This window comes from Nilaparvata lugens, chromosome 1 (genome assembly GCF_014356525.2).
Source record: "Nilaparvata lugens isolate BPH chromosome 1, ASM1435652v1, whole genome shotgun sequence".
In the NCBI taxonomy this organism is placed as follows: Eukaryota; Metazoa; Arthropoda; class Insecta; order Hemiptera; family Delphacidae; genus Nilaparvata; species Nilaparvata lugens.
The window spans coordinates 32244283-32388461 of NC_052504.1; the positions used below are offsets into that span (position 1 = coordinate 32244283).

General features: G+C 35.7%; 4 protein-coding genes across 10 annotated transcripts in view; 1 reads left to right on the plus strand and 3 right to left on the minus strand.

Annotated features, from left to right (window-relative positions):
* Positions 1 to 9791: 9791 nt before the first annotated feature.
* Positions 9792 to 45072, minus strand: LOC111050773 (conserved oligomeric Golgi complex subunit 6). The gene is made up of 11 exons (XM_022337129.2): positions 44580 to 45072; positions 38713 to 38823; positions 38094 to 38257; positions 37051 to 37270; positions 36125 to 36249; positions 30197 to 30417; positions 27973 to 28133; positions 26313 to 26546; positions 25200 to 25361; positions 22277 to 22438; positions 9792 to 11472 (listed from the first exon to the last, which is right to left on the minus strand). The coding sequence occupies exons 1-11, from the start codon at positions 44679 to 44681 to the stop codon at positions 11206 to 11208; spliced, it is 1929 nt and encodes a 642-aa protein (XP_022192821.2). The 5' UTR covers positions 44682 to 45072; the 3' UTR covers positions 9792 to 11205.
* Positions 45073 to 48812: 3740 nt separating this feature from the next.
* LOC111050772 (WD repeat-containing protein 54-like) lies at positions 48813 to 72661 on the minus strand. 2 transcript variants are annotated; one of them, XM_022337128.2, is made up of 6 exons: positions 72582 to 72661; positions 60813 to 61038; positions 59625 to 59802; positions 58526 to 58733; positions 50057 to 50294; positions 48813 to 49104 (listed from the first exon to the last, which is right to left on the minus strand). In XM_022337128.2, the coding sequence occupies exons 2-6, from the start codon at positions 61029 to 61031 to the stop codon at positions 48967 to 48969; spliced, it is 981 nt and encodes a 326-aa protein (XP_022192820.1). In that variant the 5' UTR covers positions 61032 to 61038; positions 72582 to 72661; the 3' UTR covers positions 48813 to 48966. The 2 variants fall into 2 exon arrangements, with proteins under 2 accessions (XP_022192820.1, XP_039281916.1); XM_039425982.1 differs by lacking the exon at positions 72582 to 72661 and adding an exon at positions 62127 to 62169.
* Positions 71132 to 106463, minus strand: LOC111050771 (facilitated trehalose transporter Tret1). Its single transcript, XM_022337126.2, has 6 exons — positions 106060 to 106463; positions 85178 to 85533; positions 83792 to 84067; positions 80828 to 81139; positions 77135 to 77243; positions 71132 to 76064 (listed from the first exon to the last, which is right to left on the minus strand). The coding sequence occupies exons 1-6, from the start codon at positions 106142 to 106144 to the stop codon at positions 75766 to 75768; spliced, it is 1437 nt and encodes a 478-aa protein (XP_022192818.1). The 5' UTR covers positions 106145 to 106463; the 3' UTR covers positions 71132 to 75765.
* Positions 106464 to 131358: 24895 nt separating this feature from the next.
* The window catches only part of LOC120350882 (protein ANTAGONIST OF LIKE HETEROCHROMATIN PROTEIN 1-like), a 121774-nt gene continuing 108953 nt past the window's right edge, over positions 131359 to 144179 (plus strand). For 3 of the 6 annotated variants that reach the window (XR_005571079.1, XR_005571078.1, XR_005571080.1), the window contains exons 1-5: positions 131359 to 131760; positions 135901 to 136077; positions 138959 to 139282; positions 139773 to 139933; positions 142483 to 142746. The gene's annotated coding sequence lies outside the window, so the exon portion shown is untranslated. Of the gene's footprint in view, positions 131761 to 135900; positions 136078 to 138958; positions 139283 to 139772; positions 139934 to 142482; positions 143359 to 144179 lie in introns of those variants that run through there. The other 3 variants (XR_005571083.1, XR_005571084.1, XR_005571081.1) reach the window with 2 other exon arrangements.

The window sequence follows — 144179 nt, forward strand, 5'->3', positions numbered from 1 at the left end:
AAATTGAAAATACTACTTTACTGTGACTTGGAAAATCTGGTCCACCATCTTGGATGCAACTTTATTTTTTTTAATAGGGAGGTGATCATGCGATACATGATTTCGGAACAGGATTTCAAGAAAAAATGAATGGCGAAAACCGCACATCGATATCTCAAACCGTTCAGAAGATATTCATATTATTAATCAATACCATGCAAAACAGAAATGAAATACATGAGTGGTACCTAATGATTAATAATGTGAATAGCTTCTAAACGGCTTGAAATATCGATGTGCGGTTTTCGCCGTTCATTTTTTCTTGAAATTCCGTATCGAAATCATGTATCGCATGACCACCTTCCTATTTAAAAAAATAAAGTTGCATTCAATATGGCGGACCAGATTTTTTAAGTCACAGTAAAGTAGTATTTTTGATTTTAGTAGGATCCCCAATCACACCCACCTTGAAATCACATTTTATAATGAGATTCTTAGCCGTTCTCATACTTTTTTCTCCCCTTTCTGCTTTGAACAGTATTGATTAATAATGTGAATAACTTCTAAACGGTTTGAGATATCGATGTCCGGTTTTCGCCATTCATTATCCCTTGAAATTCCGTATCTAAATCATGTATCGCATGACTACCTTCCTATTCAAAAAATGAAGTTGCATTCAAAATGGCGGACCATAAAAATCCAGACTTTGATTTTCAAAGTCATATCACAGTAGTATTTAAAATTTAAGTAAGATCCCCAATCACACCAACCGTCAAATTACCTTTGTGTATGAGATATTAAGCGGTTCTCGGACTTTTCACCCACTCTGTATAGCGCAGGTTTGTATAAATTTCTTTTTTATAAGAATTAAAAACTCACTCTTATGATCACATCACTCTGATGATCTTAACAATTATATTGAGAAAGATTAGGTATCCAATTTAAATAACAGAAAAAGTGTACTAAACAGCCTTAAGATATTAGAGAATTGTTGAAATTTGAGATATGAATGAATGTTGTATAATATATAAAGAGGTCCGACCAGTCCTATAAAGAATTTAATTAATTGAAGTCAACTTAATAAAAAAGTTTATTGCTACCACATAAGAATACGGTATGGATAATTATATGCCTGTCAGTTGCTTCACTGATAAAAAAGCTACCAGTAAATCAATTCCATTTATTTCTGGCAGTGTACAGGTTGTAAGTATTCATTATGGCCAGTGCAACCAATTGATAAGCAATATTTTAAAAAATATATTCATGTACAGCTGCAAAAACTGCAAGGACCTGCGTACTATACATATAAATGTTCTATGCAATTTTGAACCAGTGAATCAGGATCCATCAACAACCCGTACTTGATGTGTTCTTATGCCAGACTGATACAAGATAACCAGAAACTAGAGTATGGATAGTTTGCTGGCTGAACATTCAGACAATTTTTTTATATGCTTTACTGTAGCAAAATAAGTAGCAATGAGGTACAAGAATACAATGAAAAGACAGGCGGTGTGATTAGCCGGTTTCTCCCTTTCATAATCCATGGCTGACAGAACGCATGACAAGAACGGGTGACTGGCAATCAACCAAAATACAGTATAAAAAGCTATCGTAATTATGGTAATTATGAATCGTAAAGAATAATATCCAGTGGCGTAATGAAACCCGATCGAGCTCTCGCACGAAAAAATCACTGAAACCATAATAATATCTTCTCCAAAAATCACAATTATTCAACACCCTAATGGAAACATAGGCCTATATCGTCCATGAGTAGATAAAATAGCTATTAAATTCTATAATTTATTCACAGCAGGATATATTATAACCAATATAATATAATTTATAAATTTTATTTTCTATTTGGTGAAGTAGATGGAGATAGCTCCATTTAGAAGCTGTGATACAAGTAGTGGAATGCAAAATGTGGTATGAAATTGTATGAACATTATAATATATATTTATTTAGTTGATATGGTGGAAGGTGTGGCTCGTTCATCAATTGGGCTAGTCAGTTGGGTCGAGCGAGGGGTTTGTTACCACTGTCTGAAAAAAATGGCTTTTGGTGGCCCTGAAAGGGCCAAGTTTGTTGCTGGTGGCCCTGAAAAGGGACCAAGATTGTTGCTGGTGGCCCTAAAAGGGACCAAGGCAGGCTAGATGTTTAGTAGTCGTTGACTGGCGCGATACCACGCCGCGCGAGGGTCCCGGGAAGGTCCGTCTGGTGCGAGAGCAGGCCGGCAGGGGCTCAAGTCAATGGTTCGCAGTCTCCACTCTGGTTTACCCGGGCTATGGAGAGGGCTGACCGGGTGATCTACTAGCCAGAGGTCGTGCCGAATCACCGCCGGGAGGACCTCCTCGACCACTTCCTCGTTTAGAAGGGGCCTTCGGTCAAACCCCGGGCAGGCAGGGTCGTAGGGTTCTGCTGCACACACTCCGATGTCGGTTCGGCACCCAACCTGCGCATCCAGAACCACGCGCCAGTTGTTAGGCTGGGGCGCTAAGTCTTGGGGCGCAGCTGGCGCGGCGGTGTACAGCCTCAGCCTCTCCTCCACCTGGCGAAGCCGACGTAGGGCCCTCCTCTTCTGGATTCGGCGGCCGGCGCGGTTCCTCCTAGGCATCGGCTGGGTAGTAGACAAGGAAGACACCTCAGGTTGCGGTTAGTCTCACTGTGGTTCCCTCTTGGCCTGCTCGCTGCTCTGCTCCTGGTCTCGGTAGTGGTCTCGGCTGGTAGTGGTCTCTGGTAGTGGTCTCGGCTGGTGGTCTCTTCTGGCTCTTCAGTGGAAGGCTGCTAGTGAGCAAGTGCTATCGAGGGTAGCTGAGTAGCCCCCTTTTACTCACAGTCCCCGAGTTCACCTGCGCTGCTATTGGCCGGCGGTGCTCGGCCAATAGAAACGCAGGAACGGGTGGCGGCGACTGAGGCGCACCCTGGTGGCGGGTGGGTCAACCACTCATTTGGTTGATGCGTGGCATGGGGAGCAGAGCAGAGCGGCAGGCTGAAAGGTAGCGAACGCGAGGGAGGTATCAATTCCCCCCCCCCCCACCGTTTGAGGTAGCCACGGCGAGAATTTATTGATTGCAAAAAACAAGATACAATGTTTACAAAATATACAAAAGTGCCATTGGGCGATAATTTTACAGAAGTGAGACCAGAAGGGTCTCCCCCAACAGGTGGGTTGTGGTCAATAATTACAGAAATAAGACCAGAAGGGTCTCCCCCAACAGGTGGGTTGTTATTCCAAGAGATGTTGCTGGTCGGTGGTTGGAGCCGGGCGTAGTTGAGTCTCGTACACCTTGATGGTCTCGTTGTCACGGGTGATCCAGTAGACAGCTCCTTGGTTGTGGGCGACCATATATGGTCCCTTCCATCTGGGTGCTAGGCCCGCGTGGAATTTCTGAGCCTTGTTTGAGAGTTGATGATTCCGTGTGAGCACCTGGTCGCCGATCTGGTAACGAGGCTGTGTCTCGGCTATCGGGTCTCCCTTCCTATTGAGATAATTTTCTTGGTTCAACACGGCTTCGTGTTGGATTGCGGTTAGCGTGTGTAGACGCTGGTTAATATGGTCTTTGTGCAGTTCGAGTTGATTTTCGGGCCAGTGGCTCCATTCCCCTGGCCGTGGAAGGGTTTGGCCAAACAGGATTTGACTGGGGCTGTATCTTGTTGCCGTGTTCTGTCGATTTCGCAGGGTGAATAGCACGGATGGTAGTTGGTTCTCCCATTCTTGGTGTTGTTCTTGTAGGCGGATCCGTAGTCCCTTCTTGAGTTCCTGGTTCCTTCTCTCGGTAGGGTTGGCTCAGGGGTGATAAATTGGCGTGGTGTAGTGTAAGACTCCCCATTCGAAGCAGAGTTCGTTCCATAGTTTCCCCGTAAACTGAGTGCCATTGTCGGAGAGTAGGATTTTTGGGTATCCCCATCTGGGAAACAGGTGCGTATCCATCGTGCGGCCAATTGTGTTGGCGTCGCCGTGAGGCAGCGGGTAGGCTTCTATCCACCTGGAGAAAGAATCATTGATGACCAACAATATGAATCGATTTCTTCGCTTGGAGAGTGGGTAGGGGCCCATCAGATCGAGACATACGGTTTCCCATGGTCTAGTAGACCGTCGCGGTCGTTGCGTAGGTTCGTGATTCTGGTTGTACGCTTTTGAGCAGCTACACAGCAGGCAATTTTGTACGTACGCGGTTATCTGCGCCTTCATACGGGGCCAAGTGTAGTATGTAGCAATGTTTTGGTAGGTTTCAGCATAGCCTGGATGTCCCATTAGATCATCGTTGTGATAGCGGAACAGTAGCTGGGTGCGAAAGTTAGGCGGTATGACTATTTGCCAACCGTCGCGTGTCTTCTTCTCCCAGAGTCGGTTGTGTAGGCAGTAACTGGTGAGGAATACTTGATCAGTTCCCGGTTGATCCTCTGACGGTCAGGGTTCGATCTCCATCCATCGTTGCACCTGCGCGTTGATCTGGTCGTCTGTGGCCTGTGCTTTCCGAATCTCTTCTAACAGTTCAGTTTCGGTTGTGATGCTTGCTAGTGTAGTGGGTTCACTGGTGACTGGCAGGATGTCGGGAGGCATGGTTTGTTCTAGTTGTTGACTGGTCTCCTCAACTTTTTCGTTGTCGGGTTGCCGTGACAGTGTGTCGGCAAACTGATTCTCTTTACCTGGGCAGTGTTCTAGGGTGAAGTCAAATTCTTGTAGGAGCAGGGCCCATCGAGTGACTTTGGCGCGGCTGTCCTTTGCAGTTTGTAACCAGGTAATCACCTTATTGTCGGTACGGAGTATGAATGGCCTGCCTTCCAGGTAAGGGCGATATCGCTTTATTGCCCAGACAACCGCAAGGCACTCTTGTTCGTTACTGTGATACTGTTGTTCTGTGTGGTTCAGCTTGGCACTGGCATATGCGATCACCTTACGGTCATTGTTGATTTCTTGGTATAGGACAGCCCCTATCCTGACCTTGCTGGCGTCTGTCTGTAGGATGAAGGTCTTGGAGAAATCTGTTAGACAGAGTGGTTGGATATTGGCGGTCAATGCTTGTAGGTGGCGGAAAGCTGTCTCTTCTGTTGGTGACCATTTCCATCGCGTCTTCGTGCTAAGTAGCTCAGACAGAGGCGCACAAATGTCAGCGGCGTTGGGTAAAAATTCTCGTAGCCAGCCGACTACTCCAAGAAATTCTCGCAGTTTCTTTCTGGTGGTGGGTGGTTGGGCAGAAGTCACAGCTAGGATAGCCTGCGGTTTTGCTTGGTTGCCCTCGGAGGTGATTATGTGACCGAGGTATTCAAGTTGCTTGTGGCCGATCTGGCATTTTGCTGCTGAGACAGAGAGATTGTATAGATTTACCCGTTCAAACACTTTGGCTAAGTGGAGTAAGTGTTCTTCCCAGGTATCCGAGTACACAATGATGTCGTCGAGATAAGCGTAGCAGAACTTGTCGACGTATCCACTCAGTACCTTGTTCATCATGGATTGGAAGCAGCTGGGTGCATTTCGTAGGCCGAAAGGCATGACCTTAAATTGTAGCTTTTCGCCGTAGGGAGTGGTGAAGGCCGTGTAAGGTCGAGACTGGGGTGCGAGTGGTACCTGCCAGTATCCCATCTGTAGGTCGAGTGAGCTGAATATTTTTGAAGTTCCCAGGCTTCGAATGACATCCTGTAGGGTCATCAGCGGTGCCGTGGCTGGAACGGTGATGGAATTCAGCCATCGGTAATCAATGCAGAACCGTGATGTGCCGTCCTTCTTGGGGACGACGATTGGAGAGTTGTAAGGCGAATCACTGGCTTCTACCAGGTTGCGTTCCTTGAGGGCGGCAACTTTGGACTCGATAATTTGCAGTTTCTCCCGTGAGTATCGGTAAGGCCGCTGGCTGCGTATTTCTGAGCTGTTGAGTTGAATTGTCATGGTGGCGGCCGTGGTGATGGAGGGTGGCATCTGCTCCATGAACAATTTTGCGTGTTGTTGCAGTAATACTGTTAACCATCAGTGCTGGTCGCTGGGCGTGTCTTCTAGTAACTTGTCAACCAGGTGAGTGTCCATCTCTACTGAGACTGGTGGTTGCGCTATCCAGAAGATCGTATCTCACTGCGTCTTGCCGTAGATTAGCCTGTCTTGCTCAAAGTCAAGCACTGCCTTATTCTCCCGAAACCATGGTTGTCCCAAGATGATGTCTTCACGTAGGTCAGGTAGACCTAGGAAGGGAATATTTTGAATGTGCTGTTGGATCTGGAGTTCCAGATGTCCTTGTATGGCCGTTTCGCAGCTAGTGGGACGGTTGGCCAGCAGTACAGGTAGCTTCAGCGGTTGGATCCGTGTACCGTGGTCAAGGTGGGCAGCTCTCACGAAGTTGTGCATTGCGGCTGAATCAAGTAGGGCATGTAGTTGTTTACCCGCGAGGATGACAGGGATCCGGGGTAGAGTCTGTCCATCTATCTGGATCACGGCTAGGTTCGGTGCTTGGCTGGGCTGAGGGCTGGTGATGTGGTTGTTGACTACTGGGGCGGCAGTGTTGGTGACCTTGTCGGTGACAGCGGCCAGGGCAGTGTTGGTGACCTGGTGGCTGACTGCGGCTGGGGCAGTGTTGGTGACCGGCTGGTTGACGGCGGCTGGGTCAGTGTTGGTGACCTGGTGGCTGACTGCGGCTGGGGCAGTGTTGGTGACCTGGTGGCTGACTGCGGCTGGGGCAGTGTTGGTGACCTGGTGGCTGAATGCGGCTGGGTCAGCGTTGGTGACCTGGTTGTCAACTGCGGCGAGGGCAGTGTTGGTGACTCCGTCCATGACAGCGACCCCGGTAGGTGGCGGGTGCGTGTGGGTCACAGTTGCATGTTCCTCCCCAGGCTGGTGGTCAATGACACGCTCATTGTCGGCTGGTGATGCTGTCCTCTCGCGGGCCAGTAGAGGCGCGGCTGCTGGGTGCTGTGGAGAGTCTCTGTCGGCCGAGAAGAGCAAGGGGTCTTCGGTGACATTGGAAGGAGACTTAGCGACGCTAGCAGGGTCTACGGTGGCGTGATGGGTATGCGATCGATCCGTTGTGAGTGAGACGGTCATGAGTGATGGCTGGGTGGTTGATGCGCAAGGGTGTGCCGGACGTGGTTGCTGTTGTGAGACGGTGACCCGGGTGATGACTGGTACTGGGTCATTCTTGATAGCCCGTGGAGGTGCGGCTGCTAGGTACTGTGGAGAGTCTCCGTCAGCCGAGAAGAGCGAGGGGTTTTTGGTGACGTTGGAAGGAGGCTTGGTGACGCTGGCAGGATCCATGGTGGCATGACCAAGGAATGACTGGCTGGCCGGTTCGGTGATGGTTATCGCTTGTAGTTGGGGTGGTGACCTGCGAGGCTGGCGCTGCGGGTCTTGCACCTCATCGTTAGTGTAGTGGACTCCTACTTTCCGTGCTGGAGGGGTGGAGTCCGAGTCTCTCCAGTATCGCCGTTTCCCTGCCGTTTCTTCGCGAGTTCTGGGCAGTCGCGATGAAAATGCTTGGCCGGGCAGTAATGACACTGAGGAAGCTGGTTGTAGTTGAACCTCGGCGGCGTCTCTCGATGGGGTGGCCCTGCGCCATAGGTTGAGGCGGCTTATATTTTGGTCAACTGTTGAGGTCGGTTTCCAGGTCGTTGGCGATCATGATCAGCTCTTCATAGTTCGTGGGACGAGCAGCTCGAACTAGGGTGCGAAGCTCAGAACTCAGCTGACCGATGAGCAGGGCGATCACCTCATCTTCAGCCAGGTTGGTTCCTAAGCGCTGCTGTAGTTGGAGCTTCTGACGGATGAATTGCTCCACTGACTGGTTCGGTTTGTGGGTGGTGCCATAAAATTCCGTGTGAGTGGCTGCGATTTTATGGGCTCCCGAGAAACGGCCTGAAGTCGGTCACGGAACTGTTCCCAGGTGGTGACGAATTCTCCGTAGTCTCTCCACCAGGCGGCGGCGTCGTCTTGTAGTTGCGCTTTTAGAAGCATGACCCAGGTATAGCTGGGAATGTGGTGACCCTGTAGCAGCTCGGTGCACTGTCGCATGAAGGTGATGGGGTCTTCATGGAGCTTGCCGTGGAAGAACGGTAGCAGGGTCGCTATGCTGGTCAGCTGGCTGAGGTTGCCGGTGTAGCTGACGGCTGGAGCCGGTAAGTTGGCCATGTTGCTGGTTGCGGTAGTGGCGTGACTAGAGGTTGACGGTGGAGCAGGCAGGTTGACGGTCAGCGCGCTGGGTTGCAGGGTGGTTGGTCGAGCGGGCTCGCTGGTGAAGGCGGGTGGCTGCGTTGCCCCAGTTTCGCTGGTGGAAGCGGGCGGCTGCGTCATGCTGCTGTCAGTTTGACCGGTGGTCTGTGCAGGCCAGCCGGCGAATGTAGACTCGGTGTGCTGGCTGGTTGACTGCATCGAATCTTCGGTGGTCGTATCTCCACTGTCTCTGGCTCCGGTTCTAGTCGCTACCATGTTCAGGTGTTATGGGCGCCACTGGGAAATTGCCTGTTCCCAGACAGGTATTCTGAATTGAAAGATTCAGAGACACATTTTGTTGAAAGAAAATAAGTTTGAATTTTTTGTGTGAAAAATTCAAGACATACATTTAGATGAAAAATTTAAGACATACATTTAGTTGAAAATTGAGGTTGACATTTTGTTTGAAAAAAAAGTTTTGACAGTGGTAACGGGTTACTGTATCTCCATACAGTGAGTGGCCCCATGTTGGCAGGCGCCAATAATTGATATGGCGGAAGGTGTGGCTCGTTCATCAATTGGGCTAGTCAGTCGGGTCGAGCAAGGGGTTTGTTACCACTGTCTGAAAAAAAAATGGCTTTTGGTGGCCCTGAAAGGGCCAAGTTTGTTGCTGGTGGCCCTGAAAAGGGACCAAGATTGTTGCTGGTGGCCCTAAAAGGGACCAAGGCAGGCTAGATGTTTAGTAGTCGTCGACTGGCGCGATACCACGCCGCGCGAGGGTCCCGGGCAGGTCCATCTGGTGCGAGAGCAGGCCGGCAGGGGCTCAAGTCAATGGTTCGCAGTCTCCACTCTGGTTTACCCGGGCTACGGAGAGGGCTGACCGGGTGATCTACTAGCCAGAGGTCGTGCCGAATCACCGCCGGGAGGACCTCCTCGACCACTTCCTCGTTTAGAAGGGGCCTTCGGTCAAACCCCGGGCAGGCAGGGTCGTAGGCTTCCGCTGCACACACTCCGATGTCGGTTCGGCACCCAACCCGCGCATCCAGAACCGCGCGCCAGTTGTTAGGCTGGGGCGCTAAGTCTTGGGGCGCAGCTGGCGCGGCGGTGTACAGCCTCAGCCTCTCCTCCACCTGGCAAAGCCGACGTAGGGCCCTCCTCTTCTGGATTCGGCAGCCGGCGCGGTTCCTCCTAGGCATCAGCTGGGTAGTAGACAAGGAAGACACCTCAGGTTGCGGTTAGTCTCGCCGTGGTTCCCGCTTGGCCTGCTCGCTGCTCTGCTCCTGGTCTCGGTAGTGGTCTCGGCTGGTGGTCTCTTCTGGCTCTTCAGTGGAAGGCTGCTAGTGAACAAGTGCTATCGAGGGTAGCTGAGTAGCCCCCTTTTATTCACAGTCCCCGAGTTCACCTGCGCTGCTATTGGCCGGCGGTGCTCGGCCAATAGAAACGCAGGAACGGGTGGCGGCGACTGAGGCGCACCCTGGTGGCGGGTGGGTCAACCACTCATTTGGTTGATGCGTGGCGTGGGGAGCAGAGCAGAGCGACAGGCTGAAAGGTAGCGAACGCGAGGGAGGTATCATAGTGATTGATTGATTCATTTAAGATGATGAATTTAAATAATAAAAGAGATATTATTTACATTGATTTTCATCTAGGATGAATGAATGAAGCAAAAAATAATAATGTTATTCCACAAAAATAGTTTTATTCAACATAATACAATTCAAGTTTTAATGCACATAGACTGATCTTTAGATGGTAGGGTGGTTAAGCCTAGAAAAGAAGTTGAGTATAGACTCAACTTGGGAGATGAGCCCTTAAACTGGTTTATAAAATGTAATAAAACACATACCCGATCAATATTTCTGCTTCTGCTATGACTTAACGACTGTTTCTAGGCAAACGGGAACGACGTTTTTACGTGTCCATCGAAAACCTAGAATAGTTATTTGTGCAACTATTGCGCAAAGTGACATTTTTCTTCACCAAAAGAAACGTTTACGCACGAGCCGTAGGCGAGGGCGGAATGGTTTCTTGAGTGCAGCAGAGGAGCTTTGCGCACGTATTTCACATTAAATTTTTCCTACAGTTACCATTGAATATGAAAAGTGGTTGATTATGGGTAAAATGATGGCTGAAATTCATCAAATGTTTGTCTGTATAATTTTGTTATTAATAACAACTTTAATTTATTTTAAACTTGATAATCGAATTGAAAATTAATAATCGATAATTTATTCAGATTAAAAATTAAATCAATCCAATTAATTTGAAATTTTGAAAATATATTAATTTCGAAATAATTTTTCAACCAATCAATTTATGAATGAGAAAAATTTTATTTGAAAAAATTGATAATATTCAAAAAGTATAATTTAATGAGTTCTCACTTTTATTTATTTGAAAATCAGAAAAAATATATGAGATAGAACAAATTCGCATTCAAAATACACGCCAATAATGTCAACAGCTGATTGGAATGGCTGCAAGATAATACGCAAAGTATTAAGAGTACGCAAAGTAATACTTTGCGCACTAGAGCGGAAAAGTGATTCTTTGCGTTCTGTTATCAGTGCAGGAATGGTCACTTTTCAAGGTAACTGTAGGAAAAATATATTGGCCGGCCGGGGTTTGAGCCTGGGACCTTTCTTGGTATTCAAAAAATATAATTATCTTCACAAGAATATTAGTACTACTGCAACTCATTTCTTTTCTTCTGAAGATGCGTAAATGTTGTACAGTGTACAAAAGGTTCTTAACCCAAGAATGATTTGTAGAGTTGAAAATTATGTTCTCTATTCATCCATCATAGAATTTGATTTGATTTCACGAGTTTAACAACGCTATTCAGGTTTCAAAGTTCCACATATTTAGGAAATGTTTGAATGGGAGTCATCAAAGCAGGAGCAAAGATATATGTTACAGTTAAAACCAGACGAGTTGAGGCTTTAAAACAAAATCATTTGTGAAATTGACAATATTTAGTGCATTCATCCATCTATATTGAGATCTACTCCAAATTGTCAGCATTTATGATTCCTATTATTATTTATTTATACATTGAACCAATGCTGATTGTTCAAAGTGAATCTAATTACAAAATGTCTTCATGTTTATTGTATTGAGAGGGTGATCCAAGAAGGAGCTGTGAGACTTGGTGCGGCGTGCGCGGCATAATTTGCGCCGGTCTGTCGTAGAGGTTGGCCGGATCGTGTACACAGGTGTGCAGTTGCGTGTAGATGGCGACAATCACCTCAGTGGCGCGACGCTGCACCAGCGACCGGTGGCTGCCGCTCACCAGGCATGCCACCTGCGGCAATAGCAGCAGCTCCGGCATCTGCAGCAGTTTCTCCAGCTTGCTCTGAAACCATACAATCATTAACCACATATAATCCACAAAATAAACTTCCTATCTGTATTAATAAAATTTAATATTCAACCCGAGGTATTCAATTCAATTTATCATTGCATTCTGAACATCTGATGATCGGACAGAGCATGAGTCTTAATAGAGCAGCCCTGGGAAAGTTCTCAACACATGAGAACACAATCACAATAATAAAATATTTTAATTACACAAGTTACATACACGTTTAAGAGGTATAATACAAGTTAGAGTCCGCGGTAGTAATCGGTCATATTTAATTATGTCCTATAAGTTTTTTTTATTATTGTAATTTGACTGGAATCTAACACTGGTTAATGAACAGTTCAATTCTAGCTTAAATTAATACGTTAAAATTTGACATTAAAGGGGTATTCACTCCTTCACAGTCTAAGTGAGCAATGCCCATGCACTGTTTCTTTCAGAATCTCTCTTACTACATTTAAACGAGATCTGTGGGCTTCTTTCTTCTCAGTCTTCTCACTGTATTAGAGTTGTCAATGAGGTGTAGAGCTTGAATGTTCTGATGATTATAATCAACTAATCACTAATCCAACTAGTCACTAATCACTAGTCCAATCACTAATAATTACCACTCAGATTGCCGATAAAATAAACACTGAAGAGAAACCATTGGCAGTATTCTTAGATTTAAAGAAGGCTTTTGATACGGTGTCACATGACATTCTTCTTTCAAGGCTTGATAACTATGGAATAAGAGGAGTCGCATGGAATCTTTTCAAGAGCTACCAATCAAACCGAACACAATGTGTCAGAGTCAATGGATGTATAAGCAACAAGCTGACTGTAAAGTTTGGAGTGCCACAAGGAACAGTACTAGGACCAATTCTTTTTCTTCTCTACATAAACCCATTATGCAACATGGAAATTAATGGATCAATCACCACCTTTGCAGATGATACTGTTCTACTGTTCTCTGAACCGACCTGGGAGATGACCTGGAGAGAAGCCGAGACTGGACTTCAGAGGGTGTCTCGCTGGTTGAGTGAAAATCTGCTAACATTGAACCACGAGAAAACCTTCTTTCTGACCTTTTCGGCGACTCAACATGGACAGCCAACAGGAGATGAGATAGTAATCAAGAATCAACGGAATAACACTTCATATACAGTTCGCAGGAAACAGTCACATAGTCCAGGCGCTGGCTTACATTGAGCATACATGAAAGAGGCAGAGAATTTGACTTCGGATTATTGTTAGGGGGTCTTTAGTGTGTATGAAACTCGATGTCGTCACGTGCCAGGGTGGTCGACAGCTTGGTGGGGGGAGGGGGGTAAGTTGTAAAAAACGCGCGCTTATAAAATCGCCTGTCCTGCAGTTACTATTCATAGTACAGCTTTTAATTTTTTTCTCAATATTATGTACACATAACTGGCTTTCAATGTGGTCCTCTACATTTTTGCGAAAAACCGCATAGTTTTTCCGTAAAAAAATAGAATATCTCGAAAAATGTATTTTTTTATTATGGACTTTTTGTTATTTCTCGGATATTCAAGTCATTAGCCGACTTAGAGGAAAAAGCTACAAATAAACGTTGTAAGCCGTTTCTTCCTGAATCCAATGATATATATAGTTTGGGGGTTACGATCATAGATGCGGCGGTGGGAGGGGGATAAGTAGCACTGTTATGCTGCGGCGCGGTCCTCCCCCATGATTAATGCGCGTAATGGCCTGTCTATCGCATCGCTACTACTAGTCTATGCATGCAAATTATGTATTTCAGGAACGCTATTTTATCTATTTTCGGTCGCTGAACACGATTTTTCAACTCTCAAGTCTCAATAATTGATAATTCTCATCATAATATACTAATTATGGTCAAAATTTCAAACTTCATCTCATTATCATTATTTATGATTACATTGTAATGATAAACCATCTTGTTAGGAATCCTATATGTGTAACTAAGAAATGACTGTTTGAAATAAACGAAACTTGGGTTTCAAGAAATATATTATGATAGAATAATGATAATATTTATATGTTTATGTTCTATTGTTTTTATCTCAAATTAATTTATTGTGATGCGCTGCAGGCTAAATTATATTATTAATTGCACACTGGCCACGCTTACTTGATATAGTGGTCAGTTAATTTCCAAGAAATATTTGTGGAATTTCTTAGTTCTTCATGGTGGAAATGGAATTCATCATTCATTCATTATCATAATGATTATGTTTAGTATGAAAATGTTAATCTTTCGTGAATCTTCAGTTTGTCGTGAACTTTTGAGAAATTATATCCAATATAATAATAGATATGTGTCAAATCAAAATTAAATGAATATTTAAATATTCATTCATATTATTTCTAACAGTATTATTATAATGATATTTCACTAACTTTTGATTGATTCATCCATCATGGTATTCCCATTCAGACTGTTTTGAAATGGTAACAAGTTATTCAGTATCAAAATTTGGGATTCGAATAGTTTCGGGCCATGCCCGTTATTCTTTCCCAAACATATTTATATGACTTGTAATTTTATCCACAAATGAATGAATGAATGTATGTATTCCTGCACGTAGCTAACGTATGGATTATTCCTTCATAGATTCTTGCATGTCACATTAATAAATCTCTGCCACAGATTTAGGAATCAAGTCTCGATGGTTTGGAGAGCATATTATTGGAGTGATTCTTTTACTCTGCTGCTTCTAATATGTTCACTACCTTTGTTTGATTTTAAACCATAGACATGAAAAGCTATGTCCACCTGTATCACTCCATCTTTATTGAGAATTTTCATAACTCTTCTCATCACAAAGTTTCCATAATCTTGCAGCGTATTGAAGTTTTGAAAAGTGAAGTAGGAGTTGAATTCAGGAGAGCCATGTCATCATTATGCGAATTTGTCAACGATATTTAGGGATTTAGTCAAATCCACATCTAGTTTCACTTACAATTTCATGGGCCAAGTGAGATTAAGAATTTTTTTTCAAATATCCATCAGATGTTGACAGAGATTGCGGTTATTGTAGAAATGCATGCTGCACTAAAACTTCAATGCTGAATTATCTTTAAACAGCTACCTAGTAAAAATACAGAGATCAGAATGATCTTTATGTTCTAGAATTGAATAAGACTAGGATTTCTGTTTGCATCGTGGAGAATGAAAGAACTCTGTTTCTTTTTATAGGTGAGAATACACTTTTACAATTTGCCACAACTATGTTCAGATAAAAATCGTTGGAGACCGAATAACTATTTCTTTCTATACGTTCAAAAGAGAATCACACACTTCTTCACTTGCTTCCAGACCATTGATAACATTATGCAGATTCTGTTGTCCATCAGAGCCTTGAAGAAAAATGTAATGTTCTCTTGAGAAGGTTATGCTTCTGGAAATCATTATCATCTCTCATTATTCTTGTTTTACTTCATTCGATGACTTTCTTCACAATCTCCATAATGATGTCAACATACTTGAACAGAATATCTTTGATGGAAGATTTATTTATATAGTAGCAGCCATTTTAGGAAAGCCTTTGAAGAACTAGCTATTCCAATCACTCAGTTTTGGATGATCGAATGAGGGTTTGCTCCAAAGCATGATCGGTTGTCACATTTATAAAATTTTCAAGGTTTCATTTGACAGAGAGTCAATGTATTGACTGTATAGAGTTAATGTTTCCTTATTGGAAATTATTTTCTACTTCTATGGGTAATTTTTTCATATTTTCTAGATACAACACAGACTCCATAACATAGTTTGTGTGATTGAATGAAAAAAGTATGGGATCTTTTCTCGTACAGTTTCTATGTGCAATACCAGAGTCCTTCCTTATGAGCATGAATACAATTTAAGATCATTTAAACTATGTTACATTAATCAGTCATAAATTTCAAGTAGTCATTGATTTTACATTGTTATTTTAAAAAACTCCACAAATAGCTCCTAACTTCTTTCAAATATACTTTGACAATCTCTCATATTTGAACCGTTCATGAGTCCTTGTAGTTGTTTCATTGAATTGATTGCTTGCTCTCACACCTTAATTATACTGATTTCCCCTCAATAGATTTCCAACAGTATTCTCTCCAAATATTTCAAATTCAACAAAGATATCTCCCATTCCACTTTCATTCAAGTACCACCCCAAGACAATCAGTCAAACTCAGCCAGATGAAAAGTATCTATTCGCGTAGATATAAGTTACAGAAATCAGTTGATAAAGCTGCGTTTACACCAAAGTTATTAACAAAATGTTAATAACTTAATTTTTATAGATTCTATTAGATTTAACGGAACTTGGCAAACACATATGTCCATCATGTGTATGATAAGTTATGTTCAATCTTATAGAATCTATAAAGATTGAGTTATTAACATCTCGTTAATAACTTTGGTGTAAACGCAGCTTTAGAGTTGTATTTCCTTTGTAATCAAATATTCAGTCATATCACAGCAGGGGGTAATTGGCATTATTTGTGCTTCAACTGTAAATTAATATTAAGAAAATATTTTACTCCTGTTACACGGTGCTCTATATGGGGAAGCCTATATTATTTGTTTAACTTACTCCATTACTTGACTTTCGCAATTCCAAAGTGATCATTGAACTAAATCGAATAATTATTATCTCTTAATGGAATATCAGTTTTTTATCGACTGAGAAACACATATAGGATTCCTAACAAGATGGTTTATCATTACAATGTAATCATAAATAATGATAATGAGATGAAGTTTGTGATTTTGACTATAATTTGTATATTATGATGAGAATTATCAATTATTAAGGCTTGAGAGTTGAAAAATCGTGTTCAGCGACCGAAAATACATAAGATAGCGTTCCTGAAATACATAATTTGCATGCATAGACTAGTAGGAGCGATGCGAGAGACAGGCCATAACGCGCATTAATCATGGGGGAGGACCGCGCCGCAGCATAACAGTGCTACTTATCCCCCTCCCACTGCCGCATCTATGATCGAAACTCCCAAACTATATATATCATTGGATTCAGGAAGAGACGGCCTACAACGTTTATTTGTAGCTTTTTCCTCTAAGTCGGCTAATGACTTGAATATCCGAGAAATAACAAAAAGTCCATAATAAAAAAATACATTTTTCGAGATATTCTATTTTTTTACGGAAAAACTATGTGGTTTATCGCAAAAATGTAGAGGTCCACATTGAAAGCCAGTTATGTGTACATAATATTGAGAAAAAATTAGAAGCTGTACTATGAAAAGTAACTGCAGGACAGGCGATTTTATAAGCGCGCGTTTGTTACAACTTACCCCCCTCCCCCCCAAGCTGTCGACCACCCTGGGACGTGACGACATCGAGTTTCATATACACTAAAGACCCCTAAACAATAATCCGAAGTCAAATTCTCTGCCTCTCTCATGTATGCTCAATGTAAGCCAGCGCCTGGACTAACAGAAATACCTGGGAGTTACAATGGACTCTTTTCTGCGCTGGGATCATCATCTCAATGAATTGTGCGGGAGACTGAGGAAGACTATCTGCAGATTCAGGATTCTGAGGACACTGGTCGACAAGGGATGTCTAAGAGTTATCTACTTCTCTCTAGCTCAGTCCCTCATGCTGTATGGGATTGTGGGATGGGGAGGTGCAAGCTTCTTGCACATCGAACCGCTCCTCAGGGTACAGAAGCTGATCATGAGGGTCATCAACCAGAAGCCTCCACGCTATTCATCAGACCAGCTATTCAATGAGTTTGACGTGATGGATCCAAGACAGCTTTACTCCAAGGAGATACTATGCAGATTACACAAGAACCCGAACATAGAAAACATTATTTCAAACAACAACTAACCACCTAATGACTTACTAAACACTAACTAATTAATAATACGCACAAAAAAAACAACAAAACCTACTCTAGAGCATGGTACGCCATAGTGGAGTAGGTCAATTTCCACACAGAAAAAACTAAACAAGTAGAGGACACATTATAAGATTTTTTTGTAACTAACTATTGTATGTAATATTGTAATTTATCCAATATTTTGTGTAATTGAAGTTGTAGTTTTAGTTTTTTTTTGGAAATAAACATTTATTTATTTATTTATTTATTATGTAGAGTCTCTTCATGGTTTCTGGCAGCCTTTGTGATCATGACATCGACTTCTTCCATCTGCAGGTCCCTGTGGAGATCCGAGTTTCTGACTAAGTATGGAGCATTGACAGCATTCCTCAAAACCTTGTTCTGGAATTTCTGGATGGTGTTGATGTTACATTTTCTTGCACAGCCCCACAGCTGGATGCCATACAACCACACAGGCCGAAGAATTTGTCTATACAATAGTAATTTATTGTAGGTTGAAAGGCTTGAATTTCTCCCCAATAACCAGTACATTTTTGAGTATTTGGAATCCAGTTCTTCTTCCTTTTTCTTGACGTGTGACTTCCATCGTAGTTTTGCATCTAGTGTCATTCCAAGATACTTAGCTTCATTTGCAAACGGAACTTCTTTGTTGTTTAATCTTATTGGGATGTATACTTTATGCCGATTTGTGAAGACAACATGTGTGGACTTGCTTTCATTCAACTTGATCCGCCAGGTTCTAGTCCATTTCTCAATTTTCTTGATGGCTTCTTGCGCTTTACCTGTAGCTTCCTCATTAGTTTCTCCAACTGCTAAGACAGCTGTGTCATCTGCAAAGGTTGCAATAGTGTCATTTTCTGGCACAGGAAGACCGTTGGTGTAGAGCAGGTACAGAGTAGGGCCCAATACACTTCCTTGAGGTACTCCAGCTTTAATTGGTGTTAGTCCTGAGTAGCTATCACCTTGTTTCACTCGGAAGAATCTGTCTGACAGGTAAGATTTTAGCAATGAGGCATATTGCTGAGATAAAACTTCTTGTAGTTTCTTAATTAGACCTACTTGCCACACTTTATCAAATGCCTGAGCGACGTCTAAAAAGATAACAGCACAATATTTTTTCTCTTCTAGAGTCTTCTCAATTACATGAATAATTCTATGGACTTGCTGAACTGTTGAATGTTTTCCTCTAAATACAAACTGATGATCAGGAATGAGTTGTCCACTCTCTATCACATGTTTCAATCTGGATAGCAAAACTTTTTCGAAGATCTTGGCCATTATGGGTAATGGAGATATGGGTCTATAAGATGATGCATCATGTGGTGGTTTACCTGCCTTGGGGAGCATGATGACTTCAGCTACCTTCCATGACAGTGGCACATACTTCATCCTCAAAGCTGTATTTATGAGAACTGTGAGTTTTTTCAAAGCTCTATGAGTGAATAATCGGAGTTCTTATCTGTAGCAAGGTTTCTGAGATATTCACTGATCATATCATTCATTCTTATAGCTACTGATACATTCCTTCAGTTTCTTAGCTATAGTGAGGTCCATGTTATTAATGGAAGTGTACGATTGACAATACTGTTGCTGTCCTTTTCTATCATACAACAAAACAGATAGCGCTATCTCTCTCTAGCTTTGCAATGTTGTCAGTTTGCCAGAATATTTTATTTTTACTTTTGACAGTGACTGTACAAGAGTAAACAATTCATTATCAGTCGCCATTTTTTTCTTCATTCTATCAAAATACTTGAGTACACAAGTCGAATAATTGATTTAAAATGTATTTTTGAAACAATGAAATAATTTTTAGACATTACCGTATGAGAAACACAAATTAAAATACCTGAAATGACATTTAAAAGTTGATAACTAACCATCCAAGACTCTTCATCCATGCTTCAGTTAGCCTACACGTATAGGTTAGACCTACTCGTACCGGTATAAATAATATTGAAAAGTTATTTCAGAATTCCATTGAAATTACTTATTTTAAATAGGATTTCTATTTTTCTATTATTAAAAAAAAATTGGAATAGAATACCTACCAAATAACTCAATTTTTGTTGTTTTGAAATTCAGATTGGTGTATCACAGCTTTTTAAATTAGCCGCCATTTCAGGTTTGTATAAAAATAATAATTTTTTTTCACTTTTTGTGTAGTTGAGAAGTTGATATTGTGGTAATTATTCATATTGAATGAAAAAGACTAAGAAATTGTCAAAAAACCACTGATTTATTGATAATTAGAAAGACCGGTTTCGGTTATTACTTCGGTTTCGGTTACGATTATTAAACTGTCTAGCTAGGCCAATGGCAGGCGTTCATGCCCTCGACCAATAGCAGTACTCGCCTACTAGTATAAATTCTGCTGCTCTTGTATTTAGTTTTAGTTTATCAGAGATTGACAATGGTGTAATAACCGAAGCCGGTCTTTCTAATTATCAATAAATCAGTGTTTTTTGACAATTTCTTAGTCTTTTTCATTCAATAAAAATAATAATCTAATCTCAGTTATAAAAGCAAATTTTCGAATCAAATTATGGAAAAAAAATTTCTTGATTAAATTGACATTAAATTGATTAATCAAGGAAATGATAATTATTATTAGATAAAATTTAATGGGATGAATTGAGTAACAGCTGTGTACACTCAGTGGCAAAATGGAAAGACTTGGCAACGTTTTTCTCCTATCTTTCTTCACTGCCATTATAACGTGGACCTCACTATAGAAAATTCAAATGAGTTTTATGGACTGGTGCTCTTGTTCGCTGCCACTTTTTCCTCGCTTCCCTCTTCTCATGGATAAGTTCCAATATGTGATGTGGATAATGTGAACCAGAAGACCTTCTTCTCTGTGTTGAATGTGGAGTGAATGTCTCAGGCTGCTTCTTGGATGTCCCTTGTGAACCTTTCAACCTCAGAATCCAACTGATCACAGCTAGTAATTTCTAGTTCAAAATCCATTTTTACACGCAATAATTCTTGGAATGCTGACCAGTTTGTTTGCCTATTAACTAGCCTCAGACTACATTCTTTCATCACCATGGTTTCACCCACATTGAGGATCAATGCAGTATGATCAGAGCTCAGGTCTTCACAATCTTCTATTTCCATGTAGTTTAATGATAAATTCCTGGTTACAAAGAAATCTATCAAATCTGGTAATTTATTTCTATCAGTTGGCCAATATGTGGGTCTATTTGATGACATTATTGAGTATTGCCTATCATTTATAGCTTGAAATTAAAGCTGTCTTCCTTTTTGAGAGTTCAAATCTTGAGCCCCAACTTATATGTTTTGCATTGAAATTCCCAGGTATGATGAATCTGTTTCCTAGGTGGTCGAATAAATTCTTGTAAACTTCATTGGTTATATTGTGTCTTGGAGGACTGTAAATGGCTGCTACAATAAATTGAAATCTTCTAGTTTCCACTGTAACTTGTTGTCACTTGCAATTTCTTCTGTTTGGATAGGTGAGTTTTCATAATGCTTCAGATCCTCTCTGATTATTATTGCACTTCCACCTCTAGCTTTATTTTGGGGATGAGAAGTATGATACAACTTGTAGCCTCTGAATCTCAGGTATGACTGGGTTGTGAAGTGAGTCTCAGAGATTAAACATATATATATTTTCTTAATTTGAAGTACTGCTATTAATTCTGCTTGTCTCTGTTGAAGGCCATTTGCATTCCATGTTATTATTCTCAATTGCTGGTTCATTAATTTCTTCTTAGAGATTGAATGACTTTGGTTTATTTCTATTTCAATTGGTCTTTGCTCAAATACAGTCAACATCGACTCCTGTTTTATAAGCTTCTCCAAGATGATGTTTAGGATACCACTCATACTTTCTTGTTGTGTTTCCTTTTTCTTTGAAGATACGGCTTCAGAGTAGCTCTTGTTCGGATTTGTCATATGCCCTATAAGTATAAGAACAATGTAACATCTCGAAAAACATAGCGCCTTCTTTTATAGACAGAAATACTTCTACTTATGTAATTGGAAAAATATTTTTCATTATTCAGAGCAATTGCTTGTTTCAATTTTTTATATAATTCAATAATTAAACTACTTCTAGTTAAAATATTTTTGGAAAGAATATTTGAAATTTGAGAAAGCCATTGCCCTTTTCAATTAAATATTTCAACCAAGGAATTTTTTCAAGAAGATCCGATGTGAACTATAGATGTGATGTGTTACAAAAAAACATGATTTGACTGTTTTTACATCGATTTCAAGAGCCGCCAATTCAATATGGCAGACTACTACTGCGCACTTGATGAAAATGTGGATTTCAACATCTTCATAGACATGGTTTCAACAAGAGTTCCTTTCCTCTTGGGAGTCTAATTTTTCAATGCGTATTGGAGGGACCACATCTCATAAATAAATAATTGTCATCCGATATATCTGAGACAATAATTTGGTTGAAAGTCGACTTTATTGCTATTATAAACATATTTTTCTTGCTTCGTTGTGATATTGTAATTCATTATTCTGATATTATATTCACCGAATGATATAATATTGATTTAAAATAGAAACTATAAGATGAATGTTTGGTATTGATATGAAATAATGAAAATATTTTATGATACATACAGAGCGCGAGCCATCCCTTCACACAGGCTTAAATATTAAACTAAAAAATGATGCACTGCATTGAGTTACAATTTTATGTTATCGTATATAATGCTTGAACAGTTGTGTATTATACTGTAATAATATATTGTATAATGGTTTGTTCTGTCATTGTGGTTTCAAACTATATTCCGACTGGCGATATCGTGTGATCAAGCAGTAAACGTATGTTTAATTATTTTATATTTATAATGTAAAGGAGAAAGAAAGCATTTTTCTATTCAAACTATAACTAAGATATTGATAACCAGAATAATACTAACTGGCTGTTGTGATATAATTATTATCATACAGTAAAAAGTACACACCAAGAAATTGGATAAGCTGGTAGGCTCCATTCCTGGTATTTGTGATAGCGGTCCTTTGGTTTGATCCTGCAGTATTGTGTAGATGGGTCCCAGGTTGAGATGGACAACGAGTGAATTGGCCTGCTCCGATGTCAATGTATCTATCTGAGCTTCCGATTGTGCCTGTTAATTTTATCAATGGTTCCATAATTTTCATAGAAATTATAAAAAAAACATCATAATCAATTACCATAATACTTATTGAGCGCTACCGAGATTATTTGTGTGGATGGGATGAGAACTCGTAGTTTTATAGAATGTTGAGTTTCATAGAATAATGATCACACTTCGAAATGGGACCCAAGGATTCAACCGACAGCTAAGGCGGCTCGTATTACATTCAGTCACCAGTCTCGACCAGCAATGGGTCGCCACAAAGCACTCATTCACGGACGAATGTAAAGAGCTCTGCGACACTAGTCAAAAAAACAGGATTGACTCCCGATCGAAGTGAAACACAAGCTTGGTCGCCAAAATCTGGTGAACCCGGCTGGCGAACTTAGTATAATGAGCACAATGAGAATTAATGTCCCCTGACTTTATTCCTCATTGATGGACGAATGTAAAGAGCTCTGGGACACTAGTAAAAAAACAGGATTGACTACCGGACTCTCGATCGAAATGAAACACATGGAGTGATCCGTGGTCTAGTGGATAGAGAGCCTGCGTAGCAGCATAGAGATCCCGGGTTCGAACCATCTCACAACCAAAAGTTTTTTAACCAGATCACTCCCGTGTTATCGTATGGGCACGTTAAACTGTCGGTCCCGGCTGAAGTATAACAGTCGTAAGGCCCATTGACAGCTCATATTATATATTCAGGCGGTGGGACCTTCCCTCAAGGGACTCCCCACCAACAAAAGCCATACGAATTCACTGTTTACCAGCTGGGTCGCCAAAATCTGGTGAACCCGGCTGGCGAACTTAGTATAATGAGCAAAATGAGAACTAATGTCCCCTGACTGGCTCGGACACTTGGCGAACCACTGGTTGCCGAGACTGGTGGCTGAATGTAATTCGAGCTTCAAAGTGTTATACACTCGCAAATTATCTGGGTCGAGTTGCAACATACACTTCACTCCGCTAGGTCAATAAAGAATACTGAGTCAAATAACCTCGATATCCACTATCCCACTATAGTGAGGTTCACTTTATAATGGTAGTATACGATATACAATAGTGTTATCCTTGTCTATCATGCAACAAAGCAGATAGCGCTATCTCTCTCTAGCTTTGCAATATTGTCAGTTTGCCAAAAATATTTCATTTTTTATTTTGACAGTGACTGTAGATGTAAACAAACAGTTCTGAGCCACCATATTTTTTCTTCATTCTACTAAAATACGTCAGTACTCAAGTCGTATAATTGATTTGAAATGTATCTTTGAATACCGTAAATGAAATATTTTTTAGATATTACCGTAGAGAAACACAAATTTTCCTAAAATGACAATTTAATAATAGTTGATAACTTTGATCATCGTTGACTCTGTCCATGCTTCAGTTAGTCTACCGGTGTACCGGTAACTTATAGGTTAAGCCACTGATGCCGGTATGAATAACCTTCCGGCAGTCACACTGTTGTAAAAATACAACAGTGTTAGTTTTTGCCGCACAAAACTATTGAATGGGGTGGTGTCAGTGAATGAGTCACCTTTACATTCCAAAACTTTCTCCCCATCACTCCACTGAGTTGCAGTATCAACCGAGCAGTGGTTCAGTGTTTAGGTGCCATTTGGTCGCGACAGTGCATAAGTATGATAGGGAAAGACTGTATACGGGGACTAAACGAACCAATAGCACAGAATTGATGGCTTTGCTTGGTATACCTTTTTGGGCTACGAAATGGTAATCATCCAAATGTTTATAGGCGTAAAATAATCCAATGAGATGGGAATAGTAATTTTTTAATTAATTAATATGTTTCGACAGTAAGCAGAGTACATAACACTTGAAAAATTGGATGTTGTAAAAATTACAACACGCGACTGCTCGTGTGATTGAGTAGGGCGCGACTAACGGAAGGATAATATTGAAAGGTTATTTCAGAATTATTTCCATTAAAATTATCTTATAAATAGGATTGTAGTTATATATTATTTTTAAAATAAATTTAAATGGAATACCTACCGAATAACTTAATGTTTGTTGTTTTGAAGTTATGTTTTCAAGTTTGTATGAAAATAAAACTCTGGTCTCAGTTATGAAAGCAAAGTTTTGAATCAAATTATTTAAAAAGATATTTTTTGATGAATTTAATTAATTTGACATGAAATTAATTATTTTATCAAGGATATGAAAACTAATATTGGATCAAAATTAATGGGATGAATTGAGTAACAGCTGTGTACAATCAGTGGCAAAATGGAGTCAATTTAAGAGAGACTTGGCAGCGTTTTTCTCCTATCTTTCTTCATTGCCATTATAACGTGGATCTCACTATATTATTTTATTTTAAATGCTTGACCTGATCTCAGAATTGTAAAAGAGAAGAGAGCAATAGAGGGTTGCTTTCTCCAAAGTTGGTTTGTTGGTTTGACTATTAAACCAGTTTATCAATGTATGGTTACATCTATTGTAATGTGTTTCAAATTGAGTCAATTGATGGTTTAAAATATAATTATTTGAGTTTAATTTTTTTAAGAAAACGATCCAGAATCATATAAGTGGATAGTTTATTTTACATAGACCCGGTTGCACAAAAGCCTGTTGAATTTTTTATAATGATTGAATATCATGAGAATTAATTAAAAAGGCTTTCTTGATTGAAGGAGACATTCTCTGATTGGTTCTAGTGGCATTTAATCACGATTGAAATTGAACAGGCTTTTGTGATTCGATAGGTGATATCGAATCGAAATATCGATATTAGGCTATAACTGACCTGCAGCCTCTCGAGTCGATCATCCATGAACTGGTAGAGAGCAAGCATGGTTTGCATGTGATGCAAACAGTTCAACAAGTAGACTGCCATGTCGACACTTGACAGGCGACTGGCAGTTATGTTCACTGATTGCAGCAATGGATCCAATATGCTTGAAACAATCTGAAATTACACAAATTAAATTGAACATGTCATTATGCTCCAGAACCTGAATGATTGTGATCACTTAAACAAAAAATAGATTCAAAATTTGATAATTTTTGATCAAAAAGATAATTAAATTGTCCATTCCTGTTAACTTTGTTCTAGTATACTTGTTGTTTTGCTGTTTGTATTATTCATATTAGGTTTCCCATTATTTCTATATTGTAAGTACTTTTTAATTCCATGTAAAATTGGTGTGTATAGTTGAAAATTGGATGAATAGATTGAGAATTTTCTCAATTCATGATAAAAATCTCCAAAGTAAAACCTAATTTCAGATGAAAGTACTCTTGTGAATTTAATCTCTTTCTCCCATTTACTGGCAATCTATTTTCATACTCAGCCTTTTAACGTACTTCTAATTAAGATACTATGAATAAAAGTGTTTCATGTGAATGGCATTTCAAATTCAGATGGAAACCCGAATAAAGCACTAAATAATATTTGGCAAAATAAAAATTTTGCTAAAGCAGTAATGAAATTCTAATTTGAGACACCAATATCGATTGCCAAATCGACTCAGTTGTACTATTGTACTCAGGATTAACACAATAGTAATACTATGATCTGATTCAAAACAGCTTATGACAAAAAAAAAACAGTGATCTAGAGAGCGCACTGGGGATAGTATGGATATATATATATGGGCATATATATATATATATATATATATATATATATATATAATATATATATATATATATATATATATATATATATGGATATATAGTATGGATTTGTACATGACTAAATGAGTAAATAAATATTGACCTACCTTTTGCACTGCAAGATAGGATGCATTCACTCCTGCTTTGTCAGCAAATGATTGATTCCAAATCGTGCACACTTTTTCATAGATCAAGGCCACATAGTCCAACACCAAGAAATAAGCTATTATTGAAAAGTTACCTTGTTTATCTTCTCGTGAGATCCTTCAGCCACACTCACAACGGACAGTATGTCCTTGAGTAGATTGAGCAGATGGGTGACAGATGGAGCTGGTGACAGGTCAGGTGGTGGCATGTCCCCGCGATCCGCCAGGTGGTGCCTCACTTGGTTCTGCACATTGGTCAACATCACCTGTTCACCCAACCTGACAAGATCATCCAACGTCGACACCAATGCACTGTCACTGGGGATAACCTGGACAAACATTGTTGAAAATCTGCCATTTAAAACATAATTGTGATGCGAATTACAAAAGTTGATGGTGAATTGCTTGAAATTAATTTATCTCATTTGAATATAAAGCAATGTGTATTAATGAGAAATGATGAATAAATTATTCATGTTAATTTAACCTTGTATAATTTTGCTGTACTCTCTAATTTTACTAATGCTATATATGAGATTGCGTTTCTCTGTTCATTGCACTTTATCATGTAATCTCAACATCAATAAAGCAAGTTTCCAAATCAATTGACCAGAATAGCCGAGTCGACTAAGGCGTTGCACCCTACAGTCTTCTAGCGCTACCTTGTCGTGGGGTCGGATCCCGCCGTAGGCATGGACGTTTGATCATCTCATCAAATCACCCACGCACAAGCTAAAAGCTCATGTAGGCACCATCCGCAATAAAAAATATATAAATGCCAAAATATTTAGTTAAAATAGAAATAATTGTTTTTTCCTCCACCTCCTGTCTAAAGTGCTTACTTTACTCCCTGGAACATAATACTGAAGTGTCATTTTTTTCGCTCTCGGGAGGAAAAAACAGGAAAACTCCCTATAGCGTAAAGTAAATCCATTTAAATAACATGGGAAGCATCTCTATTTTAAAAACGTACTTTTGAAATAGGTTAGAAGGTCTAAGCTAAGATGAGGAAGCATATAGAGTAGTCATTAAACCAACTAAATTCAATACCTCAACCAGACATTTGATCAATACATGAAATTTATGTTTGTATGCTAAAATTATTACAAACTTCATATCACTATACAAAAAAATTTTAAAACATTTTTTTATTCCATGTTATTCAAAATACCAGCCAACGAATATTCCTCATGAACTAATCAAATTTGAAACGGGAACTTCATCATAGCTATAGTTGTGGCGGCCATTGTTGTTACAAATTTTGCCGGCAGATAGCGTACAGCGCTGTCGACGGAGAACTGTGATTACAAGCCAGCTGTTTCTGTTTACTTTTTAGATTATGTTGTAACACATTGTTTGGTCACGTACGTTTTTAAAAATTATATTATTTACAGTTTTTATAAAAATGTAGGTGGAGGAAAAATGTTGTGTATATCAAGAGTGGAAAATGCTTTTTCTCCCTCGGGAAAATTGTTGCCCTCGGCTTCGCCTCGGGCTTCAAACGTTTTCCTCAGGGAGAAAAAACATTACTTCTCACTCTAGATATACAAATAACTATTTTTTGGCAGTGAATCTTTGATGGAACCAAAATGTCTTAATCAATTCAGCTCATTGAACATTTTGGACAGGTAGCCTTTTGTTCCTCTTTAACTATTGGGATCATTCGGGGAAATATTTTGAATACTAATTCCTCTTTAACTATTGGGATCATTCGGGGAAATATTTTGAATACTAATAAAGAGTTTGATGGTATACCTGGCAAAAGGTTTGATGATAGAAGCGTAAGAAGTTGATGGCACAATACAGTGCGGTCACAACCGTTGTAGAAGAAAGAATGTGTTCTACTCGAACTCTGAGAGGATGACATACTCCTTCCGATATATTTGCCAATGCTTGTTGAATTTCCTCATTCACATCTGAAACGATAAAATAAAAAATAAACGAATGAATAAAGAAGAAATTAATAAAACAACCAAAAAGAAGATACTAAACATTCAGAGCTTTGTATCAGGAATATCTCAATTCAAATCACTGAAGACCTAAACCTAATACCTAAAAGACTTTTGAAGACCAGCCAAGATATATTTTGGATTTGCAATTAATTGATTCAAGTTGACTTTAGTAGATTTACCACCAAATCCACAATACTATGAACTAACTGATTGAGTGCACCTATACATAGGAGAATTACTAAACTTTTGTTTATCTAAACTGAAATAATCAAGCTTATTACAAAAAAAACATTTGTTTGATTTGATCCTACATTCCTATTATATGTATAGGATTAGTTTGCTATTGCATAGAAGATTGTTTCTACTCCTCTATTATTATTTATCGATTGTTTCTATACAAATATCCGAAACGATCAAGGCGTTACACACTTCAGTCTGCTAGCGCTGCCTGGTCGTGGGTTTGAATTCCGCCGAAAGCATGGAATCATTTGATAGAAACACCCTTCTACTTTCCATTGCACAAGCAATAAGCTCATGTGGACATCATCCATAAATAATAATAATAATATTCGTAAGACTTTTATTGGTGGGGAGTTCCTGACGGAAGTTCCATCTCGCCTGAATTTATGATTTGAGCCGCCTATGGGCCTTACAACTTCATACTTTAGCCGGGACCGACAGTTTAACGTGCCCATCCGATAACACGGGAGTGACCTTTTTATCATCCATAAAAAGTATTGTACACTATTTATAAATATATGGAAGTAGAAAGTGATTATTCACTGTTTACTAGGAGTGAAGATAGTTTCGCCATATTGTGCTGACACCCTCAGTACAACCATTGTGGAACGGTCGTCACTCCTAATAATCAGTGAGTAAACACCTCCTATTTCGAAGTTCTCAAAAAAGTGTACAATATTCTACAGTAGGGAAAATATATCAATTACACCCAAAAACAAAAATTAATAATTTTTGCGGTGCAGTCAAACTGCATTTTTTAGGTGTTAAAATAAAATTTACAGAAATTATTTTCAAATAATTTATTTCAACAAATCGTAAGAGCACAAACGGAAATTTTGGTTTTATACAGGAAATTAATTGTTGGCGCACTGATGTATATCATCTGTCAACCGTACCATAATGTTTCGAAACAAATTTCTTCCTTGGAAAATACTATAAAAGTATTATTATTCATAATTGAATATTATACTTTTTGAATATAACTCCAGTAAGGTGGCGATAATCATTTTAGACGCATTGATCAAATCACACTGAATTTTATTACGTGAATGAGTAGAATGAAAGGCCACTTCATTCGGCCAAAGTGACTGCCTGGTAAACGATGTCTTCGAATGGAATAATTGGACCATATTTTTTTGAGGATAGCTACGGCCACGCAGTTAGTAACATCAGCTCGCTATGTTCAAATGCTAAACAGCTTCCTCATTCCTGAACTTCGGCGATATCATGTGAATGAGAACACTCATTTTCAACAAGATAAAGCAACTAGCCATACGGTTAGAGTATGAAATCTTTTTGCGAACCGTTTGATGAGTAAGAATGGAGGGGATATTGAGTGGGCCCCTCGATCACCAAAAAATCACCCATCTAAGCTCCTGTCATTTATTTTCATGGGGATACCTCGAGTCATTTTGAGACTCATCCAGCAGCAATACAGGACTTGAAACCGCTGGAAAATCAAGGAATCCGTGCTATAAAACCAGAGGTGTTACAGCGTGTTAAGAGAGAATTTCAGTGTCAGACTTAAAAAATGTGTGCAAAATGATGGTGGCCACCTTACTGGAATAATATTCAAAAGTAGCAATTTTTCTGCATAACAACCTAAATTTCCATTCATGTTCTTACGATTTGATTAAATATAATATGACTTGGAAATATTTTTGTGAATTTTATTTTGGTACCGTTATAGTGCCGTTTGATTGCCCCGTCTTTTATACATCAAATACATTTTCTATAATATTTTCCTGATTTTAGTTTAACTGTGTTTGTGGGAGATATAATGGTACCTAATTTGTCGACAGACTTGAGCAGTGTGTTGAGATTGTCCTTCTCGATGGGCACAGCCTGGTGCAGCCATGCAAGCATGTCGCCAACGTATCGCTTGGCGTCGTGAGCGTGCATCTCTATTGGCTTGGGCGTACCCCCCGGCCCCCCCTTCGTCAGTGCATCTAGGAACAGGCGCACCAGAATCGCCCGTCGGTTCGTGCAGTACTCGTTCATCACGTATCTGCAAAATACCAGCATTATTTTCTTCAACCTCCGATAACATATCATGAGAAATAGACAATGGTTAAGGGGACAATGTTCATAGAGCTGAACGGCGTAAATTTTAGTGATAAAATAATACTCTTTTCTATATATTCGTCTTTTATATATGGCAAATAGGAGGTAGAAAAAATGACTTTTGTATAATGTCATATATTTTGCTTTCAACTCTGAGAGTGTAATAGTAGCCACATATTAAGGAGGTAGAGGTACCTCAATGTAAAACAAATACATTTTGTGTTATGGATGCCCGCATGGTGAGGTGGTCCAAGTAGAGGTTTACCGCACGACCTATCTTAATATCCTTACCATGCGGGCGCCCATAACACAAAATATATTTGTATAACAATGAGGTACCTCTAGTGATGTGGATCGGGAATATTCCCAGTGGGAAGGAACTTATGATTTGGCAATATTTCCGGGAATATTTCCGAGGTCAAGAAATTTTGGGAATTTAAGGGAATTTATGGGAACTTAAGGGAATTTATAAAATTGTTCTAAAAATGATTGAAATTGATCAATCCCACTCATATTTTACATCAATATAATCAATAACTCATCATTCTATTTGATATTGATCAAGCTCAGCCACATTTTACATTGATATAATCGATAAATCATCATTCTCTAAGCCTGTTTTTGCTCACTCACTCACTGTCTTTTAAATACTCCAATACTTCAGTCAATGAAAGATTATAGAGGGAAAATTTTGGAACACAATTTTTGACCACGTAGCTCTTCTAATGGTAGTAAGGGGGTAAGCATATCAAAATTCCTCACTCCTACCCCCTGTGCTAAGGTGGTGGGGGTGGTTTGAAAGTACCATATTTTGTTTTTTTGCATATATCTCAAACAATATGCGCCTTTCGGAATTTTTTCGAACACAATCATAATATTAAAGCTCACAAATTATCCTACAAGTTTTATTTCCAACATTTTTCCATATCTCTCATAGTTTTCTAGGTATGAGCTCTCTAAGGTATCACATTTTTAAGAAAAACCCTTCCAGCTCCGATTTTATCATATTTTTGGCCTTATAACTGTTCAACGATTCATTGAAAAAATCCGTGCTAATCATGGCTCATAGAGCGTTATACTCTCTTCAATTCCATCTATGATCTCATTATTTTACGCATCTCCCAACAATTGTTGCAGCCGTTATAGTGTTGAGTGTGAAATCTTCAGTTTAACAACAATAGACCAATTGTCGGGGAAATTGGAGGGGAATGTTTGGAACACAATATTTGACTTCGCAGTTTTGTTTGAACTAGTTAGAAGGTGAACATATGAAAAGTCATCATCCCTACTCCTTGAGTTTAAGGGATGAGGGTAGTTTAAAAGTTGCATTTTTTCATTTCTAGCTGACACACATGTAAATGGGAAACAATGCATTTCAGCGACATGGCTGAGTAAAAATGAAGCTAGATAAATTTCTACAAGTTTTGTACAGTAGAGTTTTGTGATATCTTCTTTAGATTTTTGAGATTTTCACTTTTAAAAGTGTAAAATCTTTGAAAAGACAGTTATTTTTTCAACTTTTTGCATTTTCAGGGCTTATTACCCAACAACAATGTATCGAAAAAATGTAATTTTTTTCATAGGGGGTTGGAGTGAGGACTTTTAATATGATTACTCCCTTACTATCCTTATCCCTCTATATCTTTTTGAGCATTCGTCAAAAATTGTGTTCCAAAATCTTCCCTCTATAATGTTTCATTGACTGGACTATACGAGTAATTATAATGTATATAATTAAGTAATATATAATTAAAAGACAGTGAGTTGTAGAGCATTCAATTCTCTTCAATTTTATGTATTATTTCATCATTTTATGCTTTCCATCAATTTTTATAGCAGTTTCAGTGTTGAGTGTGGTAGGAATGAGGACTTTTTCTTTGCTTACCCCCTCACTATCCTTAAAAGGACTGCGAGATCAAAAATTGGGTTCCAAACTTATTCCTCTATATCTTTTTGAGCATTCGTTGCTTGTACTAGTATCTTATTACAAGTTAAGTGAGCCTCAATGACTCTTGAAAGGTTGTGAGCTGTGGAATTATTTCTTTTTAATATTAAATTAAACTCGAGTTTGTTTTAGTTTAGCCTATTTTGCTATATTTTATAATTTCTAATTTTTGGATTTATATTCTGCTCTAATCTCAATTAGGGGGTCAATTATTTTTGTGCGGAGAAATCGAATAAAATCATGCAATGGAAGTTAAATTACACTCAATACTTTGTTGACTTTGGTTATCTGATTTACAGGCATTTATTAGTAAGTAAAAAAATCTTATTCAACTTGTAAGACATGAAAGTAGCATGATAATAGTGGTGCAATTGAATGATTTATTGAGTGCTCATTTCTCCTTTCAGTCTACGAACTTCAAATTACTGTTTTCTTTGAACTTACTACAATTTATAAGTTATTCATCCTTATATTTCTTACATAAATCTGTTGTATAACAGGTGATTGAGACCATGCGTGACAAAAAAACTTCTTTTTCGGTCATTTTTTATAGAAGAAATCATAAATTTCCTTAAATTCCCATAAATTCCCGGGAATTTATGATTTTTGGGAATATTTCCCTTAAATTCCCTGGGAATATTTCCTCGATATTAAATTCCCGGGAATTTTACATCACTAGGTACCTCTAACTCGACCTCAACCTCTCCCTCTAACTCTATATTAACCTACTCACTATGCGGTTACCCTAAAAGTAGTCCAGTCACTATATACACTGGTGCATGCAATTTATAATGTAGTTCTGATTTTTTAATATATTATTTGGGTACAGAAGTGAAGTCCAGAACCAATTTCTTCGTGCAAAATTTTCTTGTGCTAGATACAGTTCATTTGGCCATTTTTTGTGTATTGGAATATGGGCTTGAGTACACTCAACAATAAATTTTCCATTTTTCTACCGAATTTAACTTATGATGCATGATTTTATACCGATGACGAGCCGAGAAGAATGAAGTGTAGTACTATGAAATCTGAGCATAGTGTCAAAAGAATTTTGATCATTGAGGTGTCCTTAAGCGCGCCTCTCCACTATTAAATACTGAAATGAAGTGCATCTAACGGGTGATTCTCATATAACATAATCTCATGAACTTATGTCATTGTGCGAAATATCAATGTGAGGACAATGTAGTTGGTGATGATGGTTGAAGCTGAAAATTAGGTGTTTTTCACAATACAAGGAGCATTGTTGTCAGGTGTAACTGGAAATCTATATGAGATAGAGTGCTCTACCTGATTTCAGATTGTAGAGCAAAAAAATTCACCAGAATTGATTTTTTTATTCAAATTTCACCATTTTTGAAAAATCATAACTCAGTACTCATTGGAGATAGAGAGTTCTGAAAGATCTCATTTTATTCAGAATTTTATAATCTAAAAAAAGGCGAGAGCAAATTTTTCTTTCCTTTTCCCCCTTTTTTATATCTATATTGACTGGACTAAAGACAGTTCTTTTTTCCAACTTCATCCACTCATCTATAATACAAAATACAATATCAAAATCTCAAAGAATTTCGTAGAATTTCAAGACGTTATCAATATTGAATCCGAATCTAATTCTAACCAAATCTTATTCTCAGAAGCTACCGGTTAGCTATATTGATTCCATTAACGGTGAACATACTTTGTGATCTATGACTCTTAGCCGACGTTAGTAATATATAAATACAATAAGTTTGAAATTAAACACTTGAGAAATAGTATTTATTAGGATATTAAACGAGCAATTTCTGTTTATATGTTTTTATGTTTATATATATCTGTATGTGACCGGATCTCGAAAACGGCTCTAGTGATTCTCACGAAATTTGGAACAAAGTAGGTTTATGATATGAAGATTCGATTGCACTAGGTCTCAACCCTGGGATAACTCGCTGAAGGACATTAAAGGGATAAATACGTCCTTGGAAAAACAGCTGGAAATATTGTCGTTTGTCGATACCGTAATGGAAAAGTGAACGAGTGCATGTGTGGGATCATCCAGCTGATCTCACGAGAAGAAAAATTCAACAAGAGAAACTTATTTTCGTTTATTTCTCTTTTTTTTTGAAAACATGTTTACTTCAGAAAGTCCAAAATAGTAACTAGATGCTGTTAGTGTAGAATAGTACATAGTATATTAACAAATATTGTAGCAAACATAGTAAATCATAGTATATCGAATACATAGTATATCTATTTGTAATTGATGATGTGTTTGTTTTTTGAAGTGTGAATAAATTGTTATTTTAACCTAGATTTTGTTTTGGACTGTAGTATAAATTTAAAATGGGACAGTTTTGGGCATAAGCTGAGAAAATGAATAAATAAATATAAACTATAAATTCAATCTTTGGTTACAAATTTTCTATGCTTTTACACTCCAGAGCAAAGCTCGGTCCCCCGATATTCAGCTAATATATTAATATCGGGGCACCGAGCTTCGCTCGTTATTTTCATTTATTGATAAACAGAACACAATTCTCTAAAATGATCGTGTTTATATTTCACAGCTGGCTATACCTCATTATATGAATTTCGGGGATGCGATATTTTGATTTTTCACATACTCACTCGCTCACTCACTTTTTTACTACCCACAGCTGTTTCAGCGAAGGATGAATTATCCTTTTAATGTCGTTCAGCGAGTTTTCCCAAGGATGAGTGCAATCGAGTCTTTATATCATAAACCTACTATGTTCCAAATTTTGTGAAAATCGTTAGTGCCACTTTCGAGATCCGTTAAACATAAATAAGCAGATATAAAAATAGCCAGATATATAAAAACATAAATTGCTCGCTTAATATAATAGGATATGCTATTACTTTCCTTGCCCTATTACCATAGGTAAGGAAAGTATTGCTTTCCAAAAAAAAATTAAGGTACCCCAATTTGTAAATTTCTATACGTTTCGAGGTCCCCTGAGTCCAAAAAGTAGTTTTTGGGTATTGGTATGTGTGTGTGTGTGTGGTGTGTGTGTGTGTGTGTGTGTGTGTGTGTGTGTGTGTATGAGTGTATGTGCGTCTGTGTACACGATATCTCATCTCCCAATTAACGGAATGACTTGAAATTTGGAACTTAAGATCCTTCCCCTATAAGGATCCGACACGAACAATTTCGATCAAATGCAATTCAAGATGGCGGCTAAAATGGCAAAAATGTTGTCAAAAACAGGATTTTTCCAACGTTTTTGATAAAATACATACCTAAAATAGTCATTGTTAAGCTCTATCAACTGCCACAAGTCCCATATCTGTAAAAATTTCAGGAGCTCCGCCCCATCTAGGTAAAGTTTGATTTTAGATTCCCAATTATTAGGCTTCAGATACAATTTGAACAAAAGATTCCAAATGGAAAAGATTGAGCATGAAAATCTCTACAATTAATGTTCAGTAACATTTTCACCTAAAATTTAAAATAAGCTCGAAATTCGAGAAAATGTTATTATTTCAATTGCAAACTGTTGGCAACTGTTGATTCTATTATCATTCACTATGAAGAGATAGAAAACCTCGTGTGTCTCCAGCGTTATAGTCCTGTTATCAGCTGGCTTAGATCTTTGAATAGTAGACTTGAGATGCGCGGGAACACTAGCGTCAGGTGATAAATTTTTATAACGGCAAGGAAAGTTGTGTGAGTGCGCCACACCAGATTTTTTTCATAACGTACTTGAAAGGGACTGGTCTATCTTGAAGTCTGGTCATAGCCTGAGTCAGGAGATTGCTCATCGATGGAGATTCAATGTTACGGCAATGTGTCTGAGCCCATCTGTAGATTTTTTCCACAGCTGCTTCCTAAAAAGAATACTTTAATAATTAAAAAGATATTTATTTTGATTATTTTTAAGACTTTTTCAGAAGCTGAATTTAGAAAGAATTTTATGAGCTGAATTATTTCAAACGAGCAGGTGTAACCCATGCTCTACAACGGTCTTACTGAATGGAGCATTAATAGATGCCATAACGACATAATGATGATAATGAAGAATGAGTTTTTTCAAGTGGTCATTCAAATTATTTAGGATTGACTTAGTAAGCTTAATATGATAAAGAAGATGAAGATTATCAATGTTTATTTGAGATTAACAACAAAAAATGTATTTTTTTTTAATTACATGGATAATTAAAAAAAAGAAGAAAATTAATTTCTCATTTTAGCGAAGTTATAATAGGCCTATAGTTAATTATAATATAAATATAAAGAAAATAAAACAATCATCGATTCTCGAGAAGTCCTGAGAATTTCATGACCAATAATAACTCTTAAAGCATAAATTAAACAAACAGTATAGAAGTTTTCTCTGCTTATAGTAGCATAAATTAAACAAACAGTATAGAAGTTTTCTCTGCTTATAGTAACAAGATGAGATCTTAATTATTATTAATTATAATAATATTAAAGCTCAATGGATAGGTAATCACAGCATGTAGGTACATTAATTGAGAATGTATGGGGGGGCTGTTCAACAATAACACGAACCACCACAGATGGATCCTAGCTTAATAGTAACATAGATAACGGGCAAAGACACAGACAGATTCAAACCCCGACCAAATAAACAGGAACTTCACTAGTTTTTTGTTTTTATGACTGACCTGGTACATAGCCATCTGATCCATAATAGCAAGTCCCAGTGTTTGATGACCCGATTGTAAAAGTTTTCTACAATTTTCATGGATCGATTTGACTCTGTCCAATGCTGAGAAAAACGCATCAGTTATATTCGCTTCCCCTAGAGCTGCTAGTTCTTCTTTGGATAACTGGAACGTGGTGAGAAACGACTTGGCAACATCTTGTTGCATACTCAACTTGTCACTGCAAACATTGGAATGAGTTTTTATTGCCAAAGTATTGAATAAGGGATTGATTCTTTAGCCTGCATACGAATTAACAGTGAATATTAGATGGTGATAGATCACAGTGCTGTTTTGTAATAATTTTCGAATAATTACTTTAATATTGGCTATTATCATTTAATACAACTTATTGAAAATATTCGTTTATCATAAAATATCTCATAACTAATATTAGATGTGCATAAGCCTCCTGGCTGGTTATTAATTATACTTCATAGAATACTTCATACACATATTATAATTAATGTGTTGAAAAATATAATAATGAATACAAACTCAATTTATGAATAAACCACTTCGAATCGCACGACATCTTCAATCATTCAAAATCAAAACTTTTTGTTCAATTATCCCGCTCCCGAAGCCGTCATGCAAATCGCAGTGGTCTGTAAAAGGCTTTATGTGAATAAAACTTCACTTTAGTGCCTGCGTGATAATTACTTGGTTTTAGGCCTACAACATTCTTCATTTTGATATTTTATTATTAATATGATATTGCATTCAAAGTTGAGTTACAGTTCTTGAGGATAATTCAGTCTACGAAAATCAAACTGATCATTAATTTCAGAAAAAATAATTCGCTTAATCCAGAAATGTGTCTAGATGAGGTGAATTTTACAATGCAACATTTTAAGCTTATATTGTAACTTGAAAAAAAGATCTAGAGAGAATCAAAAGCAATGGTTACTTTAAGCTAAACTAGTCAATGTGAAATTTCTAACAAATTATTCTCATTTGGAATAAGCGAAAAAAATGAATTACAGAAGAGAATGGAAAAATACCTCTCACACTGAAGCTTTGTTGTCTGTTCTATGAGATCATGAGTTTGTGACTTTGTAGCCTGCAATTGCAGTGTCATATTTTGGACAGAATTGTTCATTTCAGATACATCATTGTAAACACTGTCAAGAGCTTCTTTCACCATACGAAATGCAGACAGAAATTCCTTTAAAATGAAAAAGCCAATAACCAAGGATTAGTGAAAAAATGTAACATGACTAATGAATTTATAATGAAAGGAGATAATAAAGGAATGTTTAAAATTGAATGAAAAGTTTGAAAATAGAATTTTCTATGTAAGTTATATTGATCAAAACTCATATTATTCAAATTCAAATTTGCTATTGACTTTCTATGAGTTATTCTAGCAGGTGGTTGACAAGTGGCTCTAAGTTAAGTGGCTTACAGAGTCCTAATTCAGAAAACAAACCCACCTGCTCGCTGATAAGATATATTAAACAATCTTTACTGAGCAATATTGATAGTACCAAAAATTTACACTAAATGAGAATTTTACAAGATTAATAATAGAAGTTCTAAATGAAATCCACTAGATAGCATTCAGTTCACATAATTAGATCCTTAGTAATTCTGCAGGTACAGACATGCAATTCTACTCACTTCATTGATAAGTAAACTCCTTTTTTCGATTTTACTTCTCAGACTCCTCCTGGATTGTAGAGTATTTTCAGTGAAAAATACTGACAACTCTTTCAGTGCTTCCAATGTATCCTACATTGAAACAAGAATAATAATTATAATTATCATTCGACGTTGTTTCTTAACTACGCCCGATATACGCGGTTTTATAGCGTTTTTTCTGCGTTTTCTCAGCCTTTTCAAGAGATAATAGAGAGAAAATGTACAGAGCAAATGAGCAGAAAATGTTCAAATTTGGTACATATTTTTAGGTAGGTTCTAGAAAGTTGATGTTACAAGGGCTTCGAAAATTTTTCCGAAGATACAATCAAAATCGACGTTTACCATCGATTTTCAGCCTGGTCTCTGTCATCTGTTTATTGAATCGATTCTAAAAAACCGTATTTGACGGGAGGAAGCAAGATCAGATGAAGAATGCATGCGAGCGAAGCGGGTCTGCTATTCTCATCTCTGGATGATTCAGCCGGAGGTCCAGGGGGCGGAGGCGGATGAAGTGAGCCTGCCGGCTAGTTCAATATATTATTTCATCCAGTGACCTCCCGTGGAAGGGGTTTAAGGATTTGTCGAACTTGTCTTTACTGGAATGAGGTTTTCTATTTAATCGTTAGAGTTAGAGTTTATTTTCTGGTGCCGGCGGAGTGGTCATTGAACTCGGAAATGGAATAAGAGCATTGCTTCACCAGCTCTATCTTCAATTCAATTCTAAATCTTTTCCATTTCAACCCCTTCATGTGAGAAGATAAGGCATTATAGAGATTGATACCTGAACTTTTTAGCCCCTTAGCATATAGTGTGATCGTGTTTCATATATGGAGTCTCTTATCATAATACCTATTCATCTATTATCATAATACTCATCATAAAATACTTTCCAACATAGAAAGGCTGGGGAGTGGTAGAGTTTCTAGCGTTTTAAAATATGGGCGGAAGCTTGTCCGCTTTGTCTCACACCATCACCCTTAAAGTCCAATTTTGTAATCTAAATATCTCGTATGACTCGACAGAATTTCCCCCAGAATGCTACTCAATAAAGAATCAGCGAATGAAACAATATGTGGTATACATTTTTTTAAATTATGAAAATTCAATACAGATCTTAAATTTCTTATTAAAAAACATCGCTGAATTCAGCTTTCTCCAAATATATTCTATCTTGGAGTTTCGATGGTTTCCAGTACAATATATTGTCAATCATTACAGCCAGAACCTCAACTTCTTCAATCTATTCAATTATCTGGCTTCGTATTTCGAGTAAAGCCCTTTCCGCTGACCTGAAGCTTATCTGTTTTGTTTTTTATAATTAAAAGTCAACATATTTGCTCTGAGCAAATTGATTCATCAAGTCTTTTAAGAGCTGTGAGCCTATTTTAATTGAGTTCCATATTATGCTGTTTACTGCTTTTGACTCTTCACTTACATCGTCAGCTCACATGACGCTCTCGGCAGCCCTTTTTGGCGAAGCTCTTTTAATAAATTTGCACACTTTAGGTAGGCCTAAACCTGTTAAAGGCCAAATCATAATAGCCTAGTAGGTTAGCTGAACAAAAACCTGATTACATTGGAAGGAAATTTTATAAAAAACTACCTGGTTTTCTAAAAATTACTAACGGAAAAATCTGGTGTGGCGCACTCACACAACTTTCCTTGCTCATTGAACTGTAAGCCCCATTCTTAAACGAGAATAATTTAGGGGAATAACATAATGACAATTGGCAGCAACATAATATTTGAAACTACGATCAGACTACTGTATATGTGTATAATATATCATTGTTTTCAGAGTACTTTTTCCTTTGAGCAAATTGTGAAATTCGATGATATTTTTTAAAAGTCGTCAAAACAGCTGTTCTACAGATTAAATATCTCAGCCTTTGTGCAAAAAGTTGTACAATGAAAAAATGGGTGGGGTCGATCTTTGTGACAGATACATGGCTTATTACCGAGCATACATTCGTACACGTAAGTGGCCTGTTCGACTATTCAATCATTTTGTTATTCACATGACAGCTGTGAATAACAAATAGTGAGTAGGTTTTTGATTTTGTATTCAATTTTTTTAAATAAGTGCAATATTTCTTAAGTTTTTAATTTATTGTGATACATTCTGTGATTCATTTAGAGTATAAAATCAACCTTCAAAATTCAAAATTTTAAATCATCATTCCTGGACCGAAAATCAAGTGACGAAGCAGTGTGAGATTACATAACCTTATCTTTTGGACAACATTAACATTTTATCAAAATTTGTGGAGAGAAATAGTACAGGCTCAGCCTAGTTTTTCCTCCAATGTCATATTGTATTATGATTATAGTATTTTATACAATAAATGGAATAAAATGAATGAAATGTGTTCTTTTATTGAACTGCTCTACCTACCTACCTCATGCACGAGAAGGAGGTTACAAAGTCCATTTCTCAAGGATGGGGTGGACCCCCCATTGGTTTCCCAGAAAGGAGACTCATGCCAGTTAATAGAGCTGATAAATACCCCATATACAGGGTATGAATTTGAAAAAAATCGATCAAGTCATTTTTGAGAAAATCGTGAAAAACATGGTTTTTTAGTCATTATCCGCCATTTTTCTCAAGAATATTACGGAGCTCCTGAAATTTTTCTAGAAATGAGACTCATGTCAGTCGATAGAGCTTATGAATAAGCTATCCATGGTATAAATTTGAAGAAAATAGTTGGAGCCGTTTTCGAGAAAACCGTGAAAAACATGGTTTTTTAGTGATTATCCGCCATTTTTCGGAAGAATATTACGGAGCTCCTGCAGTTTTCCCAGAAATGAGACTTATGTCAGTTATAAGGGCTTTCAAATAGTTATCCATGGTATGAATTTGAAGAAAATCGTTAGAGCCGTTTTCGAAAAAACCGTGAAAAACATGGTTTTTTAGTAATCATCCGCCATTTTTCCGCCATCTTGAATTGAATTTTATTGTATTTCCTATTGTCGGATCCTCATGGTATAAGGACCTTAAGTTTAAAATTTCAAGTCAATCGATCAATTAGGAATGGAGTTATCGTGTTCACAGACATACACACACACAGACCAAAACCCAAAAATCATGTTTTTGGATTCAGGGAACCTTGAAACATATAGAAAACTTGAAATTAGGGTACCTTAATTTTTTTTAGAAAGCAATACTTTCCTTACCTATGGTAATAGGTAATTTAAAAAAGTATTTAGTTGATAGAGCCCTTTTATAGTGTACAAGAGTTCCTCTCAGACTCGAATTAAGTTAGTGTTGACTTAGTGATCTGTTGTATAGAATTTTTTTTACCTATCAATCTGACTTTTCTTATATTCCGTAAAACTGGAGTCTCCAAGACGTAATTAAAAAAAGAACATTCTGTCAATTAGTTTTTGAAAGACTGAGAAAACTTTAAGCATATATTTGGTGTTATATCAAAAACCTTCTTATACAACATTTTTACACCTTAGCTGAACTTCTGTAGGTGCTGAATTTAAACATTTTTAGTTCATTTGTTCTATAAAAAGCTGAGAAAATACAATAAAACAGACGCTGGAGAAGCACAGATTTTGGGCGTAACTTTGTTAATTTGTCCATATCCGTTGCGTCTCTAGAAGGCCAACTGAACAGACCTACAAGATTTGAACTTTTAAGATCCAGTAGATATTTAGGTGTGTTGATGGAGTGAGTGCCATTTCGCTGCTTTTATATATTACATAGATAAAGATGTTACATGGTATCTATGATGCTATCTTATGAATAAGATATAAATACATATAGGATCGCAGATTTCTCTTTATGTGGCTTTAGTAAGGTTTCTTAGATTTCTCTTAGGTTTCTCAAGATTTCTCTTTAGTAAGGTTTTCTGCAGTTTGTTAACCGGAAAATATGCAGGATCATACTTTTTCAATTTACTGCAACGTAACCTGAAGGACATAAATGACGAGGCAGAGTTTGCCAGAGGCCTGAAGTCATTGAAATCATACCTATTCGCCCGCAACTACTATGCAGTATCAGAGTATGTTGAAGAGCATACATTTCAACATACACAACATACTCATGGAGGAAATCACCCGCCGTGAAGAAAATAATAACAACTCCACAGCCATCAGACTGTCAGTACAGTAAGTACAGTACTAAATACAAGTAGCAAGTAAGTAACAAGTATGGAAAAGAGAAATCAAACGCCTGCATGCAGAGGTGAGCAGACATAAGTAGACAGATGCACGTGTGTAAGCGTTGCATTATTTATAAAAACCTGGAGAGGAAATTTTCTCCGTCTGCCTGCTGTTGTTTACGATTGCTTTAAGGTTCAGGCACAATCAGGCATTGAGAAACACAGGTTGCAAACCCATAATTTAGAGGTTTAATTCAATATAATTTGAAGGGATTAAATAAAAGGTGATTATTGGAATATACCGGACAAAAACTAGGCTAACTCTATGCCTCTATAAAAAATTAAATTTGTAGGCTAAAAAATTTTACAATTCAATTACCATTTCAATTTTTAATGTGGTGGATTTAAACAATATCTTGTTGTTTGAGTTATCATTAAGCTAAGTTTACACTATATAGCTGGAAAATTTGAGCTACATATAGCTCTGTGTGTAGCTCTGTACATATAGCTTATGTAGCTCTGCTAGAAGTAGATTTAACGCTAATTTTATGTAGCAGAGCTATATGTAGCGTTCTAGCTCCTCTGTTAACTACTGTAGCTATATGTAGCTCTGCTACATGTCAATTTTTGTTTATAGCAGAGCTAGATGTAGCTGCTCTGTCCTTGAAGGAAGGCTGCCGCAGCTGTTTACTGCTGTTTGCAGCTGTTTAGTGCCTGCTGGGTTTACACTATATATACTGTACTCATTTGTTGTCAGAGTGGTAGTAGGTTACTGCGCATTGCAAGCATTTATTTTTGATTTATATATTATTGTTCAATGATGGAGAGTGAATTTGACTGGAATAGAGACAAAATTATCCAATATCTTCTTTTTCTTCTCTGTGCTGCCATTTTGGTGCCATTACTTGTTGCAGAGCTACAAATAGTTTGGTATAAACCAGTATTCACTGCTCAGTTCCCATTCAGATGCTGAAGAGGATGGTAGTTCATTCTGCAGCCGCTGCTTTCGCCGCAGCTACTGTGATATTTTCAGCACAGAGAAGAAAAATAAGATATTAGATAATTATGTCTCTATTTCAGGCAAATTCACTCTCCATTATTGCACAATAATATATAAATAAAAAATAAATGCTCGCAATGCGCAGTAACCTAATAGCACTCTGACAACAAATGAGTATAGTAGGCCCTATATCTGGTGTAAACCCAGCAGGCACTAAACAGCTGCGGCAGCCTTCCTTCAAGGACAGAGCAGCTATATCTAGCTCTGCTATAAACAAAAACTGACATGTGGCAGAACTACATATAGCTACAGTAGTTAACAGAGGAGCTAGAACGCTACATATAGCCCTGCTACATAAAATTAGCGTTAAATCTACTTATAACAGAGCTAAATATAGCTATATGTACAGAGCTACACACAGAGCTGACAGAGCTATATGTAGCTCAAATTTTATATAGCTCTCATCTACATCTAGCTACATCTAGCTCTGTTATAAGCAAAATTTGACATTTAGCAGAGCTACATAGAGCTCAGATTCTCTTTGAGGTTTACCGAAAACTTTGGATAGCTCATTTTCTGCTCTATAGCTTAGCTGAGAAAATAAGCTTTAAACTGCTATATAGCAGATTTCCAGTGTCACTTTTTGAACTTGTAGTTGAGCTACATGTTGTAGCTCTGCTACATAGTGTAAATCTAGCTTTACACATTATTAAAATTAAACTACTGTAGCCTACCTTATCGTTATCCAGACGTGTTTCCAAAACTTTATTCAATCTTTTTGTAACAGCACTATTGCTATTTTTGTCATTTTGATCACCTTGCAGTTCACTTGCCATGTTATTTATCAATTTCTCTTAAGATCAAATAAAAAATTAAGTAGATAATATCCAAAATAAATATTTCACCATTGACGGCTCAAGTTAGTCCATAGCTTGGATAATATTGCAAACAAAAAACCAATAATTGATGACGACAATATTATTTGTAGTAACTCGTCGTAAAATAAATCATCTAAGCTTTATTAATTGATAAGATATTGTAAATATCTAGGAACTAGAAACATCTAATAAGAAAATAGTGCTTTTATCAATAATAATAAATTTCACTACCTAACCTTAAAAATGTTTAAAACCAACAAAGAACAAAATAATGTTGATGTGCCAAAAAAATTTTTTTTTTCTCAAATCGATATTCGATAGGTGTCGATAGTTCAATAACTCGTGTGGTACTAAGCCAAACTGGATTGACGACAAAGCGGGTCATTTTTTTACCGTCATTTTGATGACACGATAAACTTGGTCAGCTCAGGAATGTGACCCAGTCTGTCGTTGTCTCAGTTTGTCGTTTGGCTTTTGGTTTAAAAGAGGTGAACCTGTTTTCATGGTGATTGATAGGTATTTTAAACTATTGGATTTAGTAGAATGATAGATTCTAAAGAAAAAATGTCTAGTCACTTGATAGCCTAAACTCAAAATTGTTCAAGATATTTGGGCAAATAAAAATATTGCAACTCCATTTTTTCTACCTAAGGAGAACTTAGGTTAGAAAAAGCTTAGATTGGGGAAAGCTTAGGTTAGGAGGAGCTTGGATCAGGAAAATATTAGGTAAGGGGAAGCTTAGGTTAGAAAAAGCTTAGATTAGGGAAAGCTTAGGTTAGGAGAAGCTAGGGTCAGGAAAAGCTTAGGTTAGGGAAATCTTAGTTTAGGAAAAGCTTATATTAGGAGAAAAGCTTAGGTTGGGAAAAGCTGAGATTAGGAATAGCTGAGGTTGGGAAAAGCTCAGGTTGGGAAAAAGTAAAGGTTGAGAAAAGCTTAGGTTAGGGGGAGTTGGGTCTGAGAAAAGCTTGGGTTGGGAGAACTTGGGTTGGGAAAACTTAGATTAGAAAAAGCTTAGGTTAGGAAAAGCTTAGGTTAGGAAAAGCTTAGGTTAGAAAAAAGCTTGGGTTAGGAAAAATCTAAGGTTAGGAAAAGCTTAGGTTAGGGAAAAGCTATAAGATTGGGAAAAGCTTGGTTTAGGAAAAACCTAGGTTAGGGGAAGCTACATTTGAGAAAAAGCTTAGGTTAGGAAAAGCTTACATTGGGAAAAATCTAAGGTTAGGAAAAGCTTAGGTTAGGAAAAAAGCTAAGATTGGGAAAAGCTTAGGTTAGAAAAAACTTAGGTTAGGGAAAGCTATGTTTGAGAAAAGCTTAGGTTAGGAGAAGCTTGGATTAGGAAAAACTTAGGTTAGGAAAAGCTTAGGCTAAAGGAGGCTGGGGTGGGATAAACTAAGGTTAGGAAAAGCTTAGGTTAGGAAAAGTTTAGCTTGGAAAAAGCTTCAGTTAGGTAAATCTCAGGTTAGGTAAAGCTTAGATTAGGGGAAGCTTAGGTTAGGAAAAACTAGGTTCGGGAAAAGCTTAGGTTAGGAAAAGCTTGATTTGATTCAATTATTTTTACAATCTTTTAAAGCTTCTGAATTGCATTGGAAGCTGAATAAAATGTGATCCTCAATATCGGTCTGCACTATGCCTATGCAAACATATTGAACTCTTCTAAAGCTAAAATACTACATTTTCTTGTATTTTTCCAAATATCTTAATAATCTATAGAATTTTCTAACCTCAAATCTATTTTAATGAATTCCCTGCAAAAATCCCAATGAGATTTAGCCAATTTAGTAGTCACTAAAAGTAGTAAAAAAAATTAAATATAAGAATTGAAGAGTATTGAGTGTGCAATTTTTTATTTTCCCAAATATCTCAAACAATATTGAGTTTAAGCTATCAAGTGACTGGACATTTTTCCTTTAGAATTTATGATTCTACTAGATCCAATGGTTAAAAATACCTATCATGAAAACAAGTTAACCTTTTTTAAAGCAAAAAATTTGCACTTTTCTGCACTTTTTTGCAATATCTCAAAAACTACTGAAGTTACGAACCTGAAATTAGTTTCATTGAATTCCTCGTCAAATTTTACATAAGATTGCACTAGTTTAAAACATATTGTAGCTATAAAAAATTAAAATTGATATAAAAATTTTAAACTTTCCGCCATGTTTTTTCAACTAATCTTTGGAAATCGACAACAATGTTATACATGGTTGATCTCGTCTTGATCTCCTCTATCGATCTATGTAGGTCTCAATGCTAGTTTCCGCGGCCCATATACTAAAGTGCCCCCCAAACGAGATCATGGTCCAATATTATTAGACAAAGAAAAAATGAGTTTGATTTCAATTCTAATAAGAGAGAATATTTACATAATAGAAAACTGGTAATGATATATTGAGGTCCACATTATAATGGCAGTCGAGAAAAATAGGAGAATTTTTCTTAAAATTTTACTCATTTTTGAAAAATCATAACTCTGTACTTATTGCAGATAGACAGTTCCGATCGATCTCAATTTATTCAGAATTTCATAATCTAAAAGAAGGTGAGAGCAAATTTTTCTGTCCGATCACTGGATTTGGCGGAAATAGCTGAAAACTGGAAAATGAACCGAAAATACGAGGTTTTTGGGTCACTCTGTATCTAGCACAAGGAAATTTTGCATGAAGAAATTGGTTCTGGACTTCTGTTCTCTCATGTATCCAATTATATATTAAAAAATCAGAACTACATATTGCAAGCACCAATGTAGGCCTATATAGTGACTGGACTACTTGTTTTTCTCCTGAATCTATCTATACATTCTTCCTACTACCTGTCTTGTCACAATTCTCAAAACTAGAACAAACCTAACATTCTTCTATTGTATTTCAGGTGAGAAGATGAAAAAAATTCTGTTAAGGTTGGAGAATTCAGTTGAAGGCCTCAATTCTGAACAGAACCTTGCATATAAATATAAAGAAAATAATAATCTCAGTACCCTTTTTTTGAAATATATTTCAAAAAAAGGGTACTGAGATTTTTATTTTCTTTATATTTATATTACAAGTAGCGCTATACAGAAAAGAGAGAATTTTGCATATATGAGGTTAGAGAACATTATTTCATTTTCATTGCCATTTATTTATTGGTGTATTTGAGTACATTCCTAATATTATTGCTTCACGTCAAGTTGTGAGTAACTTAGTGCTTTGTTGACTTTTATACACAGTTGGTGAAAATTATGGAAACAGTTTAATATTTCTTTCACAAGGATAAATTGACAGTAGGTTTCATTGGGAAACTCATATTTAGAAGAATCCAATTTGAATTAAAAAACTATTTTCTGTTGCTTCAAAATTTTGGTCCACCAAAATTTGGATTAATCAGTTAGGATCCTCAATGAAACCCATTAACCCAATGTCAAATTACCCTTGTTATAGGAATAATAAGATTTTTCCATAATTCCCTCCAACTCTGTAGATATTCTCCCATTAGAATTTCAACAAACCTATATCAGGATGTATTTGGTAATTTCTAAAAAGTTATTCCTATCAGGTTAGAATTCATTTTTTACTTTTGTGTCCTTGGATTTTTTCATGATACAGACAAATTAGTAAAATTAATGTATATTCTGTAACTAATGAATCAGTCTATTCAGTATGCAATAACAACAGCTTCACCTGTGGATCCCATCATCCTTCTTGCTGGAGAATATTATACACAATTTTTGGAAAACATCTAGTAGAGAGTCTTTACTCACTGATTTAGAAGTGCAGCAATAATTTTGTCATGTTTTACTGGCATCCTCAAACAGGAGTCTGATTGTACAACATGACTGAAGGAAGGATTGCATTCTTAGTAATCGGCGAGTGAAAACTTTTTACCACAAAGCTTTTAAACAAAGTAAAAAAGATGTTTCTTTACATATTGTGTAGCCTACCATTCATCAAAATTGTTAATGTTCTGTGAATTCATTTCTGTTTTCGCTATTTATTTAAACTTCATTTATTAGACAGTTTTCCAAGCACTACCTAGTTTTGGGAAGGATAACTTTCAATTTAGGGAGAGAGTGAAAATTAGGAAGTATGAGGGCAATAATAAAAATAAAGCACTATATTTAATTGAGACCAAGCAACATATATAAATTTATTTCACACAATTTTAAAGCAGTTTGCTATTTACAGTTACTTAGGTAATGGGTAAAATAAAGGAAACCCTTTACATCTTAGAGGAAACATCTTTCCCAATCGATGTAGTTATTTCCAATTATTTATGGACTCTTGGTGAAACAGTGTATGAGTTTACTGTCATAAGATGAGACACAAAACTCAGAACCATCTGAGTTCAAAAACTTCCCTCCCACCAATACACTGTCTTTAATGTGAGCAGAGAAGTCGTGAACAATTATCTGAAACATAATTTTTTATCAGATTAGTAATTTCCCGTAGCTTTATACAATTTTAAATGTTATAAAATACCAGTATCAATTAATTATCTACCATCTATATAAATAATATCCACAATCCACCTTTTATCACATCAGACTGAAAGCCTTAATTTTTGGAGTTCTCCAATTTTTATCAATTTATTGAACCTGGGATAGAGGAGAGGGTTTGAGAAGTTTCTTCTCCAAATATTGTAACAATATTTTCATATAGGTAGTGGATGGCAGTAGGCTATTATTACTGTCCGTCAACGTGTGAAATATTTTGGTAAAAATCAGAAATTGAGGACTGTGATACTGTAGCATCACAAGCTTAGCTCTCATCCAATACTCAGTGCACCAGTATAATAGTGTAGCCTACTGCTATAAACTCAAAAAGTGGAACCAGTAGCCTATGCCTAGTATCCACATTAATTTGAAATACTAGTTGAGACAATCATAAAACAGACAATTATTGATGAATTGATTCTGAATATATTGATATAGTTTGTAATGAGTAATATAGCAACTTATTTAAAAGAAATAAACCTTTCATGAATGGTGTCAAATTCAACTAAGGAGTAAAAAAATGATCAGCATTCATGATTTTCTATAAGATACAACCATAGAGAAAAGATACGGTACCATTGACACATGATTCATTGGGTAACACATTATTTGTCTCTGATAAAACTGATAAATTCCATGTTCAATTTTCTTATTATTTCAATTAAGAAAGAAACATTTATAGAACTACTTCTTTAGTAAATCAGAAATACAAAACAATTCGAACGTTCGTCCTAGATGTTACAGTAGCCTTCCTGTGTATTTTGTACTTCGCACAGCGCCAGCAAAAAACCGTCCGGCAAAAGCCGTCTCGTGTGTCCCCGGCCTTATGGAAAAGACATAATCAATATTATGGGTGAAATCTACTCACTGTTGGTTCTCCCTTTTTTATTAGCCAAACTTTGGCAAAAGTGTCCTCGGAAACAGTTAGAATGAGACCCTGATCTGGAGCAATGTCGAGACTGGTTATCCATCGAGCATGGGCTCCCACCTCCACCAGCAGAGCCACACTGTTGGTCTCGCGATTCGTTGAGAACAGCCGAATGTGTCCCGATCCATAAGCTGTCACAATCAAGTCTTGCCATATCTTGACACTGGTGCATGACCATCTTTGAACAAAAAATGTACGATCTTCCATACTATATAATAAAGGAAAGAACTGGCTTGTGCACATACGGGATAGGAATATTTTGTTTGATGCATCATCACGTCTGAACTTACACTGGACTGATTTACTTGAAATCTTGCATAAATGAATTCTCAATTAGCCGAGGATGGTTATAGTCCTATTTTCAATTCTTCATGATTTCATAACATCAAGTTTTCAATTTGTCATGCTTCCAGTTGTATGGAAATAGCTGAGACAATAACATTCAGCTGAACATTTATTTCAAAAAATAAATTAGAAGATAGTTTTGATTGTGGATCCTATTCGAATAAAAGTAACTGATTCTCTGTTGCATCAAAATTTTGGCCCGCAATCTTAAAACCGCCATTTTCAATCCAAATTCTTTTTTTTCAATTGGAAGGTGTTCATGTTACCTGATTTCGATACAGAATTTCAAGAGAAAATGAATGGTGAAAACCGCTCATCGATATTTCAAAACATATTCTCATTCAAAGATTCTGATAATCATGCACCTATAATTATCTGCACTATAATAAAGGAAATACCTGGCTTACAGGGCCGCCCCGAGGGTAATAGGCGCCCGGGGCGAGATTTTAATATGCGCCCCCAAGTATTGCGCTTTGAAAGAAACGCCACATTGCTCTTTCAGGAGGAGAACTTCCATTATGGGCTGCATCCTTTCCTTGAAAATCATGCTATAGATTTTGTAAGCAGTGTTTAGCAAGCTGATTCCTCTACAGTTGACACAGGAACTTCTTAATCAGTCAATATAGACATAAAAAGAAGGTGTGCTTGCAATTTATATTGTAGTTCTGATCTCTTTATATATTATTTAATTGGATACATGAGAAAAGTCCAGAACCAATTTCTTCATGCAAAATTTCCTTGTGCTAGATACAGAGTGGCCCAAAAACCTAGTATTTTCAGTTCATTTTCCAGTTTTCTGCTATTTCTGCCAAATCCAGGAATCGGACAGAAAAATTTTCTCCAGCCTTTGTTTTAGATTATAAAATTATGAATGAAATGAGATCATTCGGAACTCTCTATCTCCAATAAGTACTGAGTTATGATTTTTCAAATATTAGTAAAATTGAAAGAAAAAATCGATTCTGATGAATTTTATTTATTGATCAACAATACCTTCCGATTGTTACCATGTATAATTCAAACTCCCTCTGGGCGTATTTTTGTTATGTTTGTGTTCTACAATCTAAGATCAGGTAGAGTGCTCTATCTCATATAGGTTTCCAAGTAAACCTGACAACAATGCTCCTTTTTTATTGTGAAAACACCTAATTTTTAGCTTCAACCATCATCACCAACTAAATTGTACTCACATTGATATTTCGCACATTAAATCAAATCAAATCGTTTATTGCACAAAAATATATACAGAATACAACTGAAAGGAAATTGACAACTTTGTGCTACACGTCGGCAAAAGAAAACTTGTAACTTATCCACTTATACATTAATATTAATATATAAAATGATCCTACAATATTATAATATAGGCTAACAGTAATTAACATTCAACCAACTAAATATTCCATTCTAAGAAATAACAATAAATTAAAGATATACATAAAGCTGAATTTAAGATTCATACAACATCAATCAATATTAAACCAAATCATTAATTGAATAAAAATAATTTTCTTTCACCCAGGTATGGAAATCTTTTATTTTAGGCTTCTTTAACAACCATCCTCTTGGAACTTTATTATAGAGTTTATTTCTCAAATATGAAATACTTCTACGGGATAGGGTGCTATCAACTCTTTCAATTGTGATTAAGTTTTGAGCGACTTGTCTAGTTACTCTTTGAAAATTTTGAATATTTTTTAATTTGAGCACATGTTTCTTAATAGTCTTTAAAATGAACAATTGTCTTATAGTGAACAGATTGGAATTTTGAAACAATGTGACACTTGGGAAATCTCTCGGATACCTCATTATTGTTTTGATAACTAACTTTTGTAAAACAAATAGAGGTTTTAAAGTTGAATCAAAAGTTCCTCCCCATATAGAATTACCATACTGAACTAAGGATTGGAATAGAGCAAAATAAACAGATTTTAGTAATTTTAGACTCAAAATACTTCTAAGCATGTACATTTTTAAATTGACCACCCTTAATTTTCTACAAAGGTAGCTAATCTGAGGTGACCAGCGTAGATGCTTATCAACAAAAATACCAAGATACTTGTAATTGTTTACACTCTCAATAACCTCATTGCAAGAATCACATGGATACCTGTTACAAGCATTATTCAAACAAAGCCTGTTCATATCTAGATCTCCTCTTGTTGTTGGACTGAAGGTCATACATTTTGTTTTACCAAGATTTAGTCTCAAATAATTACATTTTAGCCACTGAGAAACCTTATAGTAACCCACTTTTGTTTGCTTGATAACATCTTCCCAGGAACCTTCTTGGAAGATAAGTGCTGTGTCATCAGCAAAACAATTGTCTTAGACCCAACTGAGTCCAGTACACTAGGCAGGTTATTAACATAGATCAAAAATAAAACTGGTCCCAATACAGTCCCTTGAGGTAGACCCCATGTCACATCTCTAATCTCACTATTACTACCACCACAGCTAACGATTTGGCTTCTACCCCTTAGATAACTTTCAAAGAAATCTAACTCTATTCCTTGAATACCATATTAGATAGTTTCTGGATCATTTTATCATGTGGTACTGTGTCAAAAGCCTTGGCCAGGTCCAGAAACATTACCAAGGTTTTTTTATTTGTTTTGAAACCATTGTATATTGTCTCAGTTAAGGACTCCAATGCATCCTCTGTGCTTCTACCCTGTTGGAAACCAAACTGCCTCTTATCAAGGATTTTATTAACATCTAGATATTCAACTAATCTTTTCTTTACCAATTTTTCGAAAATTTTAGAAATAGAACTTAGCAAGCTAATTGGTCTATAATTTTGAGGTATTTCTTTACTCCCCCCCTTGTGTAAAGGAATAACTTTTGCATGCTTGAAATGCAAGGGAAAGTATCCAGATGAAAAACAACAATTGAAAATTTCTGAAAGAGGTTTAGAGATTGTGTCAGTTAATAGTTTTAGCACGCTGTTGGATATGTTATCCCATCCAGGTGCCTTATTATCATTCAAACTTTTGATTACTTCCTTGATTTCTGTTTCAGTAACAAAATTGAAATTAAATGCATTTTCAATATCTATTGTTTGTTCCAAATATTGATCTTCATTCTGTCCATGTATATCAATTTCCTGCGCTTGATTTATACCTACATTCACAAAATAGTCATTCAAAGCATTAAGATCTTGATTTACATGTAATTGTGAATTCTTATTTACCCCAATAATTGCTTGATTTATCACAGACCATATCTTCTTAGGGTCACCTTGAGCTTTATTTATTTCTGATTGATAATATAAATCTTTTGCTTTTCTAATTAGATCTACTATTCTATTTCTGTAAGACAGGAATTTCCTTCTCAGCTCTACATTAAATGGTTCATTTTTCAATCTTTTATATAATCTATCTCTTATAGTTATGGACTTTAGAATTCCATTGGACATCCAAGGTTTCAAATGTTTTTTAGTTAAATTAACCTTTTTAATAACTGTTGCTCTACTGATGCACGTTTTTACATTATTTACAAATTCATTTACTAATGTTTCAATACTTCTATTCGCGTCAATCTCCCAATTCATTAAAGCACTCTCCTCTAACAACTTTTCTTTATTAACATTCCTCACTTCAATAAACTTACATGGCTTACTAGATCGAGAACAAACATCTTTTTTAATTGATGCGTGAAGAGCAGTCGCATAATGATCAGTAATTGACATTTCTAATACAGCAGTTTTTAATGAGTCATTATGTTTGGATTTAGAAAAAATATGGTCTAAACAAGTATTTGAAGCAGGACGAGTTTTTCTATTGACAAAGGACTCAAACCCATGCGAACTCATAATAGACAAATAATCATGCGTTTTTTTAGAGTTACATAACAAATCAATATTTACATCACCTATCACTAATGAATAATCAAAATTAAAGCATGAACCATTCATATAATTATCAAGTTGTTCTATAAATAAAGGTATACTTGTACTAGGAGATCTATAAACGGATGTTACTAAATATTTATTATTTTTAGTTTGCAGCTCAACAGCTAAGAAAGGATATTCGTTTGGACTATCAATTTTTTTCGAGGAAATACTATTAGCTACATACATGACAATTCCATCTGAACGATTCAAGGAGTTACTTTTTATATAAATTATAGCCATTAATGTTTAACAGTGATTTTTCTTCTTCAGAAGTCCAGGTTTCAGTAAAAATTAGAACCTCAAATTTTGTTCTCATGCTGTTCAAAATAATGAGAATTTGATCAAAATTTCTTTTCAAACTTCTTATATTTAAACTAAAAATATTCAATTCATAATTAAGGGGCTGGATATAGTTCAAGTATTCATCGGTACTTTCACATTCCCTAACACTGTTAATACTATCTACAAATTGCGTGAGATCATTCATAATAAATGTTTAATCAAACCTGTAGCAACACTTTATTCCTCTCCGTTGATAACTTTTTTCAGATGGTCCAGTCCCTTGACTTTGAATACAGGTGAGCCCTCCGACTTCTTAGCGCACATTTGTGAACCACGAAACCAGACGAATTTCCAATCATTTTCCCTAGCTAACTCACGAGCGGCTTTCAGTTCTTTAGCACTCTTGGCAGTCAGCTGATTCATTAGCCTGAAGTGTCCGTTCGGCAGGTTTCTGTTGATTTTTTCACGTCGATTCCGGGGCTGCTCCTATCTTCTCTGCTTATGGTTTGGAAAGCCGTCATCCATTTGTCCCTCATACTCCTTCTCACGAACCTGACGACAATCATCGGTGTAGTCTCTCGGTTCATGGATGGCAGTCTGTGAGCGACGCTGATTTCGTTTGATGAAAAATCAGACACTTGGAGAGCACTGGCTACGCCTTGTAGGATTTCGTCCATGTTTTCGTTCTTTGTTGCAGGTATACCGGTTAATAATAAATTTTCCCTCCTGGTATATTCTTCTAATATTTCATTTCTCTTAGAAAGAAATTTCACTTCTTCTTTCAATTTTTGGTTTTCAGTGATTAATTGTTCATTAGCTTTTTTGATTTCTCCGATATCCGATTTGAAACTATCAAAACTATCCGAAACAAATTTTACTGAGTGAGTTAGTTCCCCTAATTGTTGATCAATATCTTTTTTCAACGATTTTGAAAACTGTTCAAATAAAACAGTCATTTTTCGCATTAAAACATCACTTTCCATTTCACTCTCTTCTTGTCCTGGTGACACAGACACCTGTTTACAAGCACTGCACTTCCATTTATTCCGATTATCCTTTGAAAGTTTTTTGAAGTTCTTTTCGGTTAAATAGTGGCAGATGTAATGACATTTTTGTTTACACGAAGCACAAATTATTGAGTCTTCATCACTGAAATTGCCGAGGCAAACGTTGCAGTTATTCATATTTCAAACGTATCTATAATATGCGAGCTAAACAGAATACGAGTTTGATGAGTAGACGGTCACGATAAACAAGTCAGTACACTCAATAATAGATAAGCTGCAAACAATAGTACAATTCACTCCTTGTCACCACAAACACGTCCGCTCGTCACCGCTGCTCGACTAAGACTGTATATAACATAAGCTCATGAGATTATGTTCTATGAGAATCATCCGTTAGATGCACTTCATTTTAGTATTTCCTAGTGGAGAGGCGCGCATAAGGACACCTCAAGGATCAAAATTTCAAACACTTATAACTTTTGACACAATGCTCGGATCTCATCGTACTACACTTCATTCTTCTCGGCTCGTCAAGGCGGTCCAAAATCAAGCAGCATGAGTCAAATTCGGAGGAAAAGTGGAACATTTATTGTTGAGTGTACTTAAGCCCAAATTGTAATACCGTACACAAAAATGGCCAATTTCTAGTAGTAGGTGATGATTGTTGAAGCTGAAAATTAGGTGTTTTTCACAATACAAGGAGCATTGTTGTCAGGTGTACCTAGATATGAGATAGCGCGCTCTACCTGGTCTTCGATTGTAGAGTACAAAAATACGCCCAGAAAGACTTTGAATTATACATGGTAACAATCGGAAGATATTGTTGATCAAAAAATAAAATTCATCAGATTCTTTATTTTAATTTTACTCATTTTTGAAAAATCATAACTCAGTACTTATTGGAGATAGAGAGTTCCGAATGATCTCATTTTATTCAGAATTGTATAATCTAAAACAAAAGCTAGAGCAAAGTTTTCCGTCCGATTCCTGGATTTGGCAGAAATAGCTGGAAACTGGAAAATGAACTGAAAATACTAGGTTTTTGGGCCACTCTGTATCTAGCACAAGGAAATTTTGCATAAAGAAATTGGTACTGGACTTTTCTCATGTATCCAAATAATATTTTAAAAAATCAGAACTACAATATAAATTGCAAGCACCAAGGTATATATAGTGACTGGACTATTCATCTTCCTTCTTGAAAAGAGATTTGACTGTAGCCACTTTCCAAACTTCTGGGATCCTCAATTGTCTCCAGCACATATTTATCAAATGGAGGAAGCGAAGTTTGAAGAAGAGTCCCCCCCCCCCATGCTTGAACAGCTCCATATTTAAACCATACTCTTTTCTAACTTTGTATTCTGCAGGCTAAATCTATTTAATTTTAAATTTCCTTTGATATTCCCAAATTGTTTTTTTTTCAATTTCAGATACTTAATTTATTTCAAATTGAAAAATTACAAGGTTAGAAAAGAGTATAAGATAAGTTTATCACCCCGCTTGAGACAATGACGACTTGCAGGTTGCAGGAGCAGTGGGCGCGCACAGGCTCACTCAATGACTGCAAAAATATACGCCTATGCTATGCGTAGAGTGACTGTATTTACCAAAGTTTAGTCAGTGAATGTCAAGTTTTTATTGTTCATGTCACAATTCACACTACACAAGTAATTATACATAGAAATGAATTGATAAGAAACTGGTTCTTATAGACTTTCTATAAGACTTTTAACGTGAAGGTGAAATAAAGGTACTTGAACCGATAATGTCGGGGCGGTAATATTATACGACCGCGGCGCCCCCCTAGCCACGGCGCCCGGGGTGACCGCCCCGGTCGCCCTTGCCTTTGGGCGGCCCTGTTTATACACGTACGAGATAGGAAAATTATGTTTGACGCATCATCACTTCTGAACTACTGGACTATTTCCAATTCTTCAAGATTTCAGTATGTCAAGTTTTTAAAAAGACCCTTGCGGAGTATGGGTTACCAGCTAGTTCAATAATAAATTGATAGAAAGTATAAATAGATACTTATAAAAAAATATATAGAAACCAGCAAGGTTTTCATCGAATAGGCTTTTTAATTAATAGGTACCGTAGTTTTTTATTCGTCTTCGTTACAATTTTATTATTGTGCTTGTAAGTCAGGTGTAATGTATATTTTTACTCATTGTATTAAAAATCAATACAATTAAATAGGCGCGTAACATATTGAGTGCGGTAGCGAATTGGATGTCTTTAAAATAAGATCCCTGTCAAAAATTGATTGCAGATCATAGATGTATAGCCCATAGTCCATACAAAATTATTTCCAACTTGGAGGGATATGTGGAGCAGAGAAAATTAGAGATACAGCGGTAGCGATGTTACCGTGCTGAAGGGGCCAGCGTTCTGTATAGTCTCTATAGAGTCTCTAAGTGAGTGTTTAACTGTTCATTATACGCTTACGTAGTTCCCTCCCTGAAATCACTGAGTCGGCTAAGTGTGATCGACAAATTGGCAACTATGGTTCTTTCTATATGACTCTATGCATCACTGTAATTGGCGGATCCTCTATTTTTCTGCTCCCCATACTCCTTCAAGTCGGAACTGATTTTGTATGGACTGTAGTAGGCTAATATTTCCAATAATGAAGCAGCATTCATTTACCTACCTACGTGAACTCGGCATAGTAGTAATGATGTGACAACTGCATGGCTTGTTCTCTGATCTTTCATGTGAAATATTTTCTCCATATTGATTATTCTTATAATGTGATAAAATTATTGAGAAGCAAATTCATTCATTACTGTATTTTCAACAGTTTTAAAATTTTCCAATTCGTTGCCACACTGTTCATAAATTTATAAAAAAGAGATAGGAAAATTGTTTTTCACTCACTCATATATTGGCAGCTCTCCCCATTGAATCAGTTCTTCGCCAGTCAATGTCCATAAATAGACACATCCACTCTCATCAGCCGAAACAACCTGGTTTCCATTTGATGCTAAATCAGTTATAGCTTCACGGTGACGCATTTTCCGATCAACAAATGCTATTTCTCCATCCTCCAACATTACAAATACTCTAATGCATCCTGCACTGTTCCCTTTAATAGAATTTATCATTAATTATCAACACATATTTAAATATGCTTGAAGAACCATGAAGATCATACTTTCTAATTTACTCTTGTGACATAGGCTACGAGTAATATTACAAGATTCCTAGAATTTTCACTGGCCTTGTAATAATTTACTGGTTTCCACATATTCGTCAGTAGCCTATTCAGTTATGCAGAACTTGAAAAAGACTAAAAGAGTCAAATGGTTCATTGATTATAAATTGGGAACCTTACTTAACAATGAAGTTATTTGAGGATAAATCGAACTACTATGAAAGTTAATTTTCAAGTGTACCGGTATACCTTATTGGAACTACTATATGTATGAGAATTAACTTTCCAGTGTATACCTTTTATAGGCTACATGATTTGAATTAACTTTTCTAATAAAATAATAATTTTACCAATGCTGCAGTTTTGCCTTGCGTAGCCTTTTCACAAAGGCTGTCAGTAACCAGTAAGCTGTATGGTGTGTAATTTTATGGTTTGTTGAAAACATCATTCATGAACCATGATGGACCTTATTTTTTGCTTTAAATAAAATAGTCATTTAATTTTTTTCAACATGGTTGAAATTTTGAATTTTTGTAGCCTATTTGCATTTGATAACATGCAGCCTACTAGTTCATATATACGGTATATAATCACATATTCATAATTCACATTACATAAAATTTATCTTCGCGAATTTGAGAATTGCTTCAGTACTTATTCTTACGATGTGCTTGTGAATATAGCAACTGCTGGTGATGGTGATATCTAATAATAATGAAACCAGCTACAAATATATTGAAGACCATATAAATATTTATCCATAATATTGTTTTTCATCCAATTCTTTTTCATGTACATGTCACTTATCACGTCTCAACATACCCACACAAAGAAAATCACCAGTTGTGGTCAGACCTCTAGCAAAGCATTCTTTATTCTCAGGCCCATCATAGCAAGGGTGAGAGAATTTACAATTTAATCCCTCACAGTCAAATATCTGCAGACCGATGGTTGAAGTTGTGATAAGGATGTGCTGATTACTAAGCATACACCACATTACCTAGAAAATTACATTTTTTATTATGATTATAGTCGAAATAATGATATACTATTAACATTATTAAATAGCAAATAACTTACGGTACCTATTAATAAATAACATGTTTGAATAATCATGCGGTTTTTCGTCATTTTGAGGTAGTAAATTGGTCATGTCTCCAACGCTGTAAATCTCCATGGTGAATTTTTGGCAAGCCTTTCTAATCATAACAATAATTACCTTTTATATTCAATTCCAATAAGCATATGAGTTACCAATATATATTAAAATGTGGTATTGAAAAATTGCAGTCATGTTTCATTCAATGGTTGAAATGGTTGATTGAAAAAAGAGCTTGGACTATAGAAGTATGGAGAGAGGATCAATTTCTTGAAATCTTCAGATTTTCAAAACTTATGCAATATTATAACTTCAAAACCATTTATTTTCTATCAAGTTTCATGCAAGTGGAAGTTCAATTTGAGACCAAATAATAGACCAATTTGAGACCAAATAATGCAATTCTTTATCATCTAAGGCTTCCAAGGTGGTTGGCATTGAGAACATTAGAAAGGACTTATCCCGAAACTACCTGTTGGGGTGGTATTTACTTGAATGGGCATAAAAAGCGGCAAAAAATGTACATATTGAGCAGAACTGAACAATTAAGATTATAAGACATGAAAAAGTAGGACTCATAATACGACACTATTTTAAAGGTCTTGAAACGAGCTACAACTTTTATACATGGTAATTTACAGTCACATTTTTATTGAAAAACACGCTTCACGGAAGCGTGAACTATTTATAATCGACAAAATATAAATTATGTGGTAAAAAATCCTTAATTATTTTATGGCTTTGTATGAGAATAATTTTCTACTTAATAGATATACACGGTACGATAAAATGTTTCATTAAAACTCCATTGGAGAAGAGTCTGAGTAATGTTTCTATTTTATTTCCAGTACTGTATAGACCTATTTGCCTACTTATTTCTAAATTCTATGCATACTACGGTGCTGTGGTACCTGAGTGATAACAGCTCTGTTTCTTAGCTGGCTATCAGTACAAGGGATATTTCTTGTCTCCATCTCATAGTCTTTCACAGGAACAATATTTATGAAGCTCTGATGAATGACAGCTAAACAGTCAGCCGTCTTTTTTCTCTTCATTATGTTCACTGCAAGATTGTTTGGAATTGCTGATGCTGTTGTGGATAGTAGAAGGAGTTTATCCTTCACATACATCTTGAATCTGAAAAAAACTATTTGTGATTCTACATCTAAAGCTGGGTTTACACAAAATGTTAATAGTTATTAACAAAATGTTAATAAATTAATCCTTATAGATTGTATTAGATTGAACAGAACTTGACAAACACAAATGTTCATCATATGTATGATAAGATGTGTTCAATCTAATAGAATCTATAAGGATTAAGTTATTAACATTTTGTTATTAAATTTGGTGTAAACGCAGCTTTAGTGAGTTCTTTTATTGGGTTATAAATATATTGTCAAAAATTAGAAAGTGGCCATCAATTTGAAAATAATAAATCTAAATTTGAATTTATCCAAATGATTATGGTGATTATCACTAAGGAAAAACGAACATTCTATAATGATATTTGGGTTTTCTATTTGATTTAGGTTGGCGCGCTAGAAGGCTACTGCTTTGAAAGAGATTTTTTATTGTAAAAAAGCTAAATAGGCCGACTCAGAAACTTGATGTATGTAGTTGTTGTGTGCTTTATTTTTTAGTTGATGATTCTTACAAATCCTGCTTGCTGGAAGAACAGGTCTAACACTTCTATAGTGATCAGTTGACTGTAGAATTGTCTAACAGAAGCCTAAACGATTTTCATTGTTCACTTGATTTTTTTTGTTACTTGATGACATGTTTCAGATTGTTTATAGGAGGTTAGATCAGGGATGAACAAAATCTAAAGTTCCTGTTTCTATAATGATTTCACAGTGAAATAAGTCAGTGTGCATATTTTATTTGTGTGGTTTATCCTTTGACCATTAATACAATATACAATATTGTATTAAAGTTCAAAGGGTTCATTCACCTGTGTATTCAAATCAAGTATGATTTGTCAATACACGAAATTGTCCTATAGTGAGGCCCTTATCATTGCTATATCATTCAACAAAGCGGATAGCGCTATTTCTTTCTCGCTTTGCTCTATCGCCAGATCGTCTTTTAACAATGTAGAATCAATACAACAAAATATTTTATCTTAATTATGTAAATTCATTATGAAATTATTGAAAAATATAATTTATTGCTTAATAAAATATAATTGATTATTTCAAAGTAGAATGAAAAGTTAATATTACATCAATAAACCTGTATCAGCTACCATCTACTGTGGAAAGCATTGACAAGACAGAGGATCTGCTATTGTTGTTTTACTATTGTTCTGCTATCTTTTCTCCTTTGCCATTATAACGTGGACCTCACATATGGAGAACTAGTCCCCTTAATGGATAACTATCAGATCCGTCCACTCAACTGAGAAAACTATACTATTATATTACTCTTTGGGATAGAACATCGACATCATTAATCGATGTATCGACATCGACATCTATTCGAAATTTTCTAATAACAACAACAAAGAAGAAATTTTAGTAAGGTTATGTCTCCACTCCAATCTCAATGTTTCTGGTTTGCTTTTGCTTGTTTAGTAACTAATGTCTGATTGTTCAATACCTCGGTTTATTTTTATTGAATGTTCTCGTTCTCATTAAAGTTCTTTAACTACAGTATTATTTCCGTCCTCAATTCTGTAACTATTATTTCTGTCCCAATTCCGCGATTAGGGTATAAGTATACGGTAGCCTAATTATTGTGTCTTCATTCTTCAAAATTCCTTAAATTAGAATACTTATTACATTTTTTAGGTAAGCTGAATTAAAAATTGTTTACGGTACTCGCTTTACTTTTTAACTAATTTTGGCTAATAATAGCTTAGATACAGAGTTTCCTCGTAGACGACTTATTTAGCCTTTATTTCTTTGTCCGTCTTCTATGCTTTTTTAATGTGCACAAATTTTATCTTGTATAGGCCTAGCGGCCTAATGCTTTATCCTAAACTTTTAGTTGTATTAAAAATCAACAATTCTGCCTAAACATTAAGGATTAATTTAGCTTTAGGATTAATTCAATATTTTTTGCTCAAATTCAGTTTCATTTAAGTACAGTTGAATCAGAAACAATCATTAATCAATCAGTTTATTTTAAAAACAATAGTGACCGCCGTTTAATTTTTGTGCTCAAAATAACATAGGTACTAAATCGATCCCAACCAAAAATGTGATGACATGTATTTTGGCACTGGACGAACCCTTACACCCAAATAAAGCAAGTGAAAATTTTAACCGTAGTGATTAAAATAAATCTGGTACAGTATCGGTAAACCGGGGTGACTTTGTCCCAATTTTGGGGAGTTGTGATTTTAAACAGCTTGCAATCAATACTTAAGTTGAAGCACATCTCTTGCTATATTCTTTTTTGTATTCTGTAATGTTTGAAGAGTATTTTCCATTATAAAAAGTAAGCATCTTTTCAACTTGAACAAAGATATATTTTTTTGAAAATAAGAGACAATATCCAACCAGGGGTTAGGGTAACTTTGTCTCACTTTAAAAAATATATGGAAAAAAGTTAATTTTCAAAGTTATGCAAAGTGAAACAAACTGTTAACCTTTAAAATGAATAATTACATTAAAAACAAATAAAATCCACTTCAAAAAATCACAAATTATTTATTGAAAAATATTTCAGTTTCTGCTGCCAAAAAATCTATTGTAGCGTCAAGGCATGTTGGCTTCAGCAACAGAATCAGCAAAAAATAAATATTGATAACGTATTAATTTTAAGCAAGGTGAATAATTATGTTTTATTAGGACAGGTAGAATACATGATATTTATCATATTTTGAATTGTATGTGCATAATTACACAATTTTTATACTGGGACAAAGTCACCCCAAGTTTAACCTAAAAATGAAGAAATTGACCTTGTTGTATTAAACTAGTAACATAACCCTAACCAGTTCAACTATAAAAATTATGAATATACCAATTTAAATATAATAAAAAAGCAAAAATAAAATTTACTCGCCGATATCATTAGTCTTTTAGAAATAAGTTTTTCGATACGAAGTTTACAGACAACAAAATCACAAGATGAAGCAAGCAGTTTGGTTTTTTGTTGATAATTCAACTAACATAATCAAGATTCGACAATATATCGATTGTAGAACCTCGATAATGATCAGGGCTACGGATATCAATGTTAAACATTGATTTCGGATTACAGAGTTCGGAGATGAACTGATTTGAATCTTTTTCCGCGAGGTGGGACAAAATCACCCCGGGATAGACAAAGTCACCCCAGTCGACGGTAGCTTACTAGTCCACTCAAGAAAATGTTAGAGGGAAAAGTTTGGAAGACAAATTTTGACTCCGCAGTTCTGTTTAGGGTATTAAGGACCCCTCCTGTTAATTTGATGTACAATTTCACACTTTTATGGATTTTCCTACGACTGTTGCAGGAGCTTTAGTGTTGAGTGTGAAATCTCCAGTCTTGCAACGATAGACCAAATGTGTCTGACCGATTGACAAAGACTATGCAGTTTTGCTTGGACTAGTTAGGAGGATAACATATCAAAAGTTCCCATCCCTACCCCATGTGTTGGAGGGATAAGGGTGATTTAAATAGCATTTTTCTTTCACACTTATATTTTGAGAACAATGCATTCAACCGACATGATTAACAGTTTTTTTAGATATTCGCTCTTGAAAGTGTAAAATTGTTGAAATAACAGGATTTTATCCAAATTTTGCTCTTTCGGGGCTTATAACTCTCCAACAATGCATTGTAGAAGTCAATGCTCATCATAGAATTGTAGAGCATTGAATTCTCTCTGATTTGATTTATTAATTCCAGATTTCCTTTCATTGTTATAGGCCTAGCAGATTTTCAATGTAGGGGTGAAATTTTAAATTTTGCAACAAGTGTCTACTCAGCGGTTCCACATCTTTACCAGAAGTGATAAAGTTGCGCACTTTTGCTAAGTTCAACTCCTAACTAGTCTCATTTTGGCTAACAAGCCGAATATTGTGTTCCAGACATCCCCTTCAAATTTCATTGTCAAATGATTGATTATAACATTAAAAAATTCAACCCTTCATTAAAGCTGCTATAACAATGAAAGGACAATTTTAAATTATACATCAAATAATAGAGAATCCAATGCTCTAAGAATCTACGGTAAGCATTAATTCATAAAATGCATTGTGGGAGAATAAATTATCGAAAACCATAGAAGATATAGAAAAAGTTGTGGGATACATATGTAACCATCAATTTTGTATACCTTTAATACCTTCTGCTTCATCCATTACCCATAATTGTGGGATCGATGGCATCAAAAAATCAAAACACGTACCGTCATTCAACACAAACTTCAATAGTTCAGATGGCAGTGATCTAGTGATCGCGTTTTCAGTAAAAATTCAAATTATCACCCATAAATTAAATTACACTGTATAAACAGTGATGTTCGTAAAATACATGGTTTTCGAGTAATTTGCGAGAAACCAAAAAATGGTACCTTTGAACCACCCCCACCCACTTAGCACATGGACGTAAGGAGATAAACATAATTATCAAAATTCCCCACCCCTACCCCCTCCTTACTACCTTACACAGAACTGCGGGGTCAAAAATTGTCTCCCAAACTTTTCACTATATACCCTTTTTTGAGCATTCATTGCCTGGACTGGACTGTAATGGCATTAATGACAATGTGTATTTATTGTACGGTATGGACACATATTTGAAGTTGACAGTATGTGTATAGTACGCCTCAATCTTTATTCACTTTGATTCATATACAATACCTTTCATAATAATGGCAAGATTGTACTTTTGCTACAAATATCAATCATAGCTCTAATTTTCCAATAAGAGTGTAGACTACCCCAATTTTCTCCTTGCGGTACCATTGAAGTCAACAAATAATCTCATAAACAGCCTATGCCAGAGTGCATTCATTTTATAGAAAATCATTGTAAAAAAGTAAACCATCTTCGGATCTGATGAACTAAGTATAAACGATCTACCAACTACAATTAGGTACCCGTTCCTTACCTACCACGGGCCAACGTGTGACGGTTTTCTTAAGCACTTCCAATTCCGAAAACATAGCTTAATAATCAATGAGTATTTCAAAAGTATGTATTGGTGAGATTCTCTGTTGCATAGTAAATTATTGGTTTCGTACATTACATTTCAATCATGATATGAATTATCTATTCATATACAAGCAAGACGTGTTATAATATTAAATTTTGATATTTTTAAAAAATACTATCAGATTTTAAATGGGTGTCAACCAAAATTATTCAAGTCGAAGGATGATTATTTTCTTGCTTTGAAATACTAGTAGACTTTACTTTAAACTTAAATGTTGTTTTATCATTGTAAAATAATGATATTCTTTTAATTTATAACAATTTAAAATCAATTCATTGTTTACAGGCTGTGAGATGTTTATTAGGATCCATTAAAAAGTTTGCCTTCAGCAGAATCTACTTATCGGGGAATTTCATTCGATAAGTTCTGAGCTGATCATGTCCAAAAGAAATAAATACAAATACATGAATAAGAAGATTTTCAGAAAGATTGATAAGCTGTGAGTATAGCTAATTTGTAGTATAAAACATTGTACATAACATATATCACATAGGTTGCATAATATTTATGAAGAACTAGCCGACAGGCTCGCTTCGCTTGCCTTATCCGTCTAACCAGGGGGCTAGGACCCCAGGCTAGATCCAGAAATAGGATCAGCAGGCTTTGCGGCTCGATACAATCATCAGTTCTATTCGAATTATGTAGTGCAGGGTTGAAAAAATCTTGATTTTTATCAGAATTAATAAATATTCAGTTATTTCACAATTAGAGAATTGGTTAAGATATTATGAGAATTATTGTATTTCAGTCGTAATTAATTAATATTAATAAATATTCAGTTATTTCCCAATTAGAGACTTGTTTAAGATATTATGAGAATTATTGTATTTCAGTCGTAATAGATCTTCGAAATTTGAAAGAGTATGAAAAACTTGAAAAGAAACACTCTGATATGATAAACCATATGTTTTCGTTGTCATTGATTCATTCATAAATATCAAATGTTGTTGATCCGTTACTAGTAGAAAGTCATGTTCAATTTTATTTGATTAAATTGAAATAAGTAAACTCTTCATTTGTAGAGCTTTAATCAAATAAAATTGAACATGACTTTCTACTAGTAACGGATCAACAACATTTGATATTTATGAATGAATCAATGACAACGAAAACATATGGTTTATCATATCATTCTACCCGGCTAGATTTTCGTGTTATCTTAGGGGCAAGATGACGGAGCGACACAGTGGACTCTTGTCCATCAGGGCGACGAAATTTCAACAAGTAATTGAATTGTATGGCTTGACTATAAATGAAGAAAAATGTAAATTTTCAAAAAAATCATTGAAGTTCCTTGGGTATGAGATAAAACATGGAGAAATTAAACCTGACCCAGAACGCCTTGCACCACTCATGAACTTTCCACCCCCAAGAAATGCTAAAGAAATGAAACGACTCATGGGATTACTGGCTCATTACTCCCGATGGATTAAAAACTTTTCTCAAAAGATTCACCCCCTTGTCCACATACAGAAATTCCCTCTATCTCAAGATCTGATGGAAACTTTGGAATTGTTGAAAAATGAAATTGCTTCCGCGGTACTGCTCTTTGTTGATGAAAATGTACCATTCATAATTGAGACAGATGCATCAGATTTTGCAATTGGTGCAACATTAACACAAAATTCTCGACCAGTAGCCTTTTTCTCACGAACTTTGTCCCAAAGTGAAACCAGGCATTCAGCTGTTGAGAAAGAAGCCTATGCCATTGTGGAGTCTATAAGAAAATGGAGACACTATTTACTACGAAAACAATTCACTTTGATCACTGACCAAAAATCAGTCACATTCATGTTTGGCACTCAACACAATAGAAAAATAAAAAATGAAAAGATACAAAGGTGGCGCCTAGAATTATCTGAATACAAATTCAACATAGTCTACAGACCTGGAAAAGAAAATGCACCAGCTGATGCACTCTCTCGTATATGTATTACAGCTGGTTGTTATGATGAACTTTGTCACCCTGGTGTAACTCGTTTCTACCACTGGCTCAGAATGAAAAATCTCCCCTATACTGTAGATGATGTAAGGAAAATTTGCTCCAATTGTGCAATTTGCTCTGAAATAAAACCACAGTATATGAAGACAAAAGGAAATCTCATAAAGGCAACAAAACCTTTTGAACGAATTAATATGGACTTCAAAGGACCCGTACAATCAAAAACAAGAAATAAATACCTACTGGTGATGGTTGATGAGTACTCAAGATTCCCTTTTGTATTTCCTTGTCCAGACATGACTGCGAGAACAGTCATAAATTGCCTGGTCTCATTAATATCAATGGTTGGCCTTCCAAGCTATATTCACACAGACAGAGGAACATCCTTCATGTCAACTGAGTTGAAGAGCTTTCTTGGCTCAAAAGGGATAGCAACTAGTAGATCAACGCCTTACAATCCGAGAGGGAATGGTCAAGTAGAGCGATATAATGGAATTATATGGAAAGCAATAACACTAGCTCTAAGATCACGAGGACTTGATTCAAATCGATGGGAGGAAGTGTTGCCTGATGCACTTCACTCTATTCGATCTCTTTTGTGTACTACAACAAATTGCACCCCTCATGAACGAATGTTCCTACACATGAGATCCTCAACAAATGGACAGTCACTACCATCTTGGCTAATGAGCCCAGGACCAGTTTGGCTGAAGAAAATGAACCGAAATTCAAAGCAAGATTCATCAGTAGAAGAAGTTGAATTGATTGAGGCAAACCCAGAGTATGCTCACATTCGTCGCCCTGATGGACAAGAGTCCACTGTGTCGCTCCGTCATCTTGCCCCTAAGATAACACGAAAATCTAGCCGGGTAGAATGATATGATAAACCATATGTTTTCGTTGTCATTGATTCATTCATAAATATCAAATGTTGTTGATCCGTTACTAGTAGAAAGTCATGTTCAATTTTATTTGATTAAAGCTCTACAAATGAAGAGTTTACTTATTTCACACTCTTATCTAATTCAGCACCGCCATTACTCAGGCTAAACCTGTGTTCCTGTCTGAACTTTACTATTCACACTTTCAAGTTCTTTTGTTCTTGAAAACCTTGTCAAAACTTACTCAAAACTCTAAAAATATAAGACAGACCTGTGTACCAAGTTTGAACAATAGGCTACTTATGTGCCTAGCCTATAAGATAATGAAAAATTTAGAAAAACGCCAATTTTGAGCGAAATATCTGACGAAATATTGAAGTCCTTTCATCGCGAAACTTCTAGACAATAGCTAAACCTCTCTTCCATATTTAAACGTTTTCTGTCATTCTGTTATTGAAAAAGCAACAAAAAAAACCCCGAAGATTTTGGTCGTATGTTTTGACGTTATTCCAAAGCCCCTCCAATACAAACCTTTGAACACCTCAGATGAATCTGTTTAGCAAATTTTAACATTTCTTGTTGTTTAGTTTTTGAAAGAGATTAGATAACGCAAAAAAATTCTGGAAAACGCTGAAAAAACACTAATTTTTGACGTACCTTCGGCGTAATTACGAAGCCCTCTGAAAAAAAACAATTTCTTCACCCTAGCCGAACTTCTGTACGAAATTTGAACATTTTCTCTCAATTAGTTCTTGAAAAATGTGAAATGTAGAATTTCACGCGTTCAATTGAAACGTGACTTCTTGGGTGAGGCGAATGACTTAACTTACACTACAATTCAAATTTAAACTTGATCTTGTGAACAGTGTGAAACTACTGCTTTGACAAGCAGTAAAACATATCTATGTCATACCCTATATATTCAATAATTAAAGTGGTTTATTAAGAACTTTCCAGTGATTTTTTAATACGTTGATATACAACCATGATAAAAATTGGATTTGGTGGGCTTACACATGCATAATATGTAACATTGACATACTAGCTAAGCTCAACTAATGCATGAAAGTGTAAAATTTATAGTTCAATGTTGTTTTAACAGCTTAAGCTGCGTTTACACCAAAGTTATTAACAAAATGTTTATTTTTCCGTCCTTTAGATTCTATTGGATTGAACGGAGCTTGACAAGCACATATGTTCATCATGTGTGTGATAAGTTATGTTGAAAATAATAGAATCTATAAGGACGTAGAAATAAACATAGTTAATAAGATTCTATTAGCTTGAACGGAGCTTGACAAGCACATATGTTCATCATGTGTGTGGTAAGTTATGTTGAAAATAATAGAATCTATAAGGACGTAGAAATAAACATTTTGTTAATAACTTTGGTGTAAACGCAGCTTTATTTGTAGCAGAGAGGACATATTTATATATTCTTTGCTTGTTGTTGATTAGAGCCAAGTAGCCAAGTAGAGCCAAGACTTAGCCTACAGCAGTCAAGGTCTCAAGATACCGTACCAAAATATCCAATCTCAAATATGAATATTTTTATTGAACAATAAAATATTATTATGTTTTCTTGGTTATATAATATTGCTTGTTACTAACAAGAATCAACAAAAATTAATTTTATATCAGATGCACCGTGATCACCTGAATGATAGATTAGAAACTTTCTTTTTTATAGTATACAGAGTGAGACATATGTATGGGAACCCTTCAATAAGTTGGAAACTGTTGTAGATATAATACTGTAACTTCCAGGATTAGTTATTGGTCGAATACTCTACCTGTTGACGTACAGGTATTTCAACCTCTCATAAGGGGTTGATTTGGGGGTTATAACTCGAATATTTTTAATGTAAACACCCATTGTAAGGTACATAATTTTAAAGACCTTTTCAAAACAAGAAAGATGGCATCAATAAAAATGTTATATGATACTTGTATCCAAAATGGCGGCTGATTGAAGTTTTAGTTTTAAAAAAATGATTGTTAGGTAAAGTAATAAAACTTGAAACAACACTTTTTGAATGAATGAAGAAAAACATTTTTATATAAATATATATAAGCTTATCAAGCTTAAACCTTAGAATTAGTATTAGCTTAATTATCATAGAAGATCCTTGATTTCTTATTCTAGAAATTTTCGAACATATCAAAGCATGGGACATAAAAATTGGGTTTGAACTTCAGGGTCAAGATTGTTTCTGTTTTGTCGAACGTTTCTTAATTTTCAACTTCTAATTCCAGTTGGCAATTCGGTAAGCCTATAGGAGATTTTATGGATGAAAACCCTTGGAGTTGGCTGGTTGTTTTATTGTTGGTGGGTGCTTTTGTGGCTTATAGAATGGACTTTCTGCCATATTATCGTCGTAGGAGAGTAACGGATGCCAGAGCAGATTACTTCGAAGCCAGGCCCTCCACAAGCAGCTCGACAACTACCGATCCCACAAGCAACAAAAAAACACAATGAATCATCACCAGCTACATCTTGTGATATATTACACTTTCTTGTTTTACCATATTGGAAAGGAGTCTAATTTATGTTACATTCCGTTTTTTGGAATGAGAAACTCAGATTATTGGTGAGTGCCTTGTTACTTTATTTTTATCAACTAATTTGTAAATATATACTTGAATCTATTAGGAAATTAGTTTTACTTGCAAACCTTGAAACATCTGTATAAATATAGTATGTTCTATGAGCTTCGTTTATATAATAACATTTTAGTTTTCATTTCTCATCGTATTGTTACAAATCAACAGAAAATATAAATTTATTTTAATAACAGGAAAGGAATTTTTTAACTCTCGAAGCTATGAAAATTAACATCATACGTTCACTCGACATCATGGTGAATGAACTTGTTTCTTTATTCTAGAGAACCACTCTATCATTCTCACATTCTAAGCTCCTTCTCAATTTCTTTTGAGTTCAATTTAAAAAAAAATTGATTAATAAAAAGCTTCAATTTGAGACTAAGAAAACTTCTGATTAAAAAAAGGTATAAAACATTCACAGGATTCAGTGTATTAAAATGTAGGATTCAATTAAAACCTCTTATTCTAGCTAATTGTTTTTCCAAAGCTGAAAATTAAACATGTCCAAAGTGAAATATTTTAGTGCTAGGTTTAACAGTTCTTGGCAGGTTATGAACTACATGTAGGTGATATTATAAGCATAAAAAAGGTCTATAGGCTACTGTACTACAAACTTATTGCTGCTGGCTAGCTGCCTGGGTACGGTACCGAACATTTGTATCTTTTTCAAGTGTCACACTCACACTTCCTTAACCAATATATTATTTACACTGGTTTACCCACTATTTGGTCAATTTTTTCATAAAAATACCACTCATTACTCAGAATAAGATTAATATAGTCTCTGGCTATTTGAAGGATACGGTACAATACTCGATGCAATTTCATTAACACTTAATTGTTTCATATACATTCTTTTAAAACTGCTTCTCCGTAATTAGAACAAAAATTTGAGAATTTTAAAAATATTGCTTCCCAATTGTGCATTATGCATTTTGCAGAGGTGTGAGATACTTAAATAATCATAAAGGTATTCTTCATGTGGTTTAGTCTAGACATTTTGTATGTGCTATTGACTGTTTATGAACTTTGACCTCTAGCTGCATTCTAATAAGACAATTAAGATAACATCAATAAATTTATTTTACTAGGAATACCTGTTTATTGTAGTGTTATAAGTTTAATGTTGCCTCACGTTGCTTTGTGACGTGACAATAACAAGCTTTTGTTTGGCTTCGTTGCCATGGCAACGTGAAGCTTCCACGGCCACTGGTGGTGGTCGGTTGCTGTGCCACCTAATACAGGCGCCATAATCAATTCTGACAGACACAAGAAAAGTAGATTTAATGTGCTATTTAGATCAATATTAGTACAAAGCTAATTGGAATGAATTAGAGATGGATGTAAGGGTGATCAAGAGGTATTTTATTCGTCTGAGTGTAGACATTATTCAAACTTGATATACCAAAACCTCAAATTGAAACAGGATTAAAATATTTCGATTCGAAGTAATAGTTATTTTGTTTGCTACAGCTGACAAGTTAGGGGGACTTACACAGACATGTCAGAGGCTTTATTAATCTAGTATATCTAATAACATAATATTCAACGATAATATTTCTTTCCGTATTACTGGAGTAATTTAGTGTATTACATTGAAACAACCAGCTTGTTTTATGATATAGATTTATTTTTATGATCATATACATAATACATTTTTGTTAAAACTAGTATCACACTATCCTAATTTCTAAACGTAAGAAATTCAACATACTGGACCATTGAATACTAATGACCAAAAATGTTGGTTTATTTATCGGCACCGTAGTTGAAATAATATTTCAAATATTCCATAGGAATGAAATTATCACAGACTCGTGATGTACTTCAAACTTGAAACTTTGTATTTGGTTGAAAAGTGATTTTCATGAGGCCTGTTTGCTCTTTGCACTCTACATTATTGATCTCAGCTTTAATTAATAAACAAACATTTTTTATAGGCATTATTTTAATTCGAAGGGAATCCTTATGTGTTTAATTGTTATGATATAACCAAATTGATTATTTCAAATTAGCTTCTAAATTGGGTTCTAAACTCATTTCACAAGAACTCTTTTGATTTTTCTTCTATGAAAGTGTCGCCCTCATGAGCTCAACGACAATGTTTTTAAAAATGCAGGCGCGCGTTTCTTATTCAATCTGTGAGTCTAGAAACCAGGACGACCACGCAATCAATCGCATCCCATAAATATTTCAAACTCTTTAGAGTTCATTGGAAGAATAATATTAATAATTCAAACGCTGCCAGGAATTGTGAAATCATATATTGAAAAAACATACAATATAGTAAGCATATAATAAATTACAAATTATTTTAAGAATTCTTTGTATTACTTTTTTTAATTGATTCAAAAACTCATTTCCCCGATATGAGACACATATTTGAAATGCAAGCCGGTTGAAATTTGATTTAATAAATTTAGAGTGATAGGAAAAAAAATGAATTAACAGATTTCTCATTTTGATTCAAATGCATTATACAAATAAAATGAACAACCATCTTATCTCAAGAACGGAAGTGCCAAAGTAAAATAGAAAAATAGGTAACTGATAACAGCTGCACATTTATCAGCACAGGTTATCAGGATGAACTCGAAATTGAGCTGTAAATAAAAAAATACCAGAATACCGGCTACTGAGGAATAATATAGAATGATCAGATAATCGATGTAATTTATAAACTTATAGTAGTTTCATTCTTTTTTCAATTGAGCAATGTATTTTCGACTCTACTGTTTTAGTTAAAATATCATTCAGTGTAGGCCTATTTGTACCGCGACACTGGCATTTAAAACAACATTAACAAATACGAAATGTTTAACGATTATAACTTTTAATTTTTTTGTTCATATAATTAATCACAACTAATCCAGCTTATTGGTATCACTCATTAGAATGGAATGTAGTTTAAAATTGTTTTAACAGTAAATATATATGTATATATTTATTTATAACTATTTAATGTACAAACATTGTAACAAAATATCACAGGATCAAATTAAGTTTATGCCGATATATGTAAAGATGCTTCTTTGGTGCATTACATTATTTTTTTAATAATGTTTTACGTTACCGTACTGTTCTCGGAGTTTTTCTCTAATCTTACTCAATAGATAAATATTCTCTCTATTCAACTCTGATAATCTGTGATGTGAACCTCAATCCAGATCTCATAGTTAGTCCTGTTCCAACAATACATTTCATAAAGCCCAAGCTCTGAAAATTTCAAGCTCTTAAGAGATTGGAAGAGTAAACCAACTTGAGATAAACATTCATTTGAAAAATAAAATGCTCTCCAGAACTGAGTATCATCCTCAGACTGCAGAAAATGAGTTTACAAAGCTACACAAGATACGAAAGAGTTTCAAAAAGAAACATTATTGACATCCAAGTTATCTGATGAATTAGGAAGCAAAACCTTCTGCTATGGAGCTGCAGAAGCAGAATAATAATTGTTACAAATAGAGTTGTGATACTTTATAGCGTGCTAAATATGGGATGTAATGGCTCGGGTGCTAAAATCAGTATTTTACTGGCTCTCATTTTTTCTTTAAAAATTCTCTTTAATTATTACGTACTTTTTTGATAACTCAGTCGTTCCTGTGAATATCAACTATGTATTTAACATTATCAATATGAATACACTCATTCACCAGGTTCGCGCAGAGAACGTACGGACTCCAAGTGAAGAGAGAACATACACATTTATCGATTAAAATACTGCATCGTAATGAGGCTGAATGCAAACCTAATTTATAGTTGCTAAAATGAATCTTATGTTGTAAAAACCAGATTAAAATCATTGTAATGCAGTCTCTGTTAGACAGTGTCTTGGAATAACAACTGCCTTCATTATCACCTAACTGATCCTTAAAAAGTAGATCATGTTTTTTAGAGTAGGTACATCTTAGCAAATTATACTTCTCACCAAGCCCTACGTTTTTGATCGACCAATTCTTTGATAATAGCACAATTTTCTTCTCATAACAATTATCACACAAGTAACTAAGTTATAGCTCGTTGCATTGAAATTCACTACTACTTGATTGAGAGGCTTAAAACGATAATTTGCCAAAAATATTTCGGCTCAATATTCAGGGCACTTCTGCCATTTATGGCACAGGCTTTTCTACACTTTGGTCACAGTTTCAGCTTGTATCAATACTAATACTGTTAAAATCATGCCGTTAAAATGCGCCAAAAAATTAGCTCGAACTAGCACAACTGTGACCTAATCTGGTGAAAAAGTTTCAAGTCTTTAAATAAATAGAGGTATCACCGTCATGATGCGTTCGAATTTGAATTTGGTTTGTGGCCATTGAGTAGGTCCTGAATCTCCTTCAAGGAGAGACCCTGTGTGTCTGGCAGCACAAAGAATGTGAACAGGAAGGCAAATATACAGCAGCAGGAGAAGAGCCAGAACGCTGCATACGATCCCAGAAAGCTGGATATGTTGGTGAAGAATTTGGTTATAAGGAAGGCAAGAAACCAGTTGAAGCAGGTTGACGTTGAGGTGCCAATCTCCTTGATGCTTGGCGAATACATCTCACCCATCACAGCCCACACTAGTGGACCAAAACCTGCAAAATCAATCGCAATTATTACGTTAGCTGTATATATCAATTCGGCTGATAAAAGTTATTAATGCATCAACAAATAATGTAATCATGAATTATTATATACTAGTGTTCCGCAAGGGTTCAATTAAAAACTTGATGTAATGAAGAATATTGAAAACAGGCCTATAACCATCCTCGGTAAATTAAGAATCTATATGCAAAATTTCAAGTCAATCAGTTCAGTATAGTTCAGACTTGATGACGCGTCATTCATGAATTTCCTATCGTGTATCTGTATAGTCCGATTCTTTCCTTTATTATAGATTTCCATCTTATAGATTTACTATTGACCACAAAGTGTCCCTTGTGGGAACTTTTTTGGGGGATGTTTTGTATAACAATTCTGGAATTGAATGGTTAAAATTACTTGAAAGAGAAAAAGATATTTTTACGCTAATTTTAATCATTTGAATTTTTTTCAAATTTTCTTTGCTTGCTGCTTTGGCAGGTTGTGAAAACAAGCAGCATATTATGGTGGTACAACTTGCTTTGCTTAAAAAATATACACATCTCACTTTGTTCTACACAGTGAGTGGCTATTTTATGCTCAAAATCATCATTATTTCATGATTTATGCTTAGTGGTCCTCTTTGTGAGAGTGTGCTCTGGTTGATTGAGAAGTAAGGACAGTCCTCTTGCGGAAGGTAATTACAGTGAGGAAGTTGGTTTGCTTTCGCAGACAAAACTGTCTTATCGCACTGATTGAGATAAGCGTCTAGCTATCGGGTATATTTACGCTAGCAGACTTTTATGTGTTGCAAACTCTCTTCCCGAGTCCACTTATCCTACATCAACATCCGTCCCATTAACCACGGACAAGCCCACAGTATATGTGGGAGTGGACATTATCCCCGGCAAAAAAGGACTCCACGATTTCTTGTAGCAAAATCTATCATTTGAGTTTAGTTTGTAGATTTTCTGGAAAAGTTATTGTCAGGACGACAATATCTCAAATCTGAAATTAATTGTAGATTGTATTTTTATGCGGAACAAACCTATTGTCAGGATTTCAAGTAGTCTCGAACACTTACCTAAACAATAAGATACGATGTATAGGGTTGCACTCGATACTGGCAGCCAACCCAGTTCCGATACATCTAAGTGATGCTCATCTCTATAGAAATACAGCCCAAGAGCACCCTGAAAATTTCATAAACAAACAAAAGAATGAATCAATAATAATTATTCATTACGGTACTATAAAATGAACTGCATATAGTTTTTATACAAGAACAATGAAGGATAGAAGATCGATAAACTTTATTGCAAAAATATTGTGTCCTTTTGTGTTTGGATTTGGAGCCAGGGTTTCTTTTGTTATAAGACAAAGCAAATAAGCCGTTTGGCGAAGATTGTGTCCAAGATTTAAACTGTGAATCTGCAGATAATTTCCATTTGTTAGTATCATGGGCCTACTAAATTTTTTTCAAACAACTTGATTTACAAAGATTTTAAAAAATCTTCAGTCATCAAATCTTCACGATTCTCCAATATTATTTTCTTAAAAACTTGATCTCTTTCACGTTATTTCATATATATATCGGTTCAAAAATTTTCTAAAAACGTGAGAAGTGAATCTGAGGATGAAGGAAAGGAAAAATGGATTATATAAAAAATCAGGATCCCGAGATTTTTTACTTCTATGTGTGCAGAAAAATTGAGTTAAAAAACGAAAGTCTCGTTAAAGATTGTATGGTGTATGCAGTATGCTTTTCCTTTGGCTGGTGTTAAACTTCCGTCAATACGCGTACACGACTCAATTGGCTGGTTGAGCTGGTAAAAAAATCACAATGCCAAGGTTATCAAGATGGTACAGTTTATTATATCGCCGCTTGAGATTTTGCCGAGAATGGCAGAGGAGAGAGAAGACAGCCAAGCACGATTTAGGGATCACGTACTCTATTATGCCAGGAATTTTCAATAAAAAACTATGAACTCGCAAATAATCATGATTGTTGTAGCCTACACTTTACGGTGTGATCTCTCATATCACCAAATATCAAGTCTGATGCTGACTATGTTGATTATTTATAATTTATTTATTTTCAAATAGCTCCATTAGTGTACCTAACAGAATCGATTGGATCAATGTCACAAAAATATCAATAATAATGATAGTAGCCTACTGTGAAGAAAATAAATAATAGTGTTCTGGAGAGTATGTTTACTATACCCGAGAAACTGTTAAATACCAATAATTGAAAAAATCTGGTTTGTTACACAGACTTTTCTTACGTTATAAGTTTATAAAATTTTCCAGTCACTAAAAATCAATATTATTATAATTTAAAGAAATTTATTCTAGTTTGCTTGACCTTTTTGAAAAACTTTCAACTGTGGTGCAGATGTCACTTATACAGGGTGATTCATAATTATGGTAAAATAAATTAATACGTGATAGTAGAGGTAAAAATAAGAAAAAAAGTTCTTATAAACATATATCCATAAACACTTCATTAGCGAGCTATACAGGGTGAAAGTTTTGGTCCGGAATTCAGTTCCTCTGGTGAAATACACCGATGCTGAATTGTTTAGGGACTAGTTTTTGAAAAACTTATGCTGGATTCATATGGAAAAATATCTGAAAAATTGAATAAAACTAGTCTGGAAGCTGTAGTGTGAGTAGTTTTTGAGAAAAAAGTTGAAATATGCAAAAAATCTAAGAAAAAAACACAGACTTCTACGTTTGATGCCCAATAACTTTCTCTAATGACCAGTAAACAAATATTTTTTTGCAATAAAAATTGTAGAGAATTGAATTATGAAAAGAATCATGTGAGCTGTGTAAACTAAATTTAGATAAAAGTTGAATAAAATGTATTCTTAAGTAGTACATTATACCACAAAAATTTGCTTTTTTTGAGGAGAGAACTAATAACTCATAAGTTGTAGCTGATTGCAAATAAAATATTCGGTTTTTTATGAAAATTCTTATTTCTATATGGAAGTAACATATCTAAATGACATTAAACCTATACCAAAAGACTAGAGATGATGTTCAAAGTGACCTCCGTTGTTCTGAATGCATATGTTTAGACGTCTTCTCATCGATTGTCGGACCCGTTCAAATATTCCAGGAGTCTGCTTTATCATTTCTATTCCGTTCAAAATCCTTAATCCTCTGATGGAGCTCCAGCACACTTCAGTGTTGCTGTTTGTGAACACCTGAATCACAGCTTTCCAAATCAATGGATAGGCCGAGGTGGGCCAGTACCATGGCCAGCTAGGTCACCAGACTTAAATCTTTTGGATTTTTATCTTTGGGGACACTTGAAACCCTTAGTATACAATACCCCGATTGATACCATTGAAGAACTCCGATTAAGGATTTTGAACGGAATAGAAATGATAAAGCAGACTCCTGGAATATTTGAACGGGTCCAACAATCGATGATACAACTTATGAGTTATTAGTTCTCTCCTCATAAAACAGCAAATTTTTGTTGTGTATGTACTACATAATAATACATTTCATTCAACTTTAGTTCACAAAGCTTACATGATTCTTTTCATAATTCAATTCTCTACTATTTTTATTGCAAAAAAAACATATTTGTTTACTGGTCATTAGAGAAAGTTACTGGGCATCAAACGTAGAAGTCTGTGTTTTTTTACTTAGATTTTTTGCATATTTCAACTTTTTTCTCAAAAACTACTCACACTACAGCTTCCAGACTAGTTTTATTCAATTTTTCAAATATTTTTCCATATGAACCCAGCATAAGTTTTTCAAAAACTAGTCCCTAAACAATTCAGCATCGGTGTATTTCACCAGAGGAACTGAATTCCGGACGAAAACTTTCACCCTGTATAGCTCGCTAATGAAGCGTTTATGGATATATGTTTATAAGAATTTTTTTCTTTTATTTACCTCTACTATCACGTATTAAATTAGTTTACCATAATTATGAATCACCCTGTATAGTGGCTTATAGACAGGCAATGTAGAGTTTACTGATGGCCAGTGCTTGTCATATTATGTCATCTTCCATCAATTTCCATTTAGACAGATGTTTCGAGAGAATTGTGAATGAAAAGAAATTCTATCAGTCAAATCGAGAGAATTATTGTGAGTGGAAGGAAATTCTATCAGTGAATGAGACTATTGTGTGAATTGAAAGGAATTTTATCAATAAAGTGGAGAGAATTGTGAATGGGAGGAACTTCTCTGTCCATAAACAACTTAAGGTTCACTTTGAAGATTTACTCAGCAGCATAGAAAGAAAACGTGAAATAGAGTGGAATGCTGAACTGTGCAATAGTCATGACTATTGCGAAGCCCACAAGCAGGCGCTTCGATCATGAGGCGCAAAAGAAAGAATTATTGTGAATGGAAGGAAATTCTTTAAGTGAAATAAAGAGAATCATGAATGTAAGGTAATTCCATCAGTTCAATATTGAGAGAATTGCGAATTGAGAACTTTTTACTCGAGGGTGATGCCCATAGGGGCTCTGGGCTTGTGCGTGAGTAATGAGGCGGATGATAATGAGAAATGAATGGACCTACAGTTTTAGGTGGGTCCCGAGCCACCGGGAAGCGATTTTACAACTCATGAATCATATATGAGAGAATTGTGAATTGAATGGAATTTTATCAATAACATAGAGAATTGTGAATAGAAAGAACTTCTCTTTTTGTATAAGCAGCTTGAAGGACACTTTGTTTAAAACGCGGAAAATTCACGTAGCAGAAAATAAGGAAATTGCAAGAGACGAATGCTGACCTGTGCAAGAGTCATAACAATGGCGGAGCCCATGAGCAGGCGCTTGAATCCGAATCGGTTGACGACGATGGGCGTGCAGCAGGCGGTGAGGAACTGGACAGTGCCGATGATGACGGCCGATCCGGCCGGAGACAGCGACGAGGATGTCTTCATGAAGATGGGCTCCGCGTAGGCCAGCATCACGTTGATGCCGGAGAACTGCTGGAAGAAGGACAGGCCGCAACACACCAGCAGCGCGCGCAGGTTCGCCTTGTCCATGACCAGGTCCGACAGAGAGCCGCTGTTGTTCTCTCGCTTCACTATCATCGACATCTACAACAATCATACATCATGGATTAGAAACTGTATCTTTCCTTCATAAATTTCAAAAATTTATTTTTGTACCCTCAAATCCTTTTTTTATACTCGACAGTTCCGGTCAATTATGCCGTTATCAAATATCCAAATGGTGATCCTATATAAAAAACTATCAAGTAGCCATGTAGAAATGAATACAAAAAAATGCATTTTAAATATTTGTTTGCTTAATGCCTTGCGGACGGGTTAGATACAAGAGTTAGCTGACCTTAAATAATGAAGTTAGGATATAGAGAAATAGAGTAATTAGATGTCGTGAGATTGGAGATTCACTTTGATCTGTTATCATTCCTTATACAATACAATGCACATCAATATAAATACAATACAACACCTTACAATACAATATATTACTTTACAACTTTCTACTCCTAAAGTCTGAAGTGAATCTTTTGGTAGTTTTTGCATTCCTTCTCTTTCATTGTCTTTGGTTTAATTTGTTTTATGTTTCCCATTGTACTAATGATGATATTCTGAAGTGAATCTCTAGTATTCTATTTCTGATATTCCTTTTCTTATTGTCTCTGGTTTGCTTTGTATTATAGTGATATTATTATGAATATGTTGCCATAAGTATAACTCATTTTTTCCTATTTCAATTGCCTCGTACTACAATTCCCTAATTTCTCAGTTCATGTAGTAAAGTTGTAACATGGTAAAACTCTTCCAAGAAATTCTATTCAATCTTCTCCATAAGCTATCTTTCACAAAATAAGAGTACAGTATATGAAACTCATTCATCCGTTACTCTCATCAAGCTTCTACTAATTTTCCAAGACTGTACGATCTGCACTAATAACTTATTATTCTAAAACTAATAATAACTAAATTTCTTGGTTATCTTGTCTCGTGCAATGATAATTTCATACGGTGCTTTTCGTCTTGATTAGTTGATTTGCCTTCAATGTCGGAGAAATATTTTCTATCCAAATCACTGTGAGCTATACGGATTCGTAAGTAATAATTATTGTATCGTGAGTCGAACTAGGACTCCACTTTATTGCGTTTTGTAAAATTATCGGAAACCCATTTCTGAAACAGTTTCTTTGCTTCAACAAAACGTTCGAATGTGTCTCACTTTTTCCTCTCAATCCCGAATTGTAATTAGCCTATTAATAAACTTGAAAGTGCAACAACTATAATTTCCTTTCACGTCAAACACTTGATGACCGAAAAATAGTTATTTATTGTAATTTTGAAATATATCCTACTGTTCATGACAGATGGGAGGACTGTTCATGAGGATAATACAGTTGTAAAATCGTAATTCATCATTAATGAATTATTTCTTCTATGTTATAAGAACTATTTATTCCGTAGAGTCACTTTGAATCTCCCCCACAACAGCTCCAAGTTGCTTTTTTCTTATTTTTCCATCTACTTGACTACTGTATAGGGACAGCATAGTTTTTAGAGTGCTGCATTCAAATAAAGTACCAAGTACTAAAACCTCTCTCAGCGTATCTAAGCGACTAATAGCCGTACCGTATGCATTTTCTGCTGAGTTCAAGCGGAATTGGATCATAAATGATAGTTTAAACTCGAATTGTAGCACATTTCAATAAATGTCATCATTGCTCTATTTAATCCACCAGCTTATTGGATTAGCGTTGAACCTAGATGGCATTTAAGGCCCAATCCATACTTTCCAGTACCTAACAAATACAAATATAACTAAAAATTCCTACCTTTCTCAAATACAGCAAAGGTTGAATATAGCTAGAAACCGATTCGAATCGTATAACTCTTTTGAGCCCTGCTTCCAAATGAATTTCTACTCTGCTGGACAGAAACCTAATACCATTAGTTCTTATGTGAGCCTTCACGCATTGCTAAAATTAAAATAATGCATATGAAAGCTCCTATAAGAATGCTATTATTTTTTGAGAGAAACTACCGTTATAACAAAAGTAGTAGGCCTATATATTTTCTGCCCAGCAGTACGTCAAGAATTTAAGAGCGTCAGCAGGCTTCAGAGATTTGATATTTGCCTGGATGTTTTCCGGGTTTTAGCTAAAAATTAGACTTTAGTAATAACTCGGCTGATAAACATATTCAAGTTAACTAACTAGTCGGACTAATCTTCTTTTACAAGTAATACTAGTCAACTTTTTCTACAAGTAACTAGCTTAGTCAGAAAACGGAGTAAAGAAACTATTGTTTGTCAGAGTTGGGGCCAAGCCACACGATGCGTTTTTCAGACGAGTCGGCAAGGCAGTGAGCTCTCCTATTGGGTAAGCGTTCATGAATCAGCTGATAATCAGCCAATCGGAGAACTTCCTCCCCTGCTGACTCGTCTGAAAAACGCTTAGTGTGGCTCGGCCCTAAGCTAGTCTGCAGTCTGCAACAGCTCAAAACGTTTCTAGTGAGATTCTTTTCAAACAGCATAGGTTGGATGGAAAGCATATATAAGGAATACTGACAGTTTGAACCTTACTATAGTATATTATAGTGACGTAAAAGCGTCCACTTCAAATACAGTATTTGTGAACTGTCAGCTTTCCTTATGCATGACATCTATTTTACCCATACCTACATTCAATGCTGACATATTAAAGAGAACGGCACTATTGCAGTGCGGTATGATTTTTGAAATCCTGAGAGTACCTCGATTTCTTTGAGCTCGTCCTCGACTAGCTGGGGCGGCACATTGCCCCTAAGCCAGCAGAGCTCGGTGACAGCCTCTTCCAGGCGCCCCTTGGCGACAAGGAAGTGCGGCGACTCGGGTGTGCGCGTGAACAACACCAGTGACACGAACAACATCAGCGACGAGACGAGGATGAGACCCGAGTAGCCGAGGAACGGACCCGAGCAGTACTCCACCAGGTAGCCGCCCGCCAGGAACACCTCAGACATCGACGCCAGTGCACTGCGCAGGTTCAGCTGTGTCAAAACATTCAAACATTTTTCTGAACAAATATGGTGGTACGGTATTGACAACATCAATGTCTTATTATCTTTATTATGGAGAAATATGACAACATCTCTTTCCATATAATAATAGGTTATAGAAACACTGAACGTTGAAGATTATAAATGGAATATTACCAATAACTCTACAAACAGCGGGTGCAACAGATACGTTTGCATGTTTCAGTGATCCTAGTAATCTTAAAGCGAATCGTGTCATTAAATCAGTGTTGCAAATCCAGCAAATGCCGTTTGAGAGGGGATTTCAGGAAATTTTCATCCTCATTTCAGTTGTCATCATGGTGTGAAAGAAGCAACTATATAATTTCTTGAAAGATTGATTTCAGTTCATTATAATGAACACTGAATACATTGCATGAGCTAATATCAATATTATTGATATGGTTGAATTTCGATTTTGATTAAAATGCGGATATAAAGGGAAATATTAGAAAATCTCTTTTGTAGTACAATTTATGTTGGTGGGGGGAAGGTTGATATTATGCTAATAAATCATAATGAATGAGAGGACATGAACTAGTCCTGATCATTATTGTTATAATCACGCATTCATTGAAATGACCAGAAACTATAGTTTCACAATATTATCAATCTATGAAATAACATCTTTGAGATCCACTACAATTTTCTCCCTCTCTTCTGATTTCTCTCAAATCTGAGATTCAGCAACGTTTTGTGAATTTTTGTTGTGGAAGCTCATTTTCAAGAGCAACCATATTATTCCAAAACTATAGAATATAACAGCTACAGCTACAGAGTTTTCCAAACAGCCTATTTTTTAGTGTGATTTCTTGAGAGATTATCAGACATCAGTGTAAACATTCAAAGAAAATTGATGGAAATAGCTTCATTGTATAATATAATAGTATTAGAAGAAAGGTTATGGACTCTTAGTGTTGAAAGAAATAGAAAATTTATAAAGAAATTAACATAGAAATTGACATTGGTCTACAAGCTCTGAAAGCTCTCAACATTGACATATTGTTCTTTTAAATATTATAACCATTATAATTGAAAAGGCTACATTTTAACAGAGTTTTTGAGTAAAGTGATGAAACTTACGTCGGATATCTCGGAGACATAGAGCGGAATCGCAGCGAAGGCGACGCCAGTGCCGATGCCGCTAATGAAGCGGCCGAGGTAGATGATCTCGAGCGAGCGGAGGGGGCGCGCGAGGGCGAGGCAGGCCCAGGAGAGCACGAGCAGGAGGACGTCGACGAGGAGGGTACGCTTGCGACCCACCGAGTCGAGCAGCTGGCCTGAGAGGAACGCGCCCAGGGTGGCACCCAGCATGAGCAGTGAGCCAATCCACGACCCCTGCTCGTCGTCCACCTTGATCCAGTCGGCGTCGCTCAGCGCCGGCAGTGTCGGCGACGTCCACGACAGGCAGCAGCCCACCGAGAAGAACGGCAGCGTCACTGAAACGTCACACACCAAATAGCAGACTTTACTGACGTTGAATTACAGTAGTTTGTTTTAATGTACAGTAGTTAACTCAGGAGTCAGATAACTACGAAGATCATTTTTTCCATCCTCCGATTGGCCATAAATAAAAGACGAATGTATATAATATATGTAAAAGGATAATTTCCCATATAAATTAAAAAAAAGAGTTCTGGTCTTATCGATCACAAGGCGCTTGGTGGGGATGAGAAGAATCCAGGATGTTCCGCAGCTCTGATGCAGCAGGATGTACATCTATGTAAAAATCGCCCCTCTACCACAATCATGTCTGTGTCTTATTATATGTGATCGGAGGTTGAAAAAATGACCCTCTTACATTCAAACTGTTTTCTCCTAAGATTTGACAATGAAGCTTTTTCATTGTTCATGTTCACTTACACCACGATCACTATCGAAAAAGTAGTATTGTATGTAGGCCTAGTGTAGATGAGTGAGAGAGATCGAGATTTCGGAAAGTTGAAAGGACACAAGTTCATTTCAAAGGCTTTTCTTGGAGGAGAGATGTTTTATCAACTACTCAGAATTGTAACTAGGATTCACTAAATGCGAAACCTTGCATCGTTCTCATTATTTGGAATCTGTAATTTAAGACTAATAATTGTGCCAAATTTTCCACCTTCAAGTATCTTATGATTTGAACTTCATTCTCTTCTGTCGATCAATTGCCAATGCTTATTTTAAGAGGCTTAAGATAAAGAGGCAACTACTTAGATGGTGATCAGTGGCGGATTCAAAGGCCTGATTTGGTGAGGCGATTTTTGTTTTTGCTCAGGTTGATTGATGCCCACATAAACTCTGGCTTCTGCGTGCGTGGGACCGTAATAAAACTGCAGTAATGAGTGGACAGAACCAGGTTGTTTCCGAAACACGAGAAGCGATTCTTCCAATACATTTTTGTATCTCCATTCACTTCGTGATTTTATTTATTTATTGGTACAGGGTACCTGTGAATCTATACTATGGTAAACCAATTTTAAAAAATACGATTGATGGGTTGAAGGTATAGCCTATATATCAGGAGCCAACTCAGATAAATATAGTCTACAGTAATTCAATTGTATGAAAATACAGTATAATTTCGCATTGAATAACAGTTATACTAGATAGAGTTATACACAGTTATACTGTAGAATAACAGTTATACACAGAATAACTCTAGTTAATATACAGTTCTGTATAGGATTATTTATTATTTCGAGTCACAAAGGATTACATCCAAAAGTTTACTTTTATACTGCCTATATCCACTCCACCACTTTATAAATTGTACTCAAAATTTGTTCTCAACAAACTATATTTCTCGCATGCCACTTAATGTCAATACAGTCAATAATGTCTGTAAACTCTAAGGTTCAACTTTACGAAATTTATATTGATTTTAAATTGGTAATCAATAATTTTGATGTAAAGTGGACTGTATTGAATAGAAAAGAAACAAGTGATATCTCTACAGAAACAAGTACATGCAATGAATATATAAAAGAACAACTCACCGAAAATCTGCAGAGTACCTAATGTAATATTTATATTATTGAGCTTACAACTCCCAGGTAAGGTATTCATCAGGTGTCCCCGAGGTAGGAGATGAATCAAGGATGGTGAAAAGGCAAGCTTAATTGTCATCTACTGTTGGTAAATTCGGCTTCCATCATATAACGCTGCACATATATTTCTGACGAGATATTTACAATGTCTTTAAAGACTATAGATCGGTGAACTTTCCAATCGAAAAATAATAGTTTAAAACTTTCAACTAAAGGGAGTTTGGCAAACACTCTTCCAAACATAGGTTTATGGTGTACGATTTAACATTAACGAAAAAATAATAATTTGAAGAACGATTTTCTTCTGGGAATGATCGACGAATAATATCAATTCCCAACTCGAGGCAAGCTATTACAAAGCGAGACTGAACTGAAAGAAACAGCCTACCGGCTAGTGAGCGCGACGCACTCAAGTGAAAGAAATACGAACTGAACGAGGAGCGCGCGTCCAATTCAAAAACGAAAAATGAAAACTAGAGCTGGCTCCAACATCCCCCCCCGGCTGAAAAGCTATTTTCAGACAAGGCTAGAGAATAAAGAAACGAAAAAACAATGAATAAACGACGAAAGAAATAAAAATAAAACAAAACGAGAATAAAACAAAAAATGCAAAAGGAAAATTATTGAGTAGGCAACGGATACAACTTTGTAGCCGGCCTTTTGAAGCGACCATTGGCGCACCGCACCATAGCCACTCGAACGACACCGTCAGCACCGGGAAATACTTCCTCAATCACCCCCAGAGGCCATTTCAACGGTGCGACATTTGGTTGATACACTAGGACGATTGTACCAACCGTGAGAGGGGTGGAATTCTTACACCATTTCACACGGGTTTGTAATTCATGTAAGTATTCTTTGCACCAACGACTCCAGAAAGACTGAACCATTTGTTTGACTAATTCAAACCGATCCAAGCGATTCATTGGACGATCTTCCACATTTAACATAGGAAGGTACTTAAGAGGTGTCAAAGTGAGAAAATGAGCCGGTGTGAGGGCGAGGGGTTCACTCGGATCCGCGCTCATTTGACATAACGGGCGTGAGTTAAGTACAGCCTCAATTTGAACTAAGACAGTGTTCAATTCTTCGTAAGTCAACAACTGGTTACCAATAACTCGAAACAGGTGTGACTTTACTGATTTTATATTCGCCTCCCAAAGACCGCCGAAGTGAGGTGAACCTGGCGGGATGAAATTCCACTCAATGCTATGATCAGCAAGTTCATTCTGGAGCAGATTTTGATATTCCTTGGAGTTCAGCATCCGTGACAATTTTATTAGCTCATCATAGGCGCCGACGAAGTTGGTACCATTATCGGAATACATGACCTTACAAGGACCTCGTCGAGCAAGGAAACGGCGAAAAGCTGATAAGAACATTTGGGTCGATAAGTCCGAAACTAATTCAATGTGAACGGCTTTAGTTGCCATACAGACAAAAAGACAAATGTACGATTTAAATATGAAAGGATTCCGACGCCTGGCCATGGTGATTCGAATGGGTCCACCATAATCAACTCCACATTGGACGAATGGTTTAGACGACAGAGTTCTACAGGCTGGCAGATTGCCCATTTTCGGCGGTGTAAGAGTGGGACGATAGTGAAAACACTTGTTACATTTTCGTACATGACTCCTTATAAGGACACGGGCTGATAAAATCCAATATTTTTGTCTCAAAATAGACGCCAATAAATGAGGTCCAGCGTGACAGAGCTTTTCATGAAAATAATCAATCAAAAGCGTGACCAATGGATCATTTTTCGGTAATATAATCGGATGACAGCTGTCATAATTCAACTCAGAATTTTGTAAACGTCCACCCACACGAATAATATCATGATCAAGAAAGGGTGACAGTTGTTGAAGATGAGAAGTACATTCTTTCCCAGCTTTCAATTCCAGTAATTCTTTCGAAAAATGAATTTTTTGTACGACTTTACACAAATGTTTTTCCGCCAAATCGAAATCTAATTCATGAGGTTTAGGCAATAGACGAAGTGCTTTCAATATTAACACCATGATACGCAATAGACGTTGGTAGTTGGAACAACGAGCAATTAAAAGATGAATCGAATTAATAGATGAATTTTCCGACTGTACTACAGTGACAATTGAGTGAACCTTGACCTCAGGTAGACACTCCAGATCGACCTTGACGGGCCAATCACTCTCTTCTAACATTAGCCAAGAGGGGCCAGACCACCACAAATCATGATTAATTATTTCAGAAGGGGATAAACCTCTCGAAATGGGATCAGCTGGGTTTGAATTTCCTGCCACGTGTAACCAGTCGTTGATAGGACAGTCTTGAATTTTCGTAACTCGATTAGCGACGAAAGATTGCCATCTAGATGGACACCCCCTGATCCAATGTAAGACAACAGTTGAATCTGATAATGCAACAACGCGAGTCACGTGACAACGAAGGCTCAAAACAGAGACAACAACCTGTATTAATTCATTGAGCAAGAGCGCCGCACATAATTCAAGCCTAGGTATGGATAAAGTCTTAGATGGCGCGACTTTTGATTTAGCGCACAACAATGTGATAGTTGCAGGTTGCATATCCATTTGAGATTTTATGTAGATCACACCACCATAACCTAAAGTCGATGCATCACAGAAACCAATGACAGTAATTTTCGAATCATTCATCACTCCTAAATGACGTGGTATGAAGAGATTGGACAATAAAGGGAACTCCTTCTGACATGTCTCCCATTGAAGCGCAATAGAGGGAGGTACTGAATTGTCCCAATCAAGACCAGCATTCCATAATTGTTTTATTAAACATTTAAGAAACAAAGTTAGGGGTGACAAGAGTCCCAAAGGATCGAAAATGCGTGCTACTACCGATAAAATGTGACGTTTGGTAGGAACAGACTGATTAGGATTCACTGAAAAACAAAACAAATCACTACCAGGTTGCCATTTCAAACCTAGGACAGCCAACAAATTTCCCATCTCGAAATCTTTAGACAAGGCCGATTTTTCATCTTCCGAGAAATCATTCATCAATTCTGGTGAATTGGAACTCCATTTAGTAAGTTCGAATCTGCCTCTCTTGAACAATTCTTTAGCCTGACTACAAAGACGATTTGCTTCACCTAAAGAAGACACACTTGTCACCAAATCATCCATAAACATGTCACTCGGAATACGAGCTTTAGCATCAGGGAAATTTTCACCTTCTTCTTGAACAAGTTGATGGACAGTTCTGAGAGCTAGAAACGGTGACTCACTCAGACCAAATACGACAGTTTTTAATTCAAAAATTTGTATGGGATCATTGGACGAAAATCTCCATAACAAACGCTGAAATTTGCGACACGATTCATTGACAAGAATCTGTCTATACTATATCTGCTTTATATCAGCAGTTACAGCGATAGAAAATAACCGAAAATTGACTAACAGAACGAAAATATCCGTTTGCAACTTGGGGCCGATATGAAGTATATCACTCAATGATACTCCAGTAGTAGTTTTCGCGCCTGCGTCAAAGACAATACGCAAAGGCGTTGATTGACTCTGAGTTTTGATTACAGCATGATGAGGTATAAAATAACCACTTTTATCACTCTGATTTTTTATCAATTCCATGTGTCCTTGTTTGAGATAATCCAAGAGGACATCGTGATTAGAGATGTGTCGTTCGGTCATGACCCGTTCGAATTGAACGGGTCATTTAGGTGAACGAGTGATCCGGATCACATTTATTCAAAAAACCCGTTCATTTGACCCGTTCATCAACTGGGGTCAACCCCTGTTTTTACTGTCTTTACACATCAACTGTGGTGGGCCTCTTTTTTTTTTTTTTTTTTTTGCTTGTTTATAGGAAAGCTATAGGAAATTAACCGTTCAATTGAACGGGTCTTTTTGAACGGGTCGCGGCAGTGAACGTGAACGACTGACCCGAATCAGTAAAGTGATCCGAACTTCCCATCTCTAATCGTGATACACTAAATGCATGTTTGGATCACGTGCCAGTCGTTTCTCCAAACTGATGAGTCGACGTTCTGACATAGCATAAGAATCACCAAGACAATCAGGGGATTTTGAAAACGATAATGAGACAACGAATCTACCCGAATTTTCACGACGAACGGACGATGCAAAATTCTTCTCGCATTCCAACTCATCAGCAGTGAGTTGTTTTCCTACATCTGGAACGCTTTCCACTTCCCAAAATTTTCGAACTAACTTATCCAACGGTGATGTTAGACAAGTCATCAAACACGTTGAATTTTCTGAAGATTGAGTTAAAATAGGGGCTCTACCCATCAAAATATAACCGAAAACACTTTCCAAGGCCATCAAATAACTCGAATCAATTTCCACACGACCATTTCGGAAAATATGGGGCACTAATTCAGCTCCTATAATAGCATCAATTTCGCTGGGAATGTGATAACTTTCATCAGCAAGTCGAAGACCAAACAAATTTGATAATTTAGAATTATCAATTTTACTAGTGGGAAGCTGTTCCATGATTTTTTCGACAACTAATGGTTCAATGGAAAATTTAACACTAGAATCGAGTTGAGATTGAAGCGTGACAAAAGTACGACCAAAAACTGATTGCGAATTTCCGCCAAAACCATTCACAATTAATTGGAAAGGAGAAATCGATAGTTGAAATTTACGACAAAGTTTACGAGTAATGAAATGACTTTGACTAGCTGAATCTACTAAAACTCTTATTTTGTGCAATCTACCTCTCTTATCAGGTACCTCGACTTGAGCAGTTGATAGTAGAACACTATACGGTGCCGACTTCGAATCGATAGAACAACAGGTAATGGTATTATTTTCTACCTTTTTCGCATCCGAATTTGATGATGAATTTGAAGCATTTCCGAAATGTAAAAGCGAATTATGCTTCTGACTACATTCCTCGCAGTTGGAAGAAGTACAATCTTTACTACGATGGGCTGGCGAGAAACATTTCAAACAGCAACCCTTCTCCTTAACAAAACGAAAACGGTCCCAAGGTGATAACTGACGAAAAAGACGACAATTGATCAATTTATGATTTGTCATCGAACATTTCAGACATTCTGATATTTTTACCGGTGATTTGGTCACTTGCGAATTCGATTGAACAACCAACACTTTGGATTTTGGTATTGGTTTCACTACTGGCTTGCATTGTTTAGACGATTCGTCATGCGGTAACGATTTAATCTGCCTTTCGATGAATGAAACAAAATCAGTATATGTGGGATCATCCTTAGTATGAACTGAAGCTTCAAATGCCTTTCGAGAAACAGGATCTAAAATTTTCAACGCTTGGAACAGAAATATTGCATCAGATACATCTTCACCTCGTAGGCGTTTTAAAGCAGTAATTGAACCACAGAACTGATCGACTATAGAAACTAAACCTGCACGAGACTCAGATTTTAGACAATTGAATTCGAAATTTGTTTCAAGTACACATTTGAGAGTGAGCGGGGGTCATTGAACCGCTTAATTAATGCATCCCAAATAATTTCATAATTATTAGCAATAGGTGGTAGATGACGTGAAATATTAGCTGCTTCTCCAGATAGTTTGGACACCAGATATTGGACCTTTTGTTGATTTGGAATCGATTTGTTGTCATGAATCATGCATTTAAACATTTCGTAGAATACCGCCCATTTTGATTGATCTCCGTCGAACACAGGAATTTTAATTTTCGGTAAAATATTAGATGAATCCTTATTGGAAGATACAGGTTGAGCCGGGGTAGAAACACTAGGTACAACATGACTGCGTTTTTTCAATTCACTAGCAATTGCTTCCATATGTTCGAACATTTCCATATGTGAACTACTAAATTTGGGTACAAATTCCGGGTCTTTTTCCATTTCAAGCTCCTGTATTTCCATTTCAACAGCTTCATAATCCTGAACAGTTTTAAGAGTGGAACTATAGAGAATTAGAAATTGTTTAGCACTAGCTTCTTCTTTTAAAGCCTTTTTCGACAAATCGAAAGTACGTTGAATACGATAGAAATATTGCTCAAGTTTAGCTCGTTTGAGCTTTAACTTCTTTTCACTCATGATTGGATATTGGAAAGGTCTTAATGATTTTCATTTACTAATTTTCGAATAAAATTACGAATGCAACAATGAACGATTTTCATTGATGATTCAAGCAAGCAAAATGATAATGTTAGTACAAATTGAACAGAGAAAGCTCAATAGACGAAGCAAGCTAAGCGATAACGTTATCAGCATTGCAAAGTAACGGTTCCGATCGGACAATAGAGATAAGAGTGAACCAACTTGATCAGCTCAATTCATAATGTACAAACAGGTTTGAACCCTAGCATGCACAAACGATTAACAATAAAATTGGATAAGTGCTTGCCAAATATTTGAATAAAAAATAGCCAATAAAATTCGGCCTGGATGACCAATGTAAACTCTAAGGTTCAACTTTACGAAATTTATATTGATTTTAAATTGGTAATCAATAATTTTGATGTAAAGTGGACTGTATTGAATAGAAAAGAAACAAGTGATATCTCTACAGAAACAAGTACATGCAATGAATATATAAAAGAACAACTCACCGAAAATCTGCAGAGTACCTAATGTAATATTTATATTATTGAGCTTACAACTCCCAGGTAAGGTATTCATCAGGTGTCCCCGAGGTAGGAGATGAATCAAGGATGGTGAAAAGGCAAGCTTAATTGTCATCTACTGTTGGTAAATTCGGCTTCCATCATATAACGCTGCACATATATTTCTGACGAGATATTTACAATGTCTTTAAAGACTATAGATCGGTGAACTTTCCAATCGAAAAATAATAGTTTAAAACTTTCAACTAAAGGGAGTTTGGCAAACACTCTTCCAAACGTAGGTTTATGGTGTACGATTTAACATTAACGAAAAAATAATAATTTGAAGAACGATTTTCTTCTGGGAATGATCGACGAATAATATCAATTCCCGACTCGAGGCAAGCTATTACAAAGCGAGACTGAACTGAAAGAAACAGCCTACCGGCTAGTGAGCGCGACGCACTCAAGTGAAAGAAATACGAACTGAACGAGGAGCGCGCGTCCAATTCAAAAACGAAAAATGAAAACTAGAGCTGGCTCCAACAATGTCATACAGTCAATTGCGCTATTGTACTATCCGAGTCATGGTATCATCAATGACACGATGGATACCAGCACCATATTCATTAGAGCTATTCCTGCCAGTCTCTTCTCCCCTCTATGATCATAGATATGTTTCGACACTTCTCTTACTAGCTCAGCAGTCAGAATTCTCAGCTAGAGCTCTCAGCAGTAAGCACTAGCTATACTTGTAAAGATAGCTAGTGGACAAGTTAATTAGTGACAGGAAAGACGAATTTGTCAAATTTTAGGGCGAAATCATACTAGGCGTTTTCAGACGAGTCGGCAGGGTAAGAAGCACTTTGACTGTCTGCTGATTAGGTTGACGTTCGGGAATCAGCCAACCGGAGAGCTTCCTGCCCTGCCAACTAGTCTGAAAACGTCTAATATAGTTCCACCCCAAGTGGCAAGCCACACGAAGCGTTTCTTTAGGCTTTTCAGCTTTGCCATGTCTGAAAGTCCCTATAGATTCTATTCAATGAAATGAAGCTTAAATGAGGTTTAAATGACATGGCCGATTGAACCGTGTGTTCTTGCTAGACGGATCAGGCGAGAGAAGCGAGCCTGTCGGCCACCGTATTCTAATTATTCAAAATATTTTACAGGCTTGTTCATGGTAATTCAATTTATTTACAATATTTACAAAAACAATTTTTTGGGGCCTTAGGGTAAGGCGACCGTCTCCTTGAATGCAAAGTAAAACTCAACTATGATATGTCTTGATTTTTTCTCAAAACTATATAAACTACACTATTTCTGACTCCAAAATATTTATATTCTTGTACGAATACAAAAATAATAGCGTATGTTTTCCCGATTTTCTTGACGTCTGGAAATCAAAGAGAATTGAAAATCTTGATTGATGTATTTTGCTTCTCCTGAAAGACCAGAGTTTGAAAAACGATGAATTTCAACTGTAGAAAATAACATCTGTCAGATCAGAGAAAAGTGACCTTCATTTGATATGCTAATTACCGTAATTTTTCAAGAATAAGTTGTCTGAGGGCAGATTATTATGAAAGGCACTCACAATCAATTCCATACATCCATTGAATGCAGTAATGAAGCATACAATAATAGAGTTCAAAAAGAGAATGAACAAGAGTGTATTCACGTATTGTTCCATTATTATGATAATCTCCTGTGGCTTGTCAGCTTCTAGAATTCGAACAAATGTCTTGCTTTTTTCGATTCGAAATTTATTTTACTCTTTTCTCTCTTGAATCCCATTGTAACGTTTAGAGACGGTACAGAATATTTCACGTGAAACATAGTAAATTTTTCTTGATAGCTTGTTGAATCATACTTCATTCTAGTCGGAATTAAAGAATTTGATAGTCGGTGAATAACAAGATTAGACTGGAAAATTTGGAAGTTTGGGTGCAAAACATTTAGTAGTAGGTAACTTAAAGTTGGTTTAATTTGGTAAATTAACTAGAATCACTACTTTATAAAACTTCAAAATTGGTTTCCAGTTAGGCAACTCATCTTCAAGATGATTCTAAAATGCCTTTAGCCTTATAAAATGACATTAAAACTAGCAATTTCATTAATTATTTCACATCAAATAGATAGATTTCTCGAAATTCCATTCAGATCACGATGGAATAATGATAAAATATTTTAATACGGTAGTTGAGCACTCGGAGACTAGGCCAATCTCGAGTTGAGTGCGCTAGGCGGGGATGTTTTGGCTTTTCCCAAGCCATAAGCCATGTTTTTTCAATGTTAATAGGTACAAGATAATATGATATTATCGAGATTCATGGTGTGACTGACATTAGAACGATGAGTAATGATGATCCAGAATCACATTCATGCAAATCGTGACTGCTTTGGTTTCATCTGGCCAATCTGAAAGAATCCTACGGCATTACACACACTCTATTGAGACAGCAAGGCACGACAGTGGAAGATTCTATAGTTTAGAACATTGGCAATGAACTGATATTCCACGTGTTAATTATCCACTCTTCATGACTGTCAAGTTGGTCGCTCAATTTATTGGTTTGTAGAAGAATGTCATTGCTGACAAGGAGCTCCAACACATATTTATTTATTGAGTCATTTGGGATTTCTGATAATAATTCACTATGGATGACAACAAGACATCTAAATATTATTCTAATCATTATCGTTGAACAGTAGAATTAGGAGTTGTATGTGAGGATTGCCAAGTTTTTCTTTACTTCTTTGATGCTTGAGAGCCGAATGCCCTATCCGTAAACTTTCGAAAAATTGTCATTTCAAGTTAAATTTTATGCATGGGAAAATTTTCGATGAATCTCTTTGTTCAAGATATGCATTAACATTTTTATATGAAAATTTTACTTTATATTGAAAAAAATCTTTGATGCAATATCTATTGTTTCAATTTGCAAGTTATAGGTTCAATATTCAAGTTATTCTTATTGATGACTCCTTTATTTTTCCCTCCTTCTCCTTTTGCCTCCATATAGTTCCTATGAGGCATGGCACGAGCCTTCTCATAGCCGAGATTGAGTTATTCAATCATCCAAGCTTTTAGCCATTGTTATGCAACTTGAGATGAGATTGAGAAGTTTTACTTTGAATGACGATACCATTGTTATCAAAGTGATAATTGATCATAAACATTGCTAAAACTAAATAGGCACATTGTTTGTGTAACAAGCTATTAATCTACCTTTGAAGCTCGTTCCTCTTGACACTCAATCACGTGTGTTTTGTTTATGATGTACTCACCATTATGTAGATACAGCTCATTCTATCAGTCAAATTTTTCTCATGTCCTAATAATTCGAAGTTCTCATATCAGTTTGGATTCCTCTTCTTAGATGTTTTATTGTAAAAGTTCATACTATTTCCCAAGCAAATAATTTATTTCTTTTTCTCCTCAACCTATCTTCCAATTATAGACTAAATCATTGAAACTATTCATTTCAGACATTATATTATCGGGAGAACTGGCCAGCAGGCTCGCTTCACTCGCCTTATCCTTCTAGCCCCGGCTGAATATCCAGAAAAGAATATATTCATGATAAATGAGATTAATTTTTCCGACATAATTATAGGGGAAAGTAGACGTCATGCTCACTTCGCTCGCTCTATCCGTCTAGCCCCGGCTGACTCATCTAGAAAATAATGCCTGCATTTTTCATTTGTGCTTACTTCCTTCTCTCCTATAGTCAAGTGCTCAATCACCAGTTGACTGAGAAACGCAGATAAACACTTGAAAAAGCCGAATTTGGGCGTATCTCTGTCAAACTTCTCAAGTTCTGCACAGAAAATGTCTAGACCTTAGCTGATTCTCAGAGCCGAATATGAATATCATTCTTCGTCCATTAGCTCTCGAAAAAGTTCATATGAACTATATATATTTTATATATATGTTAAAAACATCGCAAATCTAATCAGATTGAATGGAAATATAATTTCTCAAATAAAAATGATGAACAGAACTTACAAAACCTTTATTTCTAACTTTTTCAAGCTCCAATCAACTTGAAAAATCTATTTTTCATAAAAATAATCAATTGAAAACGAAATGAATAACTTGGGAAAAGAAAATTTCCAAATTGGCACGCCATTATCTAAATTGAACTTGATTTATCTTGTTTGACTTGATTAGTTTGGACTTTTAAAATTTAGTCGATCCTGAAAACGCTTATGCGGAATTTTTGAACTCTCTCCACACAAAGTTGTCAGACTCTACCTGAACTCTGTAACAGATTTGTACGTTTTCTGTTCTTGTGCTCTTGAAAAAGCTGGAAAATGTAGAAAACCGCCTGAAAAACACTGATGTTTCAAAGCACTCTCAACACAACATTTTTTGTACACCTTAGTTGAGCCTGTGTACCAAAATCTCAGTTCTTTCTATTATACAGTAGTTCTCATAAGACTGATAATACACAGAGAATTGCAAGAAATCCAATTTTGGGCGTATCTTTGGTGAAATTTTGAAGCCTTTCAACACGAAATTTTTTAAACATAACTGAAAATCTGTATCAAATTTAAGCTTTTTCTGCTCATTTGTTCTCGATTATACGAAGAAAATTCACTGCAGATTTAGTGATTATTTTTGAATCCGTTCTTAGTGCGCCTCTATGAAAGGTCAACTGAACATATCTGCGAAATTTAAACATATGCCCATTTTTAGTGCTGTTGATAGGTGAGATAGTGAGTAAGAGTGAGTGAATGAAGGAGTGCTTTTTGTTCCAATACTATATATTAATTAAGATTCGAGTTTATATATATTTTTAGGGGAATTTGAATTGAAAAAATCAATTATTTTCAAGACTAACCTGGAATCATCTATTTTTCACCTAATTTTTTCGAATGATTCTGACTCAAAGGTAGGTGGTAGAATTTACTAAAAAATCATAATGGTCTCAAGTTGATGAAATTAGTCCACGTGATTCGTTATCTAAGGTAATACACAACCGCAAAAGAACTCAACACTTCCTAAATGATTAAACTGATGATGACTGCAATTAAAGTAGTCATAAAATTGATGATTGAAGAATTTGTTTTTAAGTAGGTGTGAGACTTACATACTGATCAAGAAACAATCGACGGGAAATTCGAAGTTGAAGGAAAAGTTGTGCGTTTAATGTTTAATAATCATTTTTGCCTGATCCCAAGGTTACGCGCCGGAAAATGACAGTAATTATAATCATTATACCTTTCCTCAATAAGCGATAACGATTTGATTGAGTGATAAACGAGAACAGTAGTAGGCCTAAGCCAGTTGAGTGAAAAATGGCGCACAGAAATATCATTGTTTCCAGTATTCAGTTTCAGTATTGTAATCTGTGGCACTCAATAGACATTTCGATATCCATGATTTATAATTAGGAGTAAATGTATGTATGGAATATGATAGAACTAATCATCTGATCAACTAGTAGGATTGAACTATCTTTTGCTTTGGAAAGTTTGTTGAAAACTTTCACTAAAACATAAAAACGTTTATGATTGACATCTTATTGAAGAGAACTCTTTATCAAATCAACTCGTACGCCGTTTTTTGGAGAATCAGTAATAAATTCTCATAATCTGGGCTACTGTAAAAATTTCTTCATTGTAATTATTATTGATGTAGGCTTGAAATAATCTAAATACTTACAGTACCTTAATTATTCTGAAAAATTGATGTTTTATCTCACAGTAGTGTACATCAGAGGTTTTTCCGATGTATTGGTCTGATTTTCTTGCATTAACTTTCTTACTTTCATTATGAAATTATAATTTTTTACACACGTTTCCAATTATTTTTTGGTCCAATACTTTGTTATAATTCATCCGAAACCTTGAGAAACTCAATAACCTATAGTAACAAAAATCTAAGAGACATTACAACGTGAATAAGGAAAGACAAAAATAATGTGGAATGAGTTGAGGAATTGCATGACTTCACACTTAATCTTGAAAACACGTAGCCTACAATTTTGAAGATGGTTCCGAATTCTCTCGTATGATTCGAAATTGCATTTTGAGCAATGCGAGATACCATTGTTAGTAGATATTTATAGACTGGAAGCTTATTACACAAGCCAATTATTGCTATCGATTTGGTATCATACAAGTTAGATCGCTGATAATATCGTAGTGCCTGTAAATAAAAACGACAAAATGGATTTACAATGATAGTATCTCTGTGAAATCGTAGTCATGTTGTTATCTTGGGCAATATAATTCCATGTATTCTCTAACAATCAACTCATTGTGATGGTATGAAGAGTGTTGCTTATTGAAATACCTTCATAAGTAGCTCGACTGTGATGATACACTGATTCATTACATTCGGAAAGTGGATATAATTTGGAACTGATGAACAGACATCGAAAATTAGATCAAACTAAATTGTTTCTTCTCCACCTGCTACGATATATGAATATGCGATAGTGATAATTCAAAATATATTGTGCCTTTTTAACATGATGAGGATAGAAAATGGTTCGAAAAATGTTAAGTGTAGCTTAATAAAAAATCCTTTTCTCCCACATATACCAGTATATACTATCTATCTATCTATCCAGTAATCCTATTCTAGCTTTCCTGCTTCTGTTCCAAATTTCTCAATTCTGTTTCAACTGATCCTTCTCCTCTCCATCTTTTTTCTTGATTTCCTCTTCACCAATCACCATACTTATCATTTTATTCTTATTGTTCTCCTTATTCTTATAAAAACTTCTTTGATTTTCCTCTTTCTTATCCTTCCTATCTTTCTTCTCCTCTTACCCCTCCTCCTATATTTCCATCTTATAAGAAATTATCCATTATAGGAATATAGTAGCCCTTATATTAATACTATAATGGTAGCTACTATAATGGTAGCTCTTATCATTTTATTAGTTCTCTGCTCTCCTCTCATCAACATACCATTACTATGTTATACTTCTTCACTTGACAGATTCCTCTATTTTGCTACTACTCCCATTGCTACTCCTATTTTGCTACTTCGTTCTATTCTTCTCCCATTGATTTTTATTTCCCATGTGGCTGGACTGGCAATTATTGCGGGTTTGTTGCATTCATCAGTTACCAATTGGTTTTCTCTTGTTCCAAATATACCTCTTCTATGAAAATATGCATCCCTCATATGATTATTGTAATATAATGGAGAAAAACTATCACACACTAGTGTATGAATTTATCTCATATTTAGCAGTGAACACGTTAAGAAAAAAAGGCCTCTGTTATTGAAAGCATACCATATTCATATGCAACTCTTGGAAATGTATTTACTAGATTTTCTCTTGAAGAATTCAAATTTCAAATACGGTATAGGAAATATGGATAAATCCGTCTCGACTGCCTACGACACTGATCAGAGTGCTAAAATTATATAGGGTCGTAACTCAGCATAAAAGTAACTCACCTCTTAAAGCATCATATATACCGTAGTTGTTTGTTGTCAAATTAGAGAACTCTTGTTGAGAGACGCGAATAACAATTATAAGAATAACAGCACAGCTTTGAAGTATTGTTTGTGGACTAAAAAGTCAAACCAATTAGAGCTTCATTTCGTTTTACCTAGAAGCTAATTGCATGCGTATTAACAGGATACCGAAATTGATGTCGCTAAGCTTAATTCACAAAAAAATGTTCAAACGATTTCTATACTAATTATATTCTGAAATAGAACATTTCCGAGAAAACTTTTTATCCATTGATTACCTGCTGAGTGCTTTAATACTCTTTCCACTTTAATACCTGAGTTAGGTTCATTATTAAAATAAGTGTGATAAGTTGGAGGTGGACAGTTTTGAGTTTTGAATTTGAATTTTCCGGTACGCTGTAAAGCTTGAATCAAATTTCCAGAAACAGAGACCTCGTTTAATGAATAATAGATGAGTTGTACATTATTCCATCAAAGCGTTCTTTATAAAATAGAGATATGAAGATTTGGTGTAGTGTTTCTTGGGATGTGCAATAATTTATGATACAATGTGATAGGCTACCTTTGAGATACAAACAATCAATAATTCATTCCATTATTGCATCTTAATATTGTACAATTCAAACTGATTTTCAAAATTAAATAAAATGTTTCTTGAACCGTGTAAAAGCGTACTATACTTTGTCATTCAATACAGATATTATAGCTGTATGGATGTAGTAAAAAATTTAAAAAATCATGGATGATAACTTGACTCACTTTTTTCAAACTCCAATCGAACGCATTATATGTGTCAGGAAATAATTTTCCTTCATTTTTATTTTATTTAAGAACACACTTGAAGTATTGCTTAATCCAATATAGTTAAGAATATCTCATCATGTAGGTGGCGTCCCCAGTTATCCATTTTTTATATATTGAGCACACTTAGTTCAGGAATTATTTATTACTTCGCCAAGCTATCATGCGTTATGTTGAATATTTTTTCTCGATATTGTTTTCCAGATCGTTCAGAATCTCTGGGCTGCTCACATGAACACAGTGTCAGCTACAAGTGTTGTCAGGGAAATCGGGAAATCAGGCCAGCCACTACAAAGGTCTTGATTGAATGATTGTGACTGGGAAATTGTTCCTCCAAAACAGTCATTCGTACTTGCCGTCTTGTCTACAAAACCAAACAGAAGCGCCTATTCGAGCTTGTTGGAGCGCCCTATTTACTCAATAGCTAAACAAAATTAGCTAGCTTTCCTCACTTTTACACTTTCTATTATATTACTTCCGTTATAAGATAAAAATATTATTCTTGTATGTCGAAATTAAATGAAAAAGCTTGAAAACTTGTAAAATATCATAAATGCCATTAATTTTATTTCAGTAATCACAGAACGATTTTCTGCTGGTAATCAAAAAAAGATCAATAAAGATGGCGAAAAGGCAGCAAATCACGTGTACCCCACAACTATCTTCTCTCTGGAATGGAATTTGATCTCATTTTCCGTGATCAAGGAATCTGAGCATTATCCCGATCAACTCTAAAAATAGATTCATTCCAATTGTGACAGAAAAAAACAGCAAACGTTTTGGTGTTGAAGACTCATCCTTTTGTTTTCACTGTTTCACAACGTAGGAAAATCGTAATTTTATAATTTAGTAATATTACAACTCACGGCCTTACGATATGAGTTAGTGATGACGATCCTTTATCAATGAAACTGTACCATTCAGGGCAGAGATACACGGGGTGTTTTTTTCAGACGACTCGGCACGAAAAGACAGAAAGCTCTCCGATTGGTTGATCCTGTCCTGTTATGCCGTGCCGACTCGAGACTCGTCTGAAAAACGCGTATTATGTCAAAGCCTCGTGTGTCCCTGCCCCATTGCTCAATGTACCCCACCTGACTGCACAAACGACTGACTGACGGCTGAAGCTATAAAACAGTTGATATTTTGTTCAAATATGAAGAGAGTAACATAAATATTATAAAATTGACCTCTAACCTATCCCACTTGACTTAATAGTAGCCTAGTAGTAGTAGCAACTTACGGACCTAGGAGACTAAAAACCTAATAATGTGGAAACCATAATCTCGTGATGTTAAGCCCTATTAAAAGTAAAGGCGAATTTCCATTCATGAAAGGGAAAATATAGGCTTGTAGTAAGTTTAAGTGAGTGAGTAGGCCTAGGTACCTATTAAGTTGAACCCGTTCTCAAATTTGTATATTCGTCTGAAGTGAGTGAAGTGAATAATAACTGATTGAATATAGGCCTACTGTCATGAAACTTTTCAGGTAGGCCCTATTCCTTTATTTTAATTTAGTATTCAATTATAAACTATTTATCATTTCAGGATACAGCTCCATGTCAACAATGTAAACGTTACGGTATTCACTAGGAGTTGGTTTGTTTACTCATCATGTCCTTGTGTGACCTCGCACTTGACGGTTGCTCACTGCTACCGTACTACACTTGTCAAGCCGATGACACTTTTATCAACTTAAATGACATAAACTTCACAAGACTTCCTAATTGACAGTGACCTCCTGACAGAAATCGATGGTATAATTATTTCAAATTCTTCTTCTATGTTATTATAATTAATTCATTGATTCCATGAATTTCCATTTTTCACGCATCATCAGCACACCTATAATAGGAAACCGTAAATATATTCTCATAGGAAGTTTATCAGCATCTTCATTCCATTTAGATTCGGTCTGCAGATCAGATCAAAGCCAGATATATACTCTATTATATTAGCCGAAAGGAAAATGTGGGTGAGGCACTCAAGTTCACTTCAGGAATAGGTATTATTTCAGGGGTGTCTCCTGTATGATCAGAGTTATGAAAATTTTCCCAACGACGAAATTCAAGTTTTCAACGTCTCAAGAACAGACTATACGAATCTAATTTTGAAATTTCTCTTAAGATTTCCGTTTTTACAGCGTCATTCTCGATATCTTCAATGAAGTCATAAAGCAAAGCAAGATTTTAAAGTTAGTTGATGGGGATATTGTTTTGAATAGAAAAACCTTGTAAGCTCAATATGTGAGACAGTCTTATTACGATAATTATATTGTACGTTGTATCAGTAGTTGGCTATCAGATTTCCAGATTTGTAATTGCCCGTGCAACAAAACTAACAATTATATTATATTAATACTTTCTATCTGTCTCATGCTAATCCGATAATCACTCACATGTGCAGCACAACCTATTTTCCTTATAAAGTTTACATCGACCATGCACTAAAGGAGTGTTATCCTTTTGTAATCCTGTTCTCGAACTATACAAACAGGAAACAAACCATAATATAATTTAGTCATCTGCAATTAGTTAATGACTCTTATTATAAGCTGTTAGCAAGTTCCAATTGTGAAATTATTCAATACTTTTTCAATTTCTCATTCACATGAAAAAAACCGGACGAAGTAAGTAATAGCAGGAAAAATAAATAAAGCAGTACATAATCTAGTGAGTCATAAAATGTGTAAGTTCATAATATTAAGTTGAAATAACTGTAGGTTTATTAACATTTTTTATAAAATCAGGAATTATGTTATCAAACATATTATATATGGGTAAAGGAGATAGTGACATACTAATAATAGTCTCTCTTGTAACTGTTCCAATGAGAATATGAAATCTATTATGAACATAATTATTTGATCACTGGTTGTTGATAAGGGTTTCCTCATTCATTTTTTGAAGATCGGCATATGAAAGACTATTTATACCAGGGGGAAAATAACTGAGGATATAAATTCCATTTTTTGATTGATAAAATGAAGCTAATACAGTATTTCACTCAATTTAACCCAATTCTATTGTGTGTGTGCAAAACGCCAACACAGTCTAATTTAGTCACCTGTAGAGAAGATAATTACCGACTCTATAATTAATAATCGCTGTTATATTCTTCCCAACAGAGTCAAAGATGAGAACGAAACAACAACTCATCAGTTGTGAATGATGACAGATCACGCTCCTATATTTATTGTCCGGAAATTTCTATTCAATTTTTCCAGTTGTACTCTTTTTTATCAAGATTCAAGAATTTAGTACATCGCAGCAATTAAGAAATCTTACGTCACCAAATAATTACGTTACTGCAAAAAACTGTATGCCTACCAATCTTATTTTTGTTTTCTCATGTATTATTTGGGCATATTTTCGGTTGGTTTTCAGGTTGTATTTCAATGAACACCTGAACAAGAGTTATAGTTCAGAAAAATGAGTCCAATAATTCTAAAGCCATCAATAAGGAGTGTTGATATGACCTTTCCGAAAAAATAACATAAATTTATGTGTATAAACTTCATTTATTTCTTGGTAGGCCTAAAATAAGTTTGAATTTAAATATGCTGGTTGAAGAAGAAGTTGATGAGCAGTTCAATCTGCAAAGTAGCTTAGTGATGCCCAAAAATGTGATTCTATCAAGTGTAATATCTTATTTATTGAGGAGAAAAATGTATCCAATGAAAATTCCACTAGAAGACTTCAACAAAAACTATTAATTCTTTCAATCAGCCAACTCTATCTATATAAGCATGGAATAACCAATCTAATTCACGTTTACATTATCCAGTGGGTTTACCTACAGTACTCATAGCATGTATTACAGTAATTTGGTTTATAAGGCTGTGCCATCAGCGAAAAAAATTTCTGGTGATAGGCCTATTGTCAAAGTTGCCAATTGCCAATGCAGTTGTTGGAATGAAAACTCTGGTAATAAATTATTACTGTATCAATTTTTTGCTAGTTTTTAATTCCCATCTACTACGAGGTATTCTACATGAGCTATTAGTTAGAAATCCATGAATTTGTTTTTCCCCACATTAAATTTTAAGACAGTCTACAGTTCATTATTGTTTGTGATGTAGAGTCAAGTGTTTTGATTAAATTGTAAATATTATTGTTTGCTCACCTGCAAAAGCAGCAAAGTATAGATTGACAAGTCCAGGCTTGACCACCTTCTCAGGTATTGAGATGGGGATGGATTTTTCCAGCATTCTGGTGGAAGCGAGGCCTCTAGATGCCGGTGATGACTACGGGAGCAGAATGGCTCCCTTGACGGAGAAGAGGACTCAGGAGCACTGAGAGCTAAAGAGTAGTTGACCAGATCTGCGACAGGAGAAGCACCAATAATTGAGTACCTTCGACAACAACGTATTAAACGCAACGAACCATGCAGAGCCGAGTGAGTGATTGCACTTGAAAAATAAATCGGTTTAGGCAAATGAACCGTGCAGTCAGTTGAAAATGAACTAGGAAGCAAAAGGCTATCGTTCACCTTTATCACTGGCTGGCAAAATTTAAACTGTCGTTGGCGGAGGCAGTGACAGCCGTAGATAAATGCTACCCCCTCTCCCAGGCCAACAACAACACTGATAGTGTCTTCCCGATCATCATCACAGGCCAACTTCCCCAAAGCCCGATACTATCTACAGCAAAATAAAACCTACTCCACTATCTCTTCATCTTCAGCGTAACTTTACCGAATTTAATGTACCGGCAAAGAAATGTAAATGTAAAAAGCGTGTTCATTAATAACTTCTAATCTGACTATATCTATGATGAAAATTGAGAATGACATACATATTTTACATTTGAATTGATTGGATTTTAAAATAATGGATTAAAATCAACAGTATTGTCAAATTCCGATATCTTCGCCCCCCTTGTTCAAGTTGGACACGTTGAGTCGTCGGTCCCGAGTTAACTCACCAAAGGAAACAATTTAAGTACCAATATGTCTGTATGTTTTGACTGAAGATCCAAGTAAAATCTTGGAGGCTTGCAGGCGAAGAGAGCATAAACCTGAACTTCCATAGTTGATTGTTTCACCCGGCATCGATAATATAATATTGTATCAAATCAATCAGACGGATATTTAAGGAGAGTTGCTTCTCTTCAAATTTAGTTCTTTTATTCTGGGTACTTTCACAGCTAAGCAGTCAATATATCCATTAGAATTAGAAAAATTCGTCTTCAAAGTGAACTATTACCAATTCCATCTTTGTGCTCCTTTCAAAGTCCACAGATTCCATTAATACTTTGATATTTTCGAAATTCTTGATTAGCTGACTTAATCTCATTCTAGAGAAATAATTACTAACAATAACAATAGGATTAGGATCTATAAAACTGAAAAAATCAATAAAATAATGAAGGTAAAAATGTTTAGCTGTAAAACGTAAAGTCTTTCCGGGGTTTGGAGGCTGAACCCTATATAAATCAAGGATGTTGATGGAAAGCATTAGATTGATTGATGATTGAGAATAGATCTATCAAGATAAAGAACTTTTAGAAACCAATAGGGTAATAATTATTCAGAGATGATGGCAATAATTATTGCAACGCACAACGGACATCCGATCCACGGATAATAAATTATTGTTTCTTGTTCAGTCTTAGGAAATTACACTTCATCGGATTAATTCACTTGATTGAATTATACTGTATATCCTGCCTCTCAAAAATAACCTGAAATGTTAATAACTTTCCGTCCACCCACCCAAGTCCAAGATCCAAGTCAACGCAACTCTATAAAGACCTAATTTTGAATGCATTTTTTTACCATGCATTCTTTTTCATCTCAAGCTCAGTCATCAATTTAGAATGATAAATTGACTTAATTCCTTCGATATTGGTGTTGGTATAAATTTATTTAATCTCTACACTTACGATGAAATCTTACGTAGATGTATCGATGCGACATTTGCCTAAATAGAATAGGTGTGACGTTACATTAATGCCTATATACGTCTTTATTATTCGCCTGCAGGCTACCGAACAGTTATTGCTCGTCACAAGTACGTGTATCATCATATTTTGAAAGGCGCTGTACGAAAAACTACGATTCCAAAATATAACTCACAACTCGCTTCGTCGCTAGTGTGTGAGAATAGGCTAATGTAAAAGTTTATTCAAAAATGAAAATTCACGGTCCACATGGAAGATTAAGGCCCATATCGATAGGTTTGGAAGATGAACTCCTTATTATAGGATAAAGGACTCGTCAAAAATTAATCTATGATATATGGTTGGGATTGATCAAGTTATGATGAGCTGCTGAATTACACTTTTTATCATATTTGCTCAATTAACTCAATCCACTATGCCTATATTACACTACTCGATTCTTTTGGCATCATCCTCACCTCATTATATCCTACTCAAAAGCAACAAATAAACAGTAATTTAGAAAATCATGAGCTTAAAGAATGATACTTCACGAGCTCATTCAATGAATAACTCATAAATTCAGTTTCTCAAAACTTTGTACTTTTTTTATCTGAATGTACATTGTATCTGGCGTACATTTCGGCTCTTACATCGTTACTCGTTGTTTCCAATGAGGATTATGAATCAATTAAAGTAGGTGTTATAATTTTTTCTCAATTTAGTAGCAATGTAGGCCTATGTCTTATTTAACATGAAGATATATTTTCTATTCAAACCAAGTTACAGGCTATGAAATGGGCAGATATCCAAATAAGATTTCTGTGTAACTTTTTCTGTTGACAGGCTATTTTCCTGTAGAAAACAGGTGATGAATTTTCCTTGAAATAGCCACTAAACTATAAGTAAGTAGATGGTTTAAAGAGATGATGATTACATTGAATCGTAACACATATTTGTTCTCTAAGTTCATAGCAACCTGCAACTTTTAGATTACCGTACTCAATTACCGTATTACACAACTTGTCGAATGTTCTAATATTCATGAGAAATATCACCAACAAACATTATTCTTCGAGTGGCATTGATCAATAAAGGCTAACACTCAACGATCGGATTACGAAATAAACAGAATATTTTCAATCAGACTTATACTAATGTTGTGCTATGCGGATCTTATGCGCCACATTCCAGAAATATGATAACAAAATGTGAACCACCTCTTTATCAGGCAATGAAAAGGGATCAATACTCATTCAATGTCAAGTGTTTGTTCTTTAACCAGGAAACTCACCTTGGAATGTTTCATAACGAGTGTTGGATAGACTAGAAAATATGAATTTTCTCATATGTTGATTCATTTTCTTGAAACTTCATGTGATAATAATTATATTGGAAGAAATCACTAAAGTGTAACGAATGCATCGAGAGGGAAAGCGTCAAAAATATATGGAAAACAACAGGGTTTGATTCTTTTATTTCCACTATAAAACTGGACAGATATTAGTAGATTAACATTTTTTTGTGATGATTTATATATTCCAGAAGTTATTAGGAATTGATAGAGATGATACTTGGAAAACTGTTAGACAGGAATTCTCACAAAAGGATACTCCTCTGTTTTGCTATTTTTTGCATCTTCAAGATAGGTACAGTATAACAAGTGCGGGGAAGGCAAAGACGTATTCGTGTCAAAGCATGCATCTCTTGTTGCGTGTGGCTTGTACCTGGATTCATGATCGTAATTTTTGAAATGTATTCAGCCATTCATAAATAATAAAATATATGTTTCAAACGAAATATTATGCTTGTTATACCAATGAATATACAGTGATAAATTTGTATATTATATTTAATCGCAAACTATTACAGTCAGAGAATCACAGCCTCTTCTAGTTGAATATAATTATTATTTTATTGGGTACAAATTTCCGAGGTATGCATAATATAGTTTTTTAATCATTCTCAGTTCTAATCATCATAATGCACACAAGTTTTGTTCAGCGGACGACTCATGAAAGGGAAACTTCCAATGCAGTTGGCGTTGGCAGCTAAGAAAAATATATAGGAAAAGAGAAGGCACTGAAAAGGGCTTTGTGAATTTTCCAATGTTCTCACATTTTATACGCTACATTCTTGAGAAGATTTTATTCATTCGGCAACAAAGATTTGGAATTGCTTGTTAAGTAAGAACAAGCAATTGCTTCTCCATTCTCATTCAACTTCTTTGATGGTTTTTTGAGGTGCCAAGATGAATGGCGAATGCCTGAGAATAGAGGAGAATCAAGAGTAGTGCCACGACACGGCAGAGGCGATCCTGATCCTTTTGAAAAGAGTATCGCTGAATACTGCGTCTCACGAGAGTCGTGTAATTATTAATACTCTCCATCAAACAGCATTTTCGTTTGAAAGGAATTTTTTCTTGGAGTGAAAAAGTTCTTCATTGAAGATGTCTGAAAACTATAACTGCCATTTCAAGGACGACCAAACACAATGCTAGAGGCTTGAGGCCATCAGATACGCGCCATCCAATAATACTCGCATTTCGGATTATTATGAATGATTTTCTGTCCTCAATACACCACTCCAACTCAAATTGTTGTATTCTTTCCATCAATCCAATTTTTATTGTATTCTTTTTATGAGACATTCATCTAACTTCGAAGTCTCAATACGGATCTCGAAGTCACGATGCATCACTATCATATTTTCTTCTAATCTAGATTTAAATAGTAAAAAGTTAAGTTGATATGGAAATGATTAGAAATTATCAGTTAACCGTACAGCGTTCATGTGAAATATCAATACAGGGTCTGTATAATAAGTAACCGGACTGACCTCAGGAAATTTTTTATTGGTAAAATATGTACAATTTTTCTTTAGAAATCTTCAAAGTAGCAGTCCTTATTGGAGTCGATAACACGCTGATACCGGATTTTCCAATCCCTGAATGCTCCCTGGAAGTCGGCAACCTCTATGCTTTCTAGAGCCGTCGTCTTAGTACGTTTTCCAGAGTCCCGAACCCATAAGTTGTCTCTTGATCTTGGGGAACAAAAAGAAGTCCGGTGGTGCCATATCTGGGCTGTAAGGAGGATGTGGCAACGTTACCCTCGACTGTTTGGTCAACTGCTCGGTGACGAGCAGGCAGGTGTGCGACGGAGCATTGTCATGATGGAGGATTCACGAATCGGCAATCCCCGGACGGACTCGATAAACCTGGGCGGTTAGAGTTTACAGTTTGGCCGGTGTTATTTGGTGTTATCGACTCCAATAAGGACTACTTTGAAGGTACCTAAAGAAAAATTGTACATATTTTGCCAATAAAAAATTTCCTGAGGTCTGTCCGGTTACTTATTATGTCATTTATTGGATGAATCTGAATTTTCACTTATAGGGCTTTATTGAGGCTTTCTGCACCATCTCGGTATAAACTGAGTTAGATCAGCTATCTGATTTGAATATAACACATTATAATATATATCTTAGTCAACAATATCTTATTGCAGTTCTCGATTAACGTTAAACTCAGATATTGCGTATTGTCATTGCCCATGAGTATATTATATTGATAAACTTATATAAATCTGATACACCTTCAGATATCGCGGTACAATTGACAAATCTGAAATTGAGTACCGGTGATGAAAAGCATGGGCTAAATTCAAGTGCACCAATAAAAATAAGTCTCCCTCTCTCCTACGCGTCATTTGTCTCTTTCCTGCCGGGTTTTATAACTTCGTCAATCAGAATAATTGAATGATATTTGAATAATCTTTCAAAATTGAAATCTTCAAAAGCGGTGACGTATTAACTTACGTCAAACTTAGTGAGAAATTATTATTATTCTGAACCAGACTGCTCCAATTTATTGATTTATTGTCTTGATGAACTAGCCTACATTCAATAGGCCTACCTACATTTTTTTGCATATAAATGCTCAAGCCTCTATCTGATAAGTTCCGGAAATTTGTTATTGCTCAAATAAAACAGCAATTAGTCGAAAAACAAGGGAAATAATTCAGTGTTTAGTGTTTAGCTTGTTATAGTCCTAGAGTGTAATAAATCAATGATAATTTAGGAGTTTACGTGGAGAAAGCGGTCAAGTACTTATCCAATTATTATTGAATTCGTGATATTAGTTTGCTATGTGTATTAATACTACCGCTGCATGATACAGAAAGAACTCATGTTTCAGGAGGAAAATGAGCATCTGAATCTACTTCTAGCCACTGAGACCTCTTTATCCAGGGATAAACACCCTCCCCCCCCCCACCAAATTCAGCAGAATTCTGCGACCCTACTCAAAAATTAGCAACTCAAAAAAGTTCATCAATCGTCTTTAAACACACTTTGTTTTGGACCTCTCCCCCACCCCCACAGATTGGGACTATTTGTTAATAGTAGGCCAGTATTACCTGTAGTGCTGCTCTGCACCCGTATAAAGGTGTGTGTTTAGGGCGTGAACGTTTTATTTTCTACCTGAAGCTTTACAGTGTTTACATGAAGAGGATAAGAATAAGAAATTTTCCTATTTCTATTTCCTTTCATATAAGTTTTCCTACAGCATAGATGTTTTGAGTGTTTAGCAGTCGTGGGATACATTGAAATTTGAATAGAAAATGAGTTCGAAGCTTCCTTTCTTTAGTAAGAGAATATTTATTTTCAATTGTCAACATAAAGATCAATAATTCTATCTTTTTCAATAATCATTTACTATTATAAATTAATATATTTTGCAAGCATTCCCTCTTTTTCATGTCTATATTGACTGGACTATATAGTCAACTGCACGAAAATAGTCCGATGGTAAATGGAACAGATGCGTGCAACGTTGCCAAATTAGAGTTGATGAACGTTATTGTTCACTGCTGATTATAAATAAAGATTTATTATTATTTATATTACTTTTATTATAGCCTACAGCTGATCGGCAACGTCTATGTGTAGGGATGAGAGTGAGGAGGGATTCATATGTTCCAATTTTCATCGGACTATTTACGAGCATTGTCGGTGGGCTATGTTTGCTTCCTCAGTAATACCGCCTATCCTCCTCTGCTCACCACCCTACCCGCACCTTCCATACACCTCTGAAACTATATCCTGTGTGGTAATGACTTTCCACCATTGTATTCGATTCCATATTTTACTGATTTTTTTTTATTTCAAAGTACGAAAATGCATGGGCGTTTGACGCAGACCGGCCAAAGTGACCGAGAGGAACCTGATGAGTTGCCCAACTCAAAGCCTTGCAGCAGTGAATATCAAGGCAGGTGCTTAATACAATTCCGCTTTGTAGTTCAACCAGCAGGGGCTCTATTATTCATTGTGTTCATTAAAAGCTGCAACGTAATCTATCATTGTAATGATCTATTTAAATGAAAGCGTTCAAAACTTGATTTTCAAGAGTCAGCCTGCTCTCAGGGCATTATTACTCTTTAAGGTGTCAATGAAACTTAATTTTGATCTTGAAATGATGTTGACTTGAATTTTAAAACTCAAGGGCTGAACACTGGAAATGTCAAATCATATTTCAGGAATTACAAACCTTACAACCTACCAGCAAAGAGAAAAGATATCATAAGTTTTCGCTATGTCGTGAACATTTTTCAATGTCCTTCTGCTATCTTTCCTCTATATGCTACCATGTGATGCTTGAAAAACAAATAATGTTAACTACCTAAGTATATTGGTCAACACTGGATGAACCAGCAAATTCTGACAGTTAGACAAACTTAGGTTCACTGTTATCCTGGCCATATACAGCACAGCACCTCAAAGAAAATGTTAATATACAGTGTATAAAAATGTAGGTATTTGAGACTTATTAAAGGCTATGTTTTGTTTATCTATTAAAAATATCCATCTATCAAAGTTGAATCTCTCAACAACAAATCAATGCTTCTGATAAATATTTTCGTTTTTGAAAATAAACATCTAGGCCTAATACATAATCACTTTAAAAACTCTAATAGTGCTGCTGTGATTCTAGAAAAGATGAATGTTAATAATTTCAGTGTAACTTAATGGCATATTAATATTTTTCTATATAATCGTACATGGACACTGCTTAACTGCAATGGAGCTTGAACAAACTAACATGAAATCATTTTTGCACTACCTACATCATTTCTACCATGTAACTGAGGACGTCATTAAGAAAATTTCTAAAAAATTGTTTTCATGTTAAAAACAGGCTGTTCATAGTTCTTCATTGTCCAAGTCCATATTTTCCATTTGTCATCCCAGTAACAATAGCCTGATTCTAATTGTACAAAATTTATAATTGACTTTCAAATTTGTATGCATATTACCATCATTACCTCTAAACTGGTTTGAAGAAACTTCAGTCTTCTAGCTTGATATGCTACCCATAATCATAATACTTCAATTATAATAGTTAATTAATTCTTTAGAGAAGCACTTTGAAAGAGGAGGACCACTTTCTACTCTTTTTTGAAGATTCAAATATTCTTGAAGCATTCTGAATTTTCAACTCTACTATTGATGAATTACCGTAGTGAAAATGTCGATGATGTGTTGTTAACAATTCATGTTGTGGAATATTCAACCAAATTTTATAGATGATTTTTTTTTTATTAGAAATTTATTACTAACATAAATACTAATAACTTGTATTGGTATTTTTTCATCTAGTGATTGTATAAGAAAACTATCAAGAAGCCCTGTAGAAATTGGAATTAAACTAGAATACTTATCAGCTTCTCAGTTAAAGCATAATAGAACCCTCAATCTTGAACTTTTACAGAACCAATACTTTGTGGGAAAGCATGTACCTGAAAAACAACTACTGGTATTCAACTTATCCACTAATGAGTAGGTAACTAATCTATAGGTAGATACGTAACAAGATAGATCAGTCATATTGGTTTAGTTAAAGGGGATGAATGAATCATTATCGCATAGATGTTCTGAGAAAACTATTCAACGCATTCAGTATTACACACACAAGTAACTAAGCTCTGTTTTATTGGATTAGTTGACGGGAATTAGCTCAATCTTTAAAACATAAATGTGCGTATTTACTGACATCTCAAATAAAAGGTAGAAGCTGGTACAACACTGTTGTTAGTGTTCCACGCCGGATGGGAATGGAGCAGCAGTGGCACCATTTGCCCGCGTTGAGGAGAGAGAAGAGATTGGAACCACCGTTGGGTGGCTATGGTCACACCACACTGCCAAAAACTACACCATACATTTCTAATCTATTCAATGCAAAGGACAGGTGTCCATGACACTGCACACTGCGCACAGAGAGCGAAGTAACTGGATTGAACTGGAGCCGGCCTAGCTTAGCTAGAGTTGCCGCCTCCGCCACCGCCACGACGCTGCAACCAAATCATTCGGCCGGAAAAACTCCCGCGACTGTCCGCGCCTAGAACAAAGCAGTTGATTGTGTAATAATGTGGCCAAGTGGAATACGCACAAGCAATAAAGAAGCAAGAGTCAAAATAGAAAAAAGAAAAAGAAAAAAGAGGCTGCAGCTAAAGTGGTGCATATGCGCCACGCTCCATGGGACACACAGCTTCATGCTTGAGGGAACGCATCGCAATGAGCCAACAGCCACCATTGCGTAACCGCAATTAGACAGCAGTCAATAAAAGCTAATTGCATGCAACTCGTGCTTGATTTTTCAAATGCAATATGTGATCTGATTCGAATAATATTGATGTCATAATAAAATAACAAATGCTGCATCAATTTTTAGATTTAGATTTTTATATCTTGGAAGTATATGTGGATTGTATAATAGTGGAACAATAGGGTAGCGTAAGTAGATATCCCATGGTATAGGGTGTTTATGTCGCAACTTTTACTGTTATCTCAAGCCGATTACTGTCGATTTTTACTGTTTTGATCGGGTAAAAGTGTATGAACGCACAATATGAGAGACTACAAGCGTCATAAAGCTTCACGTGAAAGAACTATACGTGGACTACTGTATAGGCTTGAGATAACAGTAAAAGTTGTGACATAAACGCCCTATACCATGGGATATCTACTTATGCTATTGTTTCTCTATGATTGTATCCAAACTTTCACCTTTTTGGAACACCAGTTTTCGTTCTAACATGAAAAGCAAATGATGGGGTAAGACATTCTGATATTATGAAATTTGTATTATTTATATATATATATATATATAATGATCTTATTCAGTATTATATATATATATATATATATATATATATATATATATATATATATATATATATGAAGTTTGTCATTTATTAGACTGGACATTATTTCATTGATAGTCAAAATTTGAACTGAATGCGCAATGAATTTTCTGAAAATAACGTTTTTGTAGACAACATCGAAAGTGGTATTTCCACCTTCAAACAAATATATTCAGTAAACGACTTGCACCTGATTTCATGGTGAACAATCCTTATCAGACCACACATTGAAAAGTCTGCACTAGAGGCTATTGGATGCATCAACACCAATGAAAATTTATAATCAACTACTGAATTTATAGAAAATGAATGCAGAACTAGTTGTAGTTCCAACAACACATGAGCAACACAACACGACAGGAGTTTTCTTCCTAGACGTAAAATATATCCTCATCTTGACAATCAATACACAAATTCCTATACCAACAATGTTAAAATTTCTAATATTCAGGTACATTTTTCTCAATTTCTCTATTCTAAGACACAGGCTTTTTCCAGTATTACATAAAATAATTTTTTAAATATTTTTTTTCAAAACATCCAAAACTTTAAATAATTTTTGATTGAAATAGTTTTTCAGTGCGGAGGTCTCAAAAATTAATTTTTATTCGTCAAAACAAAGCTCAAACAGCTGCATATCATTGTCATTATATATTATATATATATATATATATATATATATATATATATATATATATATATATATATATATATATATTATATAATACATTATATATTATATATCATTGTCATTAGAAAGACCGGGAGAATTAAAAAAGAAAAAACAGAAACCCAATTTTTTACTAAAAATTAATTTGGCGAACACCCTTAAGCCTTATAATCGAGTTCTATACCTATAGTGAGGTCTACCTTATAATGGCAGTGTTTGATTAGCAATGGTATTGCTATCCTTGTTTATCATTCAACAAGCGGATAGCTCTATCTCCTTCTCGCTTTGCTCTGTTGCCAGACCGTCTTTTAACTATGTAGAATTAATAATTGATAAAATATTTCATCTTAATTATGAAAGTTATTGAAAAATATAATTTCTTGCTTAATAAAATATAATTGATTATTTTAAAGGAGAATGAAGAGTTAATATTACATTAATAAACCTGTATCAGCTACCGTCTATAAAATACATTGACAAGACAGGATATCGACAACGTTTTTCTCCATCTTTCTTCACTGCCATTATAACATGGACCTCACTATAGATAGTTGTACTTTCTGGAATCAACATAACAAGCAGACAATTCAAAATAATCAAGCTCGCATTTTGGTTGTTAATTTCTCGTTTATTACTTTCCTTGCCCTATTACCATAGGTAAGGAAAGTATTGCTTTCCGAAAAAATAAGGTACCCCAATTTCTATACGTTTCAAGGTCCCCTGAGTCGAAAAAAGTGTTTTTTGGGTATTGGTCTGTATGTGTGTGTGTGTGTGTGTGTGTGTGTGTGTGTGTGTGTGTGTGTGTGTGTGTGTGGTGTGTGTGTGTGTGTGTGTGTGTGTGTGTGTGTGTGGTGTGTGTGTGTGTGTGTGGTGTGTGGTGTGTGTGTGTGTGTGTGTGTGTGTGTGTGTGTGTGTGTGGTGTGTGTGTGTGTGTGGTGTGTGTGTGTGTTGTGTGTGTGTGTGTGTGTGTGTGGTGTGTGTGTGTGTGTGTGTGTGTGTGTGTGTGCGTGCGTGCGTGCGTGCGTGCGTGCGTGCGTGCGTGCGTGCGTGCGTGCGTGCGTGCGTGCGTGCGTGCGTGCGTGCGTGCGTGCGTGCGTGCGTGCGTGCGTGCGTGCGTGCGTGCGTGCGTGCGTGCGTGCGTGCGTGCGTGCGTGCGTGCGTGCGTGCGTGCGTGCGTGCGTGCGTGCGTGCGTGCGTGCGTGTGTGCGTGTGTGCGTGTGTGCGTGTGTGCGTGTGTGCGTGTGTGCGTGTGTGCGTGTGCGTGTGCGTGTGCGTGTGCGTGTGTGTGTGTGTGTGTGTGTGTGTGTGTGTGTTGGAACAAGGTATAATACGGGGAGACAATCAAGTATACACAGCACATTAAGGGGAGGTGTGTACACTAAGGGGAGACCCCGTAGTGTCACTGCTCAATTTTAGTAAAAATCACTTCTACATGCTTAAAACCATGTAAAAACGTAATAAAAAAAAATCTCCCCATTTTGTTAGTACTCCACCTAATTGGGATACACTCCAGTTTCCAAAATTGCCACCACGTTGTGCTACGATCGCTAATACACACTTACACAAAACTCATTTACGGATTGAGCATACAATGCGGGGTACTTGCATATCCCTGCATATCTCCATTGTCTCCTTCACTGTTCGAAGTAACTGGTTTGCTATGGGGCTTGCCGTGAATTTATGAATCAGCAACTTATCTCCTTTTTCGTTCAGACTCATTGAGTCACAGCTTAGCGAATTCATAGTTTATTTTTCTGTTCATTCACTTGAGACATGAGAAGGGAGCGAGGAAACATGCTGCCAGAATGTATTGTGGTACTGATTTTTTAGTTATTTGGTACAAATAGTCTGAAAATGATTCTTCACAAAAAAATACCCTCTGCTAACCTTACAGTGTTAAAAATACCTGTTTTTTCTCCATATAACTCAAAAACCTTTCATAGTGAAAAAATCCAGAACTGTTTCCAAGAGAATAAAATCCTCTACAATTCAACGCCAAATTAGGTTCATCACAATCAATGGTGACTTGGTAACACAATTTCCCGAGAATTTTCCGCATTGAATTTGGGTTATTGCTAGAATGATGCGAATGGGAGGCTTGTTAAGATTCAAGAATAGCACGTCAGTAAGTTTATATTCTTGAACAGGCTTCACTGAGAATTCACTTACTGTTTTAGAGAAGCGGATGCCTCAAACTTTGCTAACCTAACATTGTATCTCAAGATCAGGATAGCCTATGATAAAATGAAATTTGTCTCTTAGTTTCTCTCCATATTGACATTTTCTTCTGTGTCTGTCAATCCTTGCAAAAACTCTCTTGTAAACCTTGGATTGAATATTTTACTTGTGTACGGCATGCTCACTTTTTGTGAAAAGACGTTGTTCCGGAGAAAAGATTTAGTAATCATACCCTGCTCAAAAAAAAAAAAAAATAGTAGTCACAACACCTTTTCCAATTTTATTTGAGAAAGTAAAAAGTTAATTTGAGAAAGTATCAATTGTATTTGAGAATAGTCACTTGTAATTGAGAGAATGTCAGATGTAGCCTAAATGAGAATAGTCAATTGTATTTAGGAAGTCATCACACATGTAATTGAGAGTAGTGAATTGTATTTGAGAAATCGTCAAATGTAAATGAGAAGATATCATATCATGAGCAGACATTTGAAAATGAGAAAATTTTCCAATTGACATGTCGTGACTCTTCTGTAGCCTACAGTACAGGTTTGATTTGAGCAGGAAAGGATACTGTACTACGTACACAGTATTCCATAGGCTTTGTATGTGTGAAATTATTATTTTCAATTGTGAAATATTATTTCCCCTGTACTGTTCACGAATGATTAATGAGAATCATTTCTATGTATGTATTGGCAACACGACTTTTGTCTCCAAACATTTGAACTTGATGAAGATCAAATTCTCTATGTTCACGGCGCAATTGAACTTTATCATCAATCAATTGAATCTCTTGATCAAGCAATTCGGTAACTCTCCAATGGATTTTGGGGCTCAAAAATATTTTTTATTTAAAAACTAAACGTTTCATTTGAATATAAAATATATTATCATATTATTTTTTATGAGTACAGTTATGGAAAATAAAAGTATTGGTTTTTTAAAATCATTCCCCAATTACAACTGACAACTTTTCGATTTCAAATCGTATGTTCTCAAATTAGGAGTTGATAGTGAGCTGTTGAACGGAGCGGTCGCAGAATTGTTTTGCTCTCTTATCTCAAGTTTCCGGACGGGTCGTGCTTAATCGGTTCATTTAGTGCATGTTTAACCTAAAACGTTCTTTCGTAATAAATTGAATTATCAATTTGTTATTTATTTGTGAAATTGTTTTCAAGTGAATCGAAATATTCAAAGTTTAAATTAATAAAAACAGTATCCACCAGACGGTAGTGCTAAAAAGAGACCTAGAGCTAAAAGTTCTTTCGTAATAAATTGAATTATCAATTTGTTTTTTATTTGTGAAATTGTTCTCAAGTGAATCGAAATATTCGAAGCTGAATGAATAAGAACAGTATCTAACAATACTTTTCACCGGACGATAGTGCTAAGAAGAGTCCTCGTGCTAAAAGTTCGCCTGAGCTCGAAGAGATGGAACAGAAAAAGCGTGCTCCAGACCCAAGTGTTAAAGCTTCCGGTAATGTGAACTCAGACTTTATTGAATCACTATTTGACCGTTTTGAAAAGCGGTTTAGTAAGGCTATGGATGAAAAACTCGCGCTGCTAGCTACAAAGGTGGATTTAAATGGTCCAATTGAAAAAGTGAATAAACTCTCTGTCGAGAATTAACAGTTAAGAAATCAAATTGTTGCTCAAAAAATTCAGAATAATCTCATAATCAGGAAGATGGAAAATTTTGAAAATAGATCGAGAAGGAACAATATAATTTTTCGCGGGCTGAAATATGAATGTGCAACAGTGGATTACGTGAGAACTGTCAAAGACTTTTGTGTGAGTCATTTGGGGGCACGAGCAGGTACCTGGGTTAATCGAGCACATGCATTGGGCAAGAAAATAGATAACGGGCCAATCATTGCGCATTTTCCGGACGATCAGGACATCCATTTCATCACGAGAAACAGTAGGAAGCTGAAGGGTACACAGTTTGTGATTCATAAAGACTTTGCTTTCGACACAAGAAAACGACGATCAAAGCTTTTCCGGGTGCTTGGCGAGTTGAAGAAACAAGTTCCGGGAGTGAGAGGAGAGTATCGGTTGAAGTGGTTTAATCGTGAATAGTCGGGTTTTCACGCTGGATGAGGAGAATGGACTGGTCTCGGAGGGAGAGGATGGGCTGCAGAAGATCGGGAGCATGTTCGATGAGAGTGTGATGCGGGCCGTGAGCGGGAGCATGTGTGATGAGGAGGAGCGAGGCGGCGAGGACGAAGACCGCAACCGCTGAGATAACGCCGTCAGTCCGTGTGAGAAGGGACAGTTGAGTATAGTAGCGTACAATGTGGCTGGATTAAGTGGTAAGATTGTTCAAGTATATAATTTTATTTGTAATTATGATGTTTTTGTACTATTGGAGACGTTTGTTGAAAGAGGAAAGCAATTGTATTTTGAAAACTGTTTTCCAGATTACAATTTATACTGGGAATTCGCAGTTGGAGAATCAAACTGAGGTAGAGCAAAGGGAGGAAAGTTAATAGAAATTAGTAAAAGAATAGAGAGTTTTTGTAAGGTAATCGATGCGCTTGAGAGGAAAGTTATTCACATGAATGCAGGACAACGGGATGAATATTATATAGTTCCAATTTACCTGAGTGGTGGAGGAGACATGGAATGGGAGAGAGAATTCAATACATTATGGGAGTTTATGATAGTGCAAGAGCATAATAGAAATAATATGATTTTAATTGGAGATTTTAACGGTAGAATAGGAAATGGACAGGACATGTCGGAATTAACAGATGTAATAGAATTGGGAAATGCACTGAGTAATAAGCAAGAGTCAAAGGATGAGGTGATTAATATGAAAGGTAAGAAAATATTGGAGTTCTGTGAGGTTTTTAATTTCATCATTATGAATAGAAGGATAAGTGGAGATAGGTGGGGAGACTTTACTTTTATAGGCAGAGGGGCTTCCGTAATAGATCTATGTTGCATGGCTGTCGAATTAGCGCAAATAGTTGGAAAATTTTCTATTGTGCCAGAATTTTTATCTGATCATTTCCCAATTGAAGCTACGCTAATCACGGTTGATACTCTAGAAAGAGAGAGCACAATTTTACCACTCTTACCGAAGTTGAAATGGAAGGAAGCGAGGAAGAATGAATATATATCTAAACTCACCAATGCTTGTAGAGAAATAAATGGTCTTCCCGAGAGTAGTGAGGAGACTTATGAAGTATTAAATAATCTTGTATATAGAGCTGCAAATTATGTGCCCCAACCTGATAGAAAGAGAGAAGGATGGAGAGAAAAGTGGTTCGACAAAGAGTGTGCGGTTATGAGAAAGCGAGTGTTCAGCCTATTGAATGTGTTTAGAAAATCAAATTCGGAGCAGGTGAGAGAAAATTATATGAAGGTAGTAAAGGAATACAAACTGCTATGTAAGAGTAAAAGGCAAGCGTATTACAGCGATATAAAAGAACAATTCAGAAGAGTCAAGGATTCCAGTGATTTGTGGGCTCTGATAAAGAAATTCAAGTGTAGAGAGTTCAAGATTTCGGGAACTGTGAGTGCTGAGGATTGGGTTGAACACTTCAGACGAGTGTTTGGATCAGTTTGCGGGGTAGTCACATATTATGCGGCGAGGAATGTTGAAGATCAAACTCTTGACAAAGACATAGATATGAATGAATTGGAAAGTGCCTTCAAGACAATGCGCAACAATAAGGCTCCAGGTGATAACAGAGTTCCTGCTGAGTTTTACAAGAATGCGTCAAAAAATTACAAAGAGATTATTTTGACTTTTTCCAATGCCATCGTCAGAGGTGGACAGATACCAACAGGGTTTCCACGTTCAATTATATTTCCATTGCATAAAAAAGGTGATACTAATGAAGTGAATAATTATAGAGCCATATCTTTTATAAATGCTGTCGCTAAAGTATTTTCATTTATTTTACTGAGAAGGTTGCAGTTGTGGGAGGAAAGAGAAAAGATTATTAAAGAGAATCAGTGTGGCTTTCGGAGAGGTTATTCGGCTACTGATAATATTTTTGTTCTATTCAATATAGTAATGAAAACGTTGAATAGACCTACAAAGAAGTTGTACTGTTTCTTTTTGGGCTACGATAGTGTGGACAGAGAGGCTTTATTTTTTAAACTGAGTGAATTGGGAGTGTCGACTAAATTTATTGCGATGTTGAGGAGTCTATATAGAAATACGAAGTCTCCTGTATGGCATGGCGTGGAGGGTAACTTAACAGAATACTTTGAAACCAGAAATGGATTAAAACAGGGATGCGTATTCTCCCCGTTGCTATTCACACTATTTTTGAATGATTTGAGTGATGTTATTGGTGGAGGTATATTATGTTGGGCAGAGGCTGATAAATTCGCTGTTATATTCTGATGACGTGGTATTGTTGTCTGAGAATCCTCGACATCTGCAGTCAATGATAAATAAGTTAAAGGGATATTGCATAAGGTGGAATCTCACAGTGAACATGGCTAAATCCAAGATTGTAGTTTTCAGAAGAGGAGGACGATTGGGAGAAAGAGAGAAGTGGTACTATGGAAATGAAGTTATTGAAACAGTGAATGAGTACAGATACCTGCGAGTTGTTTTTTCATCAAGACTTGCCCTAACCGCACATTTTAAATGTAAGATAACAGCTGCCAGATTTGGGATTAATAGTGTATGGCGAAGACTCATTTTGAATGATGAAGCACCTCTGTCAATGAAATGAGGAATTTTTGATTCGATAAGTAAAGCAGTTGTAACATATGCAGCACAGGTATTGGGATATGCGGAGAGAGAAGAACTAGAAAAATTTCTGAGGTTGTTTGTCAAGAAAATATTTGGACTACCGTGTGATACGCCAAATTATATAGTATACTTAGTGACAGGAAAGGAAATTTTGTGGTTGTATACTTTGAGCGTTCATATAAAATATGTATTGAATTCTTTTGAGATACCTGGCGACCGATATCGAACATTGATCGCAAGGCATTGTTTAAGATAAAAGTGTGGTTGGTATTCTGAATGGAGACGGATATTAAGTGAGTTTGATATTGAATTGTCGATAACAGCGGACAACTGGCAAGCAGCAAATTTCAGGAGGGGGTAGGAAGCAACGTGGGAGAGGGTAATGGAGAAGATAAAAGCTAAAGTTAAAAGTAAGTGGCTAGAGAGAAGAGAGCGGTCACAGTTTCACAGAATCTACGCAGATGTAAAAATTGACGATGGAACGAGAAATTACATGAATGATGAGTCCAAACGGAATGTTACCTCGATGATTTTCAAGGGCCTCCTCTGGGCTATTATCGCTCAATCACGCACCGCAAAGAGATGAGGGGATAGGTATCTGTTCTATGTGCAATAGCCGAGAAACGGAAGATGCTTATCATTTCATCGGTAAATGTTCAATTTTGGGTGAAATAAGAAAGAAATATCTGAGAGGGGCGATGCTAGAGAGAGAGAGACAGTAATTGAGTATCTGAATGGAAAATTTTGGACGAGTCTAGTAGGATATTGAGGGAGGCAGTGGAATACAGGCGAGAATTGATAAAGGAATTCAATTTTTAGGAGTTTATAATCGATAAGAGTCATTTCCTCTTTATTGTTATTGATATCTTGTTATGCATATTGTGAAATGTACATTTTAATGTTGAAGTGGAAAAGTCTTTTTAGGATTATTATTAGAGTTATTAGCTATAAAAGTAGTATTTTATCATAAACATGAGAAGCCGCAAGACTTTATGTATTATTAAGTAGTGCTTTGATCTATGCAGATGACTTAATTGATTGATTATTCTAAGACTTTTAAGAGGTTTTGTTTTACTTATTTATTCTTTCTCTCTTTTGTTTCTGTATATTATTTCTCTTTTTTTAGATTACTGATGAATTAATTGAAAGTTGACTGTATTTTAATTCAATTTTATTTTTGTAGAGTACAAAGTAAGAGGTGACTCTATTTAAATTTCAAAGTTTTGGTTTTTTGTTCGTGAAGTTAATAATTATGTTGTTTGTATATTTTATAAGTCCAGCCACATTGACGCATACAAGGTCCCTTAAGAGGGTGAATTTAAGAGTGTGAATTGCTTTTTAAAAGTTGAGTTACAATGTTTAGTTATGATAATTACGAGAAATTAGTTAGTTATGAGAAGAAGGAGGAATTGGATAGGAATGATAGGGAGAAATAATTATTGAGTGAATTATGTAATCACAAGAACAATAATAATTATTCAATATTGGTATAATGTATAATAAAGAAATCTATCTACTCGGCTGACGGCCTCGGCTAAGCCTAAAGAACTTTTATTTATGATGAAAAGAATGCTTGTTCCATTTATTTGTAAAATTTAGTTGAGTTTGAATTGAATTGAAGGTATTATTTTAATTTCCTGTAATGTTGAAAGAAGTGCAAATAAAGTTCTGTTCTATTCTATTCAATTATTGTTCTCAAGTTAAAATGATACTTTCTCAGATAAAATTCACTATTCTCAACTACAAGTGATGACTTCTCAAATGCAATTGACTATTCTCATTTACATCTGACGTTTTCTCAAATACTAATGACTATTCTCAATTAATACTTTCTCAAATACAGTTGGAAAAGGTGAACTTCTCAGATAGGGAGGGTTGATAGGATAGGGTATCTTGGATAAGATAAAGAATGAGGAATCAGAGTTGTGTGAGTAGTGAGTCCTTCCAGTTCATATTATTAAATAATCTAATTTGGGTAGCTGAAAGTTTCTCAACAATGCAACATAAAATGGAGTACGGTACTCTATCACTATCAGGAAGCTCATGGTATAGCAGTTCCGGAATCTCTATTTTTTTAAATAAGCACAAATAGCGAAAACGCAATGTAGACCAGGGGTTCCCAAAAAAATGTTTCTATGTACTCCCTCACCTACAAGCAATAATGTCGAGGACCACATCGGAATTTACAGTTGGGAGGCACTGTGAAACGTGTACTTTCTCGAATCCCAGTACTAATTAGCCTATATCCATACTTGGAATGTTTATTTGAATGTTAAATGATCAGTAGTAGAATTGGTAGGAAAACTGTAAGTGGAATATTGTATTATATATTAAATACCTGTCAGGCAGTTTAGGTTTATTACTTGGCATTTCAAAACCTTGATTCAATCCAGGCCAGAATAGAGTCTGTTTCTCAATTAAAGGATTGGTTCCAAGGAGAGATTGGATATGATAGACTATCATTTCCAATTATGTCATTTGAGAATCATTGATAATGCATTAATTGTCTGGAACCAGGTATAATCTAGTGCCACTTGCGGGTAGGCTGAAGAGCATACCGACGACACTGATTGAGATAACATGAGAAAAATGCTAATGCGCTATTCATTGACCAAACGTAGTGAGGTCTATGTTTCAACTCGATTGGCTTTTGTCTGTCTGTATGTAACGCGATTACGGCCAACGACCTTTTGGAAAGCCAATTTTCTGACTATTGCTGTTTAGAGTCTGGGACTTAGCTAAATCCTGAGCTCGGAAACCGGCCCTAAAAGTTCTAGTTTAAAAAAAAAAAATCCAGCTTTGAAAGTTTCAAACTTCAAAAGGTTGAATCCAAATATGGAATCAGAAATCATCTCCCATTATCACTCAATAAAATACGAGAAAAAGTAACCTTGTACAGTTAACTTCACTGAATTATTTACGTTGTCGGGATTTCAATTTTGTCATAGAACAATCTAATTCATTAGGTTGAAATCGTTGAATATTACCATGGATTTCCTGTTGAATCATTGACTTAAAATCTTTGCAACAATCAATAAAATCTATTACACAGTATAAATATGCAGTCAGTGAGTATAGAATGTAACATTCTATACTCACTGCATACAGTAGGCTATAAACATTGTGCTGATCTGAACAGTGAGTATAGAATGTAATTACATTATATTACTCTAACAGCTAACTGGATCTGAATTGATCTATTGTAATAATGGACATAATGAAATAATGTCTTACTATTCCAAGTAAAACGAAACTAATGTTTGTGTTTGTATAAGAGCTGCTGAGTGGATACTGCATACTGAGAAATTCATAAATGATCCAGACCAGCCTGGCGACTTCGATGCTATCGACACCGGAATCTCCTTTTATTTCTATCAATGAATGAATCTGAATTAAAGCCATGTATTGTATCAACTATCCTATTATCATATTGTAATTCGTGAAGCCTGTTTAGTAAAAGCCAGTTACATACACATCGATTTTTTACCGTCCTTATAAAATTCTTTTAGATCAAACAGATGATGTTTGACAAGTTGCACTTATTCGAATTCATAAGGATGGCAAAAAACAATCGTACAAAAATCAACGTGCATGTAACTGGCTTTCGAAGACCCATACGATATTGTATTCTATGATCAAATAGAATAGTAAATATCGAAATAAGTGTTGCAGCCAGAACCGGTTAAGAACCGGTTTTGTCCCCGCTTTGTAAGTTAAACTAATCACACAATTCTTCCCCGGAATGTGGGTTTGAAGTGTACACACCATTTCTCCCCGCTTTGTGCAGTGGAAGTGTACACACATTTCTCCTCGCTTTGTTCAGTGAAAGTGTACACACATTTCTCCCCTTTTTGTAGGTTTAATGCGTAATTTTTTTTTCAAGTTAACAGAAAAAAAAGTTACAACTGTATTGAACACATATTAATATACTTTCTAAAACAAAAATTAAGTCTCCAACATGTGTGTGAATGAGTGTAAATCAGCCTCCCCGCAATGTATGTTCATTTCTCACCTCCCCGTTTGTTACCTTGTTCCAGTATGTGTGTGTGTGTGTGTGTACACGATATCTCATATCCCAATTAACGGAATGACTTGAAATTTGGAACTTAAGGTCCTTACAATATAAAGGATCTAATACCTTATATTATATTAAGGATCCGACACGAACAATTTCGAACAAATCCAATTCAAGATGGCGGCTAAAATGACGAAAATATTATCAAAGACAGGGGTTTTCGCGAGTTTCTCGAAAACGGCTCCAACGATTTTGATCAAATTTATACCTAAATAGTCATTGATAAACTCTATCAATTGCCACAAGTCTCATATCTGTAAAAATTCCAGGAGCTCCGCCCCATCAATGCAAAGTGTGATTTTACATTCCCGATTATCAGGCTTCAGATACAATTTAAACAAAAAATTTCAAGTGGAAAAGATTGAGCATAAAAATCTCTACAATTAATGGTCAGTGACATTTTCACCTACAATTGGAAATAAGCTCGAAATTCGGGAAAATGTGTTTATTCAATAATGCAAACTGTTGGCAACTGTTGATTCTATTAAATCATTCACTATGAAGAGATAGCAGACCTCGTGTGTCTCCAGCGTTATTGTCCTGTCACCAGCTGGCAGATCTTTGAATAGTAGACTTGAGATGCGCGTGTACACTAGCGTCAGGTGATACATTTTCATAACGGCAAGGAAAGTTGTGTGAGTGCGCCACACCAGATTTTTAAATTTATGTTCTCATTCACATTATCACATACCGACGTACCGTACCAAATAGGATATTATCAATCTAATATCTAGTTGACTCATATTTTTTTGTACTGTTTGCATATTTTTGTGGTTGATAGAATAAATTATTATATTGCAAAAGGCTCTCAATTGACTATTTTTTGTAGTCAACGAGTGTACCGGTACCTATGCCTGTGATTTTGGATTTCTTGATTGAATCAAATGAATGTCTAGTATTATAAATGACAATCCCATCCACTTGATAGAACTATGTGATAAAATTGAGTACATTCTTGAGAACAATATAAGGTAATAAAATTGAGCTTCAAGTCATTTATTGACATCCATATTCCACAGCTATATAACTTACTTCTCGAAAGACAAACTGTCAACACTCATAGTAGTTGCCATATAGTTGATGTTAAATATCTTCCACTCACAAATAAGAATATGCCTATCTCTGAACAGGAAGTTGGCATATTAATATATCAATAACGTTATAAGTATTCCTATTTTATATAGCTTCATTGATATAATTTCATCATTGTAGATGCATCACTATTATTTTCCTATGGGGAAAAACTGAACAGGGCTCTCGATAATTATTGAAAATGATGCGTTAACTTCTGTGTGACGAATTTCAACCTAATAGGTAGTAATAATAATACCCATGAAAATAGAGATAAAAATATGAATAATAATAATAATGGTGAATAGTTGTAAAGACTGTGCTGAGGCTGTGCTTTCTATCAGAAGAATCAATCAAAGAACAAAGAACGAGGATGCTCAACATTAAAAAAGGAAAAATAACGAAGCCTACTCACATATTGGACTTGAAATTTATTGAAAATTAGAATAAGGTTTATAAAAACATCAATGGAGAAATACACCCAAAAATCTACTCTTTATGGAAATCCATTCTTGAACTCTAGTTTCTAAGTAGATAAACAAACAATTTTGATTATAATACTGGTATAGGTACCTACTAAATACGGTTCATCTTGGAGTGTTTACAGTGAGTGTGATAAGAGAAGTTGTTTATCATTATCAGGAAATTCTCTACCTTAGCTGTTTTGGTTTTAATTTTTCATTGATATTCTTTAATCGTTTTATTGAGCTGGATGTAAATATTAAGCGATAAAGCTTATCATGTTTTCTCTTTTAACTTTTATATAAGCAAAAAATATTACTGTGGATGCAAATAATTCTTTTCAGAAAATGATATAATTATTATTGATACAGGCTGCTCTAGACAATTTATTCATTTCGACGGGGGGTTGTACTACTGTGAGTTAATATTTTTACAGTAGTAATTGAATTATTTTTATTTCAAAAACTATTCAATAGTCATGTAAAATCTTTTAATTGTTACCAGGGGGTTTAAAAGTGGTTGTCTTTTTACTTCAAATTCAATTTTTCATATTTTGGAGCAAATCTTGTGATTATGTCTTGATATAGATCATTTTCAATTGAATCTCTGGCAAATAAAGAATTTTTTTGTGGGGGCAAGGTTTATTGGTTTTAAGGAAACACCGCATAAACTTTATATCAGTTTTGCTGCTGATATTCAAAGGGTAATTTGCGCTGAACGCCCTTATTACTTTACCAAGATCACGCTTCTTCACTGTTGACATTAAATCATAACAAAATGTATATTCCTAAACAAACCAAATGATGGTAAAACCTCAGTTACTATTTTTCAAACATTGGTCAAGATTTTAGCAATGTCACTTCTGTAAACACTTATACTTACTAAAAGAGTTAAATACGCGATTTTGATTATCGTGTTTGAAAGGGCTCTAGCTACAAATATTGTTCTAGCTATGAATATCTTGTTCCGTCATGTCTGTTTTTCTGACCCCTCTTTTCTTTCCAAAAAACCATTTTACACAATCTCTTTATGTGACAAATCTTCTTTGTAGAAAGTAAATCTCATAAAGTGAAATCTGTTATCATACACAATTGTGGAAGAATGTTTTGTATGGATGTAACTGTTTTTTGTGAGATACAAAACGTTCTTTCAGTAAGTTACAAAAATTGTCCAGGTTGGACCGAATCAATCTGAACTGGCACGAATTTTATCCCACCCCTCACCTATATACGAGAAGAGGAAATATCACTGTCTGACGCGGTGATGCCTTCGCACATGATTCATTAAAAAAATTCATTAGGAGTGTGAACAAATTCCGTCAATTCAACTACTTTTACAAACGAACGCTTGTAACATTAAAAAATAGTATTAAATATAATTATAGATGAAAGAGAGTCTTTTTTCAACAATAATTTAGGACCAAGTACATTTTATTATTATGAAGGGCTTCCAAGATATACAATTACTGTATTGAAGACAGAAATTAGCCATTTCAATGGTTTTTGCAATAATAGCGAGGTACGGTAGTGGTTGAAGTGCATTCAGAATAATAAATTTTCAAAACAGAAATTAGCTCATGATACTTGATTTTTTAAACAATCATCATGTACTGAGAATAAGATAGATGAGCTATTATATTTTGCTATATCCTATAAGATAGCAACAAAATTATATTATGTTATAACAAGTATCCATTTTTTGCAGTTAGTTTTCATTCACGTTTCTAGTTCAACTATCGATTCTAATGTATTCAATTAAAGCATTCTATCATATTCTATCTTCTTATTCAATCATAAAACATATATTTTTATTATAATAACTTTTGATAATATTCTAGTACAAACTTGTATAACTGGCTTGACCATCAAAATGTCTTGCCGGCGCTTTGTGATATCGGTCAATGTAATCGCTTTTAAATTAGCGCGGTCTTGAGGACAATCAGTAGCACCAACGAAACCATAGAAACATTGATGCATTATGCAAAGATATTATTGGAATTATTCATGGAGTTTTTGATAGAACGTCGTTAGAATTACATTAATATTTTTTCTGTTGGAACTGTTAATTTTTTCTTAATCTACTCTAGTTTACAATGAATTAATACTCTAGTATACAATGAAACAAGCGTCTATTGGTTGGTCCGTCGTTATTCGGATGCCTGGCTACAACCGCTACATGTGGAATCCGGTCGTTGCTTGTCGGTTGTCGGTCGTTTAAAATTTAGTGATGTTGACACTGTTGATGTTCATGAATCAGAAATAAATTTATTATTAATTGATTAATGTTTTCGTGCTGGTGTGTATAGTGCTTACTATACCTTATTCAGTAACATATTTAAATATAACAAATACCAGCTCAACCAGTGATTTGTGTCTTCAGTGTCCAGTCCACTTCAGGCCTTCATGTTTACCTTCACGTTTCCCACAACCCTACATTGCTGGATTTTCTTATTAAACTTTGAACTAGTGATTCAAAATACGAATTATATCTTAATTGATCAGTTAGCAACTAAGTTCTGATTAAACACTTTTGCAATTCACATTAATATTCAGAGTTAAATGAATCAACAAGTGAGTACCATACCGTATTAGATATTTTAAACAAAGATTATTCATTTTTACTTTAACATTACATAATGATTATAAGTTGAGGTATAAAGAAGCGTTTATATTAGTCAAGTTTACTTGAATTAGAGTTCTGTATAAAATGAATGTATTTTGAAAACTTGTAGTTAAGTTAACAGAAACTTGAAATCTCTAACCACGGAATAATCATACAGTGCAATAAGCAATAGTGCTTCTTTCCTCTGTGCTCTAACAATGTAGATCTTTCTCCAGGTTTATAGATCTTTTGGGTTCAACTTAAATCTTAGATTCTTAGAAGTATCTACAATCCAACCTACATATATGAAAATGAGATAGGAAGGCACTTTATTATTTTGGGCCGCAGAATCCATCATTGACACTAAACATTGATCGATAGAGGTCAAGAAGAGTCCATCCATGTAGCCTATGTAACATTATCACATTGTTGTCTATTTCAAAGGTTTAGCTGAACAAATATGGGTTTATAAACAGTTCTCAGTCAATGTAGAATGTATAAAAAAGCTGAATAGAAATCCATGAAAAGTGCAATGAAAACTTTGATTATTCCTTCAAGGTTATGAAAACTAGAATTTACTTCAAGTTTTCAAAATTGTCCATTCAACTTGAACGTTAAAAAACATGAAATCAAGTGAATATGACTAAACTTGATGTAAACCCACTTGAGGGTTTGATTACAGTGAATGCGTGTATGTGAAAGTGCACGCTTGGTCATGCATGACCAAGCCCGCAGATAAGAAAAAAATCTGAAATCAGCTAAAAACAAGTCACAAAATGTGTGTTGTGAAAAAAATGTTGCATTGGCTCTTTCCAGATTTTGTTTTTCGGCTTATGCATCCGACGTGCACTTGCACAAACACGGACACGCACCCAATATAACCATAACCTAATTTTATCATTTAACAATTTTATCTATCAACCTTAGGGTATGATGACATTGGATGAGTGTATGTGCAAGAGTATATCCATAGCCACCTCTAATGCCCGGTCTACACGACAACGATATTAACGCAAACCTGCCAGGTTTGCGCTAAGTTTGCGTCGTGTAGACTGGAGATCGTTGTGAATTAATGAGGTTTGAAGGTTTGTGCTTTCTTCGATCAATCTCAGCCATGTTTGCGTCAATTTTTCTAGGAAACGATTATGTCTCATCTATCCATCAAAACCTAAATCGCTTCAAAATGAAGATAGAGAATTTGCGATTACAGATTCGGATTCAGCACCCTCAAATTAAATATGTGCGAGGTCAATTCTCAAAAATACTAAAAAACAAGGAAGATTTTTTAATGGATAATAATTATCTTATTTACTCTATAGTAATGTTATAGATATGGTTATTCACTCTTCACTTGATAACCAGTATTCTTAATTATTATTATTGATGAGAAAGAGGTGGAGGAGGAGTTGGAGAAGGTGGAAGAGGAGGAGTAGGTGGAGGATGAGGAATAGGGTGAAGAGGAGGAGAAGTAGGTGGAGGAGGAGAGGATGAGGATTGAAGGATGAGTAGGTGGAGGAAGAAGAGGAGGAGGTGGAGTGATTGAGGAGGAGGAGGAAGAGTAGGTGGAGGAGGAGGAGAGGATGAGGATTGAAGGAGGAGGTGGAGTGATTGAGGAGGAGGAGGAAGAGTAGGTTGAGGAGGAGGAGTAGTAGGTGGTGAAGGAGGAGGAGGAGTAGGTGGAGAAGGAGAAGGTGGAGGAGGAAGAGGAGGAGGTGGTGAAGTTGAGGAGAAGGAGGAATAGTTGTAGAAGGATGAGTAGGGTGAGGAGGAGGAGGAGTAGGTGGGGGAGAAGGAGGAGTAGATGAGGAGGAGTGGGAGGAGGGGTGGAGGGTTTAGGAAGTGAAGGATGAGGTCGTGGAGGAGAAGGAGGAGGAGGAGTAGATGGAAGAGGAGGAAGGGAGGAGGAGGAATAGGGTAATGAGGAGGAGGAGTAGGTGGGGGAGGAGGAGGAGGAGGAGGCTTGAGTTACTATAAATAATTCATCTCAAGTTTATAAACAATTCAAAGACTTCGTATAGAATTTATATATGGTTTAGTTTATAATACAGGTTTGTGTTAAAGTTGGTGTCGTGTGAACAGAGGTTTGAGCAAACTTGGCTCAAAGCCAGATTTGCGTAAACCTGGCATCGAGTCAAGTTTGCGCAAATATCGTTGTCGTGCATAATAAAAGGCCGCGGCATACGATATTGCAAAGTCGCAGCGCCTAGAATCTTATACATGATTGGTGAAAAAGATCAGCTGGTATTATTTTAAATCTTTTTCACCAATCATGTATTAGATTCTAGGCCTACACTGCGACGTTGCAATATAGTAGGCCGCGGCCTTGTATAAGAGGAGGCTATGGTATATCAGATCATGCATGAGCCGAAAAACAAAATCTGAAAACAACCATCAATATAAAACACATTGTGAATTATCTGTTGCTACACACACTGAACGCAACCAGCAATTGCACGCGTTCATGGTGAGTTTCTTGATGCTCTTTCCAGATTTTGTTTCTCATCTGCGCGCTTGGTTATGCATATACTTGCACATATACGCATCCAACGTGATCATGTCCTAAACCTTTGGTGCTTTAGCTATTTTAGTGTGTTGATTAGGCAACTTTATAGCCAAATTCATTCCATATCTTTAATTTTAATCATCAATGGTTCATGAAAGTTAAGTAGCCTAAGAGGTGTCTACATTGGCCAAGACTCTTCTTGATTCAAGTAACAGTAGGAATCAACTGGATTAAATGTAACAAGTGACAAATTACTTTAAAAAAATATGACGAATGACATAAAAGTGCCTCCAGCTATAGATTGATATAGTTGGTGTGAAGATGCATGCGCCTGGTAGCCAAGGGAGACCAGCAGCCTACTTGTAGTTGTAGAGCCAACTGCTCTGAATTTCATGAATAAATCTAAAAATTGCTTCTCGGTGGTTCTGAACCCACCTAAAGTCAGGCTCATCATCAGTCTCATTACCCACGTACAAGTATAGAGCTCATCTAGGCAAAAAAGTCAGCCTTCTATTGATGAACATAGGCTTATGTACGATTCCATGAGATTCACTTTTAAATGTTAGCATAATTATGAAGCATAATAATTATGAAGCATAATTATGAAGCATAATTAGAATTAGAATGCTCACAGTTTGAAGTAGGCTAAATTACCGTTTGCATCAGTATTGAAATTTCATCAGTATTGTAGTAGCCTATATGAAATATTGTGTTATAAAATTTTATTTTTTATTGAATTATTGGCTATTATTTTTATATTGTAGGTATATTTCACATTCAGGTTCTATTAAGATAAAAAATAGATGAAAGTCGGCTAAAATTATTGAAGTTACTCAATATTTTTTGTTAGAATGGAACTCTATTCTAATCCCTCAGGATTAGGGATGAAAATCAGAGAGATATTAAGTTAATTAAGTTATGACGCTTTTAAACATGTTATTTATATTTTGCATTACATGTATTAATACTAATACTGAGGGTAATGCTCACATAAGCTCTTTGGCTTGTGCGTGGTTAATGAGTGAGAGGGATGATGATAGATAGATAGATAGATAGATAGATAGATAGATAGATAGATAGATAGATAAATGACTTTTATTTACACTTTACAATAAAAGTGATGTGGGCGAAATTATGAGAGATGAAGACTACTTTTTAGGTAGTCGGAACCGACGGTTATCGTCTCCTCCGAAAGACGGGGTGGCGGCTGTATTCATGAGATTGTGCTGTGGTCAAAAACTTTTTGTCCCGGTCGAGATTCGAACTCTGGTTCTCTTGATTATTAGACCGGCGCGTTATCACTTACTCCAACGAGCCACCCAAATTTTTTCTACAAATATTTCGTTCTTTTAATCCATTCATTGTAATATATTGAATTGAACTGGTTTGAAAAAAATGGCTATACTCTTCCTATAGGCTAGTTCAATTTTTTTCAGTATTCGGTCATAAAAACTTGACAAAATTTTAAGTTTATAAGTATAACACATATTAAACCCCAAAAACTCATCTGAATGTCACGACAGCATCATTGATTGTTTCTTCTTTGACCTATTTTTTTAATACCGTATTGATTTCCCACTCAATTTATTATTTCAATTGTTTTCAGATGCCCTCCAATTCTCATCTTCCAACTGACATTGTCGCTGGATTGAGACTAACCATGATAAAAACCGGTGTTTTCTATTGTGAAAGCACTGTTCGACACATGAGATGAGAATAGTGTTGCACAGTAATAAAACTAATTTCGCAAATGCATAAGAGAATTTTGACAATACATAAGAAGGTAAAATGATTTTTCAATCTCCTAGAAATTATCTGATTCAAGACCGCATTCTTGATAGTTTGTCTTGTTTTGATGGAAAGCCTCATGTATTTATATCGGTGCACTTTCAAAAGCTGCTCCTCTCAATTTATATAGTTGAACAATTGACCTTATGTACAACGTTTCAGGCTCTTACTACATTAGGCCACCAGGTTGGGTCGCAGTTGGGACACCAGAGAGCCACTAGTGGCGGGAGACACTTGGTGTCCCACTGGTGGCCCACTGTAATACGAGCCTCATGGGAATTATAACATTTACACTGTCAGCCCAAAAGTAGAAGAGACGCAAGTTTAGCGCAGACAATGGGCGGTGTGAATAAAAACGAGTAGGACAAGTAAATACTTGAATGACAAGTAAACGCCAAAATTGAAGTGAATAAAACAAGTATTCACTCTCACTCGCTAGTAAATACTTGAGAGGCTAGTAAACCCCCGAAAAATCCCAATTTTGGTGTGAATAAACGCAAGTAAATACTTCTGTAGCAAGTAAATACTCGTCCATTCGCAAGTCAACCCTACCCCAGACTTGCAATCGTACTTGTACACGAGAGTTGGCTGCATTTATGAACCTGAATGGTGTAAAACGTTATAGAGACCGGCGTGATATAAGTCCCGATCTATCTAAGGGACTATTACGGTTTGAGAGCGAAAACGTAGATTTTCTCACTTTGCACTTTCTTAATGAAAACACTGATGCAAGGGGTGGAGGATTAACTGCAAGGAAAAAGATGGAAATTTTTCTGAGATACCTTAGTGATCCAGGATTCCATGGTGTTGCCAACGACATGGGGGTTGAAAGAAGTACCGTCAGCAGAACATTTTCAAGTCTATTGGATAAAATTGTGTCGAAGTCTGAAGATTGGATTAAATTTCCACGCACTATTGAAGATATGGATCTGACCAAGGCAGATTGGGCTTCAAAATTTTGCATTCCGACTGCCATTGGTGCTATAGATTGCACTCACGTGCAATCGGCGTTTAGCGGCGAAAACAGAACAAGTCACAACAGGAAATGATGCGTGGTAGTCTGTGTGGCGCTACAAGTATTTACTTGCCTTTCTTGTGAATTCAGTTGTCTCGCGAGTAAATACTTCCTAGTAAACCCTCGGGTTGGCGAGTACATGGTCACAAGTAAACTCGATGCTTTATTCACATCGGTTTACTTGGAGTTTGAATACTCGTTACACTTTACTTGTAAGTAAATACTCGTCGTACTCGTTTTTATTCACACCGCCCAATGAATGATGAGGAAAATTTTGGTGTCGGGGGAGAAGACTTGTATATAAAATATTTGTTGCGTTTCTCATTGTACAGGGTGCGACATCATAATTTCCCTTTTTCAATACTTCATGAAACGCATAGTAAGAGTCAGATAAGTTTTATTCTATTTTCAGAATGTAGGTATGTATTTAAAGTTTTGAAGAGTATATCATGAAGGTGACATTCTCCAATCTAAACAAACTTAGTACCTGTTTTAAGTATTTGATATCACACTTTCAAGTATTGCAGGCGTAATTTTGGCAATTTCCACCTGTATGTTGTTCTTGAATCAGAGAGGGTCTTTGGACGGTTCACATAGATCGATTCGGCCATTGCAAATTGCCTCTCATTGGGATAAGGCATTCTGGGAACTTCATTCTAGTCAGCCATTCTGCATATTGTATCCATTTTGTTTGGATGTAAATGAAGGTCTTTGTGAAGAATCCTCCTCACAGAACGATCGTAAAGTCCAAGGGCAGACGCATATTTGCGTGTTGAACGCCTTGGACACTGCAAAATTTAAGCTATCGTTCAATTAAACCGAAGCCGAAAAGCGCACTGTGATGCAACCACTGAACAACCACTCGAAAAGGCCTCAACGGCTAATGAACGCTCGCTGTTCCAATGCATGATGGCGATTGAACTGTGCAAGAACAAAACTTTAAAACGACGCCTTTCGAAAGTGACTACTAGCACTCCGCTATGTTATCAACTAACTGAATAGTGCACATTTCAAAAAAGGAAATTATGATGCCGCACCCTGTAAAAATGTTGATATTAGGTTTTAGTGCCTCTGTGCATCCCCTGAAATTTGATACCTACAAACCTATACTATTTATAATTTACGACAATATGACTCAAAACATTATTATATTTTCAAATTTGTGTTCAACGTTATAAAAGAAAATCTAATCATGAAAACGGCGAATATTGCTTTTTGTCCTGTTATAATGTTCTGAAATACGCTTATGGAAACTTTTCAATATTGGGGACATATATTAGACTCAAATATTTTTTGGAAGTAGTGCTTCTTTTGGGAGTAGTGAGTGTCAGTTGAAAGTTATCGATGTAAAACATTTTCTACATGTGAGCCTTTTCGTAACAACTGGAATGCATTCTCCTAAAATTGATATTCTGATAAATCAAGTACCTAATTTATTCGATAATCATTATCTTGAATAATTATCCTCAATTTTGTGAGTTCATTCGCTACCCCCAAAGATTTGAACTCTGGGCTTTCATATCTGGAAAATGAAAAATGGTTTTCCTTGCAAAGTTGTTTCATTTTGGTAACTTAATAGTATCCACATCAGAATACTTTGGAAAATGGCACCAATAAAAAAGTTCTAAAAGCGTGGTGCACAACCTTGAAAAATGAATATCTGCTTGACTAGAAAAATTCAATTGAAGAGAGATTTAAATGGTATTATCTCTATGAGGTTTCTATTCCTACTCGTATAATGCATGTTACAGAAAAAGTTATTCCATTCTCAAAATAACTCAAATTTAGTTAATCTTTTGGAATTAACATTGCTAGACTAATTTCATGAATAATAAAGCTGTTTTCCCTGTGCCCTTCAAAGATGGACACTGGACTGAGACCGGGAAAAACAGGAAGCATCACAGAAATTTGACAACACCAAGCAACAAGCCATTTGTAAATTTCAAAGGCCATCAATATGGAGTGGACCAAATAGAAAGCTGGAGCATCTACCACCTCCTATGCTCTGACCTCTGCTACTCCAGACGCCAGAGCAAGGGTGATGAAGGAAGCTTCATGACCAAAATGACATCTGAGCAAGAAGCAACCTCTAGTAGAGGAGGAGCCTGCCTGCTTCCTTGTTAAAAAGGCGGCAAACCAACAAGCCGGACAGCAGCCAGAATCCTACCCAAAGGCTTTCAAGATAGTAAGTGAATATATAAGCCTTAGAAGAATTACTTATTCACAACATGTGAACAGTTTTTTCTTTGAATATTATTGTCAAATATCCAAATGTCAAAGCCATCCTTTGTCCTACCTCTGAATTGTCAATTGATGCAGTGAAAGGACTATTTTTCCAGAATAGACCCACAATTTAGTTTGTTTCAACTATTGTTTATATGGGGTCAACAATCCCAGTAACTCTAGTGGAGTCAATCAATGGCTTTTCAAAAACAATTTTTTAACTATCAATATTTTCCTCGACATTTTTAATATCATATTGTATTTCAGAAATGGAAATTGCTTGAATTTCAAACAAACACATGAACAGCTAAGTCATAACTATCGCCATAAGTGACAATGGCTATGACTTATTACAGTTTCAGAGCTATGGGGTTTATATATATTTGGTCTTGAATTGCTGTGTGAAGTCCACGTGGCAATGTATTCTAACAATGATAAATTATTTCTTTCAGTTGATGATGTGATAAAACGTGGGACAGATGAGTTGGTCCGAACTACCCAGCTCTACATGGATAGAAAACCTACAACTAGTATTTCAACTCGGCATCAACTAGTTGCTCTAATCTCGTATACTTCTAAGTGGATACTTATCTTCTGATATTTCAATAAAAAGGTATAAAATTATTATATAAAAAATACTTCGTGTAGGTTTTGTATCGTCCATTTGATAGTCTAGTAGAAATTGTTGATTTTGATTAATATTGTTTTGTAAGTACAATTGGCCGTGGTTTGGGCATTGAAATGCATCAGTCAGTTGTATGAAATTGCGACATTCTCATGCAAGCCCATGCGACTGAATAAATATATTGGTGGGAGAAAAATGCATCTGCTTATGCTAGTAGTGTTGTCTCATTGGATTATTCAGTTAGATGGACTTGCATGAGATCAATTACACAAAATCTGGCAACGTGGCATTCAACTCACATATTATAATGTCGTTTCAACACCGCTAGTCTCATTTTACTTTACAACACCGCTAGTCTCATTTTACTTTACAACACCGCTAGTCTCATTTTACTTTACAACACCGCTAGTCTCATTTTACTTTACAACACCGCTAGTCTCATTTTACTTTACAACACCGCTAGTCTCATTTTACTTTACAACACCGCTAGTCTCATTTTACTTTACAACACCGCTAGTCTCATTTTACTTTACAACACCGCTAGCCTCATTTTACTTTCCATTTTACTTTTCAACTCTTGAAAAATCTAATTTCATCTTGTGAGGAATAGACTCACATTTAGAAAATAATTGATGTCATTAAATGTGGTATTCTCTTAAACATAATTATTCCCACTTTGCAATAAATTAATGAATATAAGCAGTACAGTTTTGGACACCTGTTAATCAATGCTATTTTTAACCGAATTTGGTTTCCGTACTTGAAAAACCTGTAGCTGCTTCAACTAGAACATTCAATTATAAGATGAACATTCAAACTGAACTGCCTGATTAAATTGATGCACTATTTGGTACGTAATGTTAAGATTAACAAATTACACTATTGCTGATCTTAAGCATAATAATGATTAAACTGAGTCTAATTTTCCCTTGAGGTATTGGGCATAGTTTCCGCCATCACATACCAATGCAGTTCGGTTGGTATGAATAACTTGTGTTTGGGAAATTTTGTCCTTAGAGGGGAAGGGTCTTGCTTTCAAAAAAGGCTTATTGAAAAGTGTCAACCCAAACAGTGAACCCCCGTGGACACGCCAGTCTTAGTTATTGTTGAGCAAAAAGCAAGTAGGTCAAATATCTGATAAAAATAGATATTCAGTTTAATATAATAGTTGAAATAATTCTAAAAAAATTAAAAATAAAATTATATTTACAATTTGTAAATCTAGTCAAAATATAATAAATTGCAAATTGTCAACTTATATAATTTATTTAATTTTTTCTTATATGTAAATCATTAAAATGATAGGAAAAGAAAAAAGAGGTTGACCTTGTACTATTCCTCTTCCAAATCTAGATGAGGTTACACAATCATGGTCCGAAATAGGTTGTATTGTAGGCCTAGTTGTTCACTTAACATTTTTATTCCAAAAATATTTTCACTACGCAGTAGATTTTCCAATGTGGATATTTCAAAATCATTCATAGAAGAAATAATATTATATTAATTATCACTAGAATAGGAAATATTCACATATTGAAGGAAATTTTACGACCTTAAAAAACAAACTTACATGATTACAAAAGTATTTGTGTAGTTATCCAATAGCATTTGAAAGTAGTTATCCATTCTTATTTTTCACTAATTTATATAAGTTATAATAAAAAGACGTATCTATTAATTAATAATTTGGTTAAATATTATTTAAAAAAAAGAAAAAAACTCCATATTCCAACTGACTTTGTATTGGTGAACTTTCCACCAAATATATATTATAATAATTCTATTTTTCCCAAAATCCCTTACAATCTTGTGAATGACTCTGGCATGTCTTACTTCACACACACCTCGAATGAAGAACTTGTCAAGTTGGTTGTCTACTGTCCAGAATAACTTTTCATGTATTACTTTAGACACCTCAGTTGGCATCAGCCGCACTAGTTGCTGCTACTGCTAACAACTAGCATAGTATAATATAGTGTTCACCTGTCATTATAATCACACCTCAAAATCAATTTTCGCTTATCAAAAATTCTATTTTCATTCGTCTATTAGATCTAGATATTATTAGACCATGTCATGGAAAGTATAATTAAATTGAACTGCTGATTGAAATTTCTTCTAACCTATTCATTAAAGCCCTTACATTTATTTGCATAAGAGAACATAGTTTCAATTTGTATACCCTGCAGGCTCCAGGTGTAGCCTTCGGACACCCTTAATTACAAAATAAGCATGATTATAATTTTCATAGCCTTTGCAAGTCATTGCTCATTATATGTACAGAACTTTTAACAATGTATTAATGATTTATTCAAATTTAGTATTTTCAATAAATTGAATTAAAATTCTTAAACTATTATTTTTTAAATAACATTTGAATGAGAATCAACAATCGCATTAAATCTAGTGGAGTTAATCAATGGCTCTACAAGAATAATTTTAATTATTAACTGATTAGATGAATCTTGTAAACTTTTAAAGTAATAATTTTTCTTCAGTTTTCCTCTAAGTTTCTTCAACTTTTTTATTTGTCACAGGTCAGGTGCATTTGAGTGTAGAAAAACTTGGAGAAGAAAGGGCTGTTTTATTTCTGCTGTTGTCTTTGATCACGTATGCATGTCTTCACTACAACTCGTCAGTCATGGAAAGTGCTATTCCACTAGAGGAGACTGCAGTCTGTTTCACATAGCATGAAATGTTCAGGGATACCACCTCTAGCCTATCAACATCATCGTCATCATCAACATCATCGTCATCACCAACATCATCGTCATCATACGACTTTTACAGTGCTGTAAACGGTAACAAATTTTTAAGTTTAATATTCAAGATTTCCAAATGTATTTCTTGATTCAGTTTCATCAAGTAATTTGAAATTCATCAATGTTATTGTATCATGAAAGTTTAAAATATTCATAAGTCGTTTGAGAAACACCTCATCTCAAAGGAAATTTCAATATTTTAAAAGGTCACTTTTTACAAGTATTCTAATTGCTATAAGCATTGAAATAGAAAAGAAAAATCATTTTATACTAAGGAAAATTGAAAAAGATGTCGGAGAAGTGTTGTTTCTCAGAAGATTGTCATCTGACATGATAGATTGATTGATTACATTTTTTTTATATCGAATACTAATGTCATTAGCAACGCCAGAAAAATCATTTTAAAATATAAATATACATTTTAAAACATTTTAATATATATATTCTTGTTCTGATGACCAGGCGGGATTTTTGAATTCTTATAACTTACTCTCCAGTGTTTCAAGTTGGAGGGTGCAGTATTCTTGAATTCATGTTGGTCGTATTTTCAAGCATACTTGTTTACAAGTATACTGTTGAAATTCTGAAACAGTATATTATATTCCCGAGCGGCTTATAATATAATATTGATAACTGAATTCAATACCTCAACCAGAAATTTGATCAACTCATGAAATATGAGTTGTATGATATTACATACTTAATAGTGGACGATAAAAATTTATACATATTTTTAAATATTTTATTGTGTTCAAAATACCAGCCAACAAATATTTATCATCTGCGATTCAAATCTGAAATGCACGAGTTGGAGTCAGCCATTGTTGATAGTCGGCCAGCTGATAATTGTTACAACTTTTGCCGATAGATAGCGCAATTGGCAGTGGCAACTAGACGACCGGTTTTTAGGTTTTAGATTTTAGGTTATGTTGTAAAAGAAAACATTGTCACCAATAACGTGAGTTATTAAAATTATTTGATTTGCAGTTTCTATAAAAAAATATAGGTGAAGTAAAAATGTTGTGTACATCACGAGTGAAAAATGCTTTTTCTCCCTCAGGGAAATTGTTCAAACTTTTCCCCTCAGGGAGAAAAAGCGGTACTTTTCACTCTAGATATACAAATAACTATTATTTCAACTGTTTTTCTTTTCTGTTTCAATTAAAAGCTTCTCAATCATTGTTGCCTCCAGTACGTGCCACATGCTACATCCCAGCTCTAAATTCCCTGTCTAAACGCGCCTTAAGGTTAATATTCTGTTTTACGAACTCCCTAGGAAAGTGTGTGTTAACAGCTTGTCCTTGTCATAAACCTTAAATTATATTTTTCTTTTAAAACCTACGATGCTTCCATCAAAACTAACATTTTTGGTAGGAGTATAATATTGTCTGAATTTTTTTGTCTATAAATAAAACAACTGTACGCACTTTGTCCGAACGAGTCATGGTTTCTCCTGCAGGCATGTTGGGTGT

Coding starts and splice junctions, on each gene's coding strand:
- LOC111050771 (XM_022337126.2), bottom strand. CDS start 106,144: ATGCTGGAAAAATCCATCCCCATCTCAATACCTGAGAAGGTGGTCAAG. Junction 85,534..106,059: donor ATACTTTGCTGCTTTTGCAG/GTGAGCAAACAA, acceptor GTGACGTTTCAG/TGACGCTGCCGTTCTTCTCG. Junction 81,140..83,791: donor ACGAGCTCAAAGAAATCGAG/GTACTCTCAGGA, acceptor TGATTGTTGTAG/ATGTCGATGATAGTGAAGCG.
- LOC111050773 (XM_022337129.2), bottom strand. CDS start 44,681: ATGGCAAGTGAACTGCAAGGTGATCAAAATGACAAAAATAGCAATAGT. Junction 38,824..44,579: donor CACGTCTGGATAACGATAAG/GTAGGCTACAGT, acceptor GTTTCAATGTAG/GATACATTGGAAGCACTGAA. Junction 30,418..36,124: donor GATAGACCAGTCCCTTTCAA/GTACGTTATGAA, acceptor GGTATTTTGCAG/ATACGTGATGAACGAGTACT.
- LOC111050772 (XM_039425982.1), bottom strand. CDS start 62,152: ATGGTAGCTGATACAGGTTTATTGAT. Junction 61,039..62,126: donor GCTGATACAGGTTTATTGAT/GTAATATTAACT, acceptor AGTTTTTTTCAG/ATTCAAGATGTATGTGAAGG. Junction 50,295..58,525: donor GGAGAGCTGCCAATATATGA/GTGAGTGAAAAA, acceptor TTTTGTTCAAAG/ATGGTCATGCACCAGTGTCA.